Source organism: Ranitomeya variabilis, chromosome 1 (genome assembly GCF_051348905.1).
Source record: "Ranitomeya variabilis isolate aRanVar5 chromosome 1, aRanVar5.hap1, whole genome shotgun sequence".
Classification (NCBI taxonomy): domain Eukaryota; kingdom Metazoa; phylum Chordata; class Amphibia; order Anura; family Dendrobatidae; genus Ranitomeya; species Ranitomeya variabilis.
The window spans coordinates 799,776,451-799,920,629 of record NC_135232.1 but is presented as its reverse complement, the minus strand read 5'-3'; the positions used below and the strand labels follow the sequence as shown (position 1 = coordinate 799,920,629).

Genomic DNA, 144,179 nt, shown 5'->3' with positions numbered 1-144,179 from the left:
TTACCCCTCACTAACATCCCCATGGTGACGTTTGCCATGCTTGAAAGTCGCCACAAGCTTGGAGGCATGGATGTGATGTTACTCATCGGCAGAAGCTCTCTATTGCTCCAACCGCACAGTAGCTGTGTTAGTACAGGAGAGACCACCCCGTTTGCAGACATGTGCCCCAGAGTGACCCGCCGGCTGAAAATCAGATGCTACATAGATCTAGTCCGGGGTCACCTGGGCCTTAAGGCACAGATTCTCACAGAAACTGCCCCATTTCTGTATGCTACCCGTCGACCAATCAATCTGGGGAGAAAGGAGGCACAGCCAAGGCATCCCCAGAAGTACCTCATCCATGCCCTCTGAGATAATGAGGAAATAGACTGTCTCCTGATGTTTTGGAGATATAGTGAGAGTAAGAGGTATAGGATAATGGGAAATCGGGGTTGGTAAAATGGACCCATTAGCTGCCAGAATGGACATCAGCTTAGGAAGCTGCACTAATGGGATTGCGTGCTATTAAGTGAAAGTAGCAGACATGAAATTGCCCTCAGCCCCGGAGTGCACACAAGCCTCAGCATAGAGAGTAATCGACCAAAACGTTAGAGACCCCAAAGTCCAATTTGGAAGTGTCATCTACTGGAATTAGTGAGCCTCTCCCTAAAGCCACTAGACTCTGTGACTCCTTCTGACACTTGGGACATTTATTGGCAAAATGGCCAGTCTGCCTGCAGGCAAAACAAAGTACCAAGCGGGTGGTAGATTCTGCTCGAGAGACATCCAAGGGATCTACAGGATCAACAACTTGAGTTGGTGGATTCATGAGATTGACGAAGTTCGGAGCCAACCGAATCCCAGATCTACTCTGAGCTTGCTCCAATCCTTGCTTGACATCCCTAAGATCTATGCGAGTGGACACGGATATTAATTCATCCAGAGTAGTGGGACTCTCCCTAGTCGCCAAAGCATCACCGACATGATTCGCTAAACCCCTCCAAAAGATAGGTACCAGGACCTTATACCTTATCAGGCCACTCCAACTCAGAAGCCAGAGTATGGAATTGGATGGCAAATTGACTAACCAAGGACGAACCCTGAGTTAATGCCCGAAATTGAAGTGCAAATGAACCTGAGCAAGACACGGGGACCGACGTCTATGCTCAGTAGCACCCTCAGCGGCAGAACTCGAAAGGAAAACCGTAGAGGCAGATAAGGCTTGGGATGTATCCCGTGCAGCGGGAGAATCCCGACACCTAACACATACTTTGTACAATGATGTGTAAGGAGTATGTGTAAATAGATTGGTTGTTTCAATGGTAACATACGGATGCAAAACCTGGAATATAAAGAAACAAGACAGAAGGATCGTCACCTTCAAAATGTAGTGCTAGAGAAGGTTGTTATCAATACTATGAATGGCAAGAACAAAATATTCAATTTTGGATCAAATCAAGTGAGACATGTCCCTTGAAGCAACAATCACCAGGCTAAAAATTTCCTACTTTGGACACATCATACCAAGAGAGGAATCACTGGAGAAGGACATCATCATCAGAAAAATAGAAGGAACATTCAAAGAGAAAAAACAGCAACTCGATATCTTGATGCAGTCAAAGTAATGGCAGAAAAGACCCCGACAGACCTATCCAGTCATGCATAAGGTTGATCTTCTAACAGATCATTCAACTATCAAGTCAACAGGGCTCGAGATCAATACAAGAGTCATTTTAAACAAAACCAAAAAATGTATGAAGAAAAGGATTTCTTTCTGTAATGGACTTTAGACCTTAAAAGTTGCCATACATATTAGACTAAAATCAGCCGATTTTGCAGATTTGAACAAACACGGCCTGCCTTGTAACTTGCGTTATGTGTTTTGGCCACATTTATCTATGCAAAGGAGTAAATGTGGGCTTAAAGAAATAAAATATTGCGATCCATTTGTCCCCAATTAAGGCAAGCTGCCGCCAAAAGATTCTGAAATTGACTTACCCACTTCTCCTTACTTACAACAAATGCATACTTGGTCAAACTGAGCATGCTTCTGTATAGAGCTGAACAGGAATACCTCTCGCTTGGTTGACAGCCATTCAATGTGTGAGGTCAAATTAAGAGGCAATATCAAATAAGTGACATTGCCATTTGTCACAATTCTAAAAAGAAAAGAAGACATAGAATCTAAGATTTAAGAATTTTAACTTGGCGATCAGTTTTAAATAGTATATATCAATGATGCCTTCTTCCAATGTCTATCTACAGCTGATATGTAATTATATATTTTTCTAATATGTAAATAAGATGTTTTGACCTTGAAATGTCTTACTGTTCCTCAGTTTTGAAGTGATAGCCACATGATCACGTTTCAAAGCTCTCATAACTACCAGTATTGGTACCCAGATCAAGATATAATGGATTATAGACCATATCAATGTGAGCTTGTACTTCTAATTAGCAAAGCATGAAGCGAGCATAGTGTAATGTAAATCGAGCTACAAGTTTACTCGTAAAGATATACGCTAGACAGATCTCTGAAAGACAATGAAGTGTTTTGTACAACATTCTATTTGTGCTTTTCCTAAATTATGAGCAAACAGATTATTTTTTCTTCTATAAAAATGGTAGAAAGAACACTTATATTGGAGATGGAAAGGAGGCTTTGAGGGGATATGGAGGAGGCCTATTTTTTTTATTTTATTTTTAGGTGTGCAATTATTTGTTTCCTGATAATTTTGGAAAAGTAGCTAAAATGAATGAAACTATCAAAGTTGTTAATTTTTAAGTTGTGTAATGCGTGAAAAAGTTTTTATGTTTTATCATGTACTTTTTAAATAAGGTTCCCATGCACAATAGACTAAAATCAGCCGATTCTGTAAATGTGTATAAGATCCATCTACCTTGTAATTTGCATTTTGCGTTTCTCCGACCTTTTAATTCTAAGTGAGCTAAAAAGTTACTTTTGAATATAGATATGCCAGACAGATCTCTGAAGAAGACATTGCAGAGCTGTGTACATTTTTCTTCTACTTTTCCTAGATTATGAGCAAATCCCTGAGGTTTTTTTTCTACTAAAATGGTAGAAAACACACATGTATTGGTGATGGAAAGGAGGCTTTGAGGGGATATGGAGGAGGCCTATGTTTTTTTTTTTCAATTTTCATTTTACTGTGTGCAATCATCTGTTTGTTAATAATTCTGGAAAAGTTGATAAAATGTAGGAAACCGTCAAAACTGTTAAGTTTAAAGATGTTTAACATATGAAACATACTGTTAGGGTTGGCAGATTGCACTAATTAAAGGGAACCTATCACCCCGTTTTTTTCGGTATGAGATAAAAATACTGTTAAATATGGCCTGAGCTGTGCATTACAATAGTGTAGTTTGTGGACCCCGATTCCCCACCTATGCTGCCGAAATACGTTACCAAAGTAGTCATTTTCGCCTGTCAATCAGGCTGGTCAGGTCGGATGGGCGTGGCTTCTTCCCCCAGATATTGCGTAGTTTTCCGTTGGTGGCGTAGTGGTGTGCGCATGTCCAACGTCCCCAATCCTGCACGGGGGGGTGAAAATAGCAGCGATGTCCGTTATTCCATTGGTGGTCGGTGGGCGCGGCCATCTTCCTTTGGCCGCGCGTGCGCAGAAGCGGCGCTCTGCTGGCCGCGGCTTCAGGAAAATGGCCGCCGCGATCTCCATCTGCGCACGCGCGGCATCCCGCGGCCATTTTCCTGAAGCCGCGGCCAGCAGAGCGCCGCTTCTGCGCACGCGCGGCCAAAGGAAGATGGCCGCGCCCACCGACCACCAATGGAATAACGGACATCGCTGCTATTTTCACCCCCCCGTGCAGGATTGGGGACCTTGGACATGCGCACACCACTACGCCACCAACGGAAAACTACGCAATATCTGGGGGAAGAAGCCACGCCCATCCGACCTGACCAGCCTGATTGACAGGCGAAAATGACTACTTTGGTAACGTATTTCGGCAGCATAGGTGGGGAATCGGGGTCCACAAACTACACTATTGTAATGCACAGCTCAGGCCCTATTTAACAGTATTTTTATCTCATACCGAAAAAAACGGGGTGATAGGTTCCCTTTAAAAATGAATAGCAAAGTACAATCGCAACCCAGGGTCCACTGTGCAGAGAAGATAAACTGCTGCTAGTGAGCAATGACGGAACGGACAGCGAGCGATTACTTGTACACACTGAGATAACGCCACTCAGTGTGAACAGGAAGGAACAGTAGAAACAAGTACTAAGTGCTATGTCCAGTTAAACATCACAGGACAAGCACATGAACTGAACTTGCACTGTAACTGAACCGTGTCAATCGAACACAGGAACGAAACAGATGCTGAATATATACTGAGTGTTATGCCCTGTTAAATGTCACAGGGAAAGCACGAGGAAAAAGTTTGCTCTGCAACTGAGCTGTGTCAATCGCACACAGAAACTAAACAGATGCTGAGCATAATACCCTGACTAGGGTTAAGTTAGCTCTGAAACTCTACTGTGTTAACCGTACACATGTAGGTAACAGATGCTATGCCAAATGGCTGATTGTCCCCACTGACGCTAGCCGCCTGCCTACGTGTACAGTCCCAAAGCTAGACAAACATACAACACATGCAGACAGAGTGGTAAAGCCTCCACTCACATAGCCACACAAAATGATACCATTTGGGGTGATTTATAGAAAAAGGCTCTATCCCAAACACTCATGCCCAGCCGGCGGAGACATTTTCTGAGGGCCAATCCGGAGCTGCTACATCACCAGAGCCAGAGACGTCCGACCACCAATAGGAAGACGTGACATCACGAACATGCTCAGTAAAGTGATTTCTGGACTTAGACTCCACAGCGTCAAGTCGCTGCTGCCTATCGCTGATTACCATAGACTTGGCTGGAGAGCCAGCAGTAACCAAACGAACATCACGAGCCTGAGCAAGACGCTGGGACTGACGTCTATGCTCAGCAGCACCCACAGCGGCCGAACCCGAATGGGAGACTGCAGATACAGTTAAGGCTTGGGATCTATCCCATTCAGTGGGAGAATCCCAACGCCTAACATTACCCCTCACTAACATCCCCATGGTGACGTTTGCCATGCTTGAAAGTCGCCACAAGCTTGGAGGCATGGATGTGATGTTACTCATCGGCAGAAACTCTCTTTTGCTCCAACCGCACAGTAGCTGTGTTAGTACAGGAGAGACCACCCCGTTTGCAGACATGTGCCCCAGAGTGACCCGCCGGCTGAAAATCAGATGCTACATAGATCTAGTCCGGGGTCACCTGGGCCTTAAGGCACAGATTCTCACAGAAACTGCCCCATTTCTGTATGCTACCCATCGACCAATCAATCTGGGGAGAAAGGAGGCACAGCCAAGGCATCCCCAGAAGTACCTCATCCATGCCCTCTGAGATAATGAGGAAATAGACGGTCTCCTGATGTTTTGGAGATATAGTGAGAGTAAGAGGTATAGGATGATGGGAAATCGGGGTTGGTAAAATGAACCCATTAGCTGCCAGAATGGACATCAGCTTAGGAAGCTGCACTAATGGGATTGCGTGCTATTAAGTGAAAGTAGCAGACATGAAATTGCCCTCAGCCCCGGAGTGCACACAAGCCTCAGCATAGAGAGTAATCGACCAAAACGTTAGAGACCCCAAAGTCCAATTTGGAAGTGTCATCTACTGGAATTAGTGAGCCTCTCCCTAAAGCCACTAGACTCTGTGACTCCTTCTGACACTTGGGACATTTATTGGCAAAATGGCCAGTCTGCCTGCAGGCAAAACAAAGTACCAAGCGGGTGGTAGATTCTGCTCGAGAGACATCCAAGGGATCTACAGGATCAACAACTTGAGTTGGTGGATTCATGAGATTGATGAAGTTCGGAGCCAACCGAATCCCAGATCTACTCTGAGCTTGCTCCAATCCTTGCTTGACATCCCTAAGATCTATGCGAGTGGACACAGATATTAATTCATCCAGAGTAGTGGGACTCTCCCTAGTCGCCAAAGCATCCCCGACATGATTCGCTAAACCCCTCCAAAAGATAGGTACCAGGACCTTATACCTTATCAGGCCACTCCAACTCAGAAGCCAGAGTATGGAATTGGATGGCAAATTTGGAAGTGTTATCTACTGGAATTAGTGAGCCTCTCCCTAAAGCCACTAGACTCTGTGACTCCTTCTGACACTTGGGACATTTATTGGCAAAATGGCCAGTCTGCCTGCAGGCAAAACAAAGTACCAAGCGGGTGGTAGATTCTGCTCGAGAGACATCCAAGGGATCTACAGGATCAACAACTTGAGTTGGTGGATTCATGAGATTGACGAAGTTCGGAGCCAACCGAATCCCAGATCTACTCTGAGCTTGCTCCAATCCTTGCATGACATCCCTAAGATCTATGCGAGTGGACACGGATATTAATTCATCCAGAGTAGTGGGACTCTCCCTAGTCGCCAAAGCATCCCCGACATGATTCGCTAAACCCCTCCAAAAGATAGGTACCAGGACCTTATACCTTATCAGGCCACTCCAACTCAGAAGCCAGAGTATGGAATTGGATGGTAAATTGACTAACCAAGGATGAACCCTGAGTTAATGCCCGAAATTGAAGTGCAAATGAACCTGAGCAAGACACGGGGACCGACGTCTATGCTCAGTAGCACCCTCAGCAGCAGAACTCGAAAGGAAAACCGTAGAGGCAGATAAGGCTTGGGATGTTGTAATGATCCTAGTGGCAAGGATCGCAAGTTTGACTAGCTAAGTAACTAAACCGACGACCAGCTCTGGGGAAGTGGTATCTGGATTGACCGCAACCTGATCCTATCCGCAAACAACTATAGGCAGCCGTGGAACGTTACCTGAAAATCCTAGACGTCTCTTCACGGCCTGAGAAACTACCTATTCCTAGAGGGAAAGTAAAGTCCTTACTTGCCTCAGAGAAATGACCCCAAAGATATAGAAAAGCCCCCCTGTTGTGGATTCTGTTTTTGGGCTCCCTCTGGTGGTTACGGCTGGTACTGGGTGACGTGGGTTGCGGTCTCTGGTTTCCACCTGTCAATCAGAGGCTGGGTGTTTCCTATTTAACCTGGCTTTCCTGTCATTCCCTTGCCGGCTATCAATGTACTCAGATGTGCTCAGTTTGGTTCCTGACTACCTGCTCCCAGATCTCTCAGGATAAGCTAAGTTCTGTTTTTCAGTTGTTTGGTTTTTTGTCCAGCTTGCTAATTATGACTCTATGCTAGCTGGTAGCTCTAGTGGGCTGAGGTTCTCCCCATGTGCCATGAGTTGGCACATGGGTTCTTGTAATCTCAGGATGGTTTTTGATTAGGGTTTTTTGCTGACCGCTCAGACCCCTTTTGTATCATTCTGCTTTCTAGTTATAGCGGGCCTCATTTTGCTAAATCTATTTTCATCTCTATGTGCGTGCCTTCCTCTCATTTCACCGTCAATACATGTGGGGGGCAACTATACCTTTTGGGGTTCATTCCTCTGGAGGCAAGCTAGGTCTTTATTTCCTCTGCAGTGCTAGTTAGCTCTTAGGCTGGCGCGTGGCGTCTAGAATCAACGTAGGCACGCTCCCTGGCTATTTCTAGTTGTGTTTGTCAGGAGTAGGGCAGTGGTCAGCCCAGGTTCCATCACCCTAGAGCTCGTCCGTTATTTATGTTATTTTGCTTGTCCAGTGCGATCCCCAGCCATTGGGATCCATGACAGTATAGTCGGCCCACAAAGTGTTAATTGTTTGGGCTGAAGCAGGAGAAAAAGAAGTGTTTAAGGGAAATTTTTTTTTTTTTTTTTTCCCCCCTCAGAGTTTTGCTGCCTAGCCCTTAATTGCTGTCTAGCTGCTTCTTACCTCCTCTTAACCCTTGAATGGCTCTGACCTTAGCTGTTTAACATGGATGTCCAGAGTTTGGCTTCCAGCCTGAGTAATCTTGCGGCAAAAGTTCAAAACATACAGGATTTTGTTGTTCACACTCCCATGTCTGAACCTAGAATTCCTATTCCAGAGTTTTTTTCTGGAGATAGATCTACCTTCCTGAATTTCAAGAACAATTGCAAATTGTTTCTTTCTTTGAAATCTCGCTCCTCTGGAGACCCTGCTCAGCAGGTTAAGATTGTAATATCTTTCCTGCGGGGCGACCCTCAGAATTGGGCATTTGCATTGGCACCAGGGGATCCTGCATTGCTCAGTGTGGATGCGTTTTTTCTGGCACTGGGATTGCTCTATGAGGAACCTAACCTGGAGATTCAGGCTGAAAAGGCTTTATTAGCCCTCTCTCAGGGGCATGATGAAGCGGAAGTATATTGTCAAAAATTTCGGAAATGGTCGGTGCTTACTCAGTGGAATGAGTGCGCCCTGGCTGCAAACTTCAGAGATGGTCTTTCTGAGGCCATTAAGGATATTATGGTGGGGTTCCCTGCGCCTACAGGTTTGAATGAGTCTTTGGCTATGGCCATTCAGATTGATCGGCGTTTGCGGGAGCGCAAACCTGTGCACCAGTTGGCGGTGTCTTCTGAACAGGCACCTGAGACTATGCAATGTGATAGAATTCAGTCCAGAAGTGAACGGCAAAATTATAGGCGGAAAAATGGATTGTGTTTTTATTGTGGTGATTCAGCTCATGTTATATCAGCATGCTCTAAACGCACAAAAAAGGTTGATAAATCTTTTGCCATTAGTACTCTGCAGTCTAAGTTCATTTTGTCCGTAACTCTGATTTGTTCACTGTCTTCCATTTCCGTCGATGCCTATGTGGATTCGGGCGCTGCCCTGAGTCTTATGGATTGGTCATTTGCCAAACGCTGCGGTTTTAGTCTGGAGCCTCTGGAAGTTCCTATTCCTTTGAAGGGAATTGACTCTACACCATTGGCTATGAATAAACCGCAGTACTGGACACAAGTGACCATGCGCATGACTCCCGTTCATCAGGAGGTGATTCGCTTCCTTGTACTGTATAATTTACATGATGTACTAGTGCTTGGTCTGCCATGGTTACAAACTCATAATCCTGTCCTGGATTGGAAAACAATGTCTGTGTTAAGCTGGGGATGTCAGGGGGTTCATGATGATGCACCTCTGATTTCAATAGCTTCATCTACTCCTTCTGAGGTCCCTGCGTTTTTGTCTGACTATCGGGATGTTTTTGAGGAGCCTAAGCTCAATTCGCTCCCTCCTCATAGGAATTGTGACTGTGCTATAGAATTAATTCCTGGCAGTAAGTTCCCTAAGGGTCGTTTATTTAATCTGTCAGTGCCAGAGCATACTGCTATGCGGAATTATATTAAGGAGTCCTTGGAAAAGGGACATATTCGTCCATCTTCGTCCCCTCTGGGAGCAGGTTTTTTTTTCGTGGCAAAAAAAGATGGTTCCCTGAGGCCTTGTATAGATTATCGCCTTCTGAATAAGATTACAGTCAAATATCAGTATCCATTGCCATTATTGACTGATTTGTTTGCTCGCATTAAGGGGGCTAGGTGGTTCACTAAGATAGATCTTCGCGGTGCGTATAATCTTGTGCGGATAAAACAGGGTGATGAGTGGAAAACCGCATTTAATACGCCTGAGGGCCATTTTGAGTATTTGGTAATGCCTTTTGGACTTTCTAATGCTCCTTCAGTCTTTCAGTCCTTTATGCACAATATTTTCCGTGAATATCTGGATAAGTTTATGATTGTGTATTTGGATGATATTTTGGTGTTTTCTGATGACTGGGAGTCTCATGTTCTACAGGTCAGGAAGGTGTTTCAAGTCCTGCGGGCCAATTCTCTGTTTGTGTGGACGGCTCAAAATGTCTCTTCGGAGTCCAGAAAATTTCTTTTTTGGGGTACATTTTTTCTCCTTCTACTATTGAGATGGATCCTGTCAAGGTTCAGGCGATTTGTGACTGGACACAACCTACATCTGTTAAGAGTCTTCAGAAGTTCTTGGGTTTTGCTAATTTTTATCGTCGGTTCATTACTAATTTTTCCAGTGTTGTTAAACCTTTGACTGATTTGACTAAAAAGGGTGCTGATGTTGCTAATTGGTCTCCTACGGCTGTGGAGGCCTTTCAGGAACTTAAGCGCCGGTTTTCTTCTGCTCCTGTGTTATGTCAACCAGATGTTTCACTTCCTTTTCAGGTTGAGGTTGATGCTTCCGAGATTGGAGCGGGGGCGGTTTTGTCACAGAGAAGTTCCAATGGCTCGGTGATGAAGCCATGTGCGTTCTTTTCTAGAAAATTCTCGCCCGCCGAGCGCAATTATGATGTGGGTAATCGGGAGCTTTTGGCCATGAAGTGGGCATTTGAGGAGTGGCGTCATTGGCTTGAGGGTGCTAGACATCGTGTGGTGGTCTTGACTGATCACAAAAATCTGATTTACCTTGAGTCTGCCAGGCGTCTGAATCCTAGACAGGCTCGGTGGTCGTTGTTTTTTTCTCGTTTCAATTTTGTGGTTTCATACCTGCCAGGTTCAAAGAATGTGAAGGCAGATGCTCTTTCCAGGAGTTTTGTGCCTGACTCTCCTGGATACTCTGGGCTGTCATGATCTCCATGGCTAGAGAACATAGCATAAGCCTATATAGGAACAAGCTCTTGGAAGATGGGAACTGTACTGACCATGAACTAAACCTACCGCACAACTAGAAGTAGCCAGGTAGCATGTCCTACTTTTTATCCCTATATGCCCAGCGCCGGCCGGAGAACTAAATAATGCTAGCAGAGGGAAATATAAGACCTGGCTCACCTCTAGAGAAATGCCCAAAAAGGAGACAGAGGCCCCCCACATATATTGGCGGTGATTTTAGATGAAATAACAAACACAGCAGGAAAATAGTTTTAGCAAATTTGAGGTCCGCTTTCTAGATAGCAGAAGACAGAAAGAACACTTTCATGGTCAGCAGAAAACCCTAACAAAACACCATCCAGAAATTACTTTAGGACTCTGGCATTAACTCATAATACCAGAGTGGCAATTCCTGATCAACAAGAGCTTTCCAGACACAGTAACGAAACTGCAGCTGTGAACTGGAACCAAAAAGCAAAAACAAACATGGACGAAAGTCCAACTTATCTAGTAGATGTCTGGGAGCAGGAACAAGCACAGAGAGGCTTCTGATAACATTGTTGACCGGCAAGCAACTAACAGAGAAGCTAGGTTATATAGCGACACCCAGATCTGATGAGAACAGGTGAACAGGAAAGATGATGACACAAGTTCAATTCCACCAGTGGCCACCGGGGGAGCCCAAAATCCAAATTCACAACAGTACCCCCCCCTCAAGGAGGGGGCACCGAACCCTCACCAGAACCACCAGGGCGATCAGGATGGGCCCTATGAAAGGCACGAACCAGATCGGAGGCATGAACATCAGATGCAGTGACCCAAGAATTATCCTCCTGGCCGTATCCCTTCCACTTGACCAGATACTGGAGTCTCCGTCTGGAAACACGGGAGTCTAGGATTTTCTCCACAACGTACTCCAACTCACCCTCAACCAACACCGGAGCAGGAGGCTCAACGGAAGGCACAACAGGTACCTCATACCTGCGCAATAACGACCGATGAAAAACGTTATGAATGGAAAAGGATGCAGGGAGGTCTAAACGGAAGGAAACAGGGTTAAGAATCTCCAATATTTTATACGGACCGATGAACCGAGGCTTAAACTTAGGAGAAGAGACCCTCATAGGGACAAAACGAGAAGACAACCACACCAAATCTCCAACACAAAGCCGAGGACCAACACGACGGTAACGGTTGGCAAAAAGCTGAGTCTTCTCCTGGGACAACTTCAAATTGTCCATCACCTGCCCCCAAATATGATGCAATCTCTCCACCACCGCATCCACTCCAGGACAATCCGAGGACTCCTTTATATATTCTCGCATAGCAGCATGTTCAGGCACAGACAGATTAAATAAACGACCCTTTGGGTATTTACTACCCGGAATTAAATCTATAGCACAATCGCACTCACGGTGCGGAGGTAGTGAACCCAGCCTGGGTTCTTCAAAGACGTCACGATAATCAAACAGGAACTCAGGGATTTCAGAGGGAATAGATGATGAAATGGAAACCAAAGGTACGTCCCCATGAGTCCCCTTACATCCCCAGCTCAACACAGACATAGCTCTCCAGTCAAGGACTGGGTTGTGAGACTGCAGCCATGGCAATCCTAGCACCAAATCATCATGTAGATTATACAGCACCAGAAAACGAATAATCTCCTGGTGATCCGGATTAATACGCATAGTTACTTGTGTCCAGTATTGTGGTTTATTATTAGCCAATGGGGTGGAGTCAATCCCCTTCAGAGGAATAAGAGTCTCCAAAGGCTCTAAATCATACCCACAACGATTGGCAAAGGACCAATCCATAAGACTCAAAGCGGCGCCAGAGTCGATATAGGCGTCCGTGGTAATAGATGACAAAGAGCAAATCAGGGTCACAGACAAAATAAACTTAGACTGTAAAGTGCCAATGGAAACAGACTTATCAAGCTTTTTAGTACGCTTAGAGCATGCTGATATAACATGAGTAGAATCCCCACAATAGAAACACAACCCATTTTTCCGTCTAAAATTCTGCCGCTCGCTTCTGGACAGAATTCTATCACACTGCATACTTTCTGGCGTCTTCTCAGTGGACACCGCCAGATGGTGCACTGGTTTGCGCTCCCGCAGACGCCTATCGATCTGAATAGCCATTGTCATGGACTCATTCAGACCCGCAGGCACAGGGAACCCCACCATAACATCCTTAATGGCATCAGAGAGACCCTCTCTGAAAGTAGCCGCCAAGGCACACTCATTCCACTGAGTAAGCACAGACCATTTACGGAATCTCTGGCAGTAAATTTCAGCTTCATCTTGCCCCTGAGATAGGGACATCAAAGTTTTTTCTGCCTGAAGTTCCAAATGAGGTTCGTCATAAAGCAACCCCAAGGCCAGAAAAAACGCATCTACATTGCGCAACGCAGGATCCCCTGGTGCCAATGAAAAAGCCCAGTCTTGAGGGTCGCCACGGAGCAGAGAAATCACAATCCGAACCTGCTGTGCAGGGTCCCCGGCAGAACGAGATTTCAGGGACAAAAATAACTTGCAATTATTTCTAAAATTCTGAAAACCAGATCTATTCCCCGAGAAAAATTCCGGCAGAGGAATTCTCGGTTCAGATACCGGAGCATGAACAACAAAATCTTGCAAATTTTGTACTTTCGTGGTGAGATTATTCAAACCTGCAGTTACACTCTGAAGATCCATAATAAACAGGTGAACACAGAGCCATTCAAAGATTAGAAGGAGAGAGAAAAAAAAGAAAGACTGCAGCATAGACAGACTAGCAAATGATCCAATTAAGAGCACAAAAAAAAAAAAAAAAAAAAAAAAAAAAACTCTCAGCAGACTTCTTATTTCACTCCTTTCTCAGCCAAGGAATTAACCCTTTAGTAGGCCGGTCAAACTGTCATGATCTCCATGGCTAGAGAACATAGCATAAGCCTATATAGGAACAAGCTCTTGGAAGATGGGAACTGTACTGACCATGAACTAAACCTACCGCACAACTAGAAGTAGCCAGGTAGCATGTCCTACTTTTTATCCCTATATGCCCAGCGCCGGCCGGAGAACTAAATAATGCTAGCAGAGGGAAATATAAGACCTGGCTCACCTCTAGAGAAATGCCCAAAAAGGAGACAGAGGCCCCCCACATATATTGGCGGTGATTTTAGATGAAATAACAAACACAGCAGGAAAATAGTTTTAGCAAATTTGAGGTCCGCTTTCTAGATAGCAGAAGACAGAAAGAACACTTTCATGGTCAGCAGAAAACCCTAACAAAACACCATCCAGAAATTACTTTAGGACTCTGGCATTAACTCATAATACCAGAGTGGCAATTCCTGATCAACAAGAGCTTTCCAGACACAGTAACGAAACTGCAGCTGTGAACTGGAACCAAAAAGCAAAAACAAACATGGACGAAAGTCCAACTTATCTAGTAGATGTCTGGGAGCAGGAACAAGCACAGAGAGGCTTCTGATAACATTGTTGACCGGCAAGCAACTAACAGAGAAGCCAGGTTATATAGCGACACCCAGATCTGATGAGAACAGGTGAACAGGAAAGATGATGACACAAGTTCAATTCCACCAGTGGCCACCGGGGGAGCCCAAAATCCAAATTCACAACACTGGGCCTACTGGTATCCTTAGGGATGGGGTAATATTGTCCGCCGTCTCCCCAGACTTGCGACGTGCATTGCAGGAGTTTCAGGCGGATAAACCTGATCGTTGTCCACCAGAAAGACTGTTTGTTCCGGATGATTGGACCAGTAGAGTCATCTCCGAGGTCCATTCTTCTGTGTTGGCTGGTCATCCTGGAATATTTGGTACTAGAGACTTGGTGGCCAGGTCTTTTTGGTGGCCTTCCTTGTCAAGGGATGTGCGCACCTTTGTGCAGTCTTGTGAAGTGTGTGCTCGGGCTAAGCCTTGCTGTTCTCGGGCCAGTGGGTTGTTGTTATCCTTGCCTATCCCGAAGAGGCCTTGGACGCACATTTCCATGGATTTTATTTCAGATCTCCCTGTCTCACAGAAAATGTCCGTTATCTGGGTTGTATGTGACCGCTTTTCTAAGATGGTTCATTTGGTACCCTTGCCTAAGTTGCCTTCCTCCTCTGAGTTGGTCCCTTTATTTTTTCAGAACGTGGTTCGTTTGCATGGGATTCCGGAGAATATCGTTTCTGACAGGGGATCCCAGTTTGTGTCTAGATTTTGGCGGACGTTTTGTGCTAAGATGGGCATTGATTTGTCTTTCTCGTCTGCATTCCATCCTCAGACGAATGGCCAGACGGAGCGAACTAATCAGACCTTGGAAACTTATTTAAGGTGTTTTGTTTCTGCTGATCAAGATGACTGGGTTGCCTTTTTGCCACTGGCCGAATTTGCCCTTAATAATCGGGCTAGTTCTGCTACTTTGGTCTCTCCTTTCTTTTGTAATTCGGGGTTTCATCCTCGTTTTTCCTCTGGTCAGGTGGAGCCTTCGGATTGTCCTGGAGTGGACGTGGTGGTGGACAGGCTACATCAGATTTGGAATCAGGTGGTGGACAATTTGAAGTTGTCTCAGGAGAAGACTCAGCAGTTTGCTAATCGCCGTCGCCGCGTGGGTCCCCGACTTCTTGTTGGGGACTTGGTGTGGTTGTCTTCTCGTTTTGTCCCTATGAAGGTCTCTTCTCCTAAGTTCAAGCCTCGGTTCATCGGTCCTTATAAGATCTTGGAGATTCTTAACCCTGTGTCTTTTCGTTTGGATCTCCCAGCATCGTTTGCTATTCATAATGTGTTCCATTGGTCGTTATTGCGGAGGTATGAGGTGCCCGTTGTTCCTTCGGTTGAGCCTCCTGCTCCGGTGCTGGTGGAGGGAGAATTGGAGTATGTTGTTGAGAAGATCTTGGATTCTCGTATTTCCAGACGTAAACTCCAGTATTTGGTTAAGTGGAAGGGTTATGGTCAGGAGGATAATTCCTGGGTGGTCGCCTCTGATGTTCATGCGACTGATTTGGTCCGCGCCTTCCATAGAGCTCATCCTGATCGCCCTGGGGGTTCTCGTGAGGGTTCGGTGACCCCTCCTCAAGGGGGGGGTACTGTTGTGGATTCTGTTTTTGGGCTCCCTCTGGTGGTTACGGCTGGTACTGGGTGACTTTGGTGGGTTGCGGTCTCTGGTTTCCACCTGTCCATCAGAGGCTGGGTGTTTCCTATTTAACCTGGCTTTCCTGTCATTCCCTTGCCGGCTATCAATGTACTCAGATGTGCTCAGTTTGGTTCCTGACTACCTGCTCCCAGATCTCTCAGGATAAGCTAAGTTCTGTTTTTCAGTTGTTTGTTTTTTTGTCCAGCTTGCTAATTATGACTCTATGCTAGCTGGTAGCTCTAGTGGGCTGAGGTTCTCCCCATGTGCCATGAGTTGGCACATGGGTTCTTGTAATCTCAGGATGGTTTTTGATTAGGGTTTTTTGCTGACCGCTCAGACCCCTTTTGTATCATTCTGCTTTCTAGTTATAGCGGGCCTCATTTTGCTAAATCTATTTTCATCTCTATGTGCGTGCCTTCCTCTCATTTCACCGTCAATACATGTGGGGGGCAACTATACCTTTTGGGGTTCATTCCTCTGGAGGCAAGCTAGGTCTTTATTTCCTCTGCAGTGCTAGTTAGCTCTTAGGCTGGCGCGTGGCGTCTAGAATCAACGTAGGCACGCTCCCTGGCTATTTCTAGTTGTGTTTGTCAGGAGTAGGGCAGCGGTCAGCCCAGGTTCCATCACCCTAGAGCTCGTCCGTTATTTATGTTATTTTGCTTGTCCAGTGCGATCCCCAGCCATTGGGATCCATGACACCCCCCACAAATATTAACGGTGAGTTAAGGGGAAAGCACAAACGCAGAGATGAAATAGATTTAGCAAATGAGGCCCGCTAACACTAGATAGCAGAAAATAGGAAGGGAGCTGTGCGGTCAATAGAAAACCCTAAGCAAAATATCCACGCAGAGATTGCTCGAGCCCCCGCACCAACTAACGGTGCGGGGGAAGCAACTCCGTACCCCAGAGCTTACCAGCAGCAAGAACTCACATATTAGCAAGCTGGACTAACCTCATCATACACTGAAATCATATTGCAGACTGATGAGCAAAAAATAATCAAACAGAAACTTAGCTTCTCCAGAAGAGACTGAAAACGAAGATAATCAGGGGAGATCAGAATAGCACTGAATACATCGACAGCCGGCAACAAGTGGAGGTGAAGCAGAGCTAAATAGGAAACTCCCTAGTGCATAACGAGGCAGCTGATTTAGCCACAGATCCGCAGGATAACAAACAAAGCCACCAGGGGGAGCCCAAAAACAAAACTCACACAATACCACCTGTGACCACAAGAGGGAGCCCGAAAACAGAGTTCACAACAGTACCCCCTCCTTGAGGAGGGGTCACCGAACCCTCATCAAAAACCCCCAGGGCGATCAGGGTGAGCCACATGGAAGGCACGAACCAAATCAGCCGCATGAACATCAGAGGCGACAACCCAGGAATTATCCTCCTGACCATAGCCCTTCCACTTAACCAAATACTGAAGCCTCCGTCTAGAAATACGAGAATCCAAGATCTTCTCCACCACGTATTCCAATTCTCCCTCAACCAGCACAGGGGCAGGAGGCTCAACCGAAGGAACCACAGGCACCACATACCTCCACAACAACGACCGATGGAACACATTATGAATAGCAAACGATGCTGGAAGGTCCAAACGAAATGACACAGGGTTAAGGACTTCCAAAATCTTATAAGGACCGATAAACCGAGGCTTGAACTTGGGAGAGGAGACCTTCATAGGAACAAAGCGAGAAGACAACCACACCAAGTCCCCAACGCGAAGTCGGGGACCCACACAGCGACGGCGGTTGGCAAAGCGCTGAGCCTTCTCTTGTGACAGCTTCAAATTGTCCACCACATGATCCCAAATCTGATGCAACCTATCCACCACAATATCCACTCCAGGACAGTCAGAAGGCTCCACCTGACCTGAGGAAAAACGAGGATGAAACCCCGAATTACAAAAAAAAGGCAAAACCAAAGTAGCAGAAATAGCCAGATTATTAAGGGCAAATTCGGCCAATGGCAAAAAAGCCACCCAGTCGTCCTGATCAACAGAAACAAAACATCTTAAATAGGTTTCCAAGGTCTGATTAGTTCGCTCGGTCTGGCCATTCGTCTGAGGATGGAAGGCCGACGAAAAAGACAAATCAATGCCCATCTTAGCACAAAAGGTCCGCCAAAATCTAGACACAAACTGGGATCCTCTGTCGGAAACAATATTCTCAGGGATCCCGTGCAAACGAACCACATTTTGAAAAAACAGCGGAACCAACTCGGAGGAGGAAGGCAACTTAGGCAAGGGCACCAAATGGACCATCTTAGAAAAACGATCACACACCACCCAGATGACAGACATTCTCTGAGAGACAGGGAGATCTGAAATAAAATCCATGGAAATGTGCGTCCAAGGCCTCTTCGGGACAGGCAAAGGTAACAGCAAACCACTGGCACGAGAACAGCAAGGCTTAGCCCGAGCACAAATTCCACAAGACTGCACAAAGGAACGCACATCCCGCGACAAGGAAGGCCACCAAAAGGACCCGGCCACCAAATCTCTGGTACCAAATATTCCAGGATGGCCTGCCAACACCGAAGAATGAACCTCGGAAATAACTCTGTTGGTCCATCTATCTGGGACAAACAGTCTCTCCGGTGGACAACGGTCAGGTCTATCCGCCTGAAACTCCTGCAGCACTCGTCGCAAATCTGGGGAGATGGCAGACAAAATCACCCCTTCTCTGAGGATACCAGCCGGCTCAGAATCTCCAGGAGAGTCAGGCACAAAACTCCTAGAAAGAGCATCAGCCTTCACATTCTTCGAACCAGGCAGGTACGAGACCACGAAATCAAAACGAGAGAAAAACAACGACCAACGAGCCTGTCTAGGATTCAGCCGCTTGGCCGACTCGAGATAAATCAGATTTTTGTGATCAGTCAAGACCACCACACGATGCTTAGCTCCCTCAAGCCAATGTCGCCACTCCTCAAATGCCCACTTCATAGCCAACAACTCCCGATTACCGACATCATAATTCCGCTCGGCAGGCGAAAACTTTCTTGAAAAGAAAGCACATGGCTTCATCACAGAGCCATCAGAGCTTCTCTGCGACAAAACAGCCCCCGCTCCAATCTCAGAAGCATAAACCTCGACCTGGAAAGGAAGAGAGACATCTGGCTGACATAAGACCGGAGCCGAGGAAAACCGGCGCTTCAGCTCCCGAAAGGCCTCCACAGCCGCAGGAGACCAATTAGTAACATCAGAACCCTTCTTGGTCAAATCCGTCAAAGGCTTAACAACACCAGAAAAATTAGCGATGAAGCGACGGTAAAAATTAGCAAAACCCAAGAACTTCTGAAGACTCTTAACAGATGTAGGCTGAGTCCAGTCATGAATAGCCTGAACCTTGACTGGGTCCATCTCAATAGTAGAAGGGGAAAAAATGAAACCCAAAAAAGAAACCTTCTGGACTCCAAACAGACATTTTGAGCCCTTCACAAATAAAGCATTCGCACGCAGGACCTGAAACACCATCCTGACCTGCTTAACATGGGACTCCCAATCATCAGAAAAAAACAGAATATCATCCAGATACACAATCATAAATTTATCCAGATACTCGCGGAAGATGTCGTGCATGAAGGACTGAAAGACAGAAGGAGCGTTAGAAAGTCCAAAAGGCATCACCAAGTACTCAAAATGGCCTTCGGGCGTATTAAATGCAGTTTTCCATTCATCACCCTGCTTAATACGCACAAGGTTATACGCACCACGAAGATCTATCTTGGTGAACCAACTAGACCCCTAATGCGAGCAAACAGATCAGATAACAATGGCAAAGGATACTGAAATTTGACCGTGATTTTATTTAGAAGGCGATAATCAATACAAGGTCTCAGGGAACCATCCTTCTTAGCCACAAAAAAGAATCCCGCACCCAGAGGGGAGGAGGAGGGGCAAATAAGTCCTTTCTCCAAAGACTCATTTATATAACTCCGCATAGCAGCATGCTCCGGCACTGACAAATTGAAAAGTCGTCCCTTAGGAAACTTACTACCAGGAATCAAATTTATAGCACAATCACAATCCCTATGAGGAGGTAGAGAACTGAGTTTGGGCTCATCAAATACATCCTGGTAGTCCGACAAAAACGCAGGGACTTCAGAAGGAGTGGATGAAGCAATTGACACCACAGGAGCGTCACCATGAATTCCCTGGCAACCCCAACTTGACACAGACATTGCTTTCCAATCCAGGACTGGATTATGAGTCTGCAACCATGGCAGACCCAACACGACAACATCATGCAAATTATGCAGAACAAGAAAGCGAATCACCTCCTGATGAACAGGAGTCATGCACATGGTCACTTACGTCCAGTACTGAGGTTTATTCATAGCCAATGGTGTAGCATCAATACCCCTTAGTGGAATAGGGAATTTTAAAGGCTCCAAAACAAAACCACAGCGCCAGGCAAATGACAAATCCATCAGGCTCAGGGCAGCACCTGAATCTACAAAAGCCATAACCGGGTAAGATGACAGGGAACAAATCAGGGTAACAGACAAAATAAACTTAGGCTGTAAAGTACCGATGGTGACAGATTTATCAATCTTTTTTGTGCGCTTAGAGCATGCTGAGATAACATGAGCTGAGTCACCACAATAAAAGCACAACCCATTTTGCCGTCTATAATTTTGCCGTTCACTTCTGGTCAGAATTCTATCACATTGCATAGACTCAGGTGTCTGTTCAGAAGACACCGCCAAATGGTGTGCAGGTTTGCGCTCCCGCAAACGCCGATCAATCTGAATGGCCAGAGTCATTGACTCATTCAGACCTGCAGGCGTAGGGAACCCCACCATGACATTCTTAATGGCTTCAGAAAGACCCTTTCTGAAATTTGCAGCCAGGGCACACTCATTCCATTGAGTAAGCACCGACCATTTCCGAAATTTCTGGCAATACACCTCTGCTTCATCTTGCCCCTGAGAGAGGGCCAACAAAGCTTTTTCAGCCTGGTTCTCAATATTAGGTTCCTCATAGAGCAATCCAAGGGCCAGAAAAAACGCATCCACACTGAGCAATGCAGGATCCCCTGGCGCCAATGCGAAGGCCCAATCTTGAGGGTCGCCGCGCAAGAAAGAAATAATAATCCTAACTTGCTGAACGGAATCACCACAGGAACGAGGTCTCAAAGAAAGAAACAATTTACAATTGTTCCTAAAATTCAGGAACCTAGATCTATCTCCAGAAAACAACTCCGGAATAGGTATTCTAGGCTCTGACATAGGACTGTGAACAACAAAATCCTGAATACTTTGTACCCTTGCAGCAAGATGATCTACACTGGAGGCCAAACTCTGGATATCCATGTCAGCAGCTGAACTCAGAGCCACACCAAGATTAAGAGGAGGAGAGAAGCTAGACACACAGCAGCTAGACACACGGCAGCAAAAAAAAAAAAAAATCCTCAAGGGTTCTCTTCTCCTGCTTCTGCCATGCAATTAAAACTTTATGGCCGGCTGTACTGTTATGATCCTAGTGGCAAGGATCGCAAGTTTGACTAGCTAAGTAACTAAACCGACGACCAGCTCTGGGGAAGTGGTATCTGGATTGACCGCAACCTGATCCTATCCGCAAACAACTATAGGCAGCCGTGGAACGTTACCTGAAAATCCTAGACGTCTCTTCACGGCCTGAGAAACTACCTATTCCTAGAGGGAAAGTAAAGTCCTTACTTGCCTCAGAGAAATGACCCCAAAGATATAGAAAAGCCCCCCACAAATATTAACGGTGAGTTAAGGGGAAAGCACAAACGCAGAGATGAAATAGATTTAGCAAATGAGGCCCGCTAACACTAGATAGCAGAAAATAGGAAGGGAGCTGTGTGGTCAATAGAAAACCCTAAGCAAAATATCCACGCAGAGATTGCTCGAGCCCCCGCACCAACTAACGGTGCGGGGGAAGCAACTCCGTACCCCAGAGCTTACCAGCAGCAAGAACTCACATATTAGCAAGCTGGACTAACCTCATCATACACTGAAATCATATTGCAGACTGATGAGCAAAAAATAATCAAACAGAAACTTAGCTTCTCCAGAAGAGACTGAAAACGAAGATAATCAGGGGAGATCAGAATAGCACTGAATACATCGACAGCCGGCAACAAGTGGAGGTGAAGCAGAGCTAAATAGGAAACTCCCTAGTGCATAACGAGGCAGCTGATTCAGCCACAGATCCGCAGGATAACAAACAAAGCCACCAGGGGGAGCCCAAAAACAAAACTCACACAATACCACCTGTGACCACAAGAGGGAGCCCGAAAACAGAGTTCACAACAGGATGTATCCCGTGCAGCGGGAGAATCCCGACACCTAACACATACTTTGTACAATGATGTGTAAGGAGTATGTGTAAATAGATTGGTTGTTTCAATGGTAACATACGGATGCAAAACCTGGAATATAAAGAAACAAGACAGAAGGATCGTCACCTTCAAAATGTAGTGCTAGAGAAGGTTGTTATCAATACTATGAATGGCAAGAAGAACAAAATATTCAATTTTGGATCAAATCAAGTGAGACATGTCCCTTGAAGCAACAATCACCAGGCTAGAAATTTCCTACTTTGGACACATCATACCAAGAGAGGAATCACTGGAGAAGGACATCATCATCAGAAAAATAGAAGGAACATTCAAAGAGAAAAAACAGCAACTCGATATCTTGATGCAGTCAAAGTAATGGCAGAAAAGACCCTGACAGACCTATCAAGTCATGCATAAGGTTGATCTCCTAACAGATCATTCAACTATCAAGTCAACAGGGCTCGAGATCAATACAAGAGTCATTTTAAACAAAACCAAAAAATGTATGAAGAAAAGGATTTCTTTCTGTAATGGACTTTAGACCTTAAAAGTTGCCATACATATTAGACTAAAATCAGACGATTTTGCAGATTTGAACAAACACGGCCTGCCTTGTAACTTGCGTTATGTGTTTTGGCCACATTTATCTATGCAAAGGAGTAAATATGGGCTTAAAGAAATAAAATATTGCGATCCACTTGTCCCCAATTAAGGCAAGCTGCCGCCAAAAGTTTCTGAAATTGACTTACCCACTTCTCCTTACTTACAACACATGCATACTTGGTCAAACTGAGCATGCTTCTGTATAGAGCTGAACAGGAATACCTCTCGCTTGGTTGACAGCCATTCAATGTGTGAGGTCAAATTAAGAGGCAATATCAAATAAGTGACATTGCCATTTGTCACAATTCTAAAAAGAAAAGAAGACATAGAATCTAAGATTTAAGAATTTTAACTTGGCGATCAGTTTTAAATAGTATATATCAATGATGCTTTCTTCCAATGTCTATCTACAGCTGATATGTAATTATATATTTTTCTAATATGTAAATAAGATGTTTTGACCTTGAAATGTCTTACTGTTCCTCAGTTTTGAAGTGATAGCCACATGATCACGTTTCAAAGCTCTCATAACTACCAGTATTGGTACCCAGATCAAGATATAATGGATTATAGACCATATCAATGTGAGCTTGTACTTCTAATTAGCAAAGCATGAAGCGAGCATAGTGTAATGTAAATCGAGCTACAAGTTTACTCGTAAAGATATACGCTAGACAGATCTCTGAAAGACAATGAAGTGTTTTGTACAACATTCAATTTGTGCTTTTCCTAAATTATGAGCAAATAGATTATTTTTTTTCTTCTATAAAAATGGTAGAAAGAACACTTATATTGGAGATGGAAAGGAGGCTTTGAGGGGATATGGATGAGGCCTATTTTTTTTATTTTATTTTTAGGTGTGCAATTATTTGGTTCCTGATAATTTTGGAAAAGTAGCTAAAATGAATGAAACTATCAAAGTTGTTAATTTTTAAGTTGTGTAATGCGTGAAAAAAAGTTTTTGTGGTTTATCATGTACTTTTTAAATAAGGTTCCCATACACAATAGACTAAAATCAGCCGATTCTGTAAATGTGTATAAGATCCATCTACCTTGTAATTTGCATTTTGCATTTCTCCCACCTTTTAATTCTAAGTGAGCTAAAAAGTTACTTTTGAATATAGATATGCCAGACAGATCTCTGAAGAAGACATTGCAGAGCTGTGTACATTTTTCTTCTACTTTTCCTAGATTATGAGCAAATCGCTGAGGTTTTTTTTCTACTAAAACGGTAGAAAACACACATGTATTGGTGATGGAAAGGAGGCTTTGAGGGGATATGGAGGAGGCCTATGTTTTTTTTTTCAATTTTCATTTTACTGTGTGCAATCATCTGTTTGTTAATAATTTTGGAAAAGTTGATAACATGTAGGAAACTGTCATAACTGTTAAGTTTAAAGATGTTTAACATATGAAACATACTGTTAGGGTTGGCAGATTGCACTAATTAAAAATGAATAGCAAAGTACAATCGCAACCCGGGGTCCACTGTGCAGAGAAGATAAACTGCTGCTAGTGAGCAATGACGGAACGGACAGCGAGCGATTACTTGTACACACTGAGATAACGCCACTCAGTGTGAACAGGAAGGAACAGTAGAAACAAGTACTAAGTGCTATGTCCAGTTAAACATCACAGGACAAGCACATGAACTGAACTTGCACTGTAACTGAACCGTGTCAATCGAACACAGGAACGAAACAGATGCTGAATGTATACTGAGTGTTATGCCCTGATAAATGTCACAGGGAAAGCACGAGGAAAAAGTTTGCTCTGCAACTGAGCTGTGTCAATCGCACACAGAAACTAAACAGATGCTGAGCATAATACCCTGACTAGGGTTGAGTTAGCTCTGAAACTCTACTGTGTTAACCGTACACATGTAGGTAACAGATGCTATGCCAAATGGCTGATTGTCCTCACTGACGCTAGCCGCCTGCCTACGTGTACAGTCCCAAAGCTAGACAAACATACAACACATGCAGACAGAGTGGTAAAGCCTCCACTCACATAGCCACACAAAATGATACCATTTGGGGTGATTTATAGAAAAAGGCTCAATCCCAAACACTCACGCCCAGCCGGCGGAGACATTTTCTGAGGGCCAATCCGGAGCTGCTACATCACCAGAGCCAGAGACGTCCGACCACCAATAGGAAGACGTGACATCACGAACATGCTCAGTAAGGTGATTTCTGGACTTAGACTCCAGAGCGTCAAGTCGCTGCTGCCTATCGCTGGTTACCATAGACTTGGCTGGAGAGCTAGCAGTAACCAAACGAACACCACGAGCCTGAGCAAGACGCTGGGACCGACGTCTATGCTCAGCAGCACCCACAGCGGCCGAACCCGAATGGGAGACTGCAGATACAGTTAAGGCTTGGGATCTATCCCATTCAGCGGGAGAATCCCAACGCCTAACATTACCCCTCACTAACATCCCCATGGTGACGTTTGCCATGCTTGAAAGTCGCCACAAGCTTGGAGGCATGGATGTGATGTTACTCATCGGCAGAAGCTCTCTATTGCTCCAACCGCACAGTAGCTGTGTTAGTACAGGAGAGACCACCCCGTTTGCAGACATGTGCCCCAGAGTGACCCGCCGGCTGAAAATCAGATGCTATATAGATCTAGTCCGGGGTCACCTGGGCCTTAAGGCACAGATTCTCACAGAAACTGCCCCATTTCTGTATGCTACCCGTCGACCAATCAATCTGGGGAGAAAGGAGGCACAGGCAAGGCATCCCCAGAAGTACCTCATCCATGCCCTTTGAGATAATGAGGAAATAGACTGTCTCCTGATGTTTTGGAGATATAGTGAAAGTAAGAGGTATAGGATGATGGGAAATCGGGGTTGGTAAAATGGACCCATTAGCTGCCAGAATGGACATCAGCTTAGGAAGCTGCACTAATGGGATTGCGTGCTATTAAGTGAAAGTAGCAGACATGAAATTGCCCTCAGCCCCGGAGTGCACACAAGCCTCAGCATAGAGAGTAATCGACCAAAACGTTAGAGACCCCAAAGTCCAATTTGGAAGTGTCATCTATAGTGTTGAGTAGTGTTGAGCGATACCGTCCGATACTTGAAAGTATCGGTATCGGAAAGTATCGGCCGATACCGGCAAAGTATCGGATCCAATCCGATACCGATACCCGATACCAATACAAGTCAATGGGACTCAGGTATCGGACGGTATTCCTGATGGTTCCCAGGGTCTGAAGGAGAGGAAACTCTCCTTCAGGCCCTGGGAACCATATTAATGTGTAAAAGAAAGAATTAAAATAAAAAATATCGCTATACTCACCTGTCCGACGCAGCCGGGACCTCAGCGAGGGAACCGGCAGCGTTGTTTGTTTAAAATTCGCGCTTTTACTTGGTTACGTGAGGTCCCGGCTTGTGATTGGTCAGGGCGGCCATGTTGCCGGGACGCGGACCAATCACAGCAAGCCGTGACGAAATTACGTCACGGCTTGCTGTGATTGGTCCGCGTCCCGGCAACATGGCCGCCATTAACCAATCACAAGCCGTGACGTCACGGGAGGCTGGACATGCGCGTATTTTGAAAAGCGCGCGTGTCCAGCCTCCAGTGACGTCCCGGCTTATGATTGGTCACGGCGCCATGTTGCCGGGACGCGGACCAATCACAGCAAGCCGTGACGAAATTACGTCACGGCTTGCTGTGATTGGTCCGCGTCCCGGCAACATGGCCGCCATTAACCAATCACAAGTCACGGGAGGCTGGACACGCGCGCTTTTCAAAATACGCGCATGTCCAGCCTCCCGTGACGTCCCGGCTTGTGATTGGTTAATGGCGGCCATGTTGCCGGGACGTCACTGGAGGCTGGACACGCGCGCTTTTCAAAATACGCGCATGTCCAGCCTCCCGTGACGTCCCGGCTTGTGATTGGTTAATGGCGGCCATGTTGCCGGGACGTCACTGGAGGCTGGACACGCGCGCTTTTCAAAATACGCGCATGTCCAGCCTCCCGTGACGTCCCGGCTTGTGATTGGTTAATGGCGGCCATGTTGCCGGGACGTCACTGGAGGCTGGACACGCGCGCTTTTCAAAATACGCGCATGTCCAGCCTCCCGTGACGTCCCGGCTTGTGATTGGTTAATGGCGGCCATGTTGCCGGGACGTCACTGGAGGCTGGACACGCGCGCTTTTCAAAATACGCGCATGTCCAGCCTCCCGTGACGTCCCGGCTTGTGATTGGTTAATGGCGGCCATGTTGCCGGGACGTCACTGGAGGCTGGACACGCGCGCTTTTCAAAATACGCGCATGTCCAGCCTCCCGTGACGTCCCGGCTTGTGATTGGTTAATGGCGGCCATGTTGCCGGGACGCGGACCAATCACAGCAAGCCGTGACGTAATTTCGTCACGGCTTGCTGTGATTGGTCCGCGTCCCGGCAACATGGCCGCCCTGACCAATCACAAGCCGGGACTTCACGTAACCAAGTAAAAGCGCGAAATTTAAACAAACAACGCTGCCGGTTCCATCGCTGAGGTCCCGGCTGCGTCGGACAGGTGAGTATAGCGATATTTTTTATTTTAATTCTCTTTTTTACACATTATTACATTAATGTTGTTGCGATACCCGATACCCGATACCACAAAAGTATCGGATCTCGGTATCGGAAATTCCGATACAGCAAGTATCGGCCGATACCCGATACTTGCAGTATCGGAATGCTCAACACTAGTCATCTACTGGAATTGGTGAGCCTCTCCCTAAAGCCACTAGACTCTGTGACTCCTTCTGACACTTGGGACATTTATTGGCAAAATGGCCAGTCTGCCTGCAGGCAAAACAAAGTACCAAGCGGGTGGTAGATTCTGCTCGAGAGACATCCAAGGGATCTACAGGATCAACAACTTGAGTTGGTGGATTCATGAGATTGACGAAGTTCGGAGCCAACCGAATCCCAGATCTACTCTGAGCTTGCTCCAATCCTTGCTTGACATCCCTAAGATCTATGCGAGTGGACACGGATATTAATTCATCCAGAGTAGTGGGACTCTCCCTAGTCGCCAAAGCATCCCCCGACATGATTCGCTAAACCCCTCCAAAAGATAGGTACCAGGACCTTATACCTTATCAGGCCACTCCAACTCAGAAGCCAGAGTATGGAATTGGATGGCAAATTGACTAACCAAGGACGAACCCTGAGTTAATGCCCGAAATTGAAGTGCAAATGAACCTGAGCAAGACATGGGGACCGACGTCTATGCTCAGTAGCACCCTCAGCGGCAGAACTCGAAAGGAAAACCGTAGAGGCAGATAAGGCTTGGGATGTATCCCGTGCAGCGGGAGAATCACGACACCTAACACATACTTTGTACAATGATGTGTAAGGAGTATGTGTAAATAGATTGGTTGTTTCAATGGTAACATACGGATGCAAAACCTGGAATATAAAGAAACAAGACAGAAGGATCGTCACCTTCAAAATGTAGTGCTAGAGAAGGTTGTTATCAATACTATGAACGGCAAGAAGAACAAAATATTCAATTTTGGATCAAATCAAGTGAGACATGTCCCTTGAAGCAACAATCACCAGGCTAGAAATTTCCTACTTTGGACACATCATACCAAGAGAGGAATCACTGGAGAAGGACATCATCATCAGAAAAATAGAAGGAACATTCAAAGAGAAAAAACAGCAACTCGATATCTTGATGCAGTCAAAGTAATGGCAGAAAAGACCCTGACAGACCTATCCAGTCATGCATAAGGTTGATCTTCTAACAGATCATTCAACTATCAAGTCAACAGGGCTCGAGATCAATACAAGAGTCATTTTAAACAATACCAAAAAATGTATGAAGAAAAGGATTTCTTTCTGTAATGGACTTTAGACCTTAAAAGTTGCCATACATATTAGACTAAAATCAGCCGATTTTGCAGATTTGAACAAACACGGCCTGCCTTGTAACTTGCGTTATGTGTTTTGGCCACATTTATCTATGCAAAGGAGTAAATATGGGCTTAAAGAAATAAAATATTGCGATCCATTTGTCCCCAATTAAGGAAAGCTGCCACCAAAAGTTTCTGAAATTGACTTACCCACTTCTCCTTACTTACAACACATGCATACTTGGTCAAACTGAGCATGCTTCTGTATAGAGCTGAACAGGAATACCTCTCGCTTGGTTGACAGCCATTCAATGTGTGAGGTCAAATTAAGAGGCAATATCAAATAAGTGACATTGCCATTTGTCACAATTCTAAAAAGAAAAGAAGACATATAATCTAAGATTTAAGAATTTTAACTTGGCGATCAGTTTTAAATAGTATATATCAATGATGCCTTCTTCCAATGTCTATCTACAGCTGATATGTAATTATATATTTTTCTAATATGTAAATAAGATGTTTTGACCTTGAAATGTCTTACTGTTCCTCAGTTTTGAAGTGATAGCCACATGATCACGTTTCAAAGCTCTCATAACTACCAGTATTGGTACCCAGATCAAGATATAATGGATTATAGACCATATCAATGTGAGCTTGTACTTCTAATCAGGGTGGATAAAAATCAATGTTTTTTAAAAAAAATAAAAAAAATCGGATTTTTTTTTATTTAAATCGGATTTTTTTGATTTAAATCGGATTTTTTTCAATAAACTGCTTTTTGAGGAAAATATTTTACCATCCAAAGGTTCTTCCATCATGAGATAAAGCTGAGTTGTTTAACTCAGTAGAATAAAGGCTGTATATGTGTAACATTCACAATGCCATGCTCTTCCAGAGGTTTCTGTAGGATGCTGACTATCCAACAAGTTTGGGCATGTCAACTGAATGGAAAAAGAAACTAAACCAAAAGTGAAACCAAGCTAGAAGTGTGGAATTAAAGGGGCAGTATGAACAAAATGTGGAGGCTATTAATAGTTTATACAATTAAGACATGCTGCTTTTAAACACCTACCTATTGCCATATAGTAAAACAAAAAAGATTTTTACTTACTTTGGGGTCCCCCCTCACCCTGGCGTTAGATCGTTGCCCCTAGTTTCGTCCATGTAACTATGGGCGCACATGCGCACTGCTCTCACTTCTCATTTTAATCGTGATTTATATTAAAAAAAACCTTTTGATTTAAATCAGTGATTTAAATCATGATTAAAATCATGATTTAAATCGATCCGATTTAAATAGAAAAAAATCTTTTGATTTAAATCGTGATTTAAATCATGATTTAAATCGGCGTGATTTAAATCAATCCACCCTGCTTCTAATTAGCAAAGCATGAAGCAAGCATAGTGTAATGTAAATCGAGCTACAAGTTTACTCGTAAAGATATACGCTAGACAGATCTCTGAAAGACAATGAAGTGTTTTGTACAACATTCTATTTGTGCTTTTCCTAAATTATGAGCAAACAGATTATTTTTTCTTCTATAAAAATGGTAGAAAGAACACTTATATTGGAGATGGAAAGGAGGCTTTGAGGGGATATGGAGGAGGCCTATTTTTTTTATTTTATTTTTAGGTGTGCAATTATTTGTTTCCTGATAATTTTGGAAAAGTAGCTAAAATGAATGAAACTATCAAAGTTGTTAATTTTTAAGTTGTGTAATGCGTGAAAAAAAGTTTTTGTGTTTTATCATGTACTTTTTAAATAAGGTTCCCATACACAATAGACTAAAATCAGCCGATTCTGTAAATGTGTATAAGATCCATCTACTTTGTAATTTGCATTTTGCGCTTCTCCGACCTTTTAATTCTAAGTGAGCTAAAAAGTTACTTTTGAATATAGATATGCCAGACAGATCTCTGAAGAAGACATTGCAGAGCTGTGTACATTTTTGTTCTACTTTTCCTAGATTATGAGCAAATCGCTGAGGTTTTTTTTCTACTAAAATGGTAGAAAACACACATGTATTGGTGATGGAAAGGAGGCTTTGAGGGGATATGGAGGAGGCCTATGGTTTTTTTTTTCAATTTTCATTTTACTGTGTGCAATCATCTGTTTGTTAATAATTTTGGAAAAGTTGATAAAATGTAGGAAACTGTCATAACTGTTAAGTTTAAAGATGTTTAACATATGAAACATACTGTTAGGGTTGGCAGATTGCACTAATTAAAAATGAATAGCAAAGTACAATCGCAACCCGGGGTCCACTGTGCAGAGAAGATAAACTGCTGCTAGTGAGCAATGACGGAACGGACAGCGAGCGATTACTTGTACACACTGAGTTAACGCCACTCAGTGTGAACAGGAAGGAACAGTAGAAACAAGTACTAAGTGCTATGTACAGTTAAACATCACAGGACAAGCACATGAACTGAACTTGCACTGTAACTGAACCGTGTCAATCGAACACAGGAACGAAACAGATGCTAAATGTATACTGAGTGTTATGCCCTGTTAAATGTCACAGGGAAAGCACGAGGAAAAAGTTTGCTCTGCAACTGAGCTGTGTCAATCGCACACAGAAACTAAACAGATGCTGAGCATAATACCCTGACTAGGGTTGAGTTAGCTCTGAAACTCTACTGTGTTAACCGTACACATGTAGGTAACAGATGCTATGCCAAATGGCTGATTGTCCCCACTGATGCTAGCCGCCTGCCTACGTGTACAGTCCCAAAGCTAGACAAACATACAACACATGCAGACAGAGTGGTAAAGCCTCCACTCACATAGCCACACAAAATGATACCATTTGGGGTGATTTATAGAAAAAGGCTCTATCCCAAACACTCATGCCCAGCCGGTGGAGACATTTTCTGAGGGCCAATCTGGAGCTGCTACATCACCAAAGCCAGAGACGTCCGACCACCAATAGGAAGATGCGACATCACGAACATGCTGTCACGGGGAGACTAGGTGAGCGAGAGCTAATAATCCGGGCCCCTGCAATTTCCCTCAGACTAGGGAAATCCTGACTGACCCTTTACCTGGAGTTTACACTGATGGTGTGCATGTCCAGGCCTAGAACCTCACCCTGTCTCCTGTTTCAACCCTAGGCTGAAACCTTCGCCCACCACCCAGTGAAGAGGTAATACTCCAATACCCACAGTTAGCACAGACAAGGATAAAGGAAAATATACACCACGCCGCAGTCACTCAGGAATACACTATAAATGTGCAGGGCAAAATAAATACAAATATAGGAAGGAGTAAATAAGACAAAGGAAAATACACCACCAGCAACGAATCTCCAACAACCAGCTCTCCACTCCAGACCGAGATAACAACGCACAAGACAGAAGCTATAATCGGCGACGCCCAATGATCAGGAGAACTATTTAAAGGCAATGGGCATGGCCCAGCTTCCAATCCGAGGATCAGGTAAATTAACCCCGGAACAGCTAGATAAAATCTAGCCGACACCAATGAGCACATAGTGGTCAAAAGCGGAATTACCGCTGTCTGTCAAACGATCTGGTCTGAACAGCGTCCGACATGACAGTACTCCGCCTTCTACGAGGGACCCCAGGGCCCTCACGGCTTATAGGACCCGGCTTGTCTGGATGGCGATGATGAAAAAACCTGACCAGCCGATCCGCATGAATGTCCGAGGCTGGTACCCAGGACCTCTCCTCAGGCCCATAACCACGCCAGTGTACCAAGTACTGTAAAGTGCGGCGCAGTACACGAGAGTCAACCACCTTGGAGACTTCAAATTCCAAATTACCATCCACCAAGACTGGAGGTGGCATAGGCGCCGCGTCCACAGAACCCACCACCTTCTTTAGAAGAGACCTGTGTAAAACGTTGTGTATCTTATACACCATAGGGAGCTCCAATCGGTACGCTACTGGGTTAATGACGGCGGTGACCCTAAATGGACCAATAAACCGTGGACCCAATTTAAGGGACGGTATTTTGAGTCTTATGTTTTTTGTGGATAACCACACCCAGTCATCCACACTCAGGTCAGGACCTGGCACACGCCTACTGTAAGCCACATGTTTGTACCTAGCACCCACACTCAACAGGCGCTGTTTAACTCTCCTCCAGACTGACGACAATTGTGCTCCTAACTGGTCCTCCTCCGGAACGCTGGAAGAGCCCCTCTGACTCAAAGTACAAAATTGAGGATGTAGCCCGTAAACACAAAAAAACGGAGACTCCCCAGACGACTCCTGGCGATGATTATTGATGGCAAACTCAGCCAAAGGAAGAAAGGTAGACCACTCCTCCTGGTTATCAGAGACAAAGCAGCGTAGGTACTGTTCCAAATTTTGGTTCATACGCTCAGTCTGACCATTTGACTGAGGATGAAACGCCGAAGAATGAGACAACTTGATCCCCAGCCGTGAGCAAAATGCTTTCCAAAATGTTGCCACAAACTGAGACCCCCTATCAGACACGATGTCAGACGTTACCCCATGAAGTCTGACCACCTCCTGCACAAATACCTGAGCCAGTCTTAGCGTTAGGCAACGAAGGCAACATTTTTGAAAACCGATCAACAATCACCAAGATGACCGTGTTCCCAGCTGATGAGGGCAAATCAGTGATGAAATCCATGGAGATTTCCGTCCATGGCTTACTAGGTACCTCAAGAGGAAGTAGTGTGCCAACAGGACGGGAGCGGGGCATCTTAGCCCTAGCGCACGTGGTACAAGCTGACACGTATGAGACCACGTCCTGTCGGATCTTGGGCCACCAAAACCGACGTGACACCAACTCCAAGGTACCTCTAACCCCTGGGTGGCCAGCCAGGACAGCATCATGATGCTCCGCCAAAACCTTTAAGCGGAGATGAAGTGGTACAAAAGATTTGTTGATGGGAAGCTCAGATGGTACCTCCTCCTGAGCCTCGGCAATCTCAGCCTCAACCTCGGTAGTGAGAGCCGAAACCACAACACCCTTTTGGAAAATGGGTACTGGATCCTTCCGAGGTTCTCCCCCCGGAAAACACCTGGATAGAGCATCCGCCTTAGTGTTTTTAGACTCCGGTCTGTAAGTGACAACAAAATTAAACCGCGTGAAAAACAATGCCCAGCGAGCCTGCCTGGGGGACAGACGCTTGGCTGACTCCAAATACAGCAGATTCTTATGATCGGTAATAACAGTAACCTGATGTACCGACCCCTCCAAGAAGTGTCGCCATTCCTCAAAGGCCAACTTAATAGCAAACAACTCCCTGTTGCCGATATCGTTGTTACGTTCGGCGGACGACAGTTTCTTGGAGAAATAGGCGCACGGACGCAAACCACTCAAAGATGAGCCTTGAGATAGTACCGCCCCCACACCAACCTCAGACGCATCGACTTCCACAACAAAGGGTTTTGAAACGTCTGGCTGCACAAGAATGGGGGCTGAAACAAAACTGTTCTTAAGAAATTCAAATGCGCGCACAGCAGCCTCAGGCCAAACGGAGAAATTGGTACCCTTTTTAGTCATGTCAGTTAGCGGTTTAGCAATGATGGAAAAATCCTTGATAAATTTCCTATAGTAGTTAGAAAACCCAAGGAACCGCTGAAGTGCTTTCAGGTTATCAGGACGTTCCCAATGCAGCACCGCTTGCACCTTAGCGGCGTCCATTTTAAAACCCGAAGCAGACACAATATAACCCAAGAAAGGCAACTCTTGAACAAAAAATACACATTTCTCAAGTTTAGCATACAGCTTATTCTCTCTGAGAAGCTGTAACACCTGCCTGACATGATCTACATGAGCATCACGGTCGCAAGAATATATGAGAATGTCATCTAGGTACACGATAACGAATTTCCCCAAAACATGCGAGAACACATCATTGATGAAATGTTGGAACACTGCAGGTGCGTTAGTCAACCCAAATGGCATCACCAAATTTTCAAAATGACCCTCAGGGGTATTAAAAGCCGTCTTCCACTCATCACCTTTACGGACTCTTATGAGGTTGTACGCCCCCCTGAGGTCAAGCTTGGTAAACCACTTAGCACCTGCCACCTGGTTGAACAAATCTGGTATCAGTGGCATAGGGTATGGATCACGAACCGTAATCTGGTTCAACTCCCTGAAATCCAAACACAGGCGTAATCCGCCATCTTTCTTCTTCACAAAGAAGAACCCTGCTGCCACCGGCGAGGATGACGGCCTGATGTGCCCTTTGCTCAAGCTTTCAGCAATATAATCTTTTAACGCTTGTCTCTCCGGACCGGAGATGTTAAACATCCTTGCTTTAGGCAATTTGGCCCCTGGTTTAAACCTGATAGAACAGTCATAGGGACGATGTGGCGGCAACTCTGAACAACCCTTATCAGAGAACACATCCACAAAATCCAGAAGTGACTCCGGAACGCTTGAAGTCACTGCAGCCACACATGTGGCCAGGCAATTCTCCTGGCAGAACTCGCTCCACTGAATTATGTCCTGAGTTTTCCAGTCAATTACCGGGTTGTGCATAGACAACCAAGGAAAACCCAAAACCACCTGAGCAGAAAGATTCCTGAGCACCTTACATGTAACCCGCTCGGAATGTAGAACCCCAATGTGGAGTTTCACCTCAGCCACAAATTCAGTAATCTCCCCCTGAGAGAGAGGAGCAGCATTGATGGTACCACGCGGATAGGATGAAACAGTTTTTCAATCCTAAAACCTGCTGTGCGCGCAAACTCCTCAGCAATGAGATTTGTGGCTGAACCACTATCCACAAAAACAGTAATAGGCAGCTCACTGCCAGTGATAAAAACCTTAGCAGGGAGCATGCATTGAGAAACCACCATGGAGGATATACATAAGCTCAGATTGGTCTCCTCCACACCCTCTGAGCATAGAAGTTTTCCGCCGTTGCGTTTTTCTTAGACAGCAGAGGACAGATGTTAATAAAATGACCAGTTTTACCACAGTAAAAACAGGCTCCCTGCTTCCTGAGCTCAGGGGCTCGATGCTTCACATGTGACACCCCTGCGATTTGCATAGGCTCCGTGGGCTCTCCTGCAGCAACCTCACGTGAACCTAAACCCTCTCTCATAGGCGGAGTCTCATGCTCCCCCTGACGCAAACAGCGATCAATGCGGACAACCAGACTCATAGCGGAATCTAGAGAAGCAGGAGTCTTGAACATCAGAAGGGCTTTTTTAACCCTTCCAGAAACCCCATGAAGAAACTGACTCCGCAATGCTGGAACATTCCATTGTGTATCGATCGCCCAGCGACGAAATTCAGAACAGTAATCCTCTGCAACTCGCTTCCCCTGGTGAATAGTGCGTATCTTAGATTCTGCTAGAGCCATTCTGTGAGGTTCATCGTAGATTTTTCCAAGAGAGGAAAAAAAACTCTCCACAGAGTCAAATGCAGCAGAATCAGATGGCAAAGAAAACGCCCATGCTTGGGGATCCCCACTTAACAATGACAACACCAGGCCCACACGCTGAGCCTCATTGCCTGAGGATATCGGGCGCATACGGAAATATAGTTTGCAAGCTTCACGAAAAGAAACAAATTTACTGCGTTCCCCAGCAAATTTTTCAGGCAAAGGAAATTTAGGCTCAGCAACTCTTCCTGTCGCTCCAGCTTGCACATTAGATACTGCTAGTCCCTGTTGCTGTACTGCCCCCCTCAACTCAGTGACCTGTAGGGACAGCGCCTCCAACTGGCGGGTTATGGAAGTCATGGGATCCATGACAAAACACAAAAAAAAAGAAACACCTTTTTTTTTTGTTGTTGTTGGGCCGATTATAATGTCACGGGGAGACAAGGTGAGCGAGAGCTAATAACCCGGGCCCCTGCAATTTCCCTCAGACTAGGGAAATCCTGACTGACCCTCTACCTGGAGTTTACGCTAATGGTGTGCATGTCCAGGCCTCGAACCTCACCCTGTCTCCTGTTTCAACCCTAGGCTGAAACCTCCGCCCGCCACCCAGTGAAGAGGTAATACTCCAATACCCACAGTTAGCACAGACAAGGATAAAGGAAAATATACACCACGCCGCAGTCACTCAGGAATCTATATATATAATTGTCTAAGGGTTTTTCCATCTATCTGTCTTTCTGTCTGTCTGTCCTGGAAATCCCGGGTCTCTGATTGGTCGAGGCCGCCAGGCCTCGACCAATCAGCGACGGGCACAGTATCGACGTAGATGTCATAATGGTTGCCATGGCGACGATGATGTCATAAAGGTTGCCCCGACCAATCAGCGACGGACACAGTCTGCCGCGAATTCTGGAATCATCATTGTCCATATACTACGGGGACATACATATTCTAGAATACCCGATGCATTAAAATCGGGCCATTATGACATCTACGTCGACCTCGACCAATCAGAGACGCGGGATTTCCAGGACAGACAGACAGACAGAAAGACAGACAGACAGACAGACAGACAGACAGACGGAAAAACCCTTAGACAATCTATATATATAATTGTCTAAGGGTTTTTCTGTCTGTCTGTCTGTCTGTCTGTCTGTCCTGGAAATCCCGCGTCTCTGATTGGTCGAGGCCGCCAGGCCTCAACCAATCAGCGACGGGCACAGTATCGACGTAGATGTCATAATGGAAATCCCGCGTCTCTGATTGGTCGAGGCCGCCAGGCCTCAACCAATCAGCGACGGGCACAGTATCGACGTAGATGTCATAATGGTTGCCATGGCGACGATGATGTCATAAAGGTTGCCTCGACCAATCAGCGACGGGCACAGTCTGCTGCGAATTCTGGAATCATCATTGTCCATATACTACGGGGACATGCATACTCTAGAATACCCGATGCGTTAGAATCAGGCCACAGTCTAGTTATATATATAGATTGTCTAAGGGTTTTTCCGTCTGTCTGTCTGTCTGTCTGTCTGTCTGTCCTGGAAATCCCGCGTCTCTGATTGGTCGAGGCCGCCAGGCCTCGATCAATCAGCGGCGGGCACAGCATGGCGACGATGATGTCATAATGGAAATCCCGCGTCTCTGATTGGTCGAGGCCGCCAGGCCTCGACCAATCAGCGACTGGCACAGTATCGACGTAGATGTCATAATGGTTGCCATGGCGACGATGATGTCATAAAGGTTGCCTCGACCAATCAGCGACGGACACAGTCTGCCGCGAATTCTGGAATCATCATTGTCCATATACTACGGGGACATACATATTCTAGAATACCCGATGCGTTAGAATCGGGCCACAGTCTAGTACAATATAAATGTGCAGGGCAAAATAAATACAAATATAGGAAGGAGTAAATAAGACAAAGGAAAATACACCACCAGCAACGAATCTCCAACAACCAGCTCTCCACTCCAGACCGAGATAACAATGCACAAGAAAGAAGCTATAATCGGCGACGCCCAATGATCAGGAGAACTATTTAAAGGCAATGGGCATGGCCCAGCTTCCAATCCGAGGATCAGGTAAATTAACCCCGGAACAGCTAGATAAAATCTAGCCGACACCAATGAGCACATAGTGGTCAAAAGCGGAATTACCGCTGTCTGTCAAACGACCTGGTCTGAACAGCGTCCGACATGACACATGCTCAGTAAGGTGATTTCTGGACTTAGATTCCAGAGAGTCAAGTCGCTGCTGCCTATCGCTGGTTACCATAGACTTGGCTGGAGAGCCAGCAGTAACCAAACGAACACCACAAGCCTGAGCAAGACGCTGGGACCGACGTCTATGCTCAGCAGCACCCACAGCGGCCGAACCCGAATGGGAGACTGCAGATACAGTTAAGGCTTGGGATCTATCCCATGCAGCGGGAGAATCCCAACGCCTAACATTACCCCTCACTAACATCCCCATGGTGACGTTTGCCATGCTTGAAAATCGCCAACAAGCTTGGAGGCATGGATGTGATGTTACTCATCGGCAGAAGCTCTCTATTGCTCCAACCGCACAGTAGCTGTGTTAGTACAGGAGAGACCACCCCGTTTGCAGATATGTGCCTCAGAGTGACCCACCGGCTGAAAATCAGATGGTACATAGATCTAGTCCGGGGTCACCTGGGCCTTAAGGCACAGATTCTCACAGAAACTGCCCCATTTCTGTATGCTACCCGTCGACCAATCAATCTGGGGAGAAAGGAGGCACAGCCAAGGCATCCCAAGAAGTACCTCATCCATGACTTGTGAGATAATGAGGAAATAGACTGTCTCCTGATGTTTTGGAGACATAGTGAGAGTAAGAGGTATAGGATGATGGGAAATCGGGGTTGGTAAAATGGACCCATTAGCTGCCAGAATGGGCATCAGCTTAGGAAGCTGCACTAATGGGATTGCGTGCTGTTAGGTGAAAGTAACAGACATGAAATTGCCCACAGCCCCGGAGTGCACACAAGCCTCAGCATAGAGAGTAATCGACCCAAACGTTAGAGACCCCAAAGTCCAATTTGGAAGTGTCATCTACTGGAATTAGTGAGCCTCTCCCTAAAGCCACTAGACTCTGTGACTCCTTCTGACGCTTGGGACATTTATTGGCAAAATGGCCAGTCTGCCTGCAGGCAAAACAAAGTACCAAGCGGGTGGTAGAGTCTGCTCGAGAGACATCCAAGGGATCTACAGGATCAACAACCTGAGTTGGTGGATTCATGAGATTGACGAAGTTCGGAGCCAACCGAATCCCAGATCTACTCTGAGCTTGCTCCAATCCTTGCTTGACATCCCAAAGATCTATGCGAGTGGACACGGATATTAATTCATCCAGAGTAGTGGGACTCTCCCTAGTCGCCAAAGCATCCCCGACATGATCCTCTAAACCCTTCCAAAAGATAGGTACCAGGACCTTATACCTTATCAGGCCACTCCAACTCAGAAGCCAGAGTACGGAATTGGATGGCAAATTGACTAACCAACAACGAACCCTGAGTTAATGCCCGAAATTGAAGTGCAAATGAAACTGAGCAAGACACGGGACCGACGTCTATGCTCAGTAGCACCCTCAGCGGCTGAACTCGAAAGGGAGACCGTAGAGGCAGATAAGGCTTGGGATGTATCCCGTGCAGCGGGAGAATCCCAACACCTAACACATACTTTGTACAATGATGTGTAAGGAGTATGTGTAAATAGATTGGTTGTTTCAATGGTAACATACGGATGCAAAACCAGGAATATAAAGAAACAAGACAGAAGGATCGTCACCTTCAAAATGTAGTGCTAGAGAAGGTTGTTATCAATACTGTGGACGGCAAGAAGAACAAAATATTCAATTTTGGATATAGCCAGAGTCAGGAACTGGACAAGGCACAGAGACAAGGACACAGGCCAGGGTACGATGCTCCACTGGGTGGCAAACACAGGCCAGGGTGCGAAGCCCCACTGGGTGGCTACACAAGGACACAGGCCAGGGTACTACACCCCACTGGGTGGCAAGCACAGGACACAGACCAGGGTACAAAGCCCCACTGGGTACCAGACACAAGAGTCACAGTGACAGGGCCTGGCACATCAGCAGCTAAGAGCTGACTGAGGGAGTAAGTTGCACAGGCCCCACCCAATGGGTGGGAAAGTCTTAAGTACAGGAGGCCTCATGGCAATTGGCCGGGGACATCTTAGCAAGGTGCACACAGTCTCCATAAGAAAAAGTAGCTGCCGACGCTGCCCCCCTATGCACACAGACAGAGCATGCACAGAGCAAGCAGCAGACATGAGGCAAACAGCATGGAGCTGGCAACAGAGAGAAGTCACAACATGGCCCGGAGAAATGAGTTTGTGTGTAAAGCAGGTGGGGGATAGAAGGCCATGCAGCGATGCCAGCAGGGTTGTTACAATAACACATTACATCCAGCAACATAACTAAACTGTGAATACCTACGCACTTGATTCTGGGCCCGAACATCAAGGTCCTCCCAGTTGTCGATAAGTTGTTGGCATACTTGCTCCCAGAGCCGCCGGGTAACACACAGATCTGTGTGGCGGTGGTCCCCCATGTTCCACAGTGGCTCCCGCTCACGGATTAGATCGATGAGAAGGTCAATATCTAGTCCGACCTTTGCACCGTCCGAGTCAGGAGCACGCTGTTAAAAAAGACAAAAAACAAAGACATTAGACTCAAAAGTACATAAAGTGGAAATTTAAAAAAATAAATAAAAACAGATACTTAATCTATGGCGACCGCCGTGATGCTCACGCCGACGACCCTGGGAGGCGCTTTGAGGACCTCTAGATTGAGCCGCAGAATCAGAAGACAAAAAGAAAAAAATAAATAAAATTATGTGCTTGGATGTAGGCTATGTGTTGTGTGTACAGTGATGTATGTAATCTGTTTTTGTGTTGTGTATACTGTGATGAGTGTGATGTGGTTCTGTGATGCATGTAAACTTACCAATTGCGAGCCCGCTCCGGGTATCTCTCCATCCCTTACTTCTCCTTCTGGAAGCACCTCTTCTGCAGCTTCCTGTTATACAAAAATGATATATTAATCAATTTATATATAAATTCTAGAATATGTATGTCCCCGTAGTATATGGACAATGATGATTCCAGAATTCGCGGCAGACTGTGCCCGTCGCTGATTGGTCGAGGCAACCTTTATGACATCATCGTCGCCATGGCAACCATTATGACATCTACGTCGATACTGTGCCCGTCGCTGATTGGTCGAGGCCTGGCGGCCTCGACCAATCAGAGACGCGGGATTTCCAGGACAGACAGACAGACAGACAGACAGACAGACAGACGGAAAAACCCTTAGACAATCTATATATATATAACTAGACTGTGGCCCGATTCTAACGCATCGGGTATTCTAGAGTATGCATGTCCCCGTAGTATATGGACAATGATGATTCCAGAATTCGCAGCAGACTGTGCCCGTCGCTGATTGGTCGAGGCAACCTTTATGACATCATCGTCGCCGTGGCAACCATTATGACATCTACGTCGATACTGTGCCCGTCGCTGATTGGTCGAGGCCGCCAGGCAATCAGAGACGCGGGATTTCCATTATGACATCATCGTCGCCATGCTGTGCCCGTCGCTGATTGATTGAGGCCTGGCGGCCTCCACCAATCAGAGACGCGGGATTTCCAGGACAGACAGACAGACAGACAGAAAGACAGACAGACAGACAGACAGACGGAAAAACCCTTAGACAATTATATATATAGATATAATATATATATTACGTGAACATCGCCCAAAAAAAACTTAACAAATACAAAAAAAAAAAAAAAATACTTTTATTTACCTGGCGACGTGGGGGAGGGCTCCCAGACATGTCTTCCTACGGCTGGCTGTGGCTGTAGCTCATGCTTTCTGGAGCTGTGGCTGTGGTTGTAGCTGGCTGTTGCTGGAACTGGCTGTAGCTGGCTGTGGCTGGAGCAGGTTCAGCTCTGGCTCTGGTGGCAGGTTCAGCTCTTCAGGTAGATGTTCTCTATCGTCTTGCTGGCTGGTAAATGGATGAATGAAGGCCTACTTGGCTAGCTTTATATCTGTTTCCTAATTGGGGGCTGGCTAATTGTTTCGGAGCATGCTCAGTTAAAAAAAAACAGAATCCGGCACCATAGGCTTCTATTGTAGCAAAAAGCCAGAAGCGCTGTCCGGCTTTTCTCCACAGACAAAAAATGTAACTTTGTACATTTTTCCCAGACACCGGAAAACCCCTTTTCGCCGGATCCGGCAAAAGACGGATGAAACGTGATGCCATCCGGCGCTAATACAAGTTTATGAGGAAAAAAATGGATCAGGCGACAGCTTTCGACGGATCCATTTTTATTTTAACTCGCCGGATTGAGCCTGACGGCGAAAAACTGATGTGTGAAAGGGGCCTTAGGTATTAATATTAATGAAAGCTTAACTGAACAATCATCCTCTCGTCCTATCCAAAGACCACTGACAAACATCTGGTACTGGACGGGCTACTCCACACCATTTCTTTGGCAGATGCACAGCGGTACGCTTTGTAGATGAGGCCTGAAAAAGCATGTGCTCCAGTGCTTGGCAAGCGCTGCATCAAGTGGCCTCTCTCTCTCTGTGGAAAGAAAAAATAAACATTTATTTTTCTTTAGCAAAAATTTTCCTTTAAACCTAATTTTTTTTACTTTCGCATGGGTAACAGGAGAAAAATGTATTGTGCAATTTCTCCTGAGCATGTCCATACCCCATATGTGGGGGGAATCTACTGTTTGGGCACACGGCAGGGCTCGGGAAGGGAAGGAGCGCCATTTCACTTTTTGAATGTAAACTTTGTTGGCATAATTAGTGGACAACATGTCATGTTTGGAGAGCCTCTGATGTGCCTAAACAGTGGAAATCCCCAACAAATGACACCATTTTGGAAACTAGACCACTTGTGGAACTTACCCTATACAATTTGTTGTGCAATTTCTTCGGAGTACACATGTAATAGAGTGCATGGTAGACTATGTCACCATGGAACAGACAGACCAACTGTTGAGGGGGGTTTATTAACAGGGGCGATATTCTCCTCGCAGGGAGAAAACAGTAGAATATAAACTGCAGAAATAACGGTGCAAAATATATGGGAAGCAGTATAACAGAAGTAAACGGAAGTTCTTGGGAAAAACACTTATCAGTCTGATGAGGACTTGCTTGTAGGGTCGTCTTCTCCAATGTAGGCGCCGGGAAACAGTGGCACTTGTCGTCCCTCTGTTATCCGTGAGCTGTATAGTCTCTGGGAACCCGCAACCTGGGGTTTGAGGGGTTACTGTGGTGAGTAGAGGGGATGCTAGGCAAACGGGGTCCCCTGTGCTCTGAGTCTTCTGCCTCAACAGTGCAGCCTATCTCGGGAGAAAGATGCTCAGTCTATTATTGGGTCTCCCAACAGGAATTAGGGGCTCTGCACTAATGCCGTGGGTGCTAGGGGCCACTGTCTCTGCACAGGTCACTGTCTTTGCACGGGTCAATGTCTTTGCATGAGCGTCAGGGCGCACCTCTCCAGTCACAGCAGAGTCCGCTTTCACGCACTCACAAGATGCAGTCTTTCTGTTGCTATCTCAGTCTTCCGACCGGGAGCTCTCTCTCTCCTCCCCGAAGCGCAGCTGCATGCTGTTCTGTCCGCTGTATCCGCTGCTCTCTGCTGCACACGCTGCTCTCTCTGCTGCACGCTCTGCTCTCTCTGCTGTGCACACTGCTCTATCCCTGGAAAGCGCGCCTCTTTTCTCTCTCAGCCCGGCTTCCTTCCTGTCCCGGCCTCTAAGTCTGCCCCCAGGGAATCCTGCTGCACAGCTAAGTGGTTCCAGGCACGGAGCAGAGAAGGTAACCCCCTTACACACCGATACCCAATATGTGGAGGAAAACAACTGTTTGGGTGCACAGCAGGGCCTGGAAGGGAAGTAGTGCCATTTGTCTTTTTGAATGTAAAATTTACTGGAATAATTAGCGGATGCCATGTCGCGCTTGGAAAGCTCCTGATATATCTAAACAGTGACTAGACCCCTTAGGGAACTTATCTAGATGTGTATTGAGCACCTTGAACCCACAGGTGCTTCACAGAAGTTTATAACGTAGAGAGTCATGAAATTAACCCCTTAGTGACGGAGCCACATTTTTGAAATCTGACCAGTGTCACTTTATGTGGTATTAACTCTGGAACGCTTCAACAAATCCCAGTGATTTTGAGAACGTTTTTTCGTGACACATTATACTTTATGAATATGGTAAATTTAGGCTGATATATTTTGTGTTTATTTACAAAAAATAACAGAAATTTGAGAAAAATGTTAAAAAATTAGCAATTTTCAAACTTTGAATGCTTATTCCTTTAATCCAGATAGTCATACCACAGCAAAACATTAATAAATAACATTTCCCTCATGTCGGCTTTACATCAGCACCATTTGTAAAGTGTTATTTTATTTTGTTAGCATTTGGGGAGGTTTGAAAATGTAGCAGTAATTTTTCATTTTCAAGGAAATTTACCAAATTTATTTTTTAAGGGTCCTATCCATGTTGAATTGACTTTAGGGGTCCCATATATTGGGAAACCCACAAAAGTTATACCATTTTAAAAACTGTACCCCCTAACATATTGAAAACTGCAGTCAGGTAGTTTATTAACCCTTCAGGTGATTTTCAGAAATTAATGCAAAGTGGCATGACAGAAATGAAAATGTGATTTTTATCGCCTAAATTCCACTAACATCTGAAAAGGTTACAACAGCCGTCAGACTCTGAGGCCGCTATTTGATCGTGAATTGCCATGGCAAACATCAGGACCACACAATCATGATCTGAGGGCACAGATTGGGATAAAGAGGAAACCCCCACACTCTGTTAACCATTTATATGATGTAGTCACTATTGACAGCAGCATCTAAGGAGTTAAACAGATTTGGATTGTGCAAACACTGATCGTGGCTGATGCAGCAAGTTGTCAGCTATAGTGTACAGCCAACAGCTGCTGAATTGTCAGCTGTATAGGGATGCTATTCTCTTATATCTCAGGTCAGTTAAAAGATGTATTGGCGGTCATTAAGGGGTTAAAAAAAATCACATTTTCCCAGATAAATCTTTTTTAGCTCGAAACTTTGCATTTTCGTAAGGGTAAAAGGAGATATTGCTCCATACAATTTGTTGTGCAATTTCTCCTGAGTGGACAGATATCCAATATGTGGAAGAAAACAACTGTTTGGGCGTACTTCAGGGCTTGGAAGGGAAGGAGCGCCATTTCACTTTTTGAATGTAAAATTTGCTGGAATAATTAGTGGATGCCATGTCGGGTTGGAGAGCCCCTGATGTGCCTAAAACAGTGAAAAACACCCACAAGTGACATCATTTTTGGAAACTAGGCCTCTTTGGAAACTTATCTAGATGTGTATTGAACACCTTGAGCCCTAAGGTGCTTCACAGAAGTTTATAATTTTAAGCTGTGAAAACAAAAATAATCTAATTTTTTTTTAGCTCCAAATTTTGTATTTTTACAAGGTTAACAGGAGAAAATGGTCCCCCCAAAATTTGTTGTGCAACTAGTCCTGAGTTCACCGATAGCCCATATGTCATCAAAAACTACTTTTGAGGCACAGTGCAAAGCTCAGAAGGGAAGAAATGCCATATTACCATGCAGATTTTACTGCACTTGTTTGAGGGTGCCATGTTACATTGGCAGAGCCCCTGAGGTGCCAGCACAGCAAAAAAAAACATAAGTGACCCCATTTTACAAACTAAACCTCTCAAGAAATTTTTATCAAGGGGTGCAGTAATTATATTGATACCACAGGTGTGTCACAGAATTTTATACCATTGAAGATAAAATAATTTCCATTTTTACCACCAAGATTGAGTGTTAGCCCAAAGTTTTACATTTTCATTTTGAGCAATGGGTGAAAATGGCACCAAAATGTGTCCCACAATTTCTACTGAACGTGGCAATACCCCATATGTGGCTGTACAGTACTGCTTAGCCATATGGAGAGACATGGGAGGGACAGAGCTCTATTTGCCTCCTTGAACACAGATTTTCCTTAAATAGTTTGCAGACTCCATACAGAGCCCATAAGTGCTAGAAGAGCAAAATTTCCCCTCAAGTGACCCCATTTTAGAAATTATAACCCTTTGGCAATTTCTACAGATTTAGGCCGGCGTCACTCTCAGCGTATGGAAAATACGGTCCGTATTATACGTCCGTAATACGCCATAAAATTCCAGAAATGGTGATCCGTATGTAATCCGTAGGCAAGGTGTGGTCGCGTATTTTGCGCATATAATGTTGTGTATGTAATCCGTATGACATCCGTAATGCGTATTTTTAACGCAATCTGACAAAATGGACATTTAACGGAATTTTGAGGCTGAAATTGATTTAAATCAGCATCAGCAACCCTATTTAAGGCCTCTACAACAGGTGGCACCCTCCCATATGGCCATTTTGTGGTTGTGCATCTGTTGGTGTGTTGTAGTAACGTTTGCACCATGTCTGACCTACTGCACTTTACCCCATCTCAGCGGGTTTTGTTTAACTGGGTCTTGTCGTGTCAGTTTGGCCAGCCATACCCTGTGATTGTAGATCCGCGAAGGAGGAGAAGAAGAATGTGGGTGCATCCTCTTTTGACTAAACGCCTCACTAAAGGCCATTTTCAGAGGCTCTATACAGCTCTGCGTGCACATCCTGACAAGTTCTATCTGTACTGTCGCATGACCATCAGAACCTTTGATATATTGTTGGAGATATTACGTCCAGGTATCACCTATCAGGACACAAGGATGCGCAAAGCCATATCGGCAGAGGAGCGTCTTCTCCTTACCTTACGGTATGTATTCAACATCCTCACATACTGTATGTTGATGATTTTTTTTTTTGTATGTGTTGTGTTCTAGCAGGTATATTCATGTATATGTGTACGTTAGGTCACAAGCAGATCTTAAAAAGTGTTTAATGTTATAGTTAAGTACCCTTGGTACATTTTTCATTTTACAGCGTTAAGCATGTTTTTCAAAATATACAATCTACTTGTGCTTCTTCATGTTTTGTGTGAACTCTTGTAACCTACCTAATATTCCTTTTTTTACACTTTCAGCTTCCTGTCCACTGGCTTGTCGCATGTGGGACTACACCTGGAGTTTCTGATTGGCCGGTCAACAATTTCAGGCATTGTGCGGTCAACCTGTAGTCAAATATGGGATAAACTCAAGGAACTTGTGATGCCAGAGCCAAAACAGGCTGATTGGCTCAAAATAGCCCTTGGGTTCCAGGACAATTGTGACTTCCCAAACTGCATTGGAGCCGTGGATGGGAAACATATCAGGGTGCGTAAGCCGCCGAACTCTGGCTCCCAATTCTACAATTATAAGCAGTTTTTCTCTGTAGTTCTGTTAGCTGTAGTTGACAGTAACTACAGGTTTATAATTGTAGACATTGGGGCCTATGGCCGAACTGGAGACTCTAGGGTCTTCAATTCGTCCATTATGGGTCGGCGGCTACGTGACAACCAGTTAGACCTCCCACCACCACAACAACTCCCAGGCTCCAATGCGGAAGCAGTGCCTTTTGATCTTGTTGGAGATGAGGCGTTCGAACTGACGCGACACGTCATGAGGCCTTATCCCCGGCGCAACCTCGACCACCGGCGAAGGATCTTTAATTTGCGGCTTTCTAGGGCACGGAGACTGGTGGAGTGCGCCTTTGGTATTCTGGTGGCCAAATGGCGTGTCCTCCAGTCTGCCATTCAGCTCAGTGAGGATACAGTGAATGAAGTCATAAAAGCCTCTGTAATTTTGCACAATTATACCCGCATACATGATTGCTCCTCAGCTGATATTGCTGAACACATGTTGAGCAATGTGATTAGGCCTACACCACATGGCCCTCCTCTGCGCCGTCACCTTTCTGGCATAAAAGTTAGGGAAGTTTTCACAAATTATTTCGTTTCTCCGCAGGGTGCTACTCCCTGGCAAGATTATGCTGTTTCTCAGTTGTGATTTCCTTCTTTTATAAATATATTATCAAAATATAATTTTTGTTGCCAAAGAAACAGTACTCTGTGTGTTGAATTTCCTTAATTACCATATGATTATGAACAGAGCATATGTGTGATGTAATCATGATTGGTCCACAAACATCATTTGGCTTTTGACAACATTTTTTACTAAGAGCAAAAGCCTCTTGTTGTTAACTTTTAACCATATTTTTGGCATATGTTTTTTTTTTGGTTTTTGGTATTTTTTGCCAACAACAAAACCCAACAAAGTGCAAATGCTGCACAAAAGAACCAAAAACATGGTTTTGCATAACAAACAAAAAGAATAATAAAAAAAAATTGCCTTACAGATCCCTGTAAGTTGGCGGTGGAGATGGCGGCAGCTCAGGGTCCTTTTCAGGGGGCCTTTGTTGGGCCAATTGTCCTTCACCCTGTGAGGATGCTGTGGGTTGCTGAGCCGAATACAGGCATTGTCCATATTGGCCAGTTTGGTGTTGGCCATAAGGGAATTGTCTCTGGCCCTCATGCTGACGGACATATTGGCTGGACTCATACCCAACCCCAAAATGGCCATGTTGTCCAAACCCAGGTTGGGACCAGCCTACATCACTGGGTCTGGAAAAGTGGCCATATGGGGAATGTGGGTTGTAGGGTGCCATTTGGTACAGAGCTGGCCTTTGTAGATTTTGGATTGGGAGGGGTTGAGGTGTAGGCATACGTGGAGGAGGTGCTTCAAATCCTGATTGATCATGCACCTGTTGAGTTATTTGAAGGCGCAAGAGGTTAGTTTGTGAAAGCTGCCTTCTCTCAAGAAATTCAAACACCTCATAGGGGTTATTTAGAGGGGTGCTTAAATCAATCAGGATTTGAATACACCCTCTCACACGTAGCCTTACCTTACGGGGAAGGGGACGAAGGTAACGGACAAGGCTGCGAGCAAAGGCCTCCTCTCCATCATCCGTGGCTGCCCTGGCCAAATAATTGAGGACCCCAGCGTCCACATCCCTCCTAGTGGCTTGCAGCTCTCTCCTTCAGCGGCCTCTGCGTAAAGCCCCAGCTGCCTGTGGGGAGGACACCAGTGGGCCAGTAGGGCTGCTGCTGTGGCCATGCTCTTCCTGGCTTACATGATCAGGTGCTGCTGAAGGTGGTGGTGCTGCACCTTTGACACTTGCTGTTGTCTGTAGTGATGCCGATGGACCTTGAAGGATGGAGGTAGAAGAGGCCAAAGATGGGCCTGCCACCTCTTCTTCCACACTAACGGGATCAATTACAGCCTCCGAATCAGACCCGGTCTCCCTCTCTGTGAGGTTGGACTGTGTTCTGTTATTAAACAATAAAGCAAAAAACATTCATAGTTGAGTCATTTGGTAACATAATTTTATTAGCCATCTATGACCTCGTCACCCGATAATTACAAACACACAACCTCCGATCCTCACAAGATCCCCTTCTCTACTCCCCTCTTATCTCCTCTTTCCACAATCGGATACAAGATTTATCTCGTTAATCAACCAAAAATTGATCCCTATTATTTCATTGTGTTGAACTACACATTCCAATCAAAAAATGAGTCTAAAATTGCCATAAAAACGCAACAAGACTCGAACCACGATGTACTATAATATTTAATGCAGTAATATTTATTAATATTTAAAAATAACATTAGTAATTTTTATCAGCAAAAAACCTCCAAATGTAATGGAGCGGATATATCCACATAACATCAACAATAACCTATATGAGGAATCAATAGCAAAACTTGCCCACACAGAGTAACCTGTATTATAGTGAACTGCACCCTGCCAAATAATGTGACCATAATGCACATAGCTAAGTGAACACCGGTGATAAAGTAAATGGGACTAAATTAATAGATTACTGCCACATAGCATGTATATCAGCATTCACCATCTCTGACAAAAAGTGTACCGATTAACATAGCAATTGCAGGTCACACAAAGTAATAAGGCAAGGGCAGGCTAAGGATAACTCACATAAGGTATGATGTCCGTGTCTCCGTTCCTGTACCCCTGAACGGAGACACGGACATCATACCTTATGTGAGTTATCCTTAGCCTGCCCTTGCCTTTTTACTTTGTGTGACCTGCAATTGCTATGTTAATCGGTACACTTTTTGTCAGAGATGGTGAATGCTGATATACATGCTATGTGGCAGTAATCTATTAATTTAGTCCCATTTACTTTATCACCGGTGTTCACTTAGCTATGTGCATTATGGTCACATTATTTGGCAGGGTGCAGTTCACTATAATACAGGTTACTCTGTGTGGGCAAGTTTTGCTTTTGCTTCCTCATATAGGTTATTGTTGATGTTATGTGGATATATCCGCTCCATTACATTTGGAGGTTTTTTGCTGATAAAAATTACTAATGTTATTTTTAAATATTAATAAATATTACTGCATTAAATATTGTAGTACATTGTGGTTCGAGTCTTGTTGCGTTTTTATGGCAATTTTAGACTCATTTTTTGGTTGGAAGATTTATCTCGTGTATCACCCCTACTGTGGAAACCACTACCACAACACATCATACTGTTGCCTACCATTGAAAGCTACAAAAAGAGCATGAAGACCCACCTCTTCCAACAATCAGATTTTAAATTATTTTTTTGAATATTTTTTAGAATATGTTTACCCCTCGTTACATGTAAAGTGCCATGGAATAACCAGAACAAATAATATTAATAATCATATTTTCAAACAAAAATGTGTTGTGTTGTTTTGACTTATTGCCTTAGATCCATACTGGCATCCAAAAAGGACAGACGATCGTAGTAAATGTATTTCCTTTTTTTGGGTGGTCCTGCTGACCCACTTCTTGCCCGCTGCTGCTGGTCCCTGATGCTGCGCCATCGTGTCATAACATCATCCACTGCAATGACATGGTAACAAATATTGTTTAAGCTCATTCTGCACATTGCTTAAACCAGTTGGCATTGATAGATCATATTTGAACGATGATAATAAAATGACTTCTTAAATGATTTGCGTAAAGTTACAATTGCTTAAAAAACAAAAAAAACAAAAAAAAGGACAGGGTCCACACCCATTTGTGCCAGCCGCAGTACATGTACGGCGGCTCGATCACCGCGGTCTCGCGCTGAGCGCCGCGGTGATCGGGTGCGGGTGTCAGCTGTATATGACAGCTGACACCCCGCAGCAATGCCCACGATCGGCGCTATCGCCGATCGCGGGCATTTAACTACTCTGATGCCGCTGTCAATGGTGACAGCGGCATAGAGGGGGATCGCGCAGGGACGGGGGCTCCCTGCGCTCTCCCACCGGAGCAACGAGATATCGCGCTGCTCCGGTGACCTGGAAGGAGTCCCCGGATCCAAGATGGCCGCGGGACTCCTTCCGGGTCATGAGATGACCTAGCTTGCCGGCGCCTGCTGAGAGTTCCTAATAGCAGGCGCCGGCAAGCCTCTGGAACGTGCCCCTCAGATCGGTGATCTGACAAAGTGCTGTGCACACTGTCAGATCACCGATCTGTGATGTCCCCCCGGGACAAAGTGAAAAAGTAAAAAAAAAAAAAATGTCCACATGTGTAAAAAAAAAATTAAAAAAAAATTCCTAAATAAAGAAGAAAAAAAAAAAATATTCCCATAAATACATTTCTTTATCTAAATAAAAAAAAATCACACAATAAAAGTACACATATTTAGTATCGCCGCGTCCGTAACGACCCCACCTATAAAACTATATCACTAGTTAACCCCTTCAGTGAACACCGTTTAAAAAAAAAAAAAAAAAACGAGGCAAAAAACTACACTTTATTCTCATACCGCCAAACAAAAAGTGGAATAACACGCGATCAAAAAGACGGATATAAATAACCATGGTACCGCTGAAAACGTCATCTTGTCTCGCAATAAAAAAGCCGCCATACAGCATCATCAGCAGAAAAATAAAAAAGTTATAGCTCTCGGAATAAAGCGATGCAAAAACAATTATTTTTTTATATTAAATAGTTTTTATTGTGTAAAAGCACCAAAACATAAAAAAATTACATAAATGAGGTATCGCTGTAATCGTACTGACCTGAAGAATAAAACAGCTTTATCAATTTTACCACACGTGGAATGGTATAAACGCCCCCCCTAAAAGAATTTCAGGAATTGCTGGTTTTTGTTCATTCCGCCTCCCAAAAATCGGAATGAAAAGCGATCAAAAAATGTCATGTGCCCGAAAATGGTACCAATAAAAACGTCAACTCGTCCCGCAAAAAAACAAGACCTCACATGACTCTGTGGGCCAAAATATGGATAAATTATAGCTCTCAAAATGTGGTGATGCAAAAACTATTTTTTGCAATAAAAAGCGTCTTTTAGTGTGTGATGGCTGCCAACCATAAAAATCCGCCCAAAAAACGCTATAAAAGTAAATCAAACCCCCCTTCATCACCCCCTTAGTTAGGGAAAAATAATAAAATGTAAAAAAATATATTTATTTCCATTTTCCCGTTAGGCTACTTTCACACTAGCGTCGGTACGGGGCTGTCGCGCTGCGTCGGCCCGACGTACCGACGCATACTGTGCAAGCGCCGCACAACGGGGGCAGCGGATGCTGTTTTTCCACGCATCCGCTGCCCCATTGTGAGGTGCGGGGAGGTGGGGGCAGAGTTCCAGCCGCGCATGCACGGTCGGAAATGGTGGACCGTCGGCACAAAAAAAGTTACATGTAACGTTTTTTGCTGCCGGCGGTCCGCCACAACACGACGCAACCGTCGCACGACGGTTGCGACGTGTGTCAATACGTCGCAATGCGTCGCTAATGTTAGTCTATGGGGAAAAAACGCATCCTGCAGATGACTTTGCTGGATGCGTTTTTTCGCCAAAACGACGCACTGCGACGTATGCAAAAAAACGCTAGTGTGAAAGTAGCGCTAGGGTTAGGACTAGGGTTAGGGCTAGGGTTAGGGTTGGGGTTAGGGCTAGGGTTAGGGCTGGGGTTAGGGTTGGGGTTAGGGTTTCAGTTAGAATTGGGGGGTTTCCACTGTTTAGGCACATCAGGGGCTCTCCAAACGCGACATGGCATCCGATCTCAATTCCAGCCAATTCTGCTTTGAAAAACTAAAACAGTGCTCCTTCCCTTCCGAGTTCTCCTGTGCGCCCAAACAGTGGTTCCCCCCAACATATGGGGTATCAGCATTCTCAGGACAAGTTGGACAACAACTGTTGTCCTGTTACCCTTGGGAAAATAAAAACGTGGGGGCTAAAATATCAGTTTCGTGGAAAAAAAAAATTTTTTTATTTTCACGGCTCTGCGTGATAAACTGTAGTGAAACACTTGGTGGTTCAAAGTTCTCACAACACATCTAGATAAGTTCTCTGGGGGGTCTAGTTTCCAATATGGGGTCACTTGTGGGGGGTTTCTACTGTTTAGGTACATCAGGGGCTCTGCAAATGCAACATGACACCTGCAGACCAATCCATCTAAGTCTGCAATTCAAACGGCGCTCCTTCCCTTCCTAGCTCTGCCGTGCGCCCAAACAGTGGTTCCCCCCAATGTATGGGGTATCAGCGTACTCAGGACAAATTGGACAATAACTTTTGTGGTCCAATTTCTCCGGTTACCCTTGGGAAAAAAAATTGCGGGCTAAAACATCATTTTGTGGAAGAAAAAATGATTTTTTAATTTTCACAGCGCTACATTCTAAACTTTAGTGAAACAATTGGGGGTTAAAAGTGCTCAACACACATCTAGATAAGTTCCTTAGGGGGTCTTCTTTCCAAAATGGTGTCACTTGTGGGGGTTTCCTCTGTTTAGGCACGTCAGGGGCTCTCCAAACACGATATGGGTTCCGATCTCAATTCCAGCCAATTTTGCATTGAAAAGTCAAATGGCGCTCCTTCCCTTCCGCGCTCTGCCATGCGCTCAAACAGTGGTTTATTCCCATATATGAAGTATCAACGTACTCAGAACAAATTGCAAAACAACTTTTGGGGTCCAATTTATCCTGTTGCCCTTGGGAAAATAAAAAATTTGGGGCAAAAAGATCATTTTTTGTGAAAATTAATATGAATTTTTTTTTACGGCTCTACATTATAAACTTCTGTGAAGCACTTGGAGGTTCAAAGTGCTCACCACACATCTAGATTAGTTCCTTAGAGGGTCTACTTTCCAAAATGGTGTCACTTGTGGGGGTTTCCACTGTTTAGGCACGTCAGGGGCTCTCCAAACACGACATGGGTTCCGATCTCAATTCCAGCCAATTTTGCATTGCAAAGTCAAATGGCGCTCCTTCCCTTCCGAGCTCTGCCATGCGCCCAAACAGTAGTTTATCCCCATATATGAAGTATCAGCGTACTCAGGACAAATTGCACAACAACTTTTGGGGTCGAATTTATCCTGTTACCCTTGGGAAAATAAAAAATTGGGGGCAAAAAGATCATTTTTTGTGAAAATATGAATTTTTTTTTACGGCTCTACATTATAAACTTCTGTGAAGCACTTGGAGGTTCAAAGTGCTCACCACACATCTAGATTAGTTCCTTAGAGGGTCTACTTTCCAAAATGGTGTCACTTGTGGGGGTTTCCACTGTTTAGGCACATCAGGGGCTCTCCAATCGCGACATGGGTTCCGATCTCAATACCAGCAAATCTTGCATTGAAAAGTCAAATGGCGCTCCTTCCCTTCCGAGCTCTGCCATGTGCCCAATCAATGGTTTACCCCAACATGTGGGGTATCGGCGTACTCAGGACAAATTGTACAACGACTTTTTTGGTCCAATTTCTCCTGTTACCCTTGGTAAAATAAAACAAATTGGATCTGAAGTAAAAATTTTGTGAAAAAAAAGTTAAATGTTCAATTTTTTTTAAACATTCCAAAAATTCCTGTGAAGCACCTGAAGGGTTAATAAACTTTTTGAATGTGGTTTTGAGTACCTTGAGGGGTGCAGTTTTTAGAATGGTGTCACTTTTGGGCATTTTCTGTCATATAGACCCCTCAAAGTCACTTCAAGTGTGAGGTGGTCCGTAAAAAAAAATGGTTTTGCAAATTTTCTTGCAAAAATGAGAAATCGCTGGTCAACTTTTAACCCTTATAACTCCCTAACAAAAAAAAATTATGTTTCCAAAATTGTGCTGATGTAAAGCAGACATGTGGGAAATGTTGTTTATTAACTATATTATGAGATATAAGTCTCTAATTTAAGGGCATAAAAACTAAAAGTTTGAAAATTGCTAAATTTTCATAATTTTCAACAAATTTTTGTTTTTTTCACAAATAAATGCAAGTCATATTGAAGAAGTTTTACCACTATCATGAAGTACAATATGTCACGAGAAAACAGTGTCAGAATCACCAGGATCCGTTGAAGCGTTTTAGAGTTATGACCTCATAAAGTGACAGTGGTCAGAATTCTAAAAATTGGCCCTGTCACTTAGGTGAAAACAGGCTTCGGGGTGAAGGGGTTAATATTAGCTATGTACGTAAACACTTTATCATGTTAATCATCTTTGTTTTTTCCTAAACAAATCAAAAAATACCATACTAAGGCAAAAAATATTCTTCCTGTAATCATGTTGGTAAAGTATTTTTCAAGGTTAATTAATGTCGCAACATGAGTGTACTTACAAAGTTGTGTCTGCTCCGCACGTGGCCGTTGGGCATAATCTGGGAATAGGATCCCACAGATGATCCTCCAAGCTGCCTCTTTTCTGGACCAGTTGGAATAATTTGGATCCCTCTGGTCTCAGATTTCTGGCTCGACACACTGGGGCAATATGCTGGACATACTGGGGCAGATTGCTGGATACACTGGGGGTAATATGCTGGACACACTGGGGCAGATTGCTGGACACACTGGGGGTAATATGCTGGAGTCAGACACTGGGGCAGATTGCTGGACACACTGGGGCAATATGCTGAACATACTGGGGCAGATTGCTGGACACACTGGGGGTAATATGATGGACACACTGGTGCAGATTGCTGGACACACTGGGGGTAATATGCTGGACACACTGGGGCAGATTGCTGGACACACTGGGGCAATATGCTGGACATACTGGGGCAGATTGCTGGACACACTGGGGGTAATATGCTTGACACACTGGGGCAGATTGCTGGACACACTGGGGGCAGGACTGGAGGCATGGGCAGAATGTAGATACAGGGCATGATTGGAGACACGGGGCAGAATGAAAGACATGGGGGCAGGATTGGATCATCGGGCAGGATGGATACAATGGAGACAGATGGGGCAGGATGGGGAGATCATATGGGGTAGAATGGATACTCATGAGGGCAGGATGCGAGAACATATGGCTGACGCCAGGAATGAGATAAACGGGGCCAGGATGGGGAATATTATCACCATAGGGACTAATTAAGGGATATTATTACTACAGTGATGTATTTATTTTATTTTTTCAGTATACTGTTTTAAATGGGGGGGCGGTCCTGTTACTGTGCAGAGTGACACTATATCGCCTTTTTTTCTTCATGTGGTGTAATGTAGAAGTTGTGAAAAATTAAGTAATGTGTTCTGCAAGTGGAGCTTGAGATAACTGTGTTATTTCCTGCAGAAACGAGTCCTGGCTTGTTATGATCCCACTGGCAGGGGATCTCAGAGATTACAGCAAAGTCTGCAAACATAAATACCAGCTCATAGGGAAGTGGTAACTAGGCTGACCATATACCTGATCCTAGCACAAACACTAACAGTAGCCGGGGAACGTGCCTACGTTGATCCTAGACGTCTCGCGCCAGCCGGAGAACTAACTAACCCTATCAGGGAAAATAAGACCTATCTTGCCTCCAGAGAAAAGACCCCAATGTAATACAAGCCCCCAACAAATAATAACGGTGAGGTAAGAAGAAAAGACAAACGTAAGAATGAACTAGATTTTAGCAAAGAGAGGCCCACTGACTAATAGCAGAATATAGTAAGATGACTTATATGGTCAGCAAAAAACCCTGCAAAATATCCACGCTGAATATCCAAGAACCCCCAAACCGACTAACGGTGTGGGGGGAGAATATCAGCCCCCTAGAGCTTCCAGCGATATCAGGAATCACATTTTGTACAAGCTGGACAAAAATATAAACAATACAAATGATCAAAAATAAGAAAGCAGGACTTAGCTTATCTTGCAAAGAACCAGGACCTGAAGACAGGAGCAAACAGAAATGAACAGATTACAACGATGCCAGGCACTGGACTGAGAATCCAGGAAGTTTAAATAGCAACACCCCAGGCCTAACGAAGCAGGTGAGTACCAACCTGGGAATGGACAATCCAAGTGCCAAACCACTAATGACCACAAGAGGGAGCCAAGAAGTATAGTTCACAACAGTACCCCCCCTTTAAGGAGGGGTCACCGAACCCTCACCAAGACCACCAGGGCGATCAGGATGAGCAGCGTGGAAGGCACGAACCAAATAGGCCGCATGAACATCCGAGGCGACCACCCAGGAATTATCCTCCTGACCATAGCCCTTCCATTTGACCAAATACTGAAGCCTCCGTCTAGAGAGACGAGAATCCAAGATCTTCTCCACCACGTACTCCAACTCGCCCTCAACCAACACCGGAGCAGGAGGCTCAACAGCAGGAACCACAGGCACAACGTACCGCCGCAACAAAGACCTATGGAACACGTTGTGAATGGCAAACGACACAGGAAGATCCAAACGAAAAGAAACCGGGTTAAGAACTTCCAAAATTTTATAAGGACCAATAAAGCGAGGCTTAAACTTAGGAGAGGAAACCTTCAGAGGAACATACTGAGAAGACAACCAAACCAATTCCCCAACACGAAGTCGGGGGCTCACACCGCGGCGGCGGTTGGCAAAACGCTGAGCCTTCTCCTGTGACAACTTCAAGTTGTCCACCACATGATTCCAAATCCGCTGTAACCTATCCACCACAGAATCCACCCCAGGACAGTCAGAAGACTCCACATGACCCGAGGAGAAACGAGGATGAAAACCAGAGTTGCAGAAGAATGGCGAAACCAAGGTAGCAGAACTAGCCCGATTATTAAGGGCAAACTCAGCCAATGGCAAGAAGGTCACCCAATCATCCTGGTCCGCAGAAACAAAACATCTCAAATAAGCCTCCAGTGTCTGATTAGTTCGCTCCGTTTGACCATTAGTCTGAGGATGGAAGGCAGATGAAAACGACAAATCAATGCCCATTTTAGCACAAAAAGATCGCCAGAATCTGGACACAAACTGGGATCCTCTGTCGGACACGATATTCTCCGGAATGCCGTGTAAACGAACCACATTCTGAAAAAACAAAGGAACCAGATCGGAAGAGGAAGGCAACTTAGGCAAGGGTACCAAATGGACCATCTTGGAAAAACGATCACACACCACCCAGATGACAGACATTCCCTGAGACACCGGAAGATCAGAAATGAAATCCATGGAAATGTGTGTCCAAGGCCTCTTCGGGACGGGCAAGGGCAAAAGCAACCCGCTAGCACGAGAACAACAAGGCTTAGCCTGAGCACAAGTCCCACAGGACTGCACAAATGACCGCACATCCCGTGACAAGGAAGGCCACCAAAAGGACCTAGCCACCAAATCTCGGGTACCAAAAATTCCCGGATGCCCTGCCAACACCGAGGAATGAACCTCGGAAATGACTCTGCTGGTCCATTTATCAGGAACAAACAGTCTGTCGGGTGGACACGAGTCAGGTCTACCGGCCTGAAATCTCTGCAACACACGTCGCAAATCAGGAGATATGGCCGACACGATTACTCCCTCTTTAAGAATACCAGCTGGCTCCGAGACTCCAGGAGAGTCAGGCACAAAGCTCCTAGAGAGAGCATCAGCCTTAACATTCTTCGAACCAGGCAGGTATGAGACCACAAAGTCAAAACGAGAGAAAAACAATGACCAACGAGCCTGTCTAGGATTCAGGCGCTTAGCAGACTCGAGATACATCAGATTTTTGTGATCAGTCAAGACCACCACACGATGCTTAGCACCCTCGAGCCAATGACGCCACTCCTCAAATGCCCACTTCATGGCCAACAACTCCCGATTACCAACATCATAGTTCCGCTCAGCAGGCGAAAACTTCCTAGAGAAAAAGGCACATGGTCTCATCACAGAACAACCAGAGCCTCTCTGCGACAAAACAGCCCCAGCACCGATCTCAGAAGCATCCACTTCAACCTGAAAGGGAAGTGAGACATCAGGCTGGCACAAAACAGGCGCCGAAGTAAACCGGCGCTTCAGCTCCTGGAAGGCCTCCACGGCTGCAGGAGCCCAATTAGCCACATCAGAACCTTTCTTGGTCATATCCGTCAAAGGTTTAACAATTAGCCACATCAGAACCTTTCTTGGTCATATCCGTCAAAGGTTTAACAACGCTAGAAAAATTAGCGATAAAACGACGGTAGAAATTAGCAAACCCCAAGAACTTCTGAAGACTCTTAACAGACGTGGGCTGAGTCCAATCATGAATAGCTCGGACCTTGACTGGGTCCATCTCCACAGCAGAAGGGGAGAAAATAAAACCCAAAAAGGAAACCTTCTGCACTCCAAAGAGACACTTTGAGCCCTTCACAAACAAAGCATTATCACGCAAAACCTGAAACACCATCCTGACCTGCTTTACATGAGAATCCCAATCATCCGAGAAAACCAGAACATCATCCAGATACACAATCAAAAATTTATCCAGATACTTCCGGAAGATATCATGCATAAAGGACTGAAACACTGAAGGGGCATTAGAGAGCCCAAAGGGCATCACCAAGTATTCAAAATGACCTTCGGGCGTATTGAATGCAGTTTTCCATTCATCTCCCTGCCTAATCCGCACAAGGTTGTACGCACCACGAAGATCTATCTTGGTGAACCACTTGGCACCCTTAATCCGAGCAAACAAGTCTGACAATAGTGGCAAAGGATACTGAAATTTAACAGTGATTTTATTCAGAAGCCGATAGTCTATACAAGGTCTCAAAGACCCGTCTTTCTTGGCCACAAAAAAGAATCCCGCACCAAGAGGGGAAGAGGATGGACGAATATGCCCCTTCTCCAAAGACTCCTTGACATAAGAACGCATCGCGGCATGCTCGGGTACAGACAAATTAAATAATCGTCCCTTAGGAAATTTACTGCCAGGAATCAAATCTATAGCGCAGTCACAGTCCCTATGAGGAGGAAGAGCACTGGACCTGGACTCACTGAATACATCCTGATAGTCACACAAATATTCAGGAACTTCTGAAGGAGTAGAAGTAGCAATAGACACCGGCGGAGAATCGCAATGAATTCCCTGACAACCCCAACTTGACACAGACATAGCCTTCCAATCCAAAACAGGATTATGGGTCTGTAACCATGGCAGACCTAAAACGACCAAATCATTCATTTTATGCAGAACAAGAAAACGAATCACCTCCAGATGTTCAGGAGTCATGCACATGGTCACTTGTGTCCAATACTGCGGTTTATTTTCCGCCAGTGGCGTAGCATCAATTCCTCTGAGAGGAATCGGAACTTTTAAAGGCTCCAAGACAAAACCGCAGCGCTTGGCAAACGACAAGTCCATAAGACTCAGGGCAGCACCTGAATCCACAAATGCCATAACAGGGTAGGAAGACAATGAACAAATTAAAGTCACAGACAAAATAAATTTAGGCTGCAAATTACCAATGGTGACAGGACTGACAACCTTGGTTAGGCGTTTAGAGCATGCTGATATAACATGTGTAGAATCACCACAGTAAAAACACAGCCCATTCTGACGTCTATGATTTTGTCGTTCGGTTCTAGTCAGGATTCTATCACATTGCGTTGAGACAGGTGTCTGTTCAGACAACACCGCCAGAGGTTTAGCGGATTTGCGCTCCCGCAAACGCCGATCAATCTGAATAGCCAGCGCCATAGAATCATTCAGACTTGTAGGAATTGTAAAACCCACCATCACATTCTTATTGGCTTCAGAAAGGCCATTTCTGAAATTTGCGGCCAGAGCACATTCATTCCATCGAGTAAGCACGGACCATTTCCAAAATTTTTGGCAGTACACCTCAGCTTCATCCTGGCCCTGAGAGATGGCCAGTAGAGCTTTTTCTGCCTGAATTTCAAGATTAGGCTCCTCATAAAGCAATCCGAGCGCCAGAAAAAACGCATCAACATCCGCCAATGCCGGATCTCCTGGCGCTAACGAGAAAGCCCAATCCTGAGGGTCGCCACGCAAGAAGGAGATAACAATTTTAACTTGCTGAGCTGAATCTCCAGACGAACGAGGTTTCAAAGATAGAAACAATTTACAATTATTCCTAAATTTAAATCGATCTCCAGAGAACAGCTCAGGAATAGGTATCTTAGGCTCTGACATAGGACTGCTAACAACAAAATCCTGAATGCCCTGCACTCGTGCAGCAAGCTGATCCACACTAGTAATCAAGGTCTGAACATTCATGTCTGCAGCAAAGCTTCAAGCCACTCAGAGATAAAGGGGAGGAAAAAAAAAAAAACTCAGAACTTCTTTTCTTTTAATCCCACTTCAGCAATGCATTAACTATTTATTGGCCTGGCATACTGTTATGATCCCAATGGCAGGGGATCTCAGAGATTACAGCAAAGTCTGCAAACATAAATACCAGCTCATAGGGAAGTGGTAACTAGGCTGACCATATACCTGATCCTAGCACAAACACTAACAGTAGCCGGGGAACGTGCCTACGTTGATCCTAGACGTCTCGCGCCAGCCGGAGAACTAACTAACCCTATCAGGGAAAATAAGACCTATCTTGCCTCCAGAGAAAAGACCCCAAAGTAATACAAGCCCAAAACAAATAATAACGGTGAGGTAAGAAGAAAAGACAAACGTAAGAATGAACTAGATTTTAGCAAAGAGAGGCCCACTGACTAATAGCAGAATATAGTAAGATGACTTATATGGTCAGCAAAAAACCCTGCAAAATATCCACGCTGAATATCCAAGAACCCCCAAACCGACTAACGGTGTGGGGGGAGAATATCAGCCCCCTAGAGCTTCCAGCGATATCAGGAATCACATTTTGTACAAGCTGGACAAAAATATAAACAATACAAATGATCAAAAATAAGAAAGCAGGACTTAGCTTATCTTGCAAAGAACCAGGACCTGAAGACAGGAGCAAACAGAAATGAACTGATTACAACGATGCCAGGCACTGGACTGAGAATCCAGGAAGTTTAAATAGCAAAACCCCAGGCCTAACGAAGCAGGTGAGTACCAACCTGGGAAAGGACAATCCAAGTGCCAAACCACTAGTGACCACAAGAGGGAGCCAAGAAGTATAGTTCACAACATGGCTGGATGAAGTGATGGCGGTCTGTGCTGGATGAAAGATGAAGGACTTCACCTAGAGACGTCACTGGTGAGTCAGTGTTACCTATACACTGACACTATACACTGTATACTATATACAGAGGTCCTGTGTATAATGTCACCAGTGATCGCTGTATAACCTCCACACAGACACTGCATACTAAGTACAGATCTCCTGTGAATACTGGCACTTATGGTGATAGTATCGTGTTTTGTTTTTTTTTATTACTGATCAGTATTGTAATATTCAGTCACTATGTGGTGGTAATATGTGGTCTGGAAATGGTGTTGCAGTATTTGTTCCTTGTATGTGATATTATTCGATCACTGGTTGTAATATGTGGTCTGGTCATGGTGCGGTGGTATTTGTTCCTTGTATGTGATATTGGTCATTTTAAAAATTGAAAAATAAATCATAATATACCTAAATTGTATTGCATATTTTAACAAATATTTAATAGGTTACAGTAGAGTAGGGCCCGGCCAAAAGTGTCTACAGTGTTATGGTGGCGGCTTACAAAATCTTTGTAACATGACACACATGACCCCGTCGCATGACCCCGTCACATGACCCCGTCACATGACCGGGGGGGCCCACAGTGTCTGAACAGCCCGGGGCCCTGGCTACCCTTAATCCACCCCTGCCCACACTATCTCCTCATCCCGCCCTTTCTCTGTTGGTGTCCCTCAAGGCTCTGTCCTGGGGCCCCTACTTTTTTCCATCTATACCCTTGGCCTAGAACAACTCATAAAGTCCCATGGCTTCCAGTACCACCTGTATGCTGATGACTCTCAGATCTACCTCTCTGGCCTAGATGTCACTTCTCTGTTGTCTAGAATCCCGGAGTGTCTATCAGCCATATCCTCCATCTTCAACTCTCGCTTCCTAAAGCTCAATGTAGACAAAACAAAACTCATCATCTTTCCTCCATCTCGCGTATCTCCCCTAACTGATCTATCTATTATGGTAAATGGTATCATGCTCTCTCGCACACCTGAAATCTGCTGCCTCAGAATAACTCTCGACTCTGCCCTATCTTTCAAAATGCACGTCCAAACTCTTGCCACCTCCTGTCACCTCGAACTCAAAAATATTGCCAGAATCCATCCCTTCCTCAGCCCTCAATCTACTAAAACTCTTGAGCATGCCCAAATCATCTCCCGCCTCGATTACTGAAACTTCCTCCTCTGTGGCCTCCCCACTAACTCTCTTGCACCACTCCAGTCTGTCCTCAACTCTGTTTCTCCCCTCTGCAAATCCCTCCACTGGCTCCCAATTCCCCAACGCATCCAGTTCAAACTACTAACGCTGATCTACAAAACCATCCACAACCTGTCCCCTCCCTATATCTCTGAACTAATCTACCAATATAATCTCTCACGTAATCTTCGATCCTCCCAAGACCTCCTTACTCTCCTCCACACCTATTCGTTCCTCACACAACCGCCTCCAAGATTTCTCCCGAATATCCCCCATCCTCTGGAATTCCACGCCTCAACACATCTGACTATCCACCACCCTCGGATCCTCCAGACGGAACCTGAAACCCCATCTCTTCAGGAAAGCCTACAGCTCGCAATAACCATTCTGCCGCCTCACCACCACCAGAGCTGCTGCCTCACCACCATCAGAGCTGCCGCCTCACCACCACCAGAGCTGCTGCACCCCCGACTTTCTGTCTCTTCCCCATTATCCCATAGAATGCAAGTCCACAAGGTCAGGGTCCTCTCCCCCCTGTACCAGTCCGTCATTGTAAATTTTTTTACTGTAAACAATATCCATAATTCTGTATGTAACCCCTTTCTTATGTACAGCACCATGGAATTAATGGTGCTATATAAATAAATAATAATAGCATTGGGTTATTAACTATCTAAGCACTGGGACTTTATATAATCTGTTGCTATCCAATAATATTCCCACCCACAAATTACTTTTCTGTTGACAGTATGTTTTTAAAACCTGTGTCCCACTATCTTTGTCAGTATTATGTATTTTGATGTTGTTGCTTAGTTTCTTTTGGACATACTCAAATAAACTTTGTTATATTTGATCTTGGACTGTATTGCTCCATGTTTTTTATTGTTAGCAGTCAGGCATGGGCCACGCATGAGACAGGGTGGGTCTGTGCTAGCATTTACAGCTTCGAAATTAAGTTGAAATTAAGAGGTGGGTGAGGGACCGGTGTAGGCCTGCTGTGCTGTGAGCCCTGCCAAATTCAGGCAATACACATGTAGGAGACCCAACTTCGAGTCCAAGCATTTTCAAAAATTAAGGTCGACACCATGAAAAGTGGTATCAATTGACTCACAGTAGAAATTTTATAATGGCACACAATGGATGGATGGGACAGGGCCTAGCCCAGCATTTCTAGTTTACAAATTGATCAGGAAGAGGTGGATGAGTGACAGGTGTGGGCCTGGAGCTCTAAGACCCATTCCACTACAGGCAACCCACCAGATGACCCAACCTGGAGTCTCCAGATTTAAAAAAAAATATTGTCACACACCACTAAAGTGGCATCAATTTCTTCAGAGGAGAAACCGTATAATGGTCCTCTGACACACCTTCTGCTACAGGCAACCCACCAGATAGAGACCCAACCTAGTCGCTGTATGACAGAATAGCACTCCGTCCCTCCAGAGTCTCGCCATAGGGATAAAAAGTAGTGTACATCCACATATGGGGTATTTCTATATTCAGCAGAAATTGTGGGACAAATTTTGGTGCTATTTTTATCCATTCCCCAGTGTGAAAATGTAAAATCTGGGGCTAAAAATAAATTTTGGTGGTAAAAATGTACATTATTTTTCGGATTATAAGACACACCGGATTATAAGATGCACCCCAAATTTTCAGAAGGAAAATAGGGGAAAAAAAAATAATGCGTCAAATGGCGGTCCGTTTTACAGTCTGCATTCAGCTTAATGGGGGGAATTCAGCAGTGCTGATGGAACAGAGTCACAGGAGGTGTTCGGGAGTCTGGCGATGATCTGACTCCGATCCCAGACTGGTGCGGCAGGTTCGGCGGTGCTCGGTGTGTGGGGTATCCGCCAACATCTTGTGAAAGACCGGAGCCCCCACACATCTAACGCTGCAAGGCGATTGCCTCCGGGAAAATGGCCGCTGGAGGTGGCGCATGCGCAGATTGAGATCTCGACAGCGAGATCTCGCCTCTTAAGATGATATCTTGTTGCAGAGATCTCAATCTGCACATGCGCCGCCTCCGGCGGCCATTTTCCTGGAGGCGACCACATTGCAGCAATAGAAGTGCAAGGTCTCCGGGCTTTCACAAAATGTCGGAAGAGCCGCCGCACCACCGAATACTGCCGCACAAGTCTGGTATGCGAATTAGGTCATCACCCTGCAGCGTTGGACCACCGAACACCCCCTCTTCCCAGCCTAGGGCAGGTAGAATCGCCTAAGTCCTGCTGCCACCACAGTCTTGGTACCTACATTCCAACTATAAGACACACCCCTTTTTCCCACCAATTTTTTTGGGGAAAAAGTGTCTCTTATAGTCCAGAAAATACACTGCCCAATGGTATAAAATTCTGTGACCCACCTGTGGTGTCGGTATAATGACTGCACCACTAGATTAATTCAATGAGAGGTATAGTTTGTAAAATGGGGTCTCTTATGGGGGGTTCTGCTGTTCGGGCACCTCCGGCGCTCTGCCAATGTGACAATGCACCCTCAAACTAGTCCAGGAAAATCTGAACTCCAATATGGTGCTTCGTCCCTTCTGAGCTTTGCATAGTGCCTCAAAAGTAGTTTTCGACAACCAGTGTACTCAGGAGAAATTGCAAAACAAATTTTGGGGACCATTTTCTTCTGTTACCCTTAAAGGGAATCTATCACCCTATTTTGTGATATGAGGTAAAAATATCTATCAATTCAGCGTCTGTTCTGCGTTACAGCAGTACTTTTGATACCCCGACTCCCCACCTTTGATTAATAAATACCTTTTTTTATCTCTCCTGCGCTGTATGTAAATCTCCTCGGTCCGGTCCGATGGGGTGGCTTATTCTCCTTCTCTCCCCCCACTCCTCGGCTTGCTGTGCATAATGAGATATGTGAATAGCACAGATCCCGAAGAGTTGCCGTGTGTACGCATTGAAATGGCCTCTCGCGCGTGCGCAGTATGCTTTGCCCAACTGTGGTCAAAGCATAAAATCATTATTGCGCATGCACCCGCATTTTTCATTACGTTCTATGTCCCCTTGCATGGCAACACTTCCAGGGCATAGAACGTAATGAAAAATGCCGGCCCATGTGCAATACTGATTTTTATGCTTTGCCCACAGTTGGGCAAAGCATACTGCGCACGCGAGAGGCCATTTCAATGTGCATGTGCGGCAACTGTATGGGATCTCAAGAATGAGGAGAAATAAATGCGCAGAGCAAGACAGGAGGTGGGGAGAGAATAAGCCACGCCCATCAGATCGGACAGATTTACATGCAATGCAGGTGAGATTAAAAAAAAAAGGTATTTATTCATCAAAGGTGGGGAGTTAGGGGGTATCAAACGTACTGCTGTAATGCTGAACGGACGCTGAATTGATGGATATTTTTACCTCACCACAAAAATGGGGTGACAAATTCCCTTTAAGAATATGAAAAGTTTGGGGTTAAAACAACATTTTTGTGGGAATAATATATATTTTATTAATTTTCACAGATCAATGTTGTAAAATTCTGTTAAGCACCTGTGGGTTCAAGGTGCTCACTACATATCTAAATAAATTCCTTGAGGGGTCTAGTTTTCAAAATGGAAGTCACTTGTGGTAGTTCTCCACTGTTTAGGCATATCAAGTGTACTTCAACACAACATGACACCTGCAGACTATTCCATCAAAGTCTGCATTCCAAAATGTCACTCCTTCCTTTCTGAGCCCTGCCATGCACCTAAACAGTAGTTTTTCCCCAACATATAGGGTATCTGCATACTCAGAATAAATTGCACAACAAAATTTGGGGTCCATTTTCTCCCGTTACCCTTTGTGATTTTATTTTCACAGCTCAATGTTATAAACTTCTGTGAAGCACCTGGAGGTTAAAGGTGCTCACCAAGCATCTAGATAAGTTCACTGAGGGGTCTAATTTCCAAAATGGTGTCACTTGTGGGGGGGTTACCACTGTTTAAGCACCTCAAGGGCTCTCCAAATGCAAAATGGTGCCCGCTAATTATCCCAGCAAATTTTACACTCAAAAAGTCAAATGGCGCTCCTTCACTTTCAAGTCCAACTTGCCGCCAAACCATAGTTTTCTCCCACATATGGGGTATCGGCGTGCTCAGAAATTTCACAACAAAATTTGGGATTCATTTTCTCCTGTTACCCTTGTGAAAACAAAAAAAATGGGGTCTAAAGAAAAGTTTTTGTGACAAAAAGTTATTTTCTTTCCTTGTACATTGCATTAATTTCTGTGAAGCACTTGAATGGTTAATAAACTTCTTGAATGTGGTTTTCAGCACCTTTAGGAGTGCAGTTTTTAGAATGGTGTCACTTTGGGGTATATTCTGTCATATAGACCCCTCAAAGTCACTTCAAATGTAATGTGGCTCCTAAAAAATGGTTTTGTACATTTTGTTTAAAAATTGGTTAAATGAGAAATCGCTGGTCAACTTTTAACTCTTAGGCTACGCTCACATTTGCGTTGTGCGGTGCAGCGTCGGTGACGCAACGCACAACGCATGCAAAACGCAGCTTTTTGTGATGCATGCGTCCAATTTTGACATGATTTTTGGCGCAAAAAAAATGCAACATGCAGCGTCCTGTGCGCCCTGACACTTGCGCCAAAAATGACGCATGCGTCACAAAACGCAAGACAATGCATGTCCATGCGCCCCCATGTTAAATATAGGGGCGCATGACACATGTGCCGCTATGCGTCGCCGAACCTGCGCCCGACGCAACGCAAATGTGAACGTAGCCTTATAACTTCCCAACAATAAAACAAAATTACATTTCAAAAATTGTGCTGATGTAAAGTACACATGTGGGAAATGTATTACCTGTGTGACAATTATTTATACTCTTAAATCAGAGAGTTAAGTTTGAAACTGCAAAACTTTCAAATTTTACCAAATTTCCATTTTTTCACAAATAAACGCATTGTCATATCAAACAAATTTTACCACAATCATCAAGTACAATATGTCACGAAAAAACAGTCTCAGACTCAGTGGGATCCGAGGAAGCATCCCAGCGTTGTTACTACATAAAGTGACAGTGGTCAGAATTGTAAAATATGGCCTGGTCATGAAGGTGAAAACATGCTCGTGGTGAAGGGATTAAGCTCTTCCAAACTTTTTTCCAGTAGTAGTGTAAATTCATTTAAAATGTAAACTTGGCCTTATCCATAGGCGGACCTGACTCCGCTGTTAGGCCTGTGAATGTGCTATTCCAACACATGGGTGCCATCTAGAGGATCTCTTCATAACCACTTAATAAAGAAGCACAGATGTTATGGTTGCAGGATTTCCACTTGACCTATTTTTAGAGAGCTTGGAGAAATTAATATAAGTGCTTCCGTGATGAAATCAAGCATTCACATTATGCAATAAGTATACATCACCAGATGCTAGATACAAAGACGTTATAAAACCAGGCCATAATCAAATCATGGAGGTAAATGATCATGCTTATCTTTGGCAGTTAAGAGCTTGTGCACTCATAACCATGCTTTACCTCGCGTGCCGCAAATTCTAATACAGAGCGATTGTGCTCATTCAGTATTAATGGGAAAAAAAAAAATCACATAAGTGAACTTCAACAAAAAACTGACACTGCATCTTGCCCAGACTTAAGAAAATAATCAATAATACTTTCCACTGCATCCACCACACATGAATCAGTCGTGTAAAAAAACAAAACACATGAAGCATAGTGTTAACAGACCCCAAGAATGTTCACCAGGTCTTTTAGCCAGGTTAAAATGAATACTTTCACCAGGTCCTGTATTGTTCAATATCTTTATCAATGATTTAGATGAAGGAATTGAGGGTAAACTGATTAAATTTGCTGATGAAAGCTAGGAGGGATAGCTAAGGCTAGGTTCACATTGCGTGAATGGGTTAACGCTAACGGACAGCGTTGCACGGAGAAAATGTCGCAATTAACGCCGTGCAACGGGTCCGTTAGCGCACCCATTGACAGCAATGTGATTTTTTGCTGAAGCGCATCGCTAGCGTGTGACATTTTCGGCACGCGCTAGCGATGTGCCGTTCTTTTGTGGCGCGCCTCGGACGCTGCTTGCAGCGTCCGCGGCGCACCCAAGGTCCGTTCCCCGCTCTGGCAGATCAGGGATCTGCGCGAAGGGGATGTTAACGCGACCCCTAAAAAGACATTGCGTTAGCGCAATCCGCTAGCGCTAAATGGATTGCCCTAACGCAATGTGAACCTAGCCTAACACTAGAGAAGAGAGAGAGGATTCAAAAAGATATAAGTAAACTGGAGCAGTGGGCAGCAACTAACAGAATGGTTTTTAACAGGGAAAATGCAAAGTACTACATCTGGGCAATAAAAATGAAAAAAAGCATACACAGAATGGGAGGAATAGGGCTAAGCAACAGCACATGTGTAAAAGACTTAGGTATACTAGTAGATCACAGATTGAACATGAGTTAACAGTGTGATGCAGCAGCAAAAAGGCAAATATAATTCAGGGATGTATTAACAGAAGCATACAGTCTAGATCACGTGAAGTTATTATTGCCCTCTACTCCTCTTTGGTCAGACCTCATCTGGAAAACTGTATTCAGTTTTGGGCACTACATTTAAAAAAAAATAAATAAAATCATCAACAAACTGGAGCAAGTTCAGAGAAGAGCGACCAGAATGGTGACTGGTCTGCAAACCATGTCCTATGAGGAACGGTTACAGGATTTGGGAATGTTTAGCTTGCAAAAAAGAAGACTGAGAGGAGACTTAATAGCTGTCTACAAATATCTCAAGGGCTGTCACATTGTAGAAGGATCATCTTTATTCTCATTTGCACAAGGAAAGACTAGAAGCAATGGGAGGAAACACAGATGAGATATTAGAAAAAACTTTTTGACAGTTAGGGTGATCAATGAGTGGAACAGTCTGCCACGAGAGGTGGGTGAGTAGTGAAGAGCGAGTGTACTCGTTGCTCGGGTGACCGAGTATTTGTTAGTGTTCGGAGATTTAGTTTTCATCGCCACAGCTGAATGATTTCCCGCTACTAGCCAGGCTGAGTACATGTGAGGGTTGCCTGGTTGATAGGGAAACCCCACATGTAGCTGCAAATCATCCATCTGCGGCAAGGAAAACAATCTCTGAGCAGTCAAATACTCGAAGACCACCCAAGCATGCTTGGGAAAACCTGAGCAACGAGTATACTCGCTCATCACTATTGGTGAGTTCTCCTTCAATGGAAGCCTTCAAACAGAGTCTGGACAGACATGTCTGGGATGATTTAGTAAATCCTGCTTTCAGCAGGGGGTTGGACCAGATGACCCAGGAGGTCCCTTCCAACTCTACCATTCTATGATTCTACGAGAAAGTAAAAAAAAAAAAAAAGGACTGATATTAGGCTGGCAGTTTTTTTTCTTCCAACCATAGTTTTTACTGATAGAACAAGTAGCCGTAACACGTCACAAATCAAAATTGTCCATACACGTCCATGAAAAATCAGACAGCACACACGTCATCAGTGTGCAGTCTGAGTGTTGTCATTGATTAACATTGGAATGGAAAGGAGAAAGCTTTGTAATTTATTTTTTCATCCGCAAAACAATCCCATGAGACACTAAAAAATCATATCCAAAACACTGAAATTTTGTGTACATGAAAAATCATGGCCATCTGAATGAGGCCTTAGAAGACATGGATGGCAAATCTCTATCTCCCTTTAACCCCTTCCCGACCTGTGACACAGCGTATGCGTCATGAAAGTCGCTGCCAATCCGACCTGTGACGCATATGCCGTGTCACAGAATGATCGCGTCCCTGCAGATCGGGTGAAAGGGTTAACTCCAATTTCACCCGATCTGCAGGGACAGGGGGAGTGGTACTTTAGCCCAGGGGAGGGTGGCTTTGCCCCCACGTGGCTACGATCGCTCTGATTGGCTGTTGAAAGTGCAACAGCCAATCAGAGCAATTTGTAATATTTCACCTATGAAAAGTGGTGAAATATTACAATCCAGCCATGGCCGATGCTGCAATATCATCGGCCATGGCTGGAAACCCTGATCTGCCCCCCCCCCCCAACCGATCTCCTCCCCAGTCCTCCGTTCTGTGGTCCGCTCCCCTCCTTCCTCCTGTCCGCTCCCCCGTCCTCCTGTCCGCTCCCTCCGTGCTCCGATCCACCCCCCCTGTGCTCCGATCCACCCCCCGTGCTCCCCCCCACCCCCTCATACTTACCGAGCCTCCCGCTGTCCGTCCGTCTCCTCCATGGGCACCGCCATCTTCCAAAATGGCAGGCGCATGCATAGTGCGCCCACCGAATCTGCTGGCCGGCAGATTCGTTCCATGTACATTTTGATCACTGTGATAAAACCTATCACAGTGATCAAAATAAAAAAAAATAGTAAATGAACCCCCCCCCCCCCTTTATCACCCCCATAGGTAGGGACAACAATAAAATAAAGAAAATATTTTTTTTTTCCACTAGGGTTAGAACTAGGGTTAGAATTTGATGAACCCGCAGTGCAAACCCGCTGCGGACTTATCGCGGATTCAACGTGGTTTTTCTGCGGATTTCACTGCGGTTTTACAACTGCGGTTTTCTATTGGAGTTGTAAAACCGCTGCGGAATCCGCAGAAAGAAGTGACATGCTGCGGAATGTAAACCGCTGCGCTTCCGCGCAGTTTTTTCCGCAGCATGTGCACAGCGTTTTGTGTTTCCCATAGGTTTACATTGAACTATAAACTCATGGGAAACTGCTGCGGACCCGCAGCTGCGGAAACGCTGCGGATCCGCAGCGTTTTCCACAGCGTGTGCACATAGCCTTAGAATTAGGCTATGTGCACACGGTGCGGATTTGGTGCGGAAAAATCTCACACGAATCCGCAACGTGGGCACATAGCCTTAGGGTTAGGGTTGGAATTAGAGTTAGGGTTGGAATTAGGGCTAGAGTTGGAAATAGGGTTAAGATTAGGCTTGTGGTTAGGGTTATGGTTGGGGTGTGTTGGGGTTAGGGTTGTGGTTAGGGGTGTGTTGGGGTTAGGGTTGTGGTTAGGGTTATGGCTAGAGTTGGGAATACGGTTAGGGGTGTGTTGGGGTTAGTGTTGGACTTAGAATTGAGGGGTTTCCACTGTTTAGGCACATCAGGGGTCTCCAAACGCAACATGGCGCCACCATTGATTCCAGCCAATCTTGCGTTCAAAAAGTCAAATGGTGCTCCCTCCCTTCCGAGCCCCGACGTGCACCCAAACAGTGGTTTACCCCCACATATGGGGTACCAGCATACTCGGGACAAACTGGGCAACAACTGTTGGGGTCCAATTTCATCTGTTACCCTTGTGAAAATAAAAAATTGCTTGCTAAAACAATTTTTGAGGAAAGAAAAATGATTTTTTATTTTCACGGCTCTGCGTTGTAAACTTCTGTGAAGCACTTGGGGGGTTCAAAGTGCTCACCACATATCTAGATCAGTTCCTTTGGGGGTCTAGTTTCCAAAATAGGGTCACTTGTGGGGGGTTTCTACTGTTTAGGCACATCAGGGGCTCTGCAAATGCAACATGACGCCCGCAGACCATTCCATCAAAGTCTGCATTTCAAAATGTCACTACTTCCCTTCCGAGCTCCGACGTGTGCCCAAACAGTGGTTTACCCCCACATATGGGGTACCAGCATACTCGGGACAAACTGGGCAACAACTATTGGGGTCCAATTTCATCTGTTACCCTTGTGAAAATAAAAAATTGCTTGCTAAAACATCATTTTTGAGGAAAGAAATTATTTTTTATTTTCACGGCTCTGCGTTATAAACTTCTGTGAAGCACTTGGGGGTTCAAAGTGGTCACCGCACATCTAGATTAGTTCCATGGGAGGTCTAGTTTCCAAAATGGGGTCACATGTGGGGGAGCTCCAATGTTTAGGCACACAAGGGCTCTCCAAACGCAACATGGTGTCCGCTAACGATTGGAGCTAATTTTTCATTCAAAGTCAAATGGCGCTCCTTCCCTTCCGAGCACCGCCGTGTGCTCAAACAGTGGTTTACCCCCACCTGTGAGGTATCAGTGTACTCAGGAGAAATTGCCCAATACATTTTAGGATCCATTTTATCCTGTTGCCCATGTGGAAATGAGCAAATTGAGGCTAAAAGAAATTTTTTGTGAAAAAAAAGTACTTTTTCATTTTTACGGATCAATTTGTGAAGCACCTGGGGATTCAAAGTGCTCACTTTGCATCTAGACAAGTTCCTTGGGGGGTCTAGTTTCCAAAATGGGGTCACATGTGGGGGAGCTCCAATGTTTAGGCACACAGGGGCTCTCCAAATGCGACATGGTGTCCGCTAAAGATTGGAGCCAATTTTTCATTGAAAAAGTCAAATGGCGCACTTTCCCTTCCGAGCCCTGTCGTGCGCCCAAACAGTGGTTCCCCCCCACATATGGGGTATCGGCGTACTCAGGACAAATTGTACAATAACTTTTGGGGTCCAGTTTCTCTTTTTGCCCTTGGGAAAATAAAAAAATTGTTGCTAAAAGATTTTTGTGACTAAAAAGTTAAATGTTCATTTTTTCCTTCCATGTTGCTTCTGCTGCTGTGAAGCACCTGAAGGGTTAATAAACTTCTTGAATGTGGTTTTGAGCATCTTGAGGGGTGGTTTTTACAATGGTGTAACTTTGGGGTATTTTCAGCCATATAGACCCCTCAAACTGACTTCAAATGTGAGGTGGTCCCTAAAAAAAATGGTTTTGTAAATTTTGCTGTAAAAATGAGAAATTGCTGGTCAAATTTTAACCCTTATAACTTCCTAGCAAAAAAAAAAAATTTGGTTTCCAAAATTGTGCTGATGTAAAGTAGATATGTGGGTAATGTTATTTATTAACTATTTTGTGTCACATAACTCTCTCGTTTAACAGAATAAAAATAAAAAATTTGAAAATTGCAAAATTTTCAAAATTTTAGCCAAATTTCCATTTTTTTCACAAATAAACGCAAAAATTATCGACCTAAATTTACCACTAACGTGAAGCCCAATATGTCCCAAAAAAACAATCTCAGAACCGCTACGATCCGTTGAAGCGTTCCTGAGTTATTATCTCATAAAGGGACACTGGTCAGAATTGCAAAAAACGGCCAGGTCATTAAAGGTCAAAATAGGCTGGGTCATGAAGGGGGTAAAAACAAACAAAACACAGAAGTAGAGATGGGCGGACCACTGGATGTTCGTGTTCAGGTACCAGAACAGTACCTGGACCCTATGCACTTGAATGGGGTACCCGAACATCCAGCGTTTACCAGTGTCATGTGAATGACAACGCGGCAAACACTGCTTCTGATTGAAGGTAAACTCATTACCGCCGGTCAGACAGCTGTGGTTCCCACCCGCAGCTGTGATTGGAGGTATAAAGTTTATCTCCTATCACTGGCATGGGCTGACTGGACTACTGCTCCCATCAGCCTACGCCTGCTGGCGTTAATAACAGAGAGAGCATTAGAGGCTGGACTCTAAAATAATTGGAAAAAAAACACGGCTTGGGTTCCTCTGTATTTTTAATAACTAGCCAGCCAATCTCAGGTGACTTCGGCGAGATCCCCACTAGTACAGTGATAAAAATCCTCACCGTGCAGCGGTGAGCTCAGAGTTTACCGCCGTTCACTGAGAAATTTCTCCCGGTGAACTCACCGCTGCTCCGCGAGACTTTTTTATACTGTGCTAGCAGGGATCTCACAGAGGTCACCACAGTTCAGGGCCAGGCTTGGAACGCAGCCTCACTGACGTCACCGCTAGTTACTGATGCTATGCTCACAGCAGCTCATTCATCGGTGGTTCTCAGCCTGGACGGTCACACCTTGAAACCGTCCAGGTTGAAAAGCGTTTATGACCAGACATGGATTACGGTGTGGGACAGAACAAGAGACAGGTGAGGGAAATGGTTGTTTTTATTTTTGTTTTGTTACAGGAAATGAGGGCTTCAATGGAATGGGTGATGACGTATGGTTTAGTATCATTAAAAGGACTGTCAATCTTTCAATTAAAGGACTTTATACTTGCGGTGTATTTAATTTACAATATAACTAAAGGATTAGTAATGGATGTCTGTCTTATAGATGACTCTCCATTACTGAGCCATGGGCTTGATGTCACAAATATGAAACCCACTTGCCACCGCTTCGGGGCAAGTGGAAAGAGCCAGGCAAAGCACCAGAATTGCCGCATCTACCGTAATAGATGTATTTTTGGGGGCAGCTGCGGGCTGCTGGTTTTAGGCTGGGGGGCAAATATCAATAGCCACTTACCAGCCTGAGAATACCAGCCCACAGCTGTCAGCTTTATCAAGACTGATTGTCAAAAATGTGGGGTGGGGGCGGGGGGGGGGGGTGACATCACTTTTTTGTTTTTAACTATTGATTTAAATAATTTTTAAAAACCAGCATGGGGACCCTCTCTATTATTGATAACCAACCTTGCTAATGCGGACAGCTGAGGATTGCAGACCCCAGCAGTCAGTTTTGCCTGGCTAGTTATAATTACAGGGGAACCCGTGCAGGTTTTTTTTGTAAATTATTATTTTGAGCGCAGGTGCTGGCTAATGAATACTCCCAGCAGCCGCTCCTGCTCTTGCTGTTATTAGCGGCTGCGGATGTAGGCTGATAGGAGAAACTGTCCCTTCAGCCCACGCCAGTTACCGGAGGTAAACTTTAGACCTCCGATCACAGCTGAGGGCTCACGCTGTCATTTGACAGCATGGGAATCGTGGTTGTCTGACCAGCAGTAATGATTTGGGGGACCGAACAGTAACACGGACTTCCTGGTGAAGGCCGTGTTCAGTGTCCGTGCCAGAACAGTAGCTGTTCGGCACAGACGCCGGACTTTACTGATCAGTTTCGCCCATCTCTACACAGAAGTAAATGATAGATACATGCAAATATACAGGTGTACTGCTGTATCAATATTGGGTACAATATTTCTCATATATTCGAAATGTGATGTGAACAGGCTCCGATATTCATATGGTTCAAAGTATAAACCCATTAGTATTTCTGCAAAATTACACTCATTTTTTTCAGAACTTTACTTTTATAAATTAAGAAAACCTGAGCACTATTGCAACTTTTATTACTGAAACAATCCATCACGGCATGACATCTTCTATACCATTGCCCTCACACGGACAGCAGGAATTTAACAGGACTAAGATATCTTTTTCGTTAAAATATATTACGTAAAGTGCTCGAAAAATAAAACTTAAGAAAATAAAATGCTAGTTCTTGAACTGTGGATTTTGAGGAACAGCAGCCCCTTCAAGAGGCAGGGAGCTAGATATAGTCATTAGCTGTCCTGCATGCAATCTCTCATTCATACGGAGTTCACAGCCATCTTGAAGCATGCGGATTGCTATTCGTGCAATGTTCTTTGAATCATCTAAACCAGAGTGAAGGCGTCCATTATATCTCATGCCCAGCTTCTCAAGCATAGTCGTCAGCTTGGTTTGATTTCTTGGAACCTGTGTATTAAAGAAAATAACATTTCAAAGACATGGGGCTCATGTTTTTTCAGCTTCCAAGCTATTTTGTATATAAAATATTTAATGATCAAAATTTATAAAGTGGTTCCACACGAGCAGAAATAGGTGCAGCTTGAATTCACAATACTGTACCAACCTTGTAAAAATTTCCATAACACTTGCGAATATTGCACCATTTCTTTGCAAAACGCGGGTATTTTATATCACTGATGTGACACTGCATATTTAAAAACTTGCTCATATCCCAAGACCTGCAAAGGAATAGAGAAGAGTAGCAGATGGTAAACACCAGAACATCAATGACCAGACTCTACACAAGCCATCTTTATTGACCTTTCATCACTATAATCTAGGAATAATACTTTCAATTTACTTAATTCCCATCTCTAGTGGTTAGATCAATCCTTTACTACCAGAGTTTGGTAGAGTATTTAGTGCAATGCTATAAAACCCTTACACACCGTATATACTCGAGTATAAGCCGACCTGAGTATAAGCCGAGACCCCTAATTTTGCCAGAAAAAACTCGGAAAACTTAATGACTCGAGTGTAAACCTAGGGTGGGAAATGCAGCAGCTATTAGTAATTTTCAAAAATAAAAATAGATACCAATAAAAGTAAAATTAATTGAGACATCAGTAGGTTAAGTGTTTCTGAATATCCATATTGAATACTTAATAAGTAACATTTCCCACATGTCTACTTTACATCAGCACAATTTTGGAACCAAAATTTTTTTTTGTTAGGGAGTTATAAGGGTTAAAAGTTGACCAGCAATTTCTCATTTTTACAACACCAATTTTTTTTTTTAGGGACCACATCTCATTTGAAGTCATTTTGAGGGGTCTATATGATAGAAAATACCCAAGTGTGACACCATTCTAAAAACTGCACCCCTCAAGGTGCTCAAAACCACATTCAAGAACTTTATTAACCCTTCAGGTGTTTCACAGGAATTTTTGGAATGTTTAAATAAAAATGAACATTTAACTTTTTTTCACACAAAATTTACTTCAGCTCCAATTTGATTTATTTTACCAAGGGTAACAGGAGAAAATGGACCCCAAAAGTTGTTGTACAATTTGTCCTGAGTACGCCGATACCCCATATGTGGGGGTAAACCACTGTTTGGGCGCATGGCAGAGCTCTGAAGGGAAGGAGCACCATTTGACTTTGCAAAATTGACTGGAATTGAGATGGGACGCCATGTTGCGTTTGGAGAGCCCCTGATGTGCCTAAACATTGAAACCCCCAACAAGTGACACCATTTTGGAAAGTAGACCCCCTAAGGAACTTATCTAGATGTGTGGTGAGCACTTTGACCCACCAAGTGCTTCACAGAAGTTTACTATTTATAGCGGGGGGTTTTAGCGGATTTTTATGATTGACAATTGTCACAGACTAAAAGACGCTTTTTAATGCAAAAAATAGTTTTTGCGTCTCCAGATTTTGAGAGCTATAATTTTTCCATATTTTGGTCCACAGAGTCATGTGAGGTGTTGTTTTTTGCGGGACGAGTTGACGTTTTTAATAGTAACCTTTTCGGGCACGTGACATTTTTTGATCGCTTTTTATTCCGATTTTTGTGAGGCAGAATGACCAAAAACCAGCTATTCATGAATTTCTTTTGGGGGGGACGTTTATACCGTTCCACGTTTGGTAAAATGGATAAAGCAGTTTTATTCTTCGGTCAGTACGATTACAGCGATACCTCATTTATATCATTTTTTTATGTTTTGGCGCTTTTATACGATAAAAACTATTTTATAGAAAAAAATTATTTTTGCATCGGTTTATTCTGAGGACTATAACTTTTTTATTTTTTCGCTGATCATGCTGTATGGCGGCTCGTTTTTTGCGGGACAAGATGACGTTTTTAGCGGTACCATGGTTATTTATATTCATCTTTTTGATCGCGTGTTATTCCACTTTTTGTTCGGCGGTATGATAATAAAGCGTTGTTTTTTGCCTCTTGTTTTTTTTTTTTAACACGTTCACTGAAGGGGTTAACTAGCAGGACAGTTTTATAGGTGGGGTCGTTTCGGACGCGGAAATACTAAATATGTGTACTTTTATTGTTGTTTTTTTATTATTTAGATAAAGAAATGTATTTATGGGAACAATATTTTTTTTTTTCTTTATTTAGGAATTTTTTATTTTTTTTAACACATGTGAATATTTTTTTTTTTACTTTATAACATTGCCCCAGGGGCAGGACCCGGATGTAGCCCCGCGGACATTTTGGATCCGGGGCCTGCAGGGAGAAGGTAGGAGACCCTCGGAGCAACGCGATCACATCGCGTTGCTCCGAGGGTCTCAGGGAAGCCCGCAGGGAGCCCCCTCCCTGCGCGATGCTTCCCTATGCCGCCGGAACACTGCGATCATGTTTGATTGCAGTGTGCCGGGGGTTAATGTGCCAGGGGCGGTCCGTGACTGCTCCTGGCACATAGTGCCAGATGTCAGCTGCGATAGTCAGCTGACACCCGGCTGCGCTCCCCCCGTGAGCGCGGCCGATCGCATATGAAGTACTATCCCGTCACTGGTAATTAAGTCCCAGGTCACCTTGACGGGATAGTACATCATATGGGATTAAGGGGTTAAAAGAGTCGTTGTCATTTTTTCAATTAAAGGACTTTATTCTGGCTGTGTCTTTAGTTACCATATAACTATAGGATTAGTAATGGATAGGTGTCTTATAGATGCCTCTCCATTACTAAGCCGTGGGCTTGATGTCACCTGACAATACAATGGTGACATCAACCCCACAAATATGAACCACACTTGGCACAGCTACAGGGCAAGTGGGAAGAGCCGGGCAAAGCGGCAGAATTGGAGGGTCTAATAGATGTGCCTTTTCTGGGCAGTTGCGGGCTGCTATTTTTAGGCTGGGGGGTTGGGGGTCAATATCCATAGCCCCTTACCAGCCTGAGATACCGGGCCCCAGCTGTGAGCTTTAGCAAGGCTGGTTGTCAAAAATGGGGGGAACCCTATGCCGTTTTTTTTTATTATTATTTATTTATTTAAATAATTTAAAATAAGAGTGGGGACCCCTTTATTCTTGATAACCAGCCTTGCGAAAGCTGACAGCTGAGGATTGCAGCCCCCAGATGTGAGTTTTGCCTGGCTGGTTATAAAAAATACAGAGGAACCCACGCCATTTTAAAAAAAATTATTTATTTATTGAGCAGGCGGCGGCTGATGAATACTCCCATCAGCCGCTCCTGCTGTCACTGTTAGCAGCAGCAGGGATAGGCTGATGGGAGTAATAGTCCCATCAGCTGCCACCTGCTGTCTTATCACTTAAATATAACTCATCATTCTCCCCTGCTCGCGCCAATCGCCGGCAGAGCAGGGGAGAATGAGGAGAGCCGTGTTCAGCACCTGGCGCCGGGGAACAGCGCTTACTGTATCGCTTCTTCCCTGGCGCCCGTCCATGTGGCACTGATGTGGCATACGGTTGCAACACGTATTACACACACGGACACTGACATCCCCTGTACCAGAAATATCAGGACATGTGAAAGAGGCCTTATAGCGGGTTTTTACATTTGGCTGCTGTCACACACTAAAAGACGCTTTTTAGTGCAAAAAAATAGTTTTGCATTGCCACATTTTGAAAGATATAAATTTTCAATATTTTGGCCCACAGAGTCATGCGAGGTCTTGTTTTTTGCGAGACGAGTTGACGATTTTATTGGTACCTTTTTTGGGCACATATTTTTTGTTCGCCTTCTATTCCGATTTTTGGGAGGCATAATTAACAAAAAAATAATTTCTTTGGGGGGGGGAGTTTCTACCATTCCGAGTGTAGTAAATTTGACAAGGCAGATTTATTCTTCAGGTCAGTACGATTACAGCAATACCTCGCCTATCTCTTTTTATGTTTTGGCGCTTTTATGCAATAAAAACAATTTTAGAGAAAAAATTATTTTTGCATCACTTTATTCTGAGAGCTATAACTTATTTTACCGCTGATGGAGCTGTACAGCGGCTTGTTTTTTTGCGGGATAAGATGACGTTTTCAGCGGTACCATGTTTATTTATATCCATCTTTTTGATCGCTTGTTATTCCACTTTTTGTTCAGCAGTATGATGATAAAGCATTGTTTTTTGCCTGGTTTTTCATTTTTAGTTTTTATGGTGTTCACTAATGGGCTTAACTAGTGGGACAGTTTTATAGGACGGGTCGTTACGGAAACGGCGATACCAAATATGTGTACTTATATTGTTTAAATTTTTTTTCATTCAAATATTTATTTAGTAATAGAATATATATTGATTTTTTTATTATTATTTTTGATTTTTTAAATATTTTTACATTTAAAAATGTATTTATTTTTTTTTTACTTTTTTCAAACTTTTTTTTTACTTTGTTCCACTATGAGACAATCATTTTTTGCAGGCTGATCGCTTCTATAGCATGCAGATGAAGCAGCCTCTGCATGCCATAGAAGCTGTCAGCGCTGCACTGAGAGAGACTTGCTGATCATGCACTGCGCATGATCAGAAAGTTTCTTCGCTCTGGTGACCCGGATGTCATCATGATGACATCGGGTCACCATAGCAATGATCGGGACCTTGCGTCATGCTGTGGGGTCTCCGATCCATAGGCAGAGGGACTGTCAGCCCTGTGCCAGCTTCCGGAATGTTGCCATTGTGTTCGACGGCAGTATTTCGGGGGTTAAAGTGCCGGGACCTGGTACCTAGTGCCGGGTGTCAGCTGTCAGAATCAGGATCGCCTGCGCACCCCCTGTGAGAGTGGCCGATCCGTCCATGGTCAAATTGGCCCAAGTCACATGAATGGATCATTACATCCGATGTCAGAAAAGGGGTTAATTAATAGATCTTATAATAAAATATTGGACTAGTATAACATGCTATGCACAAGAAGTAAAAAGCATATAGCACAACAGCCTAATATAAATATGTAAAAACGAAAGATGCAAAATCTTGAATACTACAAACAAATGCATCATACCAATAAAAGTGCCCCCAAACACAGTAAGGTATCCCAACAGTGAATTCCTCCACGGTACCTTCCACACGCACGGTATGATTACCCTATTGTACCCCCTCCTCCCCAACCATGTAGGTGACCCTATCGCAGTATGAATCCCCAACTATAAACCTAGCACAGCCCTCCATAGAGCACAACGGACCCCACACAGCGCTCCATAGAGCACATCGGCCCCCACACAGTGCTCCATAGAGCACAACGGACCCCACACAGCGCTCCATAGAGCACAACGGACCCCACACAGCGCTCCATAGAGCACAACGGACCCCACACAGCGCTCCATAGAGCACAACGGACCCCACACAGCGCTCCATAGAGCACAACGGACCCCACACAGCGCTCCATAGAGCACAACGGACCCCACACAGCGCTCCATAGAGCATAACAGCCCCCACAGTGCTCCATAGAGCATAATGGCCCCCACATTGTAGTTCATACAGTATAATGGCCCCCACATTGTAGTTCACACAGTTTAATGGCCCTGCATAGTTTTTCATACAGTATAATGGCCACAAATAGTGCACTATACAGTATAATGGCCCCACATAGTGCCACGATATGTTAGGGGGCCGTGGGGAAGAAGTTTGGGAAACACTGATCAAGAACATAAGATTGGTAAAAGAAAACCAACTCCATACCCATCTGTCAGGATGGCATATTTAAACTTTGTACCCAGATCCTTTTGTCTCATCCAGTTCACTGCACTTTGGAGAACCGCAGGAAATGTGTCAGCCTGGTCCACAAGTTCCTGAGAATAGAATATTAACCTGAATGAAACAGGAGTACATGTAGGAAAGTAGACATTATCTGTCAGAATAATAGATGGTGGTATATTCTGAAGTATGTTTCTTCGTATAAGCATACTTACTGTGGCATACATAAGCAAACAAAACAGTATACTCTCTGGAGTTTTTATTAACTGTTTTCCTATGGAATCTTTCATAGAAAAAAAATATTTCTTGCAAATGCAGAACAACATTCCCTTATGTGGCTCAGTGGTTAGCACTGTTGCTTTGCAGCCCTGGGTTCAATTTCCAGCTAGTACATAATCTGCAAGGACTTTGTATGTTCTCCCCATGTTTGTGTGGGTTTCATCCCTCACTCCAAAGACATACTGATCGGGATTATAGATTGTGAGCCCCAATGGGGACAGCGGTGATGATGTCTGTAAAGTGCTACGGAATATGCTGGCACTACATAATTTGAATATATCACACGGACATAATGTAATTTATATTAATGCCCTGTTTTGCTTTATATTGCAGCTATAAAATACTCCATTTAATATCATTTAAATCACTTACCTGAGTTATTCCTGTAAGATTAACACAGAATTCAGAAAGTTGTAGGTTTATTTCTGGCTTCACATACCGCTGGAAAATATCCTCCTTTAAAGAGAAGGAAGAATATATCAAGTTCAATGAGGCAATGTGATTTTTTTTTCAGTGACCAAATCTGTTGAAAAAAAAAATTAAATTAAAAAATGCAGCATGCACTAGTTTTTTCAATAAATCAGATGAGACTCACCCATTCAAGTCTAAGAAAAAAAATATCATATGTCCTACGGAGACACAGTATAGCATCATTTTTTACGGATACATTGCAAGTCTGTAACATTGGAAACTGCAAAGGTCTTGTAAATGATTAATAGCTGCTGCAGGCTGTATACTGACTGAACATGGATCGTATACAGACTGCACACGGATGACAAGTGACGGAAGAAAAAACATGGTACTTTCCTGAATGAAACACTGAACGATATATTTCAAATGCTCGTGTGACCCTGCCCAATACTCAAGCACTGAACTGGACAAACATGGCATCCTCAGGGGATTTGAGGGTACCACTCCATCCATACAAAAGTAGGTTTTTAAAATGTTCAGTCCTTTTGTGGAACATCATTGTCATATGGGAAGGTATGTAGACTCCCTTTTACTTAAGGCATGTTTGTGTGGGCCCACCCAGACGGTGGATGGTCCATGCTCTTGACAGCAAGAGAGCATCTTGACATTGAAGGATCTCATGAGTGTGGAGAACAGGTGGCCATCACCAGAGGAGATCAAAAGCAAGTTCTCACTCATTTCCTCTACATACAATGGTACATGCATTCTGTAAGTGGCCAGACATCACACAGTAACCCAATCCTTGTTATATAAGCATCTGACAAAACATTTCCTTAAAGTACAAATAAACGTTTTATAGAAATTAGGCAAGATGGGCAGGGAGTCATCACATTACAGAACATGTAGTAGACTAGGGTTCTCAAACACTCGACCCATTGTGCGGTCTTCGTGTACCCGAGAATCGCGTCCAGCGAGCCGGGGGTCCCGCTGAGGTCAGAGCTTCTGTCCAACTAAATGTGCACCCTCAGACGCACATTCAACTGAATGCTCTCTGCACCACAATACCAATATGAACCACTGGCCAACCAGAGGCCAGCAGCTGATGCCAGCGTCCTGCTGCGGCCGCACATGACGTCACTGCTAAGCGCCTCGGAAGTGGGGAGGAAGAGGACGCTCTTCACCGAGGGAGAGAAGTCAGGTGAGAAGGATTATTTTTATGTGTATGTAATGAGCAGCAATATGGGGGACATTACTACAAGATGGGACCAGGACAGGGACATCACTTCAGGACAGGGGAAAGAATTACTATATGGGGCGAATTGTAAAACTATACTTCTTTATGGGGTTGATTGTGGGGGGTGAAGGGCAAAAAATAAAAAAATAAAAAGCAATATTTGGCCACTAAAAATACTGTTTTATGTAAAATATGAAGTAAAATAGAACACCTGTACCATAACCCATATAATAAACACCACTAAGGAATAAAAAACACAAGATCAAAATAATGATATCACTAAAAGTCATTTTCTCCTGCAAAGAAAGGGGCCTTTTATATTAAAATATTTTCAATGTGTGGCCCATTTACCGTATATACTTGACTATAAGCCAAATTTATACTCGAGTGATTAATACTCAAATGAGGGTCCCAGAAGACAGAGGGGGAGCGGCAGCGGCGGAGCAGTGGGTCACAGGAGGCAGAAGCCGGCTGCTGTGGCTAAAGTCTGTACCTGCTACTAAAGAGAAAATATTCACTGCAAGCAGTGAATATTCATTTCTCTTTAGCAGTGGGCACACATGATTGCCCTGTCAATGCAGCTGCTGGCATCGAAAGAAGACACTGCAAAGGAGCGTAGGGACGTTAAATAGGATGGTTTAGTATTTTTAATGTTTTTCTGATGTGGGGCCATGCATACCAGGATGGGGATTGAGGGGGCCGTGCAGACCAGGATGGGGATTGAGGGGGCCGTGCAGACCAGGATGGGGATTGAGGGGGCCGTGCAGACCAGGATGGGGATTGAGGGGGCCGTGCAGACCAGGATGGGGATTGAGGGGGCCGTGCAGACCAGGATGGGGATTGAGGGGGCCGTGCAGACCAGGATGGGGATTGAGGGGGCCGTGCAGACCAGGATGGGGATTGAGGGGGCCGTGCAGACCAGGATGGGGATTGAGGGGGCCGTGCAGACCAGGATGGGGATTGAGGGGGCCGTGCAGACCAGGATGGGGATTGAGGGGGCCGTGCAGACCAGGATGGGGATTGAGGGGGCCGTGCAGACCAGGATGGGGATTGAGGGGGCCGTGCAGACCAGGATGGGGATTGAGGGGGCCGTGCAGACCAGGATGGGGATTGAGGGGGCCGTGCAGACCAGGATGGGGATTGAGGGGGCCGTGCAGACCAGGATGGGGATTGAGGGGGCCGTGCAGACCAGGATGGGGATTGAGGGGGCCGTGCAGACCAGGATGGGGATTGAGGGGGCCGTGCAGACCAGGATGGGGATTGAGGGGGCCGTGCAGACCAGGATGGGGATTGAGGGGGCCGTGCAGACCAGGATGGGGATTGAGGGGGCCGTGCAGACCAGGATGGGGATTGAGGGGGCCGTGCAGACCAGGATGGGGATTGAGGGGGCCGTGCAGACCAGGATGGGGATTGAGGGGGCCGTGCAGACCAGGATGGGGATTGAGGGGGCCGTGCAGACCAGGATGGGGATTGAGGGGGCCGTGCAGACCAGGATGGGGATTGAGGGGGCCGTGCAGACCAGGATGGGGATTGAGGGGGCCGTGCAGACCAGGATGGGGATTGAGGGGGCCGTGCAGACCAGGATGGGGATTGAGGGGGCCGTGCAGACCAGGATGGGGATTGAGGGGGCCGTGCAGACCAGGATGGGGATTGAGGGGGCCGTGCAGACCAGGATGGGGATTGAGGGGGCCGTGCAGACCAGGATGGGGATTGAGGGGGCCGTGCAGACCAGGATGGGGATTGAGGGGGCCGTGCAGACCAGGATGGGGATTGAGGGGGCCGTGCAGACCAGGATGGGGATTGAGGGGGCCGTGCAGACCAGGATGGGGATTGAGGGGGCCGTGCAGACCAGGATGGGGATTGAGGGGGCCGTGCAGACCAGGATGGGGATTGAGGGGGCCGTGCAGACCAGGATGGGGATTGAGGGGGCCGTGCAGACCAGGATGGGGATTGAGGGGGCCGTGCAGACCAGGATGGGGATTGAGGGGGCCGTGCAGACCAGGATGGGGATTGAGGGGGCCGTGCAGACCAGGATGGGGATTGAGGGGGCCGTGCAGACCAGGATGGGGATTGAGGGGGCCGTGCAGACCAGGATGGGGATTGAGGGGGCCGTGCAGACCAGGATGGGGATTGAGGGGGCCGTGCAGACCAGGATGGGGATTGAGGGGGCCGTGCAGACCAGGATGGGGATTGAGGGGGCCGTGCAGACCAGGATGGGGATTGAGGGGGCCGTGCAGACCAGGATGGGGATTGAGGGGGCCGTGCAGACCAGGATGGGGATTGAGGGGGCCGTGCAGACCAGGATGGGGATTGAGGGGGCCGTGCAGACCAGGATGGGGATTGAGGGGGCAATGCATAACAGGCTTATACTCGCGTAAAATTAGGTGCCATGGCTTCTACTCGGTTGAGTTTGAGACACCTGTACTAGAAGGCTGGAGCAGATTTGGGGAATGTCTAATTTATGAACCATAAAAGGAAACCTATTTTGACTTGACACATGCCACTTTATATGGTTTTAATATAAGGCCATCCCCTATAAAAACTCTACACAAAAAAAAAAAAAAAAAAAGATTGTCAGGTGAAATTAAGTTAAAACCTCAGATGACAGACAGATGACAACTTATTGATTGGTGGAGGTCAGACAGCTGGGACACGCACCATTCAACAGAACGGAGAACTGATCCTCATAAAAATGAGCAGCAGTGTACGCTGTTTTTTTTCATGATACATCTTACTTTATGTAGGCCTCATTCAGATGTCAGTGTTCTGTTTCTATTTTTTTTTTCACGAATACAACACATATCCCTTTATAATCTATGGTGCACGCCAAATTAATTTAAGCTTTTTTCCAGCATTATAGATGCCTTTAACAGCGGATGTATATCTGGTTTTTATTTTTTGCTGCTGTGACACACTAAAAGCCGCTTTCTATTGCATCTTCATATTTTGAGCTATAATGTTTTCCATATTTTGGCCCACAGAGTCATGTTATGGCTTGTTTTTTGTGGGATGGGTTGACATCGTTATTGGTACCATTTTCAGTCACATGACATGTTTTGATCACTTTCTATTCAGGTTTTTGGAAAGCAGAATTAACAAAAAACAGCAATTGAGGAATTTTTTTGTTTATTTTTCATGCAGTTCCACGTTTGGTAAAATTGATAAGGCAGCTTTATTGTTTGGGTCAATACGATTACAGTGATACCTATTTTATATCATTTTTATGTTGGGTACTTTTACACAAACTATTTTATAGAAAAAAAAAATTCCATTCGATCATTCTGAGTGTTATAACTTTTTCCGCTGATGGAGCTGTATGGCGGCTTGTATTTTGGGGGACAAAATAACATTTTCAGAGATACCATATTTATTTATATACGTCTTTTTGATCGCGTTTTATTCCACTTTTTGTTCGGCGGTATGATGATACAGCTTTTTTTGCCTCGCTTTTTAGGTTTTTCATGTGTTCACTAAAGGGGTTAACTAGTGTGCCAGTTTTACATACACACACACACCGTATATACTCGAGTATAAGCAGAGACCCCTAATTTTGCCACAAAAAAATGGGAAAACTTAATGACTCAAGTATAAGCCTAGGGTGGGAAATGCAGCAGCTTCTGCTAAATTTCAAAAATAAAAATATGTACCAATAAAAGTTAAATTGATTGAGACATCAGTAGGTTAAGTGTTTTTGAATATCCATATTGAATCAGGAGCCCCATATAATGCTCCATACAGTTCATGATGGGCCCCATAAGATGCTCCATACAAAATACGCCCCATATAAAGCTCCATATAGTTTATTATTAAAATATACCCCATACAATGCTGCATAAAAGGTTAATAATGGCCCCATAAGATGCTCCATAGAAACATGTGCCCAATATAATGCTGCATAAAGGTTGATGGCCCCATAAGATGGTCTATAGATTATGCCCCATAGATTATGCCCCATATGCTGTTGCTGCAATAAAAAAAAAATAAAAAATAAAAATCACATACTCACCTCTCGTGGCTCAGGCCCCCGGCACTTGCGACGTTCACCTCTCCCCGTTCCACCGCCGGGCGCCGCACTCCGTCTTCCGCGACCTCCGCAGTGACTGTACAGGCAGAGGGCGGCGCGTACACTAACTACGTCATCGCGCCCTCTGTCCTGAACAGTCACAGCCAGAGGATGTGGAAGACGGAGCAGCGCCTGGTGGAACGGGGAGAGGTGAACATCGCGCATGGCTCACCCTCCCCCGTTATACTCACCTGCTCCCAGCGCTGTTCCTGCTTCTCAGTGACAGATGATCTCCGGCAGCTTGTTCCGGTGATCAGCTGTCACATTGTAACGCTGATTAAAGTAATGAATATGCGTCCATATTCATTACTTAAATGAGCGGTACCACGTGCCCGCTGAACACAGGTAGAGCTGTCGGCACCTGGAGATCATCAGAGATGCAGAGACCGCGCCGGGAGCAGGTAAGTATGATTTGACAGCTGCCGCTCCCCCTCCCTCGCCGACCCCCTGGGACAACGACTCGAGCATAAGCCGAGAGGGGCACTTTCAGCCCCAAAAAATGGGCTGAAAATCTCGGCTTATACTCGAAAATATAAATATATAATTTTGCCACAAAAAACTGGGAAAACTTAATGACTCGAGTATAAGCCTAGGGTGGAAAATGCAGCAGCTACCGGTATATGTCAAAAATAAAAAGTAGATACCAATAAAATAAAATTAATTGAGACATCAGTAGGTTAAGTGTTTTTGAATATCCATATTGAATCAGGAGCCCCATATAATGCTCCACACAGTTCATGATGGGCCCCATAAGATGCTCCATACAAAATACGCCCCATATAATGCTCCATAAAGTGTATGATGGGCCCCATTCGATGCTCCATATTAAAATATGCCCCATATAATCCTGCACAAAGGTTAATAACGGCCCCATAAGATGCTCCATAGACACATTTGCCCCATACAGTACTGCATAAAGGTTAATAAGGGCGCCATAAGATGTTCCATAGACACATTTGCCCAATATAATGCTGCACAAATGTTGATTATGGCCCCGTAACATGCTCCATAGAGATATTTGCCCCATTTGCTGTGGCTGCGATTAAAAAAAAAAAAAAAAAAAAAAATCACATACTCACCTCTGGTCGCTCAGGCCCCCGGTACTTTCAATATTCACCTGCTCCTCGTTCCGGCGCCGCTCCATCTTCAGCATCTTCTGCACTGACGCTCAGGCAGAGGGTGCGCACTAACCACGTCACCGCGCTCTCTGACCTGAGCGTCACTGCAGAAGACGCTAAAGACAGAGCGGCAGAGGAGCAGGTGACTATCGCGCAGCGCTCCACTCCCCGTTATACTCACCTGCTCCTGGCGCGGTGCAGTCCCCGTTTCCCCGGCGCCGCAGCTTCTACCTGTATTGAGCGGTCACCGTTACCGATCATTACAGTAATGAATATGCGGCTCCACCCCTATGGGAGGTGAAGCCGCATATTCATTACTGTAATGAGCGGTACCATGTGACCGCTCAGTACAGGAAGAAGCTGCAGCACCGAGAGAACCATGGACGTGCAGGGACCGCGCCAGGAGCAGGTGAGTATAATTAGACAGCCCCCTCCCCCTCCGACCCCTGGGTATGACTCGAGTATAAGCCGAGAGGGGGACTTTCAGCCCCCCAAAAAATGGGCTGAAAATCTCGGCTTATACTAGAGTATATACGGTATATATATATATATATATATATATATATATATATATATATATATATATATATATATATATATATATATATATTTATGTTTGATTTACCAATGTGTATCTGAGTGCTTTCATTGGGTATAACAAATTATTAGGACATTATTTCCGTATTTATATGAGTATACTATTTTTTGGTTAGATTGGCTGTTGTACCTACTATTTCCTTCTCAGGCATGCACGTGGCACTTGTGTGTCGTCCTCCATTTTAATTCTTGTGTCATTTATATTTATCTATAATTTTTTAAAAACAAAAAACACGAAAATATTTTGTTCTTAATAAAGACTGTATATTTTTATTCAGCTCTAGCGTCTATTTTCTTTTGGTTTTCTCTTTCTAATTTATTTATAGTCAGTGCTTTTTAACCCCTTGGCAATTTATTAATTTTTTTTTTGCAAGAAGTTATTGTTTTACCATATAATATACTGAAAAATGGGAAAATTTCAAATGATGTGAAGACAACAAAAATGCAGATCCACCATTATTTTATGGGTCTTATTTTTATGGCTTTCAATGTACCTCCAGGTTCTGGGTATGTGCACACGTTGCGGATTTTGCTACGGCTCCGCAGCGGATTGGCTGTGTAAACCTATGGAAAACAAAATCCGCAGTGCACATACTGCGGAAAAAAAACACGAGGAAACGTAGCGTTGTTTATTCCGCAGCATTGTTTCAATTCAATTCAGTCAATTCTTTGTGCGGATTCCGCAGCAGTTTACACCTGCTCCATAATAGGAATCCGCAGTTGTAAAACCGCAGGTGGAATCTGCACAAAATCTAGCAAAAAAAATTGCGGTAAATCCACGGTAATTCCGCAGTGCGGTTTACCTTATTTACCAAAATCAATGCGGAAAAATCTGCACAACTTTCCGCAACGAGTGCGCGTGGTCTCAAAATGACCTGGCAACGCGATTCTTCAGGTCAATACAATTACAGTGATCGCAAAGTTTAAAGTTTTTTTTTCAATATATTTAGTTTATTTTCAGAGTCCCCCGATTTTTATTTTCTAGTCTTAGCTCTGTGATGGCTTGTTTTTCCCTTGGTGAACTGAGGTTTTATATTGGTACTATTTTGGGGTACATACATTATTTTGATCGCTTTTTATTCTACACTGAGAGCACAAAGATAGCAACTGGGGACTTCAGGAGGTCCACTACTGCCAAGGTCATCAGCACCCTGCGATCTCGGACAGGTTGACAGCTGCACCTACATGGCTAAATAAGAGCATTTGGAGCTGGCACCTGTCCTAGATGGAACGGGCTCAGCTCTTGAGCCAACTCCATACACCCACACCTGACACAGGTCATCAGGTACATCTTATATTAAGAAAAGTTGTTAACTTAGGGCTAGGGTTAAGTAAAGTGTTAATATGGCAAACAATGGGGTCTTTTTTAGGCCCCAGGCTGCTGTAACAACCTACAGGTACTCTAGGATTTTACTGTAAAGGGTGGGTGGGGTGGCTGGTGAGTGACAGAGAAAGATGCCGCATTTGCTATTGATCATGGCAAATTTGAAATGTATTATTAGAAATTGGATAATTCTGTGTGGCATCCGATTTTTTTTTTTGCGCACAGACTTGAATGAGTGAGTCTCATCACATTTACGGAAAAACTAGCATGTGCTGCAATTTTATTTTTATTTTTTTCCCACACGCACATTCGGTCACAAAAAAATAAAAAAATTTCATCTCCACTGCCCTTTGAATAACATCTGAGTCTTGAATAACTGTCTGAGTGATGTCCATTTTTTTTCCCACGCACCAAAAAACACATGAACGAGCTCTAACAGTCATGGGAGTGGGTTCAGCTTCTAAGACCATATACTGCAATGTGTCTTCAAGAAAATGGCGCCGGAAAGCGCAAACTGCGCAGGCGCCGATTCCGGGAGCAGGACCAAGAAAATGGCGGCGGAAATGAATCAGGTGGTGTAAGTAACAAATAGCTGTGGCATGAAGTGCCACAGCCTCATGGCACAGCAATTTGTTACTTGCGCTACCTCATTCATTTCCGGCGCCATTTTCTGTGTCCTCCTGGTGCCGGAATCGGCGCCTGCGCAGTCCGCGCTTTCCGGCGCCATTTTCTTGAAGACACACTGCAATGTGTCTTCAGTAAAATGGCGCCGGAAAGCGCGGACTGCGCAGGCGCCGATTCCGGGAGCAGGGGGACATTCATGGCCCGGAATCGCGTTGGTGGAACGGGACAGGTAAGTATACTCACCCTCCGCCTCCTGGCTCGTCCCTGCTTCTCCGTTGGAGATCGCGGTGTGCGTTCAGCGCTTACGCATACCGCGATCTCCTGGGAGCGTCGCTCTGTGGGGCCCAGACTGCGCCGGCGCTTGCGCAGTCTATAAAGGCTTCGGACAGAGTGACGCTCCCAGCGTTATATTATAGATATCACACAGCCCACGCAGTATATCACACAGCCCACGCAGTATATGTGTACAATTTATAGTACATTATTACAGATGTAATAAAAGTAGTTTCCAAGCTGTACCGGTGGGATATCATGTGGGATAACTACTTACAATTTCTAGAGTCCTTGTATTGACCAAGGCGATGGGGAATTCGATGATTTCATGAATGTAATCGGGTGGATTACCATCCTCACAGGTGGCCTCAAAGTCAATAACACAGATGTAGTCATAGTAGGGAGCAGTGCCACTGGGCTCCTTCAGCTTCTGCTTCTTGTAGTAATTCTTGAGACGCTTCCTCAGAACATCCTTCACTCCTCTTTGTTAAGGGAGAAAGGGAACAAAACACAAACATTAAAATCATAAAAAGTCAGCACTTGCCCATGCCAAATTTGGGATTAAAAAGTTACATTTGGTTAAAATGGACTTTCCATTTTGATTCCATTAACCCCTTCATGACCCAGCCTATTTTGGCCTCAATGACCTTGCCGTTTTTTGCAATTCTGACCAGTGTCCCTTTATGAGGTAATAACTCCGGAACGCTTCAACGGATCGTAGCGATTCTGAGATTGTTTTTTCGTGACATATTGGGCTTCATGTTAGTGGTAAATTTAGGTCGATAATTTCTGCGTTTATTTGTGAAAAAAATGGAAATTTGGCGAAAATTTTGAAAATTTTGCAATTTTCACATTTTGAATTTTTATTCTGTTAAACCAGAGAGTTATGTGACACAAAATAGTTAATAAATAACATTTCCCACATGTCTACTTTACATCAGCACAATTTTGGAAACAACATTTTTTTTTGCTAGGAAGTTATAAGGGTTAAAATTTGACCAGTGATTTCTCATTTTTACAACAAAATTTACAAAACCATTTTTTTTAGGGACCACCTCACATTTGAAGTCAATTTGAGGGTTCTATATGGCTGAAAATACCCAAAAGTGACACCATTCTAAAAACCGCACCCCTCAAGGTGCTCAAAACCACATTCAAGAAGTTTATTAACCCTTCAGGTGTTTCACAGCAGCAGAAGCAACATGGAAGGAAAAAATGAACATTTAACTTTTTAGTCACAAAAATGATATTTTAGCAACAATTTTTTTATTTTCCCAAGGGTAAAAGGAGAAACTGGACCACGAAAGTTGTTGTCCAATTTGTTCTGAGTACGCTGATACCCCATATGTGGGGGTAAACCACTGTTTGGGCGCACGGCAGAACTCGGAAGGGAAGGAGCGCCATTTGACTTTTTGAATGGAAAATTAGCTCCAATCGTTAGCGGACACCATGTCGCGTTTGGAGAGCCCCTGTGTGCCTAAACATTGGAGCTCCCCCACAAGTGACCCCATTTTGGAAACTAGACCCCCCAAGGAACTTATCTAGATGCTTAGTGAGCACTTTAAACCAACAAGTTCTTCACAGAAGTTTATAACGCAGAGCCGTGAAAATAAAAAATAATTTTTCTTTCCTCAAAAATGATTTTTAGCCCAGAATTTTTTATTTTCCCAAGGGTAACAGGAGAAATTGGACCCCAAATGTTGTTGTCCAGTTTGTCCTGAGTACGATGATACCCCATATGTGGGGGTAAACCACTGTTTGGGTGCACGGCAGGGCTTGGAAGGGAAGGCACGCCATTTGGCTTTTTGAATGGAAAATTAGCTCCAATCATTAGCGGACACCATGTCGCGTTTGGAGAGCCCCTGTGTGCCTAAACATTGGAGCTTCCCCATAAGTGACCCCATTTTGGAAACTAGACCTCCCAAGGAACTAATTTAGATGTGTGGTGAGCACTTTGAACCCCCAAGTGCTTCACAGAAGTTTATAACGCAGAGCCATGAAAATAAAAAATAATTTTTCTTTTCTCAAAAAATTTTTTTTAGCCCTGAATTTTTTATTTTCCCAAGGGTAACAGGGGAAATTTGACCCCAATAGTTGTTGTCCAGTTTCTCCTGAGTATGCTGATACCCCATATGTGGGGGTAAACCACTGTTTGGGCACATGCCGGGGCTTGGAAGTGAAGTAGTGATGTTTTGAAATGCAGACTTTGATGGAATGCTCTGCGGGCGTCACGTTGCGTTTGCAGAGCCCCTGATGTGCCTAAACAGTAGAAACCCCCCACAAGTGACCCCATTTTGGAAACTAGAACACCAAAGGAACTTATCTAGCTGTGTGGTGAGCACTTTGAACCCCCAAGTGCTTCACAGAAGTTTATAACGCAGAGCCGTGAAAATAATACGTTTTCTTTCCTCAAAAAATTTTTTTTAGCCCTGATTTTTTTATTTTCCCAAGGGTAACAGGAGAAATTTGACTCCAAGAGTTGTTGTCCAGTTTCTCCTGAGTACGGTGATACCCCATATGTGGGGGTAAACCACTGTTTGGGCACACGTCGGGGCTCGGAAGGGAGAGAGCACCATTTTACTTTTTCAACGCAAGATTGGCTGGAATCAATGGTGGCGCCGTGTCGCGTTTGGAGACCCCCTGATGTGCCTAAAAAGTGGAAACCCCTCAATTCTAACTCCAACACTAACCCCAACACACCCCTAACTCTAATCCCAACCCTAACCACAACCCTAACCCCAACACACCCCTAACCCTAGTCTTACCCCTAATTCCAACCCTAACCCTAAGGCTATGTGCTCACGTTGCGGATTTGTGTGGATTTTTCCGCAGTTTTTGAAAAATCTGCAGGTAAAACGCACTGCGCTTTACCTGCGGATTTACCGCGGATTTCCAGTGTTTTTTGTGTGGATTTCACTTGCGGATTCCTATTATGGAGCAGGTGTAAAACGCTGCGGAATTGCACAAAGAATTTACATGCTGCGGAAAATACAACGCAGCGTTTCCGCGCTGTATTATCCGCACCATGGGCACAGCGGATTTGGTTTTCCATAGGTTTACGTGGTACTGTAAACGTGATGGAAAACTGATACGAATCCGCAGCGACCAATCCGCTGCGGATCCGCAGCCAAATCCGCACCGTGTGCACATAGCCTAATTCTAGCCCTAAGTGCAACCCTAGCCCTAAGTGCAACCCTAGCCCTAAGTGCAACCCTAGCCCTAAGTGCAACCCTAGCCCTAAGTGCAACCCTAGCCCTAAGTGCAACCCTAGCCCTAAGTGCAACCCTAGCCCTAAGTGCAACCCTAAGTGCAACCCTAAGTGCAACCCTAGCCCTAAGTGCAACCCTAAGTGCAGCCCTAAGTGCCACCCTAGCCCTAAGTGCTACCCTAAGTGCAACCCTAAGTGCAACCCTAAGTGCAACCCTAAGTGCAACCCTAAGTGCAACCCTAAGTGCAACCCTAAGTGCAACCCTAAGTGCAACCCTAAGTGCAACCCTACCCCTAACCGTACCCCTACCCCTAACCCTAATGGAAAAACAAAAATAATTATATTTTCTGTATTTTATTATTGTCCCTACCTATGGGGGTGATAAAGGGGGGGATTTATTTACTATTTTTTTTATTTTGATCGCTGTGATAGAACTTATCACAGCGACCAAAATGTGCAGGAACGAATCTGCCGGCTGGCAGATTCGGCGAGCGCACTGCGCCCGCCATTTTCCAAGATGGCGGCGCCCATGAAGAAGACGGCCGGACACCGGGAGGGACATCGGAGCTAGGTAAGTATGGGGGGGTGGGATCGGAGGACCTGGGGAGCGGACAGGAGGAGCCGACAGGAGGGAGGAGGGGAGCGGAACGGAGATCGGGGCAAAAAGGACGACTGGGGAGGCGATCGGTGGGGTGGGGTGGGGGCAGATCGGGGTCTCCAGCCATGGCAGATGCTATTGCAGCATCGGCCATGGCTGGATTGTAATATTTCACCATTTTCATAGGTGAAATATTACAAATCGCTCCGATTGGCAGTTTCACTTTCAACAGCCAATCAGAGCGATCGTAGCCACGGGGGGGTGAAGCCACCCCCCCTGGGCTGAAGTACCACTCCCCCTGTCCCTGCAGATCGGGTAAAATGGGAGTTAACCCTTTCACCCGATCTGCAGGGACGCGATCATTCTATGACACAGCATATGCGTCACAGGTCGGATTGGCACCGACTTTCATGACGCATACGCTGTGTCAAAGGTCGGGAAGGGGTTAAAGGGTTTGTCCACTTTCAGGATGGACCCAAATGCTCGAAAACACCTCAAATAATCCGCTGCTTGAGCCTGGGTGTTTTGGCTGCAGCAGTAAAATCAATTCGGCAGCTACAGCCAATCACTGAGCTCAGCCAAGGTAAATATCACAAGCCGATGAGCGCAGCAATTGGCTATAGTGTGAAAACTTGACGTCACTGCTGCAGCCAAAACATTAGGAATAGAACAGCAGCGGGAAGCCGGTCTTGGACCTGGGGAACGAAAATATCTGCTATATAATTTTTTATTCTTGAAAGTGGAAAAATCTTTTAATCCCTTAACGACCGCCAATACGCCTTTTAACGGCGGCAGTTAAGGGGCCTTATCCCTTAGCGCCACTTTTGAACGGTGCTGAGAAATAAGGTTATAGCGCCCCCCCAGCGTCAGAAAATCTCCAGGGTAGCCGAGACCCCGGGAAACATGATTCGGGTTGGTTTTAACAGTCCCCAGTCTTATGATCACCGTTGTTCACGGAATAACGGCGATCACAAAAAAAAAAAGTCTGATTTTCCATTCATTTTTCTCTCCTCTGACATGAAATTGGGTCCCCCGAGCCCCCTCACCCAGCACCTCCGGTAGCTCCGGACCATTCGGTGCCGTCCCTTAGCGTCTTTTTCCCAAAAGAAAATGGCGGGCGCATGAGCAGTGCACCCGCCGTGATCTGCCGGCCAGAACCTGGCAATAAGGAGATTTTTCCTATTGGCTCATTTTGATCACTGTGATAGACCCTATCATAGTGATCAAAATAAATAAAAAAGTAAATCAAACCCCCCTTTATCACCCCCTTAGTTAGGTAAAAATAATTAAAAAATGTTTTTTTTTCCATTGTGGTGTTGGGGTTATGGTTTTGGTTAGGGTTGAGATTAGGGTTAGGAGTGTGTTGGGGCTGGGGCTGGAGTTAGAATTATGGGTTTCCACTGTTTAGGTACATCAGCAGTTCTTCAAACGCGACACGGCCCCCGCCATTGATTCCAGCCAAATTTGTGTTCAAAAAGTCAAACTGTGCTCCTTCCCTTCTGAGCTCTGCCGTGCGCCCAAACAGTGGTTTTCCCCCACACATTGCTTTAGTTCTCGTGAAACACCTGAAGGGTTAATAATCTTCTTGAATGTGGTTTTGTGCACATTGAGGGGTGCAGTTTTTAGAAAGGTGTCACTTTTGGGTATTTTTTGTCATATTGACCCCCAAAACTCACTTCAAATGTGATGTGGTCCCTAAAAAAATGGTTTTGTAAATTTTGTTGTAAAAGTGAGAAATTGATGGTCAACTTTTAACCCTTATAACGTCTTAACAAAAAAAAAATTGTTTCCAAAATTAAAGTAGACATGTGGGAAATGTTATTTATTAACTATTTTGTGTGACACCACTCTGTGATTTAAGGGCACAAAAATAAAAACTTTGAAAATTGCAAAATTTTCAAAATTTTGGCCAAATTTCCGTTGTTTTCATAAATAAACGCAAGTCATATCAGAGAAATTTTACCACTAACATGAAGTACCATATGTCACGAAAAAACACTCAGAATCAGAGGGATCCGTTGAAGCTTTCCAGAGATATAACCTCAAAGTGACAGCGGTCAGAATTGTAAAAATTGGCCTGGTCATCAAGTACAAAATTGGCTCGGGCACTAAGGGGTTAAGTAAGCAGCCATAACTATGGGAGAGGGAGGTCTGTATTATGTAGATAGCAAGTCTGTTATATGAACACAAAGTAGCTGAATTGCCACCTTTACAAGTGGCAGCAATAAGGCAGGGCACAGAAGTTTATGCACTGCAAGAAAACGTCATATGTCACAACTGATGACCACCAGAACACTGCAGATAACAGGCCTTCCCCCGGTCTCCTTTACCTGGTGTCCAGCTTTAGTTCTGTCAGTTTAGTTTTCAGCTCTTCTTTACTCATCCTATTGACGCATCCATTGGAGTAGGCAATCTCTTTGTAGACTGGATCACTGAAGTCACTGACACTGGTCTTGGTAGAACAAGTCCCTCCGTCTGGACTCTCCGGAACCTAGAAGTTACCATTTCATAAGTGGTGGCAGTGTTAGATAGTGTTCAACTGATAAACAAAGACCCTCACTGTCCCTTCTTGGTAGGTGGAGTAGGAGACCACTGGCTGTGAACTGTAAAAAGTCTGAAAACCCAAATAATCCCTAATGCGCCGCCTCCGTGCAGCTCCCCAGCGCGACCTGGCATCGCCCCCTCCCTGCCTCTCCCCAACGCGCCACCTCATCTGTGCGGCTCCCCAGCATGCCCCATCCGCGCGGCGCGCCCCCCCCCCCAGCGCGCCACATCCGCGCGCCACCCCCAGCGCGCCACATCCGCGCGTCTCCCCAGCGCGCCCCATCCATGCTGCTTCCCAATGCGCCCCACCTGTGAGGCTCCCCATCCGCGCGTCTCCCCAGCGCGCCCCATCCATGCTGCTTCCCAATGCGCCCCACCTGTGAGGCTCCCCATCCGTGCGGCTCCCCAGCGCGCCCCCTCCGTGCGGCTCCCCAGCGCGCCCCCTCCGTGCGGCTCCCCAGCGCGCCCCCTCCGTGCGGCTCCCCAGCGCGCCCCCTCCGTGCGGCTCCCCAGCGCGCCCCATCCGTGCGGCTCCCCAGCGCGCCCCCTCCGTGCGGCTCCCCAGCGCGCCCCATCCGTGCGGCTCCCCAGCGCGCCCCATCCGTGCGGCTCCCCAGCGCGCCCCCGCCGTGCGGCTCCCCAGCGCGCCCCCGCCGTGCGGCTCCCCAGCGCGCCCCATCCGTGCGGCTCCCCAGCGCGCCATCCATGTGATACCCCAGCATTACCTACCATTGCCTCCACCATGTACTACCCTCGCATCCCCTGCAGCATTGCCCCTCAGTGTGGTTCCCAGGGATTGTCAGCCATTATTACCCTTCCTGAGATCGCCGCGGTCTTCATCCTCCAGCACAACTCGTCCTCCTCGCATGCCCAGTTATGGAGAGGCCTGTTCTCCTTCTGGTCCTCCATGATGTCCGTCCGTCTGACACGTAGTGGGCTGTATCATGTACGGCTTCCTAGCAGAACCGCGGTCCGTCTCGGTAGTCTCCTATACCGCGGGCTACAGCTGACTTGTCTATCCCGCGTCCAGCACAGCTCTGACGTATTTCCGGGACATAGGGCGCCTGACGTCCGCTGTCTTCAGCAGCGGGAGTCACCATTTTTGTTTTGGGAAAAGGAATGATGTAAGGAATTAGTCGGCCGCATGGGGGCGCCAGCAGAGCACGCAGCTGACACTGCAGGGCCGGCACTCCGCGCTTGTCTCCAGCAGCGGCCGTGGGCCCTTACTATTAACACCTTCCTGACCGGCCGCCTTTGATTTTTTTTCCTCCGTTTTTTATTCCCACCCGCAGGGCCGTATTTAGAGTTTCTGCTGCCCTAGGCACTTTTAGTGCTGCCGCACATTTTAGGCCACGTCTCTGACGACTCTGACGACACCCATTTTACAACTAGTCACACCCATATCCACGCCCCAACCACACCCATTTAGTACTGCTGATCACACTGTCTCATAAACAATAATTCTAAACAAAAAAAATATATATGGCCACACAGTGCTCCATACTGTATAATGACCACACATGATGCTCCATACTGTATAATGGCCACACATGATGCTCCATACTGTATAATGACTGCACATGATGCTCCATACTGTATAATGACCACACATGATGCTCCATACTGTATAATGACTGCACATGATGCTCCATACTGTATAATGACCGCACATGATGCTCCATACTGTATAATGACTGCACATGATGCTCCATACTGTATAATGACCGCACATGATGCTCCATACTGTATAATGACTGCACATGATGCTCCATACTGTATAATGACCGCACATGATGCTCCATACTGTATAATGGCCACACATGATGCTCCATACTGTATAATGACTGCACATGATGCTCCATACTGTATAATGGCCACACATGATGCTCCATACTGTATAATGGCCACACATGATGCTCCATACTGTATAATGGCCACACATGATGCTCCATACTGTATAATGGCCACACATGATGCTCCATACTGTATAATGACTGCACATGATGCTCCATACTGTATAATGGCCACACATGATGCTCCATACTGTATAATGACCGCACATGATGCTCCATACTGTATAATGGCCACACATGATGCTCCATACTGTATAATGGCCACACATGATGCTCCATACTGTATAATGACTGCACATGATGCTCCATACTGTATAATGGCCACACATGATGCTCCATACTGTATAATGACCGCACATGATGCTCCATACTGTATAATGACCGCACATGATGCTCCATACTGTATAATGACTGCACATGATGCTCCATACTGTATAATGACCGCACATGATGCTCCATACTGTATAATGACCACACATGATGCTCCATACTGTATAATGGCCACACATGATGCTCCATACTGTATAATGACCACACATGATGCTCCATACTGTATAATGGCCACACATGATGCTCCATACTGTATAATGGCCACACATGATGCTCCATAGTGTATAATGGCTGTTGTGAATTCTGCTTTTGGGCTCCCTCCGGTGGTTGTAGGTGGTAATGCAGTTGCCCCTGAGTTGCAGTCCTGGTCAGGTGTATCTGCTGATTGCAGATCTGACTGGGGTATTTAGGCGTGCAGGATTCATTAGTCCTTGCCAGTTGTCAATTGTTGTTGGGAGGTGTAGGACCTCTGCCTGGTTCCTCCTGCCTTTCTGCCAAATCAGCAAAGATAAGTGTCTGGTTCTTTTTCCCTGTGGCACACATGTTGTGTGCTTCACAATTCAGTGCTATTCTTTGTGTTTTCTTGTCCAGCTTAGATTGTGTCAGTATTTTCTCAGTCTTGCTGGATTCTCTGGAGTGGCAGATATACATTCCATGCAGTGGCGTAACTACAAAGTTATGGGCCCCGGTGCGAACTTCCAAATGGGGCCCCCCCCTACCTCCCCCCTACCCCACCCCCTACCCCCCCCCACCTTCCCCCGCCCCCACAACCCCCCCACCTTCCCCCGCCCCGCTTCCCCTAGATACGCCTCGGACTGTTGCAGGAATCTCCTGCACTGCAACATGGTGTTGGGTGCCAGCACAGCCCACACAGTGGTATATCCAGCACAGCCCGCACAGTGGTATATCCAGCACAGCCCGCACAGTGGTATATCCAGCACAGACCGCACAGTGGTATATCCAGCACAGACCGCACAGTGGTATATCCAGCACAGACCGCACAGTGGTATATCCAGCACAGACCGCACAGTGGTATATCCAGCACAGACCGCACAGTGGTATATCCAGCACAGCCCTCACAGTGGTATATCCAGCACAGCCCGCACAGGGGTATATACAGCACAGCCCGCACAGGGGTATATACAGCACAGCCCGCACAGGGGTATATACAGCACAGCCAGCACAGGGGGTATATAGAGCACAGCCCTCACAGTGGTATATCCAGCACAGACCGCACAGTGGTATATCCAGCACAGACCGCACAGTGGTATATCCAGCACAGACCGCACAGTGGTATATCCAGCACAGCCCTCACAGTGGTATATCCAGCACAGACCGCACAGTGGTATATCCAGCACAGACCGCACAGTGGTATATCCAGCACAGCCCGCACAGTGTTATATACAGCAGAGCCCGCACAGTGGTATATAGAGCACAGCCCGCACAGTGTTATATACAGCAGAGCCCGCACAGTGGTATATACAGCAGAGCCCGCACAGTGGTATATACAGCAGAGCCCGCACAGTGGTATATACAGCAGAGCCCGCACAGGGATATATACAGCAGAGCCCGCACAGGGATATATACAGCAGAGCCCGCACAGGGATATATACAGCAGAGTCCCCACAGGGGTATATACAGCAGAGCCCGCACAGGGATATATAGAGCACAGCCCACATCTCATCTCATCCCCCCCCCCCCCCCCGATAATGGCCCCACAGTCCGGTTAAAAAGAAAAAAAAAAAAAAAACTCTCCTCACCTTTCCTTTTGCCCGCGCTGCTCCTGGCGGCTGAAGTCTGCCCAGGACACTGCAGGTGCGCGATGATATGACGTCATCGCGCACCCGCAGTGTACTGTCAGAGGCAGAGCGGGGAATGATGGGAGAGGAAGCGTCAGGTGACGCTCTCTCCTCCCATCATTGCATTGAACTATACCGGTGTCATAGACGCCGGTATAGTTAAATGCGGCGGCGGCGGCGGCACTGGGGGGGGTTCCGGGGGAGGAACAGTGCAGCGGCCCACTACTGGCATCGGCTCTTCTGGCATTTGCCAGAAGTGCCCGATGGCCAGCCTGGCCCTGCTCAGACCTGCCGGCCCGGGGCCCCTGACCTGCGGGGCCCGGTCGCAATGGCGACCGCTGCGACCGCGGTAGTTACGCCCCTGATTCCATGTCTTTAGTTAGATTGTGGAACCTTTTGTATTATCTGCTGTGGATATTTTTGGAAGGGTTTTAATACTGACCGCCTAGTTATCTGTCCTATCCTTTCCTATTTAGCTAGAGTGGCCTCTTTTGCTAAATCCTGTTTTCTACCTGCGAGTGTCTATTCTTCTCCTACTCACAGTCATTATTCGTGGGGGGCTGCCTATCCTTTGGGGGTCTGCTCTGAGGCAAGATAGCATTCCCATTTCCATCTATAGGGGTATTTAGTCTTCCGGCTGTGTCGAGGTGTCTAGGGAGTGTTAGGCACACCCCACGGCTACTTCTAGTTGCGGTGTTAGTTCAGGATTGCGGTCAGTACAGGTTCCACCGACTCCAGAGAAAGTTTCATGCGGCTCCAAGGTCACCAGATCATAACAAATGGCCACACATGATGCTCCATACTGTATAATGGCCACACATGATGCTCATTACTGTATAGTGGCCACACATGATGCTCATTACTGTATAGTGGCCACACATGATGCTCCATACTGTATAATGGCCACACATGATGCTCCATACTGTATAATGGCCACACATGATGCTCCATACTGTATAATGGCCACACATGATGCTCCATACTGTATAATGGCCACACATGATGCTCCATACTGTATAATGGCCACACGTGATGCTCCATACTGTATAATGGCCACACGTGATGCTCCATACTGTATAACGGCCACACATGATGCTCCATACTGTATAATGGCCCCACATGATGCTCCGTACTGTATAACGGCCCCACATGATGCTCCATACTGTATAATGGCCCCACATGATGCTCCGTACTGTATAATGGCCCCACATGATGCTCCGTACTGTATAATGGCCACACATGATGCTCCATACTGTATAATGCCCCCCTCCCATCTTGTATGCATAGCTCATCCCCCCTCCCTGTATGCATGGCTCATCTCCCCCCCCTCCCTGTATGCATGGCTCATCTCCCCCCCTCCTGAATGCATGGCTCATCTCCCCCCCCCCCTCCTGTATGCAGGACTTTAATTAAAAAAAAAAAAAACACAGAAAAAAAACTTGCTCAGGTGCCGCCGCCCCCCCCCTCTCGCATTGTCCCGCCCTAGGACGTGCCTAGTGGCAAATACGGCCCTGCCCACGTGAGGGCCTTGTTCTGTGTGAGAGCCGTGGAAGTTTTGACATCATTCTTTTTATGACACAATGTACTTGAAAACTGGAAGAAAAAATTCCAACTGAGGTGAAACGGGAAAAAAAATGCAGAACTTAAAAAAAGAAATGTTTGGCAATTTTCTGAGACTCGGTAACTTTTTTTTAGTGTTCCAGAGACGGCTCCGTGTGAGCTCGCTCGTTGCACGCTGCGGAGTAATCGGTAGTGGTACCATTTTGGGGCGCATATGGCGTTTTGATCCATTTTTATATTTTTGCACTTTTCGAGGGGGGTGTAAGGGCAGAGTCAGAAAATGGAAAATCTGACATTATTTAGATTTTGCCCGGCTATGGGGATGGCGCCGGAGGCATCATCTACGTCAGCCAGGAGAAGGAGTAGAGGCCTCAGCATGGACGCCTATCGGACACCGGAGCGTTTCAAAAGGTGTTTGGAGGGTATACAGGGGGAGTCAGGGGGCTATGTACCCCTTTAAGGAATGCAGCACAGGAGCTGATGTCTTAGTTCAGACATGTAAAAAACGGTGACAAGTTCCCTTTAACCCCTTCACCACCTTGGGATTTTCCCTTTTTGCATTTCCTTTTTTCGCTCCCCTCCTTCCCAGAGCCATATCTTTTTTATTTTTCCATCAATATGGCCATGTGAGGGCTTGTTTTTTTTGTGGGACGAGTTGTACTTTTGAACAAGGCCATATAGTGTACTGGAAAACGGGGAAAAATTCAAAGTGCAGTGAAACTGCAAAAGAAAAGTGCAATTCCACAATTGTTTTTTTTTAACCATGTTCACTAAATGCTAAAACTGACCTGCGATTATGAGTCTCCAGGTCATTACGAGTTCATAGATACCAAACATGTCTAGGTTCTGTTTTTATTTAGGTGGTGAAAAAAAGTCCAAAGTTTGTGAAAAAAAAGTCTCCATTTTTCATTTATTTTTGTGTGTCCCGAGCTGACATTTTGATTGATACCATTTTGGTGTAGATACGATCTTTTGATCGCCGGTTATTGCATTTTATTGCAATGTTGCGATGACCAAAAAATGTAATTCTGGTGTTTTGATTTTTTTCTCATTACACCGTCTACCGATTGGATTAATTATTTTTATATATTGATAAATCGGGCAATTCTGAACATGGCGATACCAAATATGTGTATTTTTTATTTTTTCTATTTGTTTTTGTTTTATTTTGAATGGGGTAAATGGAGGGTGATTTAAACTTTTATATATTTTTTTATATTTTTAAAAACTTTTTTTTACACTTTACTTTGCTTCTTCTGATCGCTTGTACTACACATAGCGAGCTTCAGCCCTTCTCTGTGTAGCAGAAATGCTCACTTGATATGAGCGCCGGCCAATGGGTGGCGCTCATAACTATCCGGCAATGACAATCACAGGGGTCTCCTGCAGACCCCGGGTTGTCATGCCAACCTGCGGTCTTGTGACACGCCTCCGGCACGAGCATGTTAAATGCCGCTGTCAGACATTGATCCACCCACGGCTGTTAGGGTATGTTCAGACAGTCAGGAAACGCTGCGGGTTTGACGCTTCGTACATCCGCAGCGTCCAACCCGCAGCGTCCAGATGTTACAGCATAGTGGAAGGGATTTCAAGAAATCCCATGTCCACTATGCATGCACTGATGCCCGCGGCTTCCCTGCGGAGACGGACATGCGGCGCGCCTTTCCAGACCGAGTCTCTGCATGATAAATATCATGCGTACAATGTACTGGACGTGGTGAATTCGCACGGTTACATCAAAATTGTAATCATGTCCATAACGCATTATATAGTTATATTGTGCCTGCTCATTGAGTCATAGGGGTGTGCTTCATTTTATTCTGTCACGGTTGGCGCTGCCAACGCAATTTGAATGATGTTTCCAGGGTTGCATCGACATCACTCAAATCTGCTTTGAAAATTCCCGTGCTTGCGCAATTTATCGTTGAGCAGTGTCAAACGGGGAGCCGTGCATGTGACATGATGAGCTGCTCCCCACGCCTGCGCACTGAAGCTGTGTGTGTACTACCCAGCTTCACTGACTGTGTGACCAGAACCGCTCGTCACAGCGCAAGCGCGAGGAACCACTCGTCACGGCACATGCGCGGTTCCCCAATTGACACTGTGGAAGCGCGGCTCTACGATGCACTGCGCATGCGCTGGACTTTTTAAAGCGGATTTGAGTAACCTTGGCGCAACCTTGGGAGCATGATTCAAATTTCGTGGACAGCTCCAACTATGACTGAATGAAATTAAGCACACCCGTATGAATAAATGAGCAGGTACGCTATAACTATATGAAGTGCTTTTTGGACATGATTACAGGGCCATTTTTAATGAAAAAAAACATGTTAGGCTAGTTTCACACTAGCGTTAACTGCAATACGTCGCAAATGCGTCGTTTTGCCGAAAATACGCATCCAGCAAAAGTTCTTGCTGGATACGTTTTTTCGTCATAGACTAACATTAGCGACGCATTTGCGACGCATTGCAAAACGTCGCGTCCGTTTTGCGATGCTTGGGCGTGTGGTAGCGGACCGTCGGGAGAAAAAAACGTTACATGTAACGTTTTTTGCTCCCGACGGTCCGCTTTTTCCGACCGCGCATGCGCGGCCGGAACTCCGCCCCCACCTCCCCGCACTTCCCCGCACATCACAATGGGGCAGCGGATGCGTGGGAAAAATGCATCCGCTGCCCCCGTTGTGCGGCGGAGACCACGCTAGCGTCGGGAACGGCGGCCCGACGCACAGCGACGGGTTGTTCCCGACGCTAGTGTGAAAGTAGCCTTAGTGATACACATTGCATCTCTAACAACACAGTGGCGACAGTTTACATGCTAAAACGGACATGACAGGTTCCCTTTAAATAACTTTATATTTTGATAGATCAGACTTTTAACGACACGCCAATGTAAAATGTGTTTTGTTTTTTTACATTTTTAATTTATTTTTTAACTAGAAAACAGAAGTGGAGAGTGTGGTTTATATATTTGTTTTATTTTTTTTTTTAAGAGTTTTTGTTTTATTTTTTTACTTTATTTTTTTAATTCTTTACCTCTTTACTGGTGCAAGGCAGCCGCAGTCCAGGGTACCGGGTCACAGGTGCTGGTATGATCCGGCCAGCTTGGAAGCGATTCAGGAATCCCCTAACCAGGTGGGGTTAGAAGCCTTCCTAGATGCGCTATATTGTAGTCCCTTGCTGCCTTAGGCTTCTCACAAGGTCCTCAATTTCTCTCTGTCCCCCTTTAGGTAAGACACTAACCCGCATGACAGGTAACTCAAGCCTTTTAACAGGATCTCTATCACGACCCGGGCTCTATGCGTTACTGTGCCTTCAGGTGTTTATGGTGGACACTTGACTTGAAATCCAGCTGTCCGCCGGTTTCTGATGTGGGGCATAAAGTTACCCCCACAACCTCAGTTCTCCGGCTACCGATTCCTTGCACTTCAGCGTGGAGGAAGCTCAGTCGCAGCTTTCCTCCAGCTCTTCACTCTCCTTTGCTTCTTGTCCTCCTTCACTCTCTCTACAACTTATTCCATCCCTTTCTCCCCTCTGCACGGCCCCTGCTTTGATCACAGGAGCTGCAGATCTTCTCGTCTGCACGGCCCCTCCTTTCCTCTCTCAGACTCTCTCACAGACTGACCCTACTTTCCCTCCAGCCAGAATATACAGTATATAGGGGAGCCACCCATAAACTGGATCAGAGCTCCCCCTTCTGGCCTGGAGTAAGATCTTGCTGCATGTTTGTGATACCTGTTAAAGGGATCCTTCCTTGCTTCCAAGTATGGCATCACCCTCCCCGTGAGGAAGGCAATACCACTGTAACAATCAGGAACCCTGGGGTGTTACATTTGATTCCCAGGGAGACAAGATCACAAAAAAGGAGAGTATTGTTTATTTAATTATGGTGTGTAGAGCAGAGATGTCGATCATGCCTTGAGGAGGAGGAGGAGGAGCTGTAAAGCAATAAAGACACTGAGAAGACTTTGCAATGAGAGACTGAGTGAAAGTCAGAACAAAGCCCTGAACAAGCGGGACTTCACTCTCAAATCGGGACAGTCCTGCTGAATGCGGAACTGTTGGGGCGCTATGGTAAAACAGCCTGTGTCTCTAAAGGCTTCTTTCACACAAAAGTTTTTTGCCTTCAGGCATAATCTGTCTCTTTTTGAAAAAAACGGATCCGGTGCAAATTGTGAAAAACTGATGCGCCGGATCCGTTTTTTGGCTGGATCCGTTTTTGTTTATCGGGCATACAATTTGGACTTCCTGTTACGAGAAAGAGAGAGAGAGACTGGATCCGGTGGCCAGATTTGGCAATTTCTTCTTGCGTTTCATATGTTTTTGGCCGGTTCAGACTGTGTGGTTTTCCGCCTTACTGACAAACCGTTCCTCTGGATGTTTTCTCCATCCGCCAGAAAATAAATTTTGGACGGATCCGGCAAAAAACGAATGAAGCGTTGGGACATCAGGCACAATCCGGCGCTAATGCAACTCTATGGGAAAAAAACGAATCCGGCGAAAACAAAACGATCAGTTTTTTTGAAAATTCGCCGGATTGTGCCTGATGCAAAAAAACTGATATGTGAAAGTAGCCTTTGCTTTGTGGAAGGAACCTCATTTTATCTGCACCATTTGAATGAAACAATTAAAGAGCTTCATTTATCTTGCTTTTTCTATCTGCTGTCATTCTCCTGCTGTGAGAGCTTTTATCTTACATAGTTTACACCATGTTTCCGAGGAGCTTGACCACCAGAGCCTTGCTGAGTGAAATAGTTACATTCCAAGAGAGGAGTTGAATCATAATATACCATCCACCTCTCTCCAGCACATTGATTTCTACACATCAGTTAGCTACTCATCTCCCTCCTCTCTGTCAGTTTCTGACAAACTGCTTTTATCAGTTCTGTGTAATCACAATCTTTGGATCATGGTTTTCTCTATACCAAGCCATGTGCACTGGTATCCCTTGAGGCAAATACAGTGTTAGCAGTGTAGACTCTGAAAAACAACATTGATAGTTAAATGTGTTAAAGCAGAACGTGTGCTGAGCTTTATAGTTCTACTAATACTACAGCACTTCTACTCATCAGAACTGTCACTCAAGGAGGAGTGTCCGCCCAACCTGAAACCGGGAAATAGGGAGACTGCAGGGTTGTGATCTCCTCAAGAGGTAACTAGAGAATAAGGCCGGGATCACACACAGCAAGATACGGCAGAGTCTCGCAGGTTAAAACCAAGCTCTGGCGCCAGCACTCCGGAGCGGAGCATGCGTCCGCACAGCAATACATGGAGCTGCACGCTCCGCTCCGGAGTGTCGGCGCCAGAGCTTGGTTTTAACCTGCGAGACTCGGCCGTATCTCGCTGTGTGTGACTCCGGCCTAACACTTTTTATCAAGAAATTATGAAGAACCGCAAGGGATTACATGATATATTCCTGGGTTCATGTTTTCTGTAGCATACATGATCACTTCTTAGGAGATGGTATTGTTCATGGGGATTACAGATGCACCTATGAATTGTTTGATAATGGCGAAATTATAGCTATATGGCCTTTTATCTGTTTAACACAGAGCAAGAAGCTTGCATGACAAGCTCCATTCCCCTCAGGCAGATACAACCTGCAATTTGTACAGGGTGTTGCCCAGATAACTATTTGGTTGTGAAGAGATGCAATATTTGTGTTTCAACACAAACTATATTGTGCAATGACTCCATTTCTTCTCTGTGCCTGGAAAAGCTTTAACAAGATACCACCGAACAAAAAGTGAAATAAAATGAAATCAAAAAGATTAATATAAATGAGCATGGTGCAGCTGAAAACGACATCATGTCCCCCAAAAAACAAGCAGTCATACAGCTCCATTAGTGGAAAAATTAAAAAATTATAGCTCTCAGAATAAAGCGATGCAAAAATAATAATTTTTTGACATAAAATAGTTTTTATTGTGTAAAGCAGGGGTGGGGAATCTTTTTTCTACGAAGGGCCATCTGTATATTTATACCATCCTTCAGGGGCCGTACAAACTCGGCCCACAAAGTACATCCTGACTCTGGCACTGGTTTCTGGACGTAATCTTTCATTGCATGCCCTTCAGTGTTCAGTAGTGATCACTGTGTGTGTGTGCTAACAGAGCAATAAAAAATGAATGAGCTGGTTGTAATCAAAATACAGCTCCCTGCCCAAGAATGCGGTCCCTGAGAATCTGCTCTGGGGCCTGATAAAAGGTCATCGAGGTCCGTAAATGGCCCTGGGGCCTGAGATTCTGGTTATAGGATGTTTCGCCCCCAGCAGTTCGTCCCCGGGTACATTTCGCCTCCAGCAGTTCACCCCCATTTGTCCTTGTGGTTCATGAATTCCTGTCCGTCATCAATCCACATGTCACAAAACTACTGTACAGAGTGCTTCACTTTTGTGACATGTTAAATCAACTGTTTCCATCTGACGTCACGGGGAACCGCTAGACTGCACTCCGTGACCCAAGGAGCTGCAACTGCGACAGGTAAGTATCATCCTGGGGACAAATGCTGGGGATGAAATGCGCGGGGGCGAAATGTACCCAGGGGCGAACTGCTGGGGGCGAAACATCCAAATCCAGAGGTTCCCCACCCCTGGTGTAAAGCATAAAAAATAAATGTGGTATCACTGTAATCCTACTGAAAAAAACTGCCTTATCAATTTTACCACGCAACATAAAAAAAATGCTGAATTGCTGGTTTTTGTTCATTCTGCCTCTCAAAAATAGAAAGTGATCAAAAAATGTCTGAAAATGGCGCCAATAAAAATGTCAACTCGTCTTGCAAAAAAACAAGCTCTCACATGACTCAGTGGCCCGAAATATGGAAAAATTATAGCTCTCAAAATATGGCTATGAAAAAACTAGTTTTTGCAATAAAAAGCATTTTTTAGTGTGTGAGAAAGATTTCAGTAAGGCTCGTAAGCGCACATTTATCCTGCGCTAAAAGTTTCAACTCAATCCACACAAAAAAAGCGAGTCCTCATTCAGATCTGTCATCTGTTAACGGAAATATAGAGGCTTCCACGTTACTGGTAGCACAAAGACTTGGAAAAGTGAAATGGCTCCTCGCCCCTGAAAAGAAATTCAGCAAATTCTGTGCTCCCAAATCCAAATACCCACCTTCCTTTTGAGCCCCACAGTGTACCTAAACCACATATAACATCCACATGTTTGGCATTTCTGAAGCGATGAGATCCCGTCTAACTTACGGGTGCATGTCTCCAGAAGCATGAGCTGGGCATAGTGTACTGGTCAGTATAAGGTACTGGGCAGTCCAACGTACTGGTCAATACAGCGTACTGGTCAGTCCAACGACAGTTTTCAATTTTCAATTGGCAGCATTCAATGCTGCTTATTTTTGGAAAACACCCAAGGAGTCAAAATCGTCAATACACCTGCAGATAAATTCCCAATGGGGTATAATTTCCAAAATTGGGTCAGTAGAGGGGGGATTCTGCTCTTCTAGTATTTAGGTGCTCTTTCTATGGAGTCTACAAACTATTCTAGGAAAATCTGCGCTCCAGGAGGCAAATAGTGCTCTGTCCCTCCCGAGTCTCTCCGTATGGCTAAGCAGTACTGTACAGCCCTATATGGGTTATTGCCACATTCAGTAGAAATTGTGGAACAAATTCTGGTGCCATTTTTACCCACTTGTGTGCAAATGTAAAATCTGGGGCTAAAACAAAATTTTGGTTGTAAAAATGTAGCTATTTTGTTCTCACTGCCCAATAGTATAAAATTCTGTGACACACCCATTGTGTCACTATGATTACTGCACCCCTAGATGAATTCATGAAGAGGTATAATTTGTTAAATGGGGTCACTTATGGGGGTTTCTGCTTTTCTGTCACCTTATGGTCTCTCCTAGTGGGTCATGGCACTCGCAAACCACAACAGTAAAATCTGCACTATAGTATGGTGCTCCTTCCCTTCTGAGCTTTGCACTGTGCCTGAAAAATATTTCCTGATTACATGTATGGTATTGGCGCACTCAGGAATGAATGGACCTCAGTTTGTTGTAAAAAAAAAATTATATTAGCTCTTAGAAAAATTAAAAACTTAGGGCTAAAACAAAATTTTAGTGGTAAAAATGTAATTTATTCTTTCTTCACCGCTCAATGGTATAAAATTCGGTGAGACACAATTGGCATCAATATGATCCTTGCACCCCTAGATGAATTCATTGGGGAGTGTAGTTTGTAAAATGAGTTCACATATAGGGGGTTTCTGTTGTTCTGGCACCTCATGTGACATGGCACCGTCAAAATATTCCCAAAAAATCTTAACTCCAATATGGCACCTCTTGCCTTCTGAGCTTTGCAGTGTGCCCAAACAGTAGTATTCCCCCACATATAGGATATTGGTGTACACAGGAGAAATTGCACAACAAACTGTATGGTGCAATTTCTCCTGTTACCCATATGAAAATGCTACATTTGGGGCTAAAAACATTTTTGCGATTTTTGTTTTGTTATCACGGCTCAAATTTATAAACTTCTATGAAGCACCAAGGGGTTCAAGGTGCTCACCACACATCTACATATATGCCTTGAGGGGTCTAGTTTCCAAAATGGGGTTACTTGTGGGGGTTTCCACTATTTAGGCACATCAGGGGCTCTCCAAACGCGCCATGGTATCTGCTGATTGTTTCAGCAAATTTTGCATTCAAAAAGTCAAATGGTGCTAATTCACTTCTGATCTCTGCCGTGAACCCAAAGAGTGATTTTTCCCCACATATGGGATATCAGCATACTCAGGAGAAATTGCACAACAAATTTTGGCATCCGTGTTTTCTGTTACCCTGAAGTTTTAAGAATGGTGTCACCTTTGGGTATTTTCTAGCATATAGACCCCCCAATATCACTTCAAATGTGAGATGGTCCCTAAAAAAATGGTTTTGTAAATTTTATTGGAAAAATTAGAAATTGCTGTTCAACTTTTAACCCTTAACTTCCTAACAAAAATTAAAATTTTGTTTAAAAAATTGTGCTGATGTAAAGTAGACATGTGGGAAATGTTATTTATTAACTATTTTGTGTGACATATCTCTCTGATTTAAGGGTATAAGAATTCAAAGTTTGAAAATTGCTAAATTTTCCAAATTTACACAGAATTTCCATTTTTTGTCACAAATAAACCCAAGTTATATTGAAGATATATTGAAGAAATGTTACCACTTTCACGAAGTACAATATGTCACGAGAAAACAATCTCAGAATCAGTGGGATCCATTGAAGCGTTCCAGTTATAACCTCATAAAGTGACAGTGGTCAGAATTGTAAAAAATGGCCTGGTCAGGAAGATGAAAACAGGCTTTGGGGCGAAGGGGTTAAATCACTGACGTTTGGGTCTCAATTGACTTCTATTGGCCTGGTCAGTACCGTGGAAACCACATTGGGGGTTAAAGGGGTTAAGAAGGGGTTGTCCTAGTAGTGGACTCTTCCACTTTGACACTGCCCAGTCCCCCATTGGTCTGTATTTCCTGCTGCAGATAGCACATCCCTACACACAGACATGTGACTGCTGCAGCTAATCACTAGCCTCGACAATGAACGCTGCAGCTAGTGACTTAACTTTTTTTTTATTACACAATGATGAATGTGTCTATTGCCACAGGATAGGCAATAGATTGCCGATTGGTCTGCAGTGCTCCTCAATACATATTGAATGTATTAAAATAAAAGTCCCACACAATGATACACTTGAAAAACATTCATCTCCTTCCTATAACAACATTTACACAAAATTTACATTTAGAGATCAGTGTTACAGTAATACAAAATATGATTCATACATAATCTGCAGGATACATGTTATTAATATATATGTACATTTTCCTGGTATAAAGTATATTTATCGTAGTTATTAATAGAAAACCTATCATGTATTTCATAAGCTGCACATTTGTAGAATCTCGTGTGTCACGTCAGGAAAGTCTCATTCAGAAGTCTGGGCTTTTTTTTCACAAATGTGAAAAAAAAATGTCCAATTTTATCAGTTTGCGGGATCAGATTTTGTCAATATTTGGTCGGTGTGTCCATTTTTACCATCAGATAAATAAAAAATTGCACCACAATGTGAATGACAGACAGCACACAGCCTGCACTCTGATACACAGATGCCATTTGTGTGCTCTCCATGATTCTCACGGGCCCATAGACTTGTGAGGCTGATTTGGCGCTCAGACTCCGACAAAATGGACATGTCTCTGATTTTTTTGCAGACAGACAATCTACAAAGAAACAAGAACATGTTATCCGCCCCATAGACTTTAAAGCGTACATGTTCTATCTGTGAAAAACTTAAATAAAACACTTTTGTGATTCACGGACGTCAGCATGAGGGCTCAGGCTACGTTCCCACGATGAGCTTTTGGTGAGTTTTTGGTTATGTAAATTTTCTGCACCTATTATGTAAATTAGGGTACTTGTGTTTTTCATTGCTTTTTTAGTGCATTTTGTTTACATGCATTTTTATTTGTTTCTTTTTTCTTTTTTTTTTTTACTCTGCCTTTTTTACCTCTCGTTGTGTCTTGTTTTAAATAAAGCTGCTTTGTTTTTGATACTTCCTGGTATTTGGTTTTGACAAAACTTTATTGATATAGTCATGTGCGGAATACATGTGCTTTGATGCATTTCCGCAGCGCAAATGCTATAAAAACACATGTGCATATTTTACCTACGGAATTTGCACAGATTTGCACTGCCCCATAGTATGACATAGGGCTGAGTGCTATTTGATAAAACTTCGCTACCACTTGGCCGTGGTATGCTCTTGTGTGAGTGAGCCCATAAGGACAAATTTGCATATATTTAATTCAGCATACCAGCACGAGAAATTGATAAGAAATACACACCGCAGGTCAGCTTACAGTGAGTAAAAAAACAAACAGTGAGCCTGAGATTCTATAATTCCCATCCACTTTGCTTGAACTGTAAAAGCTACGTTTTTTAACCTCACCAAAAACTCATTGTGCGCACACAGCCTCAATGTGAGAATCTGCCCATTATAAGAGAACACATGCTTTTGACTTTTTAGCTGGACTATTTGTGATGGACATGTCTTTCTTTTCCGCTTGTTGTGTGGACGTCATGTGCGTGTTGGCATCTGCATGTGAATCCTCTTTCCCCATCTTTCTTGAGTTATTCGAAGGATAAATTATGGCGTTAGTTTCCTTTTTTGGGCTGTCTTGGACTTTGCTTTTTTTACTTCTTCTTTGTTCTGTAATATCTGTATATAATAACATTTACATATTTTTTTTACTTTGTCCCTTCAGTTTATATTATTACTTATGTAAGAATGGCTGTATAACATTATTATATAATACTTTTTAGAAAGCTGAAACTCGATCTCTTCCCAACTATCCTGATTGATTGACGAGTTGTCAGTGTCCCTCCTCCCTACTGCTGCAGAGTTCTCATGCAGCTCAGTACAAGCTGCAGGTATCAGTATTTTGACACTAAATACACTTGGACACAATATAGCTGGATTAATTTTAATATAAGGATTATACAACCATTCTGACATGAACTTTCAAAGTAAATATATCAGCTTCATAAGGTCACCATTATATGCAGTTTTTGTTGTAAAATCTGGTGACAGATCCAATCTAAAAATTCTCCTTTTTGTATCTTGTACAAATACTTACACAAATCTGCATCTTTGTTTGTGTGCACGCCGTTCTGCATGTCATGTGTTCTCTGAGGGCTTTGAGACTTCCTCTAAAAAATATAAGAAGTAAAAAAACAAAACCGTAGTTACATAATTTTGTGTAATAATTTTGTATCAATCTTACAATCGTTATGCTATCCAAGTTATGACAAGATTACAAGATTTTCAGCTTTCTTTGCTACATGCAACATACTGACTGCTGTTTTAAAACCAAGGGCCATGAAGCCGGGCATTTTTATTTTTACTCCATAGAGTTTCCATCTTTATATAAAGATATCTAAGATGCTATCCCATACGTATCTGCTCATATGGGTTATATTATTCTAGATGTTTGTACAGCATGAAAATATTAAACCCTTAATGACCAGCCCTGTTTGATATTGTGTGATACATAATAACAAATATGCGCTTCAAACCTATTGCGGGTTTCCCATTGTAGGTTTTTAATTATAGCAAATTATTAAGAACCTAAAATGGGTTTGAAACGTGTAGGCCATGTGTTTCCTGCTTTATAATTACTTGTGATTCACTTATGTAATTTACTGAAGATGGAACAAACTTGAATTTTTACTTATTTTTTATTCTACTTTGTCTTTACAAACACCTTTTGCAGCTTTTCTCTCACAGCACTGTCAGCTCTGCTCTGCCCCTCAACAGACACTGACTGCAGTGAGAGGAGACCTACAAAGGTGTTTGTACTGACACACATCTACTCTATATTCCCCTCCCAGCATGTAATAACAGTAAGTGCCAGCAGTGAGATTAGTGAGTAAAGACAGCAGTGCTGCGTGTCATTACAAAAACCTCTGTAGGTCTCCTCTTACTGCAGTCAGTGTGTATGGTGTAGAGCAAAGATGACAGTACTGTGAGAGGAGAGCTGCAAGAGGTGTTTATAATAACACACAGCTCTGCTCTCCTTCCCCTGCACAATAATTGCTGGAAGATTTGTACATACATCAGTCTTTCTATATGACACAGAAAAGCAGGGTCTGACTTTCTCTGGGGGCATGTTCCTTTTTTCCCTGCATGATGACTCCTGCTTGTGGGAAAAAGTAACCCCCACCAGAAGCAAACAAATCTCTGCTAATATCCCCTTGGTCTTAGTTGAAATTGGAGTCTAAATTTTACAAGTTAGTATCTCCGCAATGGATATGAGAAATTAGAAAAAAACAAACTATGTTTCGCTCAGCTCTGCAAACACTATTCAATGATGTGACCAGTTTAACATGTAAAAACTGATGAAAGTCACTCTTTAATACATGTCTCTTCCTTTGTATGTATAAAATGAATTTCTGTTCATGGACAAACAACTTGACCAATCTCCACCAAATTTGCACATAGGTAAACAAGCGCTTTGGAAGGTTTTAGACCAGGTTTCAGCTCTCTAGGACTTACCATTCTCAACATATTCACCAAAAATACGGAATACAAAATAAAATATTGATTTCCAGCCAAATGACTTAACCAATCTGCCCAAAATCTGCATATGGGTAAATCGAGTGCTTTGAGAGGTTTCAGGCCGGGTTTCAGCTCTCTAGGACCTAGCGTTCTTGACATATTCGCAAAAAAAAGCGTTCAAAAGCAAATATTCATTTACAGCAAAATGATTTGACAAATCTGACCTAAATTTGGAACATAGATAACTAACATACTTTGGAAGGTTTTACACTGAATTTCAGCTCTCTAAGACTTACCTTTTGACTTAAAAACATCATCAATTCTTCTAATGAGATTGGCACACAGTTTTTGAAGGAACTTGGCAGAAAGGTTGTTCAAAACATTTTGGAAAATTAATCATAGATCTTCTGCGGATCTAGGCTTGTGCAAATTTTTCTGTCTCTTCATGTAATCTCAAACAGATTCAATGATGTTGAGATCAAGGTTCTCTGAGGGTCATATCATCACTTCCAGGACTTCACATTCTTCTTTATGCTGAAGATAGTTGTTAATGATGTTGGCTGTATGTTTGAGGTAATTATTAGAGCCAATTGGACACCCCCTGTTGGTATTTCATGGTTGATATACAATATGTTTCTGCTTGTATCTCTCAGCATTGAGGACACCAAAAAAAAAGACAACGTTGTAGAGCATAGACACAATGGTCGGCCAAGAAAACTTAGGACAGTAGATGAAAGACACATTATGCCCTATTTCCTTCAAAATTTGAAAATGTCCAGCAGTGCCATTAGCTAAGAAATAGCAGATACAAATGGTACCTAGCTACACATACCTACTGTGTAGAGAAGTCTAGTTAGAAATAGTCTTTATGAAGAGGTCAAAAGCCATACCTTCTACGTGGAAGCATGGTTAAGTGACTAAACTTTGCATGAAAACATAGGAACTGGGGTACAGAAAAATGGCAGAAGGTGCACTAGACAGATGAGACAAAATGTTAAATGTCTGGCTGTAACCAAAAGCCATTTGCTTTCTGAAGAGGTTGAAAGCAGTACAATAATGAATGTCTGCAAGCAACAGTGAAGCATGGTGGAGGTTCATTGCAAATTTGGGGCTGCATTTAAGCAAATAGAGTTGGGGATTTAGTCAAGATTGATGGTGTCCTTAATGTTGAGAAATACAGGAAGATAATTATCCAACATGCAATATCATCAGGGATCAGGGAGGTGTCTGATTGGTTACAAAAATAGTCTACAGCTGTACAACAACCCCAAACCAATGTTATTAAGAACTAGCTTCAGCGTAAAGAGTCAAGTGATGATATGGCCATCACAAAGCCCTGAATTCAACATCATCAAGCATGTCTAGGCATATATGAAGAGACAAAAGCATTTGGGCAAGCCTACATCCACAGAAGTTCTGTGGTTAGTTCCCCAATATGGTTGGGAAAGCATCCTTTCCAAATTCCTTCACACAGGTTTTGAAGGAATTTGGAAAAGAGATTGTTCAAAACGTTTGGAGAGTTATGCCAGAACCTAGAAGAATTAATATTTCCATGCTGTTTTGAAGGCAATGGGTGGTCATACCAAATATTGAATTGGTTTAGATTTCTCTTTTAATTATTCACTTTGCATTTTGTTAATTGCTAAAAAAAATTATGAATAATTCTATTTCCATTTTTTCGACACCTACCTAAAATGTTTGCATAGTACAGTAAATATATTGAGAGAGAGAAAGAAAGAGAGAATTATTTTCCTTGAAATGTTCATCATTCCATGATAATGATAGCTTACAAAGTGAAATTTTTTAACAAGGAAATAATAAACTGGAATTGAAAATGTATTGCTGCATACTTACCATAATCATGTTTTCCTTTTTTATTTTTTCTTGGCCCCCATATTGATTAAGGTGCCTGTTTGAAAAAAATAAAAATAAAGAATATAAATGTGTATATGGAATTGTAGTACACTAAAGATTCTACAAACACATTTTAGCATGCAAACATATGTACTAGCAGAACTTAGGAATACAGAAATGCATTGTAAAACTGTTTCTATACACACATAATTGACTCATTCCATGTAATTGTTTTGTTCAAGTACAACTTCATAACAAAATGGTAGAATGGTTTAGTATTAGTAAATATATATATATATATATATATATATATATATATATATATATATATATATATAATATTCATTAGGGGTTTTCTGCTATGGTATTAACCCCTTTACCCCCTTTACCCCCCAACCTGGCCAATTTTTACAATTCTAAACACTGTCACTTTATGAGGTAATAACTCTGGAACGCTTTAATGGATCCTACTGATTCAGAGACTGTTTTTTGGTTTTTCGTGTCATATTGATTTCGTGATAGTGGTAAAAATTAATTTGTATAACTTGCATTTATTTGTGAAAAAACTGACATTTTGCAAATATTTGGAAAATTTTGCGATTTTCAAACTTTGAATTCTTATGCCCTTAAATCACAAAATCTTTACCTTAGATCCCATTTTTTTTATTTTCACAAGGGTAACAGGAAAAATGGACCCCAAAATTTGTTGTAATTTCTCCTGAGCATGTCAATACCACATACAGTATGTGGGGAAAACCACTGTTTGGGCACATGGCAGAGCTCGGGAGAGAAGGAGCACCATTTGACTATTTTAATGCAAAATTTGCTGGATCAATTAGCGGATGCCATGTCGCTTATGGAGAGCACCTGATGTGCCTAAACAGTGAAAAGCCCCCACAAGTGACACCATTTTGGAAACTAGACCTCTCAAGGAAAATATTTAGATGTGTGGTGAGCACCTTGAACCCCCAGGTGTTTCACAGAAGTTTTTAACACTGAGCTGTGAAAAAAAAAACACATTTTCCCCACAAAAATGTTTTTTAGCACCAAATTTTGCATTTTCATAAAAGTAACAGGATAAATTGCATCATACAATTTGTTGTGCAATTTCCTCTGAGTACGCCGATACCTTATATATGGCAGAAAACTACTGTTCGTGCGCACGGCAGGGCTCGGAAGTGAAGGAGCATCATTTGACTTTTTGAATGTAAAATTTGCTTGAATCATTAGCTAATGCCATGTCCCGTTTGGAGTGCCCTTGATGTGCCTAAATTATGGAAACCCCTACAAGTGACCCAATTTTGTAAAATAGACCCCTCAAGGAATATATGTAGATGAGTGGTGAGCACCTTGAACCCCCAGGTGCTTCACAGAAGTCTATAACGTCGAGCCATAAAAATAAAAAAAATCACATTTTCTCCTCAAAAATGTTATTTTAGCCCCAAATTTTTTATTTTCACAAGGGTAGCAGGAGAAATTGCACTATACAATTTGTTGTCCAATTTCTTCTGAGTTCGCCGATACCCCATATGTGGGCAAATACTACTTTTAAGTCACAGTGCAAAGCTCAGAAGGGAAGAAACGCCATATTGGAGTTCAGATTTTGCTGGAATGGTTTGAGGGTGCCATGTCACATTGGCAGAGCCCATGAGTTGCCTGAACAACAGAAACCCCTGATATGTAAACTCATTTTACAAACTATAATCCCCAATGAATTCATCTAGTGAAAATTAAAATTGCCATTGTAGTCAACAGTTTTCTCTAGAACGTTATGCCCAGCTTATGCTTCTGGAGACATGCACACGTAAGTTAAGCGGGCACTCATCGCTTCAGAAATACTAAACATGCGGACACTATACAGCTCTGGCAAAAATTAAGAGACCACCACATCAAAACCCTGTCATGGGCAGCCCAATCTCCAGACCTGAACCCCATTGAAATCCTCTCGCATGTAATCAAGAGGATGATGGACAGTCGCAAGCCATCAAACAAACAACTGCTTAAATTTTTACGCCAAAAGCAGTGTGAAAGACTGGTGGAAAGCATGCCAAGACGCATGAAAGCTGTGATTAAAAATCATGGTTATTCCACAAAATATTGATTTCTGAACTCTTCCTGAGTTAAAACATTAGTATTGTTGTTTCTAAATGATTATGAACTTGTTTACTTTGCATTATTTGAAGTCTGAAAGCACTGTTTGTTTGTTTTTAATTTTGACTATTTTTCTTTTTCAGAAAAAAAATACAAAATGTATTGCTTGGAAATTCGGAGACATGTTGTCAGAAGTTTATAAAATAAAAGAACAATATACATTTTACTCAAAAATATACCTATAAAGAGAAAAATCAGACAAACTTAACATTTTGCAGTGGTCTCTTAATTTTTGCCAGAGCTGTATGTGGTTTAGTTACACTGTGGGGCTCAGAAGGGAGGGGGGGCATTTGGATTTGGGAGCGCAGAATTTGCTGAATTTCATTTGAGGGGGTGAGGAGCCATTTGCTTTTCCAAAGCCTTTGTGCTACCAGTAACGTGGAAGTCTCCTATGTTTCTGTTAACAGATGATGGACCTGAGTGGGGTCTTGCTTCTTTGTGGATTGAGTTGAAGCTTTTTTTAGGAACATTTTAGATAACGTTTGGGATAATATTTATCTGGCACTCTACGCTGAGCACTTACATCGGGGTTTCCATCTAAATCTCTGAGTGACGTGATTCAGATGAAACCCTAAAGGATCCATTCACTATAATGAAGCAGCAGAGTTACTCTGGACTCCGTCTGGCCTCTGCTCAGTGGTGTCCTTCTTTTCAGATGTGCACAAAACTGTGGCCAATGGCACTTTTATGCAATCCGTAAAAGACAAGCACCGCCGGATCACAAGTCCTGTGGTGTCCACAGTTCCTCCATCTGCTTCATTATAGGTAATCTTCCGACGGGGGTTCCGTCTGAATCTCGTATTTCAGAGATTTACACCGAAACCCCAGTGTAAGCACTCAGCGCAGAGCGCAGGATAAATGTGTGTTGAGCTTTACTGCGATCTTTGGGAGGCAGAATGAACAAATCAGTAGCAATGGAAGAATTGGTTTTATTTTTTTATGCCGTTCCTCATGTGGTATAAGTGATATGGCGACTTTATTCTTCGGTTTGTTGCGATACCAGATTTATATAGTTTTTTTTTATTTTTGGCAGCTGTCAGACGCTGAAAAATGCTTTTTATTGAAAAAACTAGGAGCATCCCTATGCTATGCAAACTGTCAGCGCTGTACTGACAGACAAAGTTTCTTCATCATGCTCTGAACATGATCAAGCAACTTTGCAAGCTCTGGTGACCCGAATGTCGTCATGATGACATCAGCTCACCATGGCAACGATCGGGACCTCGCGTTGATGTTGCGGGATCTCTGATCCATGGTCAGAGGGACTTTCTTCCCTGCTCCTGAAATGCTGCTACCAAGTTCAATTGCAGCATTTAGGGGATTAAAGTGCCAGGAGTTGTGCGGAACTGCTCCTGGCACTGAGTGTCGGGTGTGTAAGATTGCTCTTACTGAGTGTATTGGGGGCCACTCGCTTTGCACGGGATTGACGTAGTCAGGCATGATTTTTCACTTAAACACAGTCTATACGGTTTATTAAAGTGTCATAAACCGGGTTATGCACAGTTCATTATATACATTTCACGAAACACAACAGGCACCAACTGGTGATATTAACTTGCAGCTTTATCTTAAACACTTCATTTACGGCTTTGACTCACGGACACTAAACATGCTGGACCTCTCACTTCGCCCAGTTACGATGGGTGTTCGTACGCTGAACAGTTCACCAATGTCCCAAGTCACATACAGCGCATATGACACTGGGTCGCAGACTCTAAACACACCGAACCTCACTCCGTTCAGTTGCCGTGGGAGACCACACAGTTCATAGAACATCACAAGCACCAACAGTCTGTATAGTACCTGACGGGAGCTCCTGCTCCACCTTCTGACTCCTTGTCAGTCCACTACTCCGGGTAAGCTGCCTCACAGGGATCACCAACTTGCCTGGCTGGCACACATTAGTCAGTCCAGACCCACCGAAGGACTGTAGCTTCCCCACACAGTAGCTGTCACTGGCTCTGCAGATCCCAGTCCTCACCTCGTGCTGTTCAGGGATCCGGTCCTACTCCCAGGACCTCCCAACACCCAGGTTACACAGGATCACACAGGTGGCCAGACCGGGTACGATTCAGGATGTCCATCCCCAGCTGAGACCGTCCAATACCCATGCCACCAATAGCAAAGTCCCACCGTGTGCTATTCAGGATTCCTACTCCCAGGAAATCCAACACACTGGTATGTGCTCTTCAGGATTCCTACTCCCAGGAAATCCAACACGTACTTCCAGGACCTTCACCACTCAGGTCCAAACACTGGAACCACACAGGACATGTGACCCACACCCTGGTCACATTATATACCCTTAACCACTCCCACAGGTGGGAGTGTGGATGTGTGGCTAGTTTGTCCCGCCCATCTCACACAACTAGCCTAGTAAGTCTCCCTTGACTATTATACAACACTACACAAACTCTTGAGGGACTACAAGTCCCAGAACACCACATTACATCAGACTTACCACGCAGACTTCCTCTGCTACACATATCGGCCACTCACAATTCTGCCAGTCACTGTTTCACCACCATTATCACAACAGATATGCCTCCATGCATATCCCAAGGAGCACACACAGCGCCCCCTAGCTGCCACAGGGGTCACTGCACCACAGGTGTCAGCTGTCAGAATCAGCTGACACCAAGAAGTGATTACGTACACAGCCTCTGTGCCTGCAATATCACCGGGACATATCCATACATCCCAGATCAATAAGTACCAGGTCACAGGAGCGAGCGTATTGATACATCTCAGGTGATAAAGGGGTTAAAGTTAAAAGGGATTAGAAAAAAATAAAGAACTAAAGGAAATGTCACCTCAGGCAGAAGTCTAAAATATCTCCCAGCTGTCACTGAGCTCACTGGTCAGCAGCCACGCTGTTAAGGTGACTGGTGATGTATTCATGTAGCAATAGTAGTTCTGGCGATTTATTCATGCAGTGATGGTGGTTCTGTTGATGTATTCATGGTGGTTATGGTGATTTATTCATATAATGATGATGGTTCTGGTGATGTATTCCTGTACTGATGGTGGTTCTGGTGATATATTCAAGTAGTAATGTTGGATCTGGTGATATATTTTCTCATTAAATATAAAGATATGAAAAAAATGTAAAATATTTGTTGTGGTCACATACAGAAAAGTTCAATCTATCAAAATTATTAACATCTAAAACTCAACCCGGAGAGTAAGGAGGAAAAAAATAGTAAAGCCAGGGCTGCTTTTTTGTCACCTTCCTACAAAATGATGTAAAAAGCAATCAAAATGTCTTATTTACCCGAACTTGGTATTAGTAAAGATATCAGTTCACCAGGCAAAAAGCAAGCTTTGTCACCGCTCTATGGACAGAACAATACAAATATTGTAGATGTGCAGACCTGTAGGTCTCAAAAAATAGCAACATAAATCATACACTTTATTTTATTTAAAAAAAAATCTATGAAAGCTTAGTATAGCTGTAATTGCACGGACCTGGAGAATCATGTTCACTGAATACATTTTAAAGAAAAACAAAACAAAGACAGAATTGCGTTTCTACTGCACTGCGAAGGGGTGCCGTTTCAATTTTCACTTCAGACAGCAAAATAACTACAGTGGCTTATGAAAGTATTCACCCACCTTCTCCCCCTTGGCTGTTTACCTATTTTGTTACATTACAAACTGTGTTTAAATATTTTTGTAGTCCGATTTGTGTGTGATGCATCAGCACTAAATAGTCTCAGTTGGTGAAGTGAAGTGAGACCACATAGGCTGAAATACCTTTAAGCAAGAGGCACCACTAACCAAACAACACCATGAAGACCAAGGAGATCTCCAAACAAGTCAGGGACAAAGTTGTTGAGAAGTACAAGTCAGGATTGGGTTATAAAAAAATATCCCAATCTCTGATGATCCCCTGGAGCCAAGAGAGGGCCGCCCACCAAAACTTTCAGCCCAGGCAAGGAGGGCATTAATCAAAGATGGAGCATTGAGACCAAAGGTAACCCTGAAGGAGCTGCAGAGTACACAAGCACAGACTGGAGTATCTGTCCATACGACCACAATAAGCCGTACACTCCATAGAGGTGGCCTTTATGGAAGAGTGGGCAGAAAAAAGCCTTTACTTGTACACAAAAATTGTAAGGCTTGTTTTGTTGCCAAAAGACATGTGGGAGACTCCCCAAATGTCTGGAGGAAGGTGCTGTGGTCAGTTGAGACCAAAATTGAACTTTTTGGCCACCAAGGAAAACACTATAGAAAAAAAAAAAGAAAACTGAGTCAGAGTATGACTTGAAAACATGCATGATGTAAGACCATGTTAACACTGGCCAAGGAAACAAACAAAACCAAAGAAAAAAACAATATGTGCATATACCCTAATGAAAATAAATAAGTAAAAAAGCAAGTGCATTAAATAATTAACATAGGGTGCTTAGTAAACACTGTTTTTGATTTAAAAAAAGCATAAACTGTCCCACCGCGGCAAGGTGTACCCAATTGGGACAGTGACTACACTCTATATGTAGAGTGTAGAGCATTGTCACCACAACAACACAACACAGAGCCTGATGGTGAAGACACATGCGAAGGTAAACAATGTGATCCAGCTTGGTAGTATGACAAGACAAGACCATAATTGTGCATAATTAACTAATCTGTTATGATGAAAACCCATACCAAACTGAAAAGATCTCAAATTATAAACATAAGAGGAAGTTTACTGACATTTGGAAAATTACAATAACAGTAAATTAAACCATGTAGTAAGGACAAGAGTTATGTTTCCACAATATGTGCTCACTGTTGAACGTGAAGGAAATAAATGAAAGAACAAAAAAGTATAATAAAGAATATATATAGCACATGCAAAGCAAGTACAATAAAATCTACGTTGTTGCTGCACCAATATGGAATCTAATAATAAAGATGCATATGAGGATGGGTAATATACTGTAGACCAGCACAGTGGTATGATTACATACAGGTGCTTCTCACAAAATTAGAATATCAAAAAGTTAATTTATTTCAGTTGTTCAATACAAAAAGTGAAACTCATATATTATATAGAGTCAATACAAACAGAGTGATCTATTTCAAGTGTTTATTTCTGATAATGTTGATGATTATGGCTTACAGCCAATGAAAACCCAAAATTCATTATCTCAGTAAATTGAAATACTTTATAATACCAGCTTAAATAATGATTTTCAGTATGTTCAGTAAATGCACTCAATACTTGGTCGGGGCTCCTTTTGCATCAATTACTGCAACAATGCGGCGTGGCATGGAGGCGATCAGCCTGTGGCACTGCTGAGGTGTTATGGAAGCCCAGGTTGCTTTGATAGCAGCTTTCAGCTCGTCTGCATTATTGGGTCTGGTGTCTCTCATCATCCTCTTGACAATACCCCATAGATTCTCTATGGGGTTAAGGTCAGGCAAGTTTGTGGGCCAATCAATCACAGTCATACTGTTGTTTTTAAACCAGCTATTGGTACTTTTGGCAGTGTGGACAGGTGCCAAGACCTGCTAGAGAGTGAAATTTCCATCTCCAAAAAGCTTGTCAGCAGAAAGAAGAGTGAAGTGCTCTAAAATTTTCTGGTAGACGGCTGTGCTGACTTTCGTCTTGATAAAACACAGTGGACCTACACCAGCAGATGACATTGGTCTCCAAACCATCACTGATTGTGGAAACTTCACACTAGACCTCAAGCAGCTTGGATTGTGTGCCTCTCCACTCTTCCTCCAGACTCTGAGACCTTGATTTCCAAATGAAATGTAAAATTTACTTTCATCTGAAGACAACACCTTGAACCATTGAGCAACAGTACAGTTCTTTTTCTCCTTGGCCCAGGGAAGACACTTCTCGCATTGTCTTTTGGTCATGTGTGGCTTGACACAAGGAATGCAACACTTGTACAGTAGCTCATGTCCTGGATACCTCTGTATGTAGTGGCTCTTGAAACAATGACTCCATCAGTCCACTTCTTGTGAATCTCCCCCAAATTTTTGAATGGCCTTTTCTGAACAATCTTTTCAAGGCTGAGGTTCTCCCGGTTGCTTGTGCACCTTTTTCTAACACACGTTTTCCTTCCACTCAACTTTCCATTAATATGTTTGGGTACAGCACTCTGATCAGCCAGCTTCTTTAGCAATGACCTTTTGTGGCTTACCCTCCTTGTGGAGTGTGTCAATGACTACCTTCTGGATATCTGTTATCATGATCTCTGCAGGCAGAGATCATAGCAAGCCTATAGAGGGACAAGCTCTCGGAAGATGGAACTATACTGACCATGAACTAAGCCTGCCGCGCAACTAGAAATAGCCAGGTAGCATTTCCTATTTATCGCTAGATGCCCAGCTCTGGCCTAAGACCTAAATAGCTAGCAGAGGGAAATATAAGACCTGGCTCACCTCTAGAGAAATATTCCAAAGAAGACAGTAGCCCCCCACATATAATGACGGTGAGTTCAGATGAAACTACAAACGCAGCAGGAAAATAGTCTTAGCAAATTTGAGGTCCGCTTACTAGATAGCAGAAGACAGATAGTATACTTTCATGGTCAGCAGAAAAACACTAACAAAACACCATCCAGAGATTACCTTAAACTCTGGCATTAACTCATAACGCCAGAGTAGCAATCCCTGATCAACGAGAGCTTTCCAGACACAGTAACAAAACTTCAGCTGTGAACTGGAACAAATAGGCAAAACAAAACATGGACAAAAGTCCAATTTATCTAGTAGTTGTCTAGAAGCAGGAACAAGCACTGAGAGGCATCAGATAACATTGTTGACCGGCAAGAAACCACCAGAGAAATGAGCTTAAATAGCGACACCCACTACTGATGGAACCAGGTGAAACAGGAAAGAGGATGACAAGTCCAATTCCACAAGCGGCCACCGGGGGAGCCCAGAATCCAAATTCACAACAGTACCCCCCCCTCAAGGAGGGGGCACCGAACCCTCACCAGATCCACCAGGGCGACCAGGATGAGCCCTATGGAAGGCACGAACAAGATCAGAAGCATGAACATCAGATGCATTGACCCAAGAATTATCCTCCTGGCCGTAACCCTTCCAGTTGACCAGATACTGGAGTTTCCGTCTGGAAACACGAGAGTCCAAAATTTTCTCCACAACGTACTCCAACTCACCCTCAACCAACACCGGAGCAGGAGGCTCAACTGAAGGTACAACAGGTACCTCATACCTGCGCAATAACGACCGATGAAAAACGTTATGAATGGAAAAGGACGCAGGGAGGTCCAAACGGAAAGAAACAGGATTAAGAATCTCCAATATTCTATAAGGGCCGATGAACCGAGGTTTAAACTTAGGAGAAGAGACCCTCATAGGGACAAAACGAGAAGACAACCACACTAAATCTCCAACACAAAGCCGAGAACCAACACGACGATGACGGTTGGCAAAACGCTGAGTCTTCTCCTGGGACAACTTCAAATTGTCCATAACCTGCCCCCAGATGTGATGCAATCTCTCCACCACCGCATCCACTCCAGGACAATCCGAGGATTCCACCTGACCGGAGGAAAATCGAGGGTGAAACCCCGAATTACAGAAAAACGGGGACACCAAGGTGGAAGAACTGGCCCGATTATTGAGGGCGAACTCTGCCAATGGCAAAAAAGCAACCCAATCATCCTGGTCAGCAGAGACAAAACACCTCAGATATGTCTCAAGGGTCTGATTAGTCCGCTCGGTCTGGCCATTAGTCTGAGGGTGAAAAGCAGATGAAAAAGACAAATCTATGCCCATCCTAGCACAGAATGCCCGCCAAAATCTAGACACAAATTGGGTACCTCTGTCAGAAACAATATTCTCAGGAATACCGTGCAATCGGACAACATTCTGAAAAAACAGAGGAACCAACTCAGAAGAAGAAGGCAACTTGGGCAGAGGAACCAAATGGACCATTTTAGAGAAACGGTCACAGACCACCCAGATGACAGACATCTTCTGGGAAACAGGCAGATCTGAAATAAAATCCATCGAGATGTGTGTCCAAGGCCTCTTAGGAATAGGCAAGGGCAACAGCAGTCCGCTAGCCCGAGAACTACAAGACTTGGCCCGAGCACAAACGTCACATGACTGCACAAAGACTCGCACATCTCGTGACAGGGAAGGCCACCAGAAGGATCTTGCCACCAAATCCCTGGTACCAAAAATTCCGGGATGACCTGCCAATGCAGAAGAATGTACCTCAGAGATGACTCTGCTGGTCCAATCATCCGGAACAAACAGTCTATCAGGCGGACAACGATCCGGTCTATCCGCCTGAAACTCTTGCAAGGACCGCCGCAGATCAGGAGAAACGGCCGACAAAATTACTCCCTCCCTAAGGATACCTGTGGGTTCAGAATTACCAGGAGAGTCCGGGTCAAAACTCCTAGAAAGGGCATCTGCCTTAACATTCTTAGAACCCGGTAGGTATGACACCACAAAATTAAAGCGAGAAAAAAATAAAGACCAGCGCGCCTGTCTAGGATTCAGGCGTCTGGCAGTCTCAAGATAAATCAAATTTTTGTGGTCAGTCAATACCACCACCTGATGCCTAGCCCCCTCGAGCCAATGGCGCCACTCCTCAAACGCCCACTTCATGGCCAAAAGCTCCCGATTCCCAACATCATAATTCCGCTCTGCGGGCGAAAATTTGCGAGAAAAGAAGGCACAAGGCCTAATGACGGAGCAGTCGGAACCTTTCTGCGACAACACTGCCCCAGCTCCGATCTCCGAAGCGTCAACCTCAACCTGAAAAGGCAGATTCACATCAGGCTGACGCAACACAGGGGCAGAGGCAAAACGGCGCTTAAGCTCCTGAAAGGCCTCTACAGCATGAGGGGACCAATTAGCAACATCAGCGCCTTGTCTGGTCAAATCAGTCAGTGGTTTAACGACATCCGAAAAACCAGCAATAAATCGGCGGTAAAAGTTGGCAAAGCCCAAAAATCTCTGAAGACCCTTAAGAGAGGAGGGCTGAGTCCAGTCACAAATAGCTTGCACCTTGACGGGATCCATCTCAATGGAAGAGGGAGAAAAAATATACCCCAAAAAGGAAATTTTCTGGACCCCAAAAACGCACTTAGACCCCTTCACACATAAAGAATTAGACCGCAGAACCTGAAAAACTCTCCTGACCTGCTGGACATGAGAGTCCCAGTCATCAGAAAAAATCAGAATATCATCCAGATATATTATCATAAATTTATCCAGAAAATCGCGGAAAATATCATGCATAAAAGACTGGAAAACTGAAGGGGCATTAGAAAGACCAAAAGGCATGACCAAATACTCAAAGTGGCCCTCGGGCGTATTAAATGCGGTCTTCCACTCATCCCCCTGCCTGATCCGCACCAAATTATACGCCCCACGAAGATCAATTTTAGAGAACCACTTAGCACCCTCTATACGAGCAAACAAATCAGTAAGCAATGGCAATGGGTATTGATACTTAACAGTGATCTTATTCAGAAGCCGATAATCAATACATGGTCTCAAAGAGCCGTCTTTTTTTTGAGACAAAGAAAAACCCAGCTCCCAAGGGAGAAGAAGATGGACGAATATGTCCCTTTTCCAAAGACTCCTTTATATATTCCCGCATAGCAGCATGTTCCGGCACAGACAAATTAAACAAACGACCCTTTGGATATTTACAACCCGGTATCAAATCTATGGCACAATCGCACTCACGGTGCGGAGGTAACGACCCAAGCTTGGGTTCGTCAAAGACGTCTTGATAATCAGAGAGGAACTCAGGGACTTCAGAGGGAATGGACGACGAAATAGAAACCAAAGGTACGTCCCCATGAATACCCTTACATCCCCAGCTCAACACAGACATTGCTCTCCAGTCCAAGACTGGGTTGTGAGACTGCAACCATGGCAATCCCAGTACCAAATCGTCATGTAAATTATACAGCACCAGGAAACGAATAATCTCCTGGTGATCCGGATTGATACGCATGGTTACTTGTGTCCAGTATTGTGGTTTATTATTAGCCAATGGGGTGGAGTCAATCCCCTTCAGAGGAATAAGAGTCTCCAAAGGCTCTAAATTAAAACCACAACGATTGGCAAAGGACCAATCCATAAGACTCAGAGCGGCGCCAGAGTCAACATAGGCGTCCGTGGCAATGGATGACAAAGAGCAAATCAGGGTTACAGACAAAATAAACTTGGACTGAATGGTGCCAATGGAAACAGACTTATCAAGCTTCTTTGTACGCCTAGAGCATGCTGATATAACATGAGTAGAATCCCCACAATAGAAACACAATCCATTCTTCCGTCTAAAATTCTGTCGCTCGCTCCTGGACAGAATTCTATCACACTGCATACTCTCTGGCGTCTTTTCCATAGACACCGCCAGATGGTGCACCGGTTTGCGCTCCCGCAGACGCCTATCAATCTGAATAGCCATTGTCATGGACTCATTCAGACCTGCAGGCAAAGGGAACCCCACCATAACATCCTTAACGGCATCAGAGAGACCTTCTCTGAAAGTTGCCGCCAAGGCGCACTCATTCCACTGAGTAAGCACAGACCATTTACGGAATTTTTGGCAGAAAACTTCAACTTCGTCTTGCCCCTGAGATAGTGCCATCAAAGTTTTTTCTGCCTGAAGTTCCAAATGAGGTTCCTCATAAAGCAAGCCCAAGGCCAGAAAAAACGCATCCACATCGCGTAACGCAGGATCCCCTGCTGGCAATGAGAAGGCCCAATCTTGAGGGTCACCCCTGAGCAAGGAAATCACAATCCTAACCTGCTGAGCAGGGTCTCCAGCTGAACGAGACCTCAGGGACAAATAAAGCTTACAATTATTTCGGAAATTCTGGAAGCTAGCTCTATTCCCTGTGAAGAACTCCGGCAAAGGAATTCTCGGCTCAGATACCGGAGCATGTACCACAAAATCTTGTAAATTTTGTACTTTCGTGATGAGATTATTCAAACCCGCAGTTACACTCTGGAGATCCATTATTGTCAGGTGCACACAGAGCATACAGAGATTAGGAGGAGAGAGAGAAAAAAGACTGCAGCAAGGCAGACTGGAGGAAAAAAAAAAAAAAAAAATTCCAGCAGACTTCTTATAACTCTCCTTTCTCAACCTGGGTCTTTAACACTTTATTGGCCGGTCAAACTATCATAATCTCTGCAGGCAGAGATCATAGCAAGCCTATAGAGGGACAAGCTCTCGGAAGATGGAACTATACTGACCATGAACTAAGCCTGCCGCGCAACTAGAAATAGCCAGGTAGCATTTCCTATTTATCGCTAGATGCCCAGCTCTGGCCTAAGACCTAAATAGCTAGCAGAGGGAAATATAAGACCTGGCTCACCTCTAGAGAAATATTCCAAAGAAGACAGTAGCCCCCCACATATAATGACGGTGAGTTCAGATGAAACTACAAACGCAGCAGGAAAATAGTCTTAGCAAATTTGAGGTCCGCTTACTAGATAGCAGAAGACAGATAGTATACTTTCATGGTCAGCAGAAAAACACTAACAAAACACCATCCAGAGATTACCTTAAACTCTGGCATTAACTCATAACGCCAGAGTAGCAATCCCTGATCAACGAGAGCTTTCCAGACACAGTAACAAAACTTCAGCTGTGAACTGGAACAAATAGGCAAAACAAAACATGGACAAAAGTCCAATTTATCTAGTAGTTGTCTAGAAGCAGGAACAAGCACTGAGAGGCATCAGATAACATTGTTGACCGGCAAGAAACCACCAGAGAAATGAGCTTAAATAGCGACACCCACTACTGATGGAACCAGGTGAAACAGGAAAGAGGATGACAAGTCCAATTCCACAAGCGGCCACCGGGGGAGCCCAGAATCCAAATTCACAACAATCTGTCAAGTCAGCAGTCTTCCCCGTGATTGTGGAGCCTACTGAAACAGACTAAGGGACCTTTTTAAACGCTTAGGAAGCCTTTGCAGGTGTTTTTTGTTATTTATTCTAATTAACTGAGATAGTGACTTTGGGTTTTCATTGGTTGTAAGCCATAATCATCAACATTAACAGAAATAAACACTTGAAATAGATCACTCTGTTTGTAATGTCTCTATATAATATATGAGTTTCACTCTTTATATTGAAGAACTGAAATAAATTAACTTTTTGAGGATATTCTAATTTTGTGAGAAGCACCTGTAATTGCACAATATTGACTCAATTTCAAATGGCGCTTCCAAAATAACATACTACCTACAAATAACTGAAGCACATGCCAAGTAAAAATTAAAAAAAAAATTGATTTAACAAATAATAACACACAACTGTTTAAAAGAATTCAGTGGATAAATACACACACACAGGAATTACTATACCCATGCCATAAGCATATTCAAAAATGGATAAATATCCAGAGCATATAAATAATTTTTTCTCATTTTACTACATCCCCATCGGAAGAAGCTAACGTGAAACGTGCGTTGGGACGCTCCCTGTTATGATCCTTAGTGGCTGAGGATCACGAATAGACCAGCAAGTGAATAAACTAAGGACAAGCTCTAGGGAGATGGTAACTGGACTGATCGCAAATCTGAACCTATCCAACACAACTAGAGGTAGCCGGTGAACGTGCCTAAAAAATTCCTAGACGTCTCGAGCCAGCCTGAGGAACTAGCTACCCCTAAAGAGAAAGAAAGACCTCGCTTGCCTCCAGAGAAATAATCCCCAAAGATATAGAAGCCCCCAACAAATATTAACGGTGAAGTAAGAAGAAGGCACATACGTAGGGATGAAATCAGATTCAGCAAAAGAGGCCCACTAGTACTAGAAAGCAGAAAATAGAGCAGGGGTCTATGCGATCAATAAAAAACCCTTACAAAATATCCATCCTGAGATTTCAAGAACCCACGCACCAACTAATGGTGTGTGGGGAGAAACTCAGTCCACTAGAGCATCCAGCAAGCGAGGGAATCACATTTTAGCAAGCTGGACAAGAAAACATGATAAACACTGCTGATCAAAAAATGAGCAAACAAAACTTAGCTTGTCCTGGATGGACTGGGAGCGAGGTAGTCAGAAGGAATCTGAGTAGCACTGATTACATCGACAGCCGGCAACAAGTGGAAGTAAAACAGAGCTATATAGGAACCTCCCAGAGGATAACGAACCAGCTGATAGCCAGAGACCAGCAGGATAACAAACAAAGCCACCAGGGGGAGCCCAAAGCAAAAGTCACACCATACCACCAGTGACCACAAGAGGGAGCCCGAAAACAGAGTTCACAACAGTACCCCCCCTTAAGGAGGGGTCACCGAACCCTCATGAAAACCCCCAGGGCGATCAGGATGAGCCACATGGAAGGCACGAACCAAATCGGCCGCATGAACATCAGAGGCGACAACCCAAGAATTATCCTCCTGACCATAGCCCTTCCACTTGACCAAATACTGGAGCCTCCGTCTAGAAACACGAGAATCCAAGATCTTCTCCACCACGTATTCCAATTCTCCCTCAACCAGCACCGGGGCAGGAGGCTCAACCGGAGGAACCACAGGTACCACATACCTCCGCAACAACCAGCGATGGAACACATTATGAATAGCAAATGATGCCGGGAGGTCCAGACGGAATGACACAGGGCCAAGGACTTCCAGAATCTTATAAGGACCGATAAACCGAGGCTTGAACTTAGGAGAGGAGACCTTCATAGGAACGAAGCGAGAAGACAACCACACCAAGTCCCCAACGTGAAGTCGGGGACCCACACAGCGACGGCGGTTGGCAAAGAGCTGAGCCTTCTCTTGTGACAACTTCAAATTGTCCACCACATGATTCCAAATCTGATGCAACCTATCCACCACAACATCCACTCCAGGACAGTCAGAAGGCTCCACCTGACCCGAGGAAAAACGAGGATGAAACCCCGAATTACAAAAAAAAGGAGAAACCAAAGTAGCAGAACTAGCCCGATTATTAAGGGCAAACTCGGCCAACGGCAAAAAAGTAACCCAGTCGTCCTGGTCAGCAGAAACAAAACATCTTAAATAAGTCTCCAAGGTCTGATTAGTTCGCTCGGTTTGGCCATTCGTCTGAGGATGGAAGGTCGACGAAAAAGACAATTCAATGCCCAACTTAGCACAAAAGGTCCGCCAAAATCTAGACACAAACTGGGATCCTCTGTCAGAAACAATGTTCTCAGGAATCCCGTGCAAACGAACCACATTTTGAAAAAACAGTGGAACCAACTCGGAGGAGGAAGGCAACTTAGGCAAGGGCACCAAATGGACCATCTTAGAAAAACGATCACACACCACCCAGATGACAGACATTCTCTGAGAGACAGGGAGATCTGAAATAAAATCCATGGAAATGTGCGTCCAAGGCCTCTTCGGGACAGGCAAAGGTAACAGCAAACCACTGGCACGAGAACAGCAAGGCTTAGCCCGAGCACAAATTCCACAAGACTGCACAAAGGAACGCACATCCCGCGACAAGGAAGGCCACCAAAAAGACCTGGCCACCAAGTCTCTGGTACCAAATATTCCAGGATGGCCCGCCAACACCGAAGAATGAACCTCGGAGATGACTCTGTTGGTCCATCTATCCGGGACAAACAGTCTCTCCGGTGGACAGCGGTCAGGTCTATCCGCCTGAAACTCTTACAGCACACGTCGCAAATCTGGGGAGATGGCAGACAAAATCACCCCTTCTCTAAGGATACCAGCCGGCTCTGAATCTCCAGGAGAGTCAGGCACAAAACTCCTAGAAAGAGCATCAGCCTTCACATTCTTCGAACCCGGCAGGTACGAGACCATGAAATCAAAACGAGAGAAAAACTACGACCAACGAGCCTGTCTGGGATTCAGCCGCTTGGCCGACTCGAGATAAATCAAATTCTTGTGATCAGTCAAGACCACCACACAATGTTTAGCTCCCTCGAGCCAATGTCGCCACTCCTCAAATGCCCACTTCATAGCCAACAGCTCCCGATTACCGACATCATAATTCCGCTCGGCAGGCGAAAACTTTCTTGAAAAGAAAGCACATGGCTTCATCACAGAGCCATCGGGGCTTCTCTGAGACAAAACAGCCCCCGCTCCAATCTCGGAAGCATCAACCTCCACCTGGAAGGGAAGTGAGACATCTGGCTGACATAAGACCGGAGCCGAAGAAAACCGACGCTTCAGCTCCCGAAAGGCCTCCACAGCCGCAGAAGACCAATTAGTCACATCAGAACCCTTCTTGGTCAAATCCGTCAAAGGCTTAACAACGCCAGAAAAATTAGCTATGAAGCGACGGTAAAAATTAGCAAAACCCAAGAACTTCTGAAGACTCTTAACAGATGTAGGCTGCGTCCAGTCATAAATAGCCTGAACCTTGACTGGGTCCATCTCAATAGTAGAAGGAGAAAAAATGAAACCCAAAAAAGAAATCTTCTGGACTCCAAAAAGACATTTTGAGCCCTTCACAAATAAAGCATTGTCACGCAGGACCTGAAAGACCATCCTGACCTGCTTAACATGAGACTCCCAATCATCCGAAAAAAACAGAATATCATCCAGATACACAATCATAAACTTATCCAGATATTCACGGAAGATGTCATGCATAAAGGACTAAAAGACTGAAGGAGCATTAGAAAGTCCAAAAGGCATCACCAAGTACTCAAAATGGCCTTCAGGCGTATTAAATGCAGTTTTCCATTCATCACCCTGTTTTATACGCACAAGGTTATACGCACCACGAAGATCTATCTTGGTGAACCAACTAGACCCCCTAATGCGAGCAAACAAATCAGTTAACAATGGCAAAGGATACTGAAATTTGACCGTGATTTTATTCAAAAGGCGATAATCAATACAGGGTCTCAGGGAACCATCCTTTTTAGCTACAAAAAAGAATCCTGCACCAAGAGGGGATGAGGACGGGCGAATATGTCCCTTCTCTAAAGACTCCTTTATATAACTCCGCATGGCAGCATGCTCCGGCACAGATAAATTGAAAAGTCGTCCCTTAGGAAACTTACTACCAGGAATCAGATTTATAGCACAATCACAGTCCCTATGAGGAGGTAGAGAATTGAGTTTGGGCTCCTCAAATACATCCTGGTAGTCTGACAAAAACGTAGGGACTTCAGAAGGACTGGACGACGCAATTGACACCACAGGAGCGTCACCATGAATTCCCTGACAACCCCAACTTGACACCGACATAGCTTTCCAATCCAGGACTGGATTATGAGTCTGCAACCATGGTAGACCAAACACGACGACATCATGCAAATTATGCAGTACAAGAAAGCGAATCACCTCCTGATGAACAGGAGTCATGCACATGGTCACTTGTGTCCAGTACTGAGGTCTATTCGTAGCCAATGGTGTAGAATCAATTCCCCTTAGTGGAATAGGGAATTTTAAAGGCTCCAAATCAAAACCACAGCGCCTGGCAAATGACCAATCCATCAGACTCAGGGCGGCACCTGAATCTACAAAAGCATTAACCGGGTAAGATGACAGGGAACAAATCAGGGTAAAAGACAAAATGAACTTAGGCTGTAAAATACCAATGGTGACAGATTTATCAACCTTTTTTTTGCGCTTAGAGCATGCTGAGATAACATGAGCTGAGTCACCACAGTAAAAGCACAACCCATTTTGCCGTCTATAATTTTGCCGTTCACTTCTGGTCAGAATTCTGTCACATTGCATAGATTCAGGTGTCTGTTCAGAAGACACCGCCAAATGGTGCACAGGTTTGCGCTCCCGCAAACGCCGATCAATCTGAATGGCCAGAGTCATTGACTCATTCAGACCTGCAGGCATAGGGAACCCCACCATGACATTCTTAATGGCTTCAGAAAGACCTTCTCTGAAATTTGCAGCCAGGGCACACTCATTCCACTGAGTAAGCACCGACCATTTCCGAAATTTCTGGCAGTACACCTCTGCCTCATCTTGCCCCTGCGAGAGGGCCAATAACGTTTTTTCAGCCTGGTTCTCAAGATTAGGTTCCTCATAGAGCAATCCAAGGGCTAGAAAAAACGCATCTACACTAAGCAATGCAGGATCCCCTGGCGCCAATGCGAAGGCCCAATCTTGAGGGTCACCACGCAAAAAGGAAATGATAATCTTAACTTGCTGAACGGCATCACCAGAGGAACGAGGTTTCAAAGAAAGAAACAACTTACAATTGTTCCTAAAATTCAGGAACCTAGATCTATCTCCAGAAAACAACTCCGGAATAGGTATTCTAGGCTCTGACATAGGACTGTGAACAACCAAATCCTGAATACTTTGAACCCTAGCAGCAAGATGATCCAGACTGGAAGCCAAGTTCTGGACATCCATGTCAGCAGCTGAACTCAGAGCCACACTAAGATTAAGAGGAGGAGAGAAGCTAGCCACAGCAGCTAGACACACAGCAACAACAAAAAACAAAAAAAATTTCTCAAGGCTTCTTTTCTCCTGCTTCTGCCATGCAATTAACACTTTGTGGCCGGCTGTACTGTTATGATCCTTAGTGGCTGAGGATCACGAATAGACCAGCAAGTGCATAAACTAAGGACAAGCTCTAGGGAGATGGTAACTGGACTGATCGCAAATCTGAACCTATCCAACACAACTAGAGGTAGCCGGTGAACGTGCCTAAAAAATTCCTAGACGTCTCGAGCCAGCCTGAGGAACTAGCTACCCCTAAAGAGAAAGAAAGACCTCGCTTGCCTCCAGAGAAATAATCCCCAAAGATATAGAAGCCCCAACAAATATTAACGGTGAAGTAAGAAGAAGGCACATACGTAGGGATGAAATCAGATTCAGCAAAAGAGGCCCACTAGTACTAGAAAGCAGAAAATAGAGCAGGGGTCTATGCGATCAATAAAAAACCCTTACAAAATATCCATCCTGAGATTTCAAGAACCCACACACCAACTAATGGTGTGTGGGGAGAAACTCAGTCCACTAGAGCATCCAGCAAGCGAGGGAATCACATTTTAGCAAGCTGGACAAGAAAACATGATAAACACTGCTGATCAAAAAATGAGCAAACAAAACTTAGCTTGTCCTGGATGGACTGGGAGCGAGGTAGTCAGAAGGAGTCTGAGTAGCACTGATTACATCGACAGCCGGCAACAAGTGGAAGTGAAACAGAGCTATATAGGAACCTCCCAGAGGATAACGAACCAGCTGATAGCCAGAGACCAGCAGGATAACAAACAAAGCCACCAGGGGGAGCCCAAAGCAAAAGTCACACCATACCACCAGTGACCACAAGAGGGACCCCGAAAACAGAGTTCACAACAGCTCCCTGCCAACCAGGTCATGTATACCCCTTGAATTTAGCTGATTTGCCTCCTCCCTCATGTCTAGCTGACTATTACAGACCTTCAGTAGCATGCCTGCACGACAAAATCCTGAAATAAATATAAATACTATAAAGTGCTAAGCATGCACACATAAGAAAAAAACATATCTGATATAAAGCAATCAAACGAATATAGCAAAATAAGCAGCAAACTAAGACGATACAACAAAGTATTAACCCTGTACTGACATAGGCTGCAATAAAAAGCATGTCATGTTCAGACAACAGGAAATAATGTGTCATAAATGCTGTGAACTCAATGTTGATGTTATATAAAGGGTATAAGCTGCACTACATATCAATTCAGGTGTACAAAAAGTAACAATAACTGGGAATACTTTACCAAGTGGTATGCGCGTGGTGGATACCCGGGTGTCCCTCTGCCCCGACGCGCGTTTTGCACTGCTTCTTCGGGAGGTTTTGCTATATTGATTGCTTTATATCTAAATGTAACCTAGTTACCATTGATTTCATTTGGCGGGTAACGATTCTATGTGATGAATTTAGTATTTTTATGGTACAATAACCCAAATATATTATGGGTACAATAATTTAGGACACCATTTTGTGATATTGACTCAGTTATTTTAGTAAAAATTCCTACCCAATGATAGATCCAATATAAAAGCACAAAAATTGTCTTTACCTAAGGGAATTTACAATAACAATTTATTGAGCGGCATGATAAAGATAAAAATTGCACTTACGCAATGCGTGCTAGCTATTGAAGCATGAAAGAATAAGAGGTAACGTATAGGTAATAAGTATGGTGAAGTCTATGCCTATAAAGCGTTGCCACAGCTTTTCTATTAGTTTAAGGTGTATACACTACTGTATTTATAAATATGTACATATAACTAGAGCATGATTTACTGGATTGTGTTCAATCATCATGACTATTATGTCATAATCGATCCGTGAAGAACACACGTGTGTGTATGTTTGATAATTATGCTTTGGATTATTAAGGCCTCCTTACCTTTGAAGATACGAGTTGCTTATCCGTACTGCTTGATAATCTTCTCCTCCTTCTGGAATCCATTTTATAGATCTATCTACACCAAGTCCAACATGTCCTTCTGCACCTGAAGATATTGGCATTCTTCACAGAATTATTTGCTAAATAGGACAAATCTGTTAATCTCATTGGATTAATAAAAAATAACAGTTCTTAAAGTGATATCACCATCCAAAGAATTCTAAATAAAACTACCGTACTCAAAATGAAAGAACTGCTAGTGAAAAATTCTTATTACAGCATCAAGTAAAAAAGGCAGCAAAATCCAGGAGAAAATAAATGTGTCTGTTACCGGTAGTAAAGAAAATATTAAATGTCTCGCTGCAAAGTAAATAAATATAATATGTCCTTAGGCTACAGGTGGAGCTGACGATTTTTCTGTTTGGTGATCTGCCACACACGGTGTGAATGATGTGTACTGACAGCAAAGTGGTGTGTGTCTACAGTGTATAGGACTACGGTCTGTGAGCCGTCTTGGAGGCATTCCTTTGCACGCAGTCTGTTTGTTAGTGTTGCTTTGACTACATAGGCCCCGCAAAGTTTTAGTTACAACGCCATGTGCATTACCAGCCAGGAAGACCTGGTGATTACAAATGACTGAAGTTAAGAAGCTGCACTGGCTAAGCTGTAATCTTTAATCCCCTAAACCATAATGGAATCCATTTCTTTCCTTAATGACATTTACAAAATGGAGTGAACAGAAATGTGATAGACTGCTGGCTACACGACTGGACTGGAATTTTTGGTAAATGCCACACAGGCCGGTGAAAAGCAAATTGGTCCACCCACATAATCAACAGTCAGCACATCAGCATGCCACGCTCTTGACTTGCTCTGTCAATCTTGCCTCCTGTGACAGAAGTCCTGCCACAAGAGATTAGAAGAGTGGGTCTGATGCCGGGCAAATAGCAAAACTGGCTTACAGTTTCACACTGATGCTAATCGGTTCACAGACTTATTATCTGTAAGCCTAAACCAATCTGTATGAGCCGCCATGGAGAAGGTACACGTCACATTGAGTAGGTCATATGTCTTCTTCTCCTTGGGAATATACACCGCATTCCAAATTATTATACTAATTGGATTTAGGTGTCATAAAGATGTAATTTTTAGTTTTTAAAATAAACTCATGGATGGTATTGTGTCTCAGGGCTCGCTGGATCACTGAAATCAATCCCAAATACCTCTGATAATTAGTTTGCCAGGTGAGCCCAATTAAAGGAAAACTACTTAAGAAGAACGTACGTTCCACATTATGAAGCAGGCCACAAGTTTCAAGTGATATGGGAGGAAAAATTATCTCTCTGCTGCCAAAAAGGGTCAACTAGTGCAATGCCTTAAACAAGTTATGAAAACATTAGATATTTAAGGAAAACTTAAAGCGGTTGTCCCATGCTGCAATGTCTGTATACTCTTTTGCATCCTCCCCTACCCAAGAGATGTGGTATGATCAGACCATGTTCCTGTACGGTCAGACATGGCCATTACACAGTACACAGCAGGAGAACATTTATAAGATTATCTCAGCACAGGAACATATTTTGTTAATACATCCAATAGTAGAAATTATTATTATTCCAAGATCTGTTGATTAAAATTAACTTTTGTTCATAGGAAAACCCATTTAAGTGTGATCATCATACTGTGAAGAGATTTGAGCAGGGGCGGACACTAACAGCTTGGGGCACCTGTGCAAGAAATGTGTCTGGGCCACCCTTCCTTTTATGGCATCAAAGCTACAGATATATATACAGTGCCTTGTGAAAGTATTCGGCTCCCTGGAACTTTTCAACCTTTTCCCACATATCATGCTTCAAACATAAATACCAAATGTACATTTTTGGTGAATAATCAACAACAAGTGGAACACAATTGTGAAGTTGAACTAAATTTATTGGTTATTTAAAATTTTTGTGGAAATTCAAAAACTGAAAAGTGGGGCGTGCAATATTATTTGGCCCCTTTAACTTAATACTTTGTTGCGCCACCTTCTGCTGCGATTACAGCTGCAAGTTGCTTGGGGTATGTCTCTATCAGTTTTGTACATCGAGAGACTGAAATTCTTGCCCATTCGTCCTTGGCAAACATGTATTTTCATGACTATGAAAATTGTACATTCACACTGAAGGCATCTGTCACGGCCTCCTTTCCTCTTGCCGTATCTGCTGCCGGGTTCACCTCCGCTCCAGCCCATACTTACCTGCTCCGGCGCGCTCCTCCTGTTCCTCCAGCTGCCGGGTCCGCCGCCGTCTCCTCCGCTTCTTCTCACCCACGGCGGCACGCTCCTCCTGCAGGCGCACGTCCTCTTCCTGGTTCTCGGCGGGTGCGCGTGCGCACTCCTCGCTCCAGCACCTCTCTGCGCATGCGCACCTCTCTTTCCTGAACTTCAGGCGCTCCATACCTTTTCTCTATGATCCTGGGGGGACTCTGACCCGGAAGTCCTTCAGCACGTCATGTATATAAGGTAATTCCTTCCTCTGCTCTTTGCCTGTTTGTCATTTGTGCTTCTGTGACCCAGGTCCACTTTTGTCTCTGCGCTGCCTGTCCAGAGTCTCTGCTTTGTTCAGCTAGCCTTGCTTTGCTTCCTTTCCTAGGCTTTCTTGTCCAGTCCAGTCTTCCTAGTGTGTTCCACGTATTCCGTCCATCTGGCGTCTCTGTCCTGTCCTGCTTCCTTGAAGTCCCTTCTTCCCAGTGCTCCCTTGGTTTCACCTGTACTCTGCTTGTACCAATCCGTACTACATCTTACCCCGCTCTTTCCATCCTTCGCTTAGCATCTCTATTTAGTACCTCCTACTACCTGTTTCCGGGTCCCAGCTTCTGCGGCAATAGTCTCCCTTGGGCCTGCCCCTAACGCTCCCTGTATAGGGGGTGGTCTACCTGGTCAGCTCACCCTTGGGAGGTTTGTTGTCGTGGATCTGTGGGTTCACGCTTAAATTCCTTAAAACCTCACAGCATCAAAACTATGAATTAACACATGTGGAATTATATTCTTAACAAAAAAGTGTGAAACAACTGAAATTATGTCTTGTATTCCAGGTTCTTCAAAGTAGCCACCTTTTGCTTTGATTTGTGCTTGCACACTCTTGGCATTCTCTTGTTGAGCTTCAAGAGGTAGTCACCGGAAATGGTTTTCACTTCACAGGTGTGCCCTGTCAGGTTTAATAAGTGGGGTTTCTTGCCTTATAAATGGAGATGGGACCATCAGTTGTGTTGTGCAGAAGTCTGGTGGATACACAGCTGATAGTCCTACTGAATAGACTGTTAGAATTTGTATTATGGCAAGAAAAAAGCAGCTAAGTAAAGAAAAACGAGTGTCCATCGTTACTTTAAGAAATGAAGGTCAGTCAGTCTGAAAAATTGGGCAAACTTTGAAAGTGTCCTCAAGTGCAGTGGCAAAAACCATCAAGCGCTACAAAGAAACTGGCTCACACGAGGACCGCCCCAGGAAAGGAAGACCAAGAGTCACCTCTGCTTCTGAGGAT

The 144,179-nt window shown here is 44.5% G+C and overlaps 2 protein-coding genes across 2 annotated transcripts; both read right to left on the bottom strand.

The window, feature by feature from the left end:
• Positions 1-76,387: 76,387 nt before the first annotated feature.
• ERI1 (exoribonuclease 1) lies at positions 76,388-99,960 on the bottom strand. The gene is made up of 7 exons (XM_077273934.1): positions 99,570-99,960; positions 98,543-98,703; positions 92,684-92,888; positions 83,135-83,218; positions 82,469-82,578; positions 76,950-77,064; positions 76,388-76,792 (listed from the first exon to the last, which is right to left on the bottom strand). Exons 1-7 carry the CDS (start codon positions 99,663-99,665, stop codon positions 76,550-76,552), a joined length of 1,014 nt encoding a protein of 337 aa, XP_077130049.1. The 5' UTR covers positions 99,666-99,960; the 3' UTR covers positions 76,388-76,549.
• A 13,903-nt stretch (positions 99,961-113,863) lies between these two features.
• On the bottom strand, positions 113,864-141,146 carry LOC143768604 (uncharacterized). The gene is made up of 5 exons (XM_077257274.1): positions 140,990-141,146; positions 140,659-140,798; positions 119,217-119,271; positions 115,951-116,014; positions 113,864-115,526 (listed from the first exon to the last, which is right to left on the bottom strand). Exons 2-5 carry the CDS (start codon positions 140,778-140,780, stop codon positions 115,300-115,302), a joined length of 468 nt encoding a protein of 155 aa, XP_077113389.1. The 5' UTR covers positions 140,781-140,798; positions 140,990-141,146; the 3' UTR covers positions 113,864-115,299.
• Positions 141,147-144,179: the final 3,033 nt, after the last annotated feature.

Coding starts and splice junctions, on each gene's coding strand:
- ERI1 (XM_077273934.1), bottom strand. CDS start 99,665: ATGGAGGACCAGAAGGAGAACAGGCCTCTCCATAACTGGGCATGCGAG. Junction 92,889..98,542: donor GAACTAAAGCTGGACACCAG/GTAAAGGAGACC, acceptor CCCTTAACAAAG/AGGAGTGAAGGATGTTCTGA. Junction 77,065..82,468: donor TATGCCATCCTGACAGATGG/GTATGGAGTTGG, acceptor ATTCCTTTGCAG/GTCTTGGGATATGAGCAAGT.
- LOC143768604 (XM_077257274.1), bottom strand. CDS start 140,780: ATGCCAATATCTTCAGGTGCAGAAGGACATGTTGGACTTGGTGTAGAT. Junction 119,272..140,658: donor AGCAACTCGTATCTTCAAAG/GTAAGGAGGCCT, acceptor TTTTTCAAACAG/GCACCTTAATCAATATGGGG. Junction 116,015..119,216: donor AAAAGGAAAACATGATTATG/GTAAGTATGCAG, acceptor TATATTTTTTAG/AGGAAGTCTCAAAGCCCTCA.